Source organism: Accipiter gentilis, chromosome 23 (assembly GCF_929443795.1).
Source record: "Accipiter gentilis chromosome 23, bAccGen1.1, whole genome shotgun sequence".
Classification (NCBI taxonomy): Eukaryota; Metazoa; Chordata; class Aves; order Accipitriformes; family Accipitridae; genus Astur; species Astur gentilis.
The window spans coordinates 20,390,556-20,504,487 of record NC_064902.1 but is presented as its reverse complement, the minus strand read 5'-3'; the positions used below and the strand labels follow the sequence as shown (position 1 = coordinate 20,504,487).

At 40.5% G+C, this 113,932-nt stretch overlaps 2 protein-coding genes across 6 annotated transcripts; one reads left to right on the top strand and one right to left on the bottom strand.

Moving 5' to 3' along the window:
- Positions 1-8,915: 8,915 nt before the first annotated feature.
- Positions 8,916-34,306, bottom strand: GXYLT2 (glucoside xylosyltransferase 2). The gene is made up of 7 exons (XM_049827093.1): positions 34,017-34,306; positions 26,215-26,404; positions 25,877-26,008; positions 19,131-19,382; positions 17,983-18,106; positions 13,410-13,582; positions 8,916-12,664 (listed from the first exon to the last, which is right to left on the bottom strand). The coding sequence occupies exons 1-7, from the start codon at positions 34,232-34,234 to the stop codon at positions 12,482-12,484; spliced, it is 1,272 nt and encodes a 423-aa protein (XP_049683050.1). The 5' UTR covers positions 34,235-34,306; the 3' UTR covers positions 8,916-12,481.
- Positions 34,307-36,465: 2,159 nt separating this feature from the next.
- SHQ1 (SHQ1, H/ACA ribonucleoprotein assembly factor) lies at positions 36,466-97,528 on the top strand. 5 transcript variants are annotated; one of them, XM_049827091.1, is made up of 12 exons: positions 36,466-36,572; positions 42,406-42,588; positions 43,635-43,699; positions 44,579-44,701; positions 45,495-45,646; positions 47,244-47,356; positions 49,360-49,487; positions 60,032-60,186; positions 61,978-62,031; positions 64,656-64,779; positions 72,475-72,595; positions 96,401-97,528. In XM_049827091.1, exons 2-12 carry the CDS (start codon positions 42,446-42,448, stop codon positions 97,047-97,049), a joined length of 1,827 nt encoding a protein of 608 aa, XP_049683048.1. In that variant the 5' UTR covers positions 36,466-36,572; positions 42,406-42,445; the 3' UTR covers positions 97,050-97,528. The 5 variants fall into 5 exon arrangements, with proteins under 5 accessions (XP_049683048.1, XP_049683045.1, XP_049683049.1 ...); XM_049827088.1 differs by lacking the exon at positions 36,466-36,572 and adding an exon at positions 40,060-40,130; XM_049827092.1 differs by lacking the exons at positions 36,466-36,572; positions 96,401-97,528 and adding exons at positions 40,623-41,017; positions 83,005-83,277.
- The last annotated feature ends 16,404 nt before the right edge of the window (positions 97,529-113,932 follow it).

The window sequence follows — 113,932 nt, the reverse complement described above, 5'->3', positions numbered from 1 at the left end:
TGCTTTCTCTGACCCCTTGTGTTGATTTTATCATGCAGGAAATGATCCACAAGGTGTGCAAGTAATGGTCTCCGCTGGCAACCGTCATACAGAAACCCCAACCTTTATTTAAAAAATATATGGCTTATAAAATCAAGAACCTTTCAAGTCTTTGACTGTTGAAGGACTACATGATACTAACAGGGATATTTAAGGTTTCATATTTACAGATGCAACATACAAAATCCTTGTTTCATATGGTTGTGAAAACACTTGTTAAAATACGCAGACTTTACAAAGAAAGTTCTGGCTTCTTTGTGAAGGCTGTGGTCAGGCAGAGGGGAGCTAACAAATCTCCGCAAGCCTCTCTCCCTGTACCTGGTTAATAGGAGGAGGGAAAAGCAGCAGCATGGGTTAACAAACCAACCTTATGGGATAGACACTGTTGTTCAAGGCACCCAGCAGGGCCAAACGTGGATTTTAATGGTAGGAATCCTGCAACCCGCATGTGGGAGGAGGGGGCTGGGTCACCTCTCCAGCCTGAGAAGAGAGCTGAGCTGTGGTTGTGTCTGTAAGCATGAGGAACACAGAGCTGCTGCACTCCCAAGCCATGGCACGACAGGCAGCTTAGGAAAAGCATCTCTCTTACAAACTTAAAAAATAGTTCAGAGCAGGTATGGATACCTCAGATTTAGTATTTTGGGACTCTCGCTGACCAAGTATGAATAGCTGGAAGCTTTCTTAAGTGCAACTTTAAAGTACTACTACTTCTAAGAGTTTTACAAGGGAATTGTCTGGGGTTTGTGCCACGGATTGACTCTCAGCTTCTAAAAAGGAAAACAGCATTCCCCACTGGACATCAATTACATGAGAAATCTCAACAATACTTAGGACTTGGCACTTTTTTGCTTCTTGTATGTGTCTCTTGTGGTACACGTTTTCTTGCAGCCAGCCAGCATCATTGACTCTATTAACCAAACAAATGACCAGAGAGACAAAGAAGGTATGACTTGCCCAAACCTGTAGGAGAAAAAAAACCCAACCCAACCCAAACCCAGCAAACCCCAGTGCATGAGATAGCATTAAAACCATGCTTAATTTAGCTACTATTTTTCTTCTGACCACTTCACGCATCATGGAGACATGGACACTGTTAACAATTTTCATTATTGGACGTCTTGCCCTTGCAGCTCTGCTTCCATGACTCTCCCTGCCTCAAGCCCTCTGTAGCATGTGTACCTTTCTAGCATTAGACATCTCTATTAACTGAAACTATGTTAGTTTGCTTTTCTAATTAGACAATAACACACTCTCTACAGCATTAACAATATCCTCCCCCAAACCATCAGTGGGTACTCCACATGGTGAGCAAATGAAAAATCTCTTCAACACAGAGAGTCGTGTTGTGGAAAGAGTTGGCAGAGGACAAGGGGAAGGTTTCAAAGCGAGCAGTGGATACTGGGCTGAAAACAGAAGCACTCAGGCCTGTATGCAGATGCACCAACAATAGAAAAGGGCAATAGAGTTCAGATTGCAGGTTAGCCTACGTCCTTTTCCTCAAGGTCCACTTTATTATTTTAAAAGAGTTATCAAAGTCCAGTTAAAATAACAGAAATACTAGCTTACCTTTGCAACCTTCAGCAAAACAGGAGAGTGGAGACCAGAGCTTCTCTTAAATAGCTTCTATAAGCCAGCTGACCGCGTTTCACCCCAGATACCCCATTAGCTCACATCCCTGGCTCCACTTGCTCTTTGTAAAAATTCTCAGAGCTGATCACATGCTCTCAATTTTCAGCTCTTCCTGAGGAACTCCATTTCCCAGCATGATTGCTGTTAAAGAATCCCACCAGCCAAAACAAGAGAGGCATAAACATGCATATTACAGTCTAGTACAGTTACACAACCTACTTAAAAAAGCCTAGGAGAGCCAATTCAATCATCCTGAACAACATCCCTTTCCATTTACACCATTACATTATCACCAAAACAAACAAAATAAAGCCTGTAATTGTCAATTTGGAAAGTTGTGTTGCTAGCCTGGTCTTTAAAACAGAAAAAAACCCAAACCACTTGTTACCAAGATACCTAGAATTACTATTGAAAACTGGAACAACATTGCATTTCTTCACTAAAAAAGCAAGTTACAGAAAAAAAAGAAATACGCTTTTTCTAAATTCTTGTACTACATTCTGTATAGAAATATAAAACTAATTTAAGTTTGTAATAAAATAAAACCAGCTCAACTCTTTCAATAAATACTTTAAAGCCACTTCTTTGCTTTGTAGTGAGGTTTGACTCTAACGCTGCATGATGCGGTGGGTGTGCTTGCAGCCCTGTGACTTTCTGCACCTTTACTATTTGCAAGTTACACATTTCCTTGGCACTGCTCTATAACACAGACCCTGCTCTGAGGATGGGTAAAGCCACTGTGGGCCATCGCTCTCGGATCTTGTCTCTCAAAGAGAGATACAAGCTAATAGGACATTTCTATGGTGTTTACCTGATAGGGAAAAACGCCTCTGGTTTTGTTCCCATCCTTTTATTCCTTATTTTGGAAAAAAAGTGGACTTTTATTTTCTGAAGTGTAGCATTTATCACACATCTGTAGTATGTTAAATAACTTATCACTGTGGTACGTTGGGGAGGACACTGAAAGATCTTTATTTCATATTGTGGTAGAATCCACAAGAAGTGAACCAACTGTACGTTTACATTGACTTTTCATTGTTGAGCAGCCTTTCTAATTCTTTCCATTTGGTCAGACTAGATGGCAAATCTATTCTAAATATAAAAAATGACAGCATTTTAGAGTTTACCCAGGCATATGAGTGATGCATAAGAAACACTGCGCAACAGCATTAAGTCTGCCACTGAGCCAGTAACTCCTCTCAAGAAGCTTAATTGAATCATCGCCCTTCGTGGGCTCATGCCTGCTTAACAAAGCCAGAACTTCTGGGAGAGAGACAAAATGTTATGTGCTGGTTACATATATTTTTGCATTGAAAATGGTTTTAATTAAAATGACAAAACATAGACAATCATAAGAAAAAAAGACAATATGACTGTATGTTTTGAAGATAGTAGTAGACTGTGGAAAGCAACGCTTATGAGCTGGAAAAACTTGAATCTAATTCACAGAGAAGTTTCAGTTCTACAGTTCAGCATGGCTTCAAATGCTGCATGCACTGACACACCAGAAATTGTCTGATTTCTTCCTCTTTCTTGAAGTCCTCTTTTTGACACTGTTCATTGACAGAGAATGTGTACATAAATCTACCAGCCCAACTATAAAAACTCTGTTTGCACTGAAAAAGTATTTCAGAGAGAGAGGAACCTTTCATTTTTAAAAATGTCATTCCCCAACTTACAGAAAATAAATAATAAAGCCACATTCCCTATCTTTTCTCCTCCTGCCCTCCTACCACAGGAGGAGCAGTAAGAGAAAATGCTTTCCATTTTTCAGCCTCCTCTCTCTTCCTCCCCCTATTAGAGGAAAAAAAGACCAGTTTTGCAAATAATGTACTTTTCAAATAATGTACTACTTTTTGGTTTCTACAGGAAAGACATTCTAAATTGAATTAATTTGGGGGAGGGGGGGAAGACAAACATTGAACATCAAGAGGTCCTGGAAATTCAATGACAGATACGTAGATTTAATGAAAACACTGTTTTGTGGTTTTGTTTTGTTTTGTTTCAGGGAAAATGTTTAAAGGTACACAAATAATATCAACCTATTTCTAGAACCATATCCTCTGGAGCAGGAACAAAATAAACCCCACAATTATTTCTATGGAAATAAAGCAAAGAAAGTGCACAAATGACTTCTATATTTGTGTGGTAACAAATATTATTTCAAGTGCATTTTAGGATGAAGCTCTGCTTAGGGGAGGTTTGGTATTTTGAAACCCACATCCCCTCAACTAACTGAAAAATATTTCAATTCACAGCAAATCATCTTTTCTTTCTGTTTTCAAAGAAGAAACACTTACATATATTCCTAGAATACAAAAAAGCTTGTAGGAAGTTACATCACTGATGTGTTGTGTGATCTCAAGCAAATGAGGCAATCATATCTGCATTTCTTCATTAATGAAACAGAAATTATAATTACTCTTCTTTGTACTGTATTTGGCACACCTTGTAATAAAAACATACACAGAAAGTATGATTTCATTTTGTGTCAGTTCCCAATGCTGCTTGTAGAATATTTACGGAGAACCAACAATGAAAAAACATCACCTTGTTAGCAAAGGAGGTGTGGTGGTTTAAAATATTTAACTAAAGAATGATGAGAAATTGTTTTACAATCCAGATTTTGTTTTCCTTCTTGCACTAAGCTTACATAAAGCCTTGTTCAGATTTATGTTTTAGATTTCTTTCAAGCTTCTGCAAAACATATTTTTTGAGAGTTTTCAAAGAGATCAGGACCAGGTCCTGCCTACAATATGAGTCCAGTTCTGCCTGACGCCCTTGGACAAATCTGTTTTCCTACTTGGCCCTTACACTTGAGAAACTCAGATCAAGCACCAATTTGGTAAGGCTTAGGTTCATAGTCATCACTACTGAAGGGAGATACAGCAGTAGCTTCTAAGTTGCATAGCATAATTATGTCCTTTCACATTCGTGTCTTCCTGAAATACCAACAGAAATTAGAACAACCTAGAAACCAAGCGACAGCAATGTAATCATGTCACACTCGTTGCAGACAAAAACAACCAAAAAAGGCAGAAAATATATTGCTGATTCTGATGGATCTTTAAGAGATTAATGTACACTGTCCAAAAAGGGCATTCCTGCATTTCCTGTTCCTTCCTTCATGTTGATCCAGTTGAAAACTATTAGTTTTGTAAAGTTAGTTCTCAACAGCATCAGCGGCTCTCCAGGCACAGCGTGGCCAGGGCAGCTAACGCAAGGGAAAAAGCAGCAGCAGATGGGGAAAGCAGAGAAGGGAGGATACTCGTCTGGGCAGCAGTGGGGGCTCAGCTGGGCTCCTTTATCTCGTTGCCCTGAAAGGTCTTTAACTCCACAACAAACAACAAAACCTGATTCTGGAGGTTTAGGGCTGTAAGACTTTTGAAAGTTTCCACAGAATTACAGACTGTCCAACCCCTGGGCACAGATCAATAGGCACGATGCTGATTAAAATGATGGAGGGTGTAGGACCAGCAGGTACTTTTGCTTTCAGTAATGAAGCTTAGATTAGGTATCTAGAGATCCCTGACCTAACCTGACTTAAAGTAATTTCATTCATTGATGTGCAACAGCAATTTGGAAGGTGCTTCAACTCAGTTTGAACCAAAATTGATTAGTGTGCTTTGAAAGAAGCTGTAGCAATTCAACACAAGATCAAGCGAGTGAGATGCAGCAGAATGTGAATAGTGAGAACAGTAAGAAAACCAGAACAGTCCTATGTTTCAAGACGCACTTAAGTCTTCAGAAAATATAATATATTGATACACACTAAAGGATTTACAAAAGGCGGTTAGGGGTTTGTGTTTGGTTTGTTTTTTAATTTATAGCTGCAGAAATTCAAGTATGGTACGATAAAATGACGCAAAAAAAATTGTCTGAACCATTCAGAATGGAACAGTTTTTTGTTTTTTCTTTGAAGTACCTCATAGCCACTTGGAGACAAATGATGTCCCTCCTCTGAGAAAACGACTAAAAATCTTCAATAAGCTTTTAATAGGTGCGGAAGACTTGGGAGTATCAAAAGATCAGAATAGCTCAGATGTGGTGCCTTAAATCTAGAAAAGGCTGAAAACAGAAAAAAAGGTATCTGGGGGAGTTGTTTTTTATTTTGAAAAGAGTACTCACAGTGAGATTTAAAAAAAAAAAAAAAAAGGAACCATTAGATGTGATAAACATTCTAGGTTTTGCCTAGGTTAGCCACTAACCCCAACACTGACACACATCAAGCCCCTACATATTTTCTTTCATTAATCCGAGATCTCACGGCAAACCAGTGCCAGTGCAGTTTTCTTTCCAAGTCGCTTTCTCACACCTTCTTCCTGTATATCCCTAGGACAGAAACCTTCTTGTAGGCTGCTCTAGAAACTACAAGATGATTCAGATTAAAACCAGACTTGTTTTTTCACTTGGAGCCTCAGGTGTGAGGAAGGCAGTATTAAAAACAAGTTGCCCTTTAGAAGCACCGACCAGGAGATTTTTTTTAAAGGTGTGTACCACGAGAAGGCACCTGCTTTGCACAGTGCTAACCCCCACAGCAGGGAATTAACCTGTTCCAGAAGGATTTGGGAAAGATGTTTCTGTAACAACAGGTGAACTGATGCCACTCTTTTATTTAAAAAAGGGCCATGTCATTTCAGCATCATTATTTCAGTATGACCAAACGATTTTGGTTCTAAGACACTGTTACACATTTTTGGACTATACTGTAGTTTTCACAAAATAACATAAGCAATTATGGTACATTTATAGAAATGCAGAAGTCAAAACAAAATATTTTACCTCAAAAGAAAACATTAACAAAAGTGCTTTGTTAATCTTAAATGCTGATTCTCATCCTGGTGTTGTCTCAATTTCCATTTTCATTTCAAAGGAAGTGTTGACAGTTTGTTTTTTCTTCCAGTCCAGAATGAAAGCAAAATTTCCAAACATTGCGATTTCTTTTGAAGCATAAATAACAATTCTTTATCTCATGCCAACAATGGTTCTTTGGGAGGCTGTTGTCTGCACGGAGCCCAGTGTTGATATGTGCTTACCTCAAGAGCACGGTGAGGGAATGTTTCCAACCTCTGCAGGGGACAGCCCACGTATCTGTGCCATCCCAACTCCGGATGGGTACGCAGTGTCTATTTACTAGCATCACATTTGACTCTATCTGATGGAGAGGAGCAAAACATTCTCTGGAAGTTGGCTCCTTTATGGTTACAGGTACTTGATTCTTAGGAGAGGAATCTCTCTTAAAGCAGTGGGAAAGAAATTACTTGAAATTAAATGATGAACAGTTTGTGCTAAAGTTGATAAAGTGTCAACATTTATCCTAGTATTAAAGTCTCACATTTTTTTCACTTAGTTGTACTTTATTCCCAGCTCTAAATGCCACAGAACACACAGAAACGTTATCTCTACTAGGATCGTACTTGTGAGGACGCAGGTAAAATGATAGCTGAGCTCCATTTAGACTCAGTGCTCCACGATGTCTCTCAGAGTCCAAGCCATGGTTATCAATGTGCGTACAGCAGTGAGGGCAGGGGAGAAAGAGACTATTCCAGTGCCCAGGACCCTCAGCTGCAGGTAACCGAGCTCCAAGGCCTTGCTTCAGTGAACCGAGAGTTCATTTGTTCCAGATAAGAGAGCTGCAGCCGACGAGACTTGGACTGGTGTAATGAATCCAGCAGTAGGGCGACGGGGAGGTGGGAAATCACGGTTCAGGTCCCTTCCTCTGATGCACCAGTGACAGTAAAATGCCCATCCTGTTGGCTGTTGTGCCCGTGTTCCCTCTGCCTAGCCTGTACCTCGGAAAAACTGTGTCTTCTCCCCACAGCAACACTGACTGAAGCTGCGTTTGCTAGTGAAAAATCCTGAATCGGGACATCGCCAACCAGTTTGATTAGAGAGCGTGTAACCACAGACCACACAACTACACACCTCCCAGGCAAGAGATGAAGCAGCGCTGTAGAGAGTACTATTGTTTTACAGCTGGCCTTACCTTTTCTCGTGAATATCAATGGGAGTTTTATTCTTGACTTCAAAGAGAGTATGACTGAGCCCAAACATACCATACAGTTGAGCAAGTAAGAAAACAATTTCATCACCAGGTGGACAACTGGTTTGGCCAAACAGACAGCTCACAAACTTCTGTCACACAGAAACGCCGCAGCACAACCGAGGACTTTGTGGCAGTGACCATACAAGAGTGTCAAAAAAATAAAACTAGAAGAAGGGAACGGAAAGGATGCTAAAAGATCAAATCTGCTAAGGAGCAGAAGATATCAGAGAAACAGTAAAAACTAAAAGGGTAAAAACTTCAGTTTCCTTTGAAAGCAGGTTCTGATCTATGGTCACCATAAGACAACTGGAGTTGCAGCATGACACACGAGCACTCTGAGGAAAGTTAAACGCACGTATTTGTCTCTTTCAGTAACATATCCAATATAATATTCTCTCACTGTGGTAAAATTGTAAACAAGTAACATTTTTCTCTGCTCAATGCAGACATACCCTGTATACACGCACTATAACATCATTAATACTAAACTCCACCCCCACCAGACCCAGTACACACACACACAGAATCTTGTATTTAAAAGAAAACTACTAAAATACAGAGCTTGCTTAAAACTTCATTTATTTGTAATGTAAGCCAAAGGATCTTAACACAGAAATGCACTGCTAGGCCTCCTTGGGAGCTATAAACGAATTGGTGCACTTGTCAAAAATACACAAGCAATTAAATGATAGAGAGAAGGTACAGAATTCTTCACACGTACGCTCTTGTTGTGTACACACACACACACACACACACAGACACACAGACACAGACACACACACACACACACAGAGCAGTTTCCAGTTTCCACCTGTAAGCCAAATGATAGCGGAGCTATCTAAGCCCACTTTGTAATACGCAGGCAAATAGCCTAGAAAAAACTCTCACATTTATATAAATGATGCAACCAAATGCTTCCCACTCTGCCAGTTCTTTGTCGTACAATGCGCACTGGTAGCCTGACACTTTCTTAAATGGCTTTGGGTTAAAAGGAGGTGCTCAGCAGCTCTTAACATAAAGCCCCTATTTATCTACCTTCAGCAAGTTCAAGTATAACATAGCGAATTTAAAACCTGAATATTTGACACTGATACAGCAAGGACTTGGTTACATGCTTAACTTTATGCATTGCATATAAGCCTACCAACTACACAGGCAAAATTCAGAGTATCAAACATTTGCTGGCTTAGGGCTTATGTTCAAGTAACCTGGCCACAGTTCTCTGGGCTGTACTCTGCTGTTTCTTTCTCAGTGTGAAAGGTGATTCTTTTCCTTTGTTACCAATACATTCCATGTGCCGCAGTTTCTGTTCAGTTAAAGAAAACTATTTTCGTTTCCCCCCTATGTTATGATGCTGCTGCTCAAGGTGTTACATTAGCAAAGGTGTTTTGGTTACATTATACCATTGGAAATAACTAAAATACATGAGAGGAAGGGGAAATGAGGATATAAAGTCTATATAAGTATTTACACATCCCATTATTAAAATAAATGAAGGCTAATTAACAAGGAATTAGCCACAAGTATGAAATACGAAATTAATTAAAACTGGCTTCTAAATAAGATTAATATTAGAATCAACTACTGTTAAAACCAAAATACAACATGGTTTTAGAAGCTGTAATAAAACATAAATTAATAATTCTAACAACAACAACAAAAAAAATCAAAGTTACATAATTGTTTTAAAACACTTTGGAGAGCTCAAATTATAGCTTTTTCTTTTTTCTCCTCAGAAAAAGCACAGCAGGGAGGAACCTCCCCCATTCTTCCTGCAAGTTGATATTACATTAACAAAAGTCTTCATGTTAAAGCATATACTTCATATATTTTAATAGCTGCTGAGAACCTAACACAGTTCTCTCTAAACATAATATAGCACCTCCTGTAAACATAAAAAGCACTGTTTTATTCTCTGATCATTTTATATGCAATAATGCCTTTGTTTTGTAATGAATTCCATTCCTTCATTTTAATGTGCCCATAGTTGCAGGGTTCTGCTGAATCATAGCTTACACAATCACAGCCTCCTAAACTTCAGAGGCTTAGCACCAGAGTTGCAACTGTCTGGGCAACAAGACTTTTGCTCTGCAACTTTCTGTGGCTTGTAGAGACCATAGAAATGAGGAATTCAGAGTGCCCAACATGCGTCTCATCTAGCCTCATTTGACCTACAGCCAGCTTTACCCTGATGCTTGAAAATAAAGATCAAGAAGCAAGTCAATAGTTTTTAGAAGTTCTCAGCCATCGCTAGCCTAAAAGGATTACCTGTCATATGTTAGGCTTACATTATCTTTAACTTTTTAAAACAGGCTGTTGAATTTTCCTTTCATTGCCTTCTGGCTGTGAAGTCTTCAATGTTCATTTGGGTTACATTTTCAAACTTTTCTCTGTAGCTAGAAATGTACTGTTCTTTTTAAGTGACAACTAACAAAACTTCAGGTAAAAATAGAAAATACTAAGGCAAGTTGCAAGAGACAGTAATGTCTACAGTTAAGTCAAATCAATCAAAATTGATGCAGAGCTGCCTCTGTCCTTTGCACGTTGATTTACACTTACGTGGCAAAGGCTGCAAGATAACAGATCTGAGTCAGAAACACGCACAAGTTGTTGATTAGAATTTGCAGCACAGAGAGGCGCAAACAACAGACGTTTCTGTTTGTCATGCCCATGAGCACAGACCAGCAGCAAAACTGCTAGGACCAAGACCGTATGCTCCTTATTCCAAGCCTCTGTCTTAACACCTCCTCTACTCAGATGACTCCGTAGTGATGCTGTTTGCCATGTTGTGTCATTCGCCCAGCACACTTACGGATGTGTCACAGACATTTTCACACTCCAGCGTTTGGAAAAAGTTTGTCGGCACTTCATCCTGTGTACAGCCTGTTTATCTGGCAGCCTGAGATGCCAGCAAGGTCTGCATTTTCCCCTCCTCTCACGAGCTGCCCCATAAGGAGAAAGGAATGTGCAAGCTAAAAGAGCTTTCTCTTAGAGTCTTTCTTCTTGTGAAACTGTGCATCAGCCCTGACTGGATAGGGTAGAAACCCCCAAAATGGCAATTCTTCAGAAATCCTACTTTTTAACCTAGGAAACATATACTTGCCCTCATCCTCACAAACCAAATATTTATCTCTAATAAACGTCTGTTACATGTACCGCATATACAACCTCTATCAGTTTTCCTTTTGTTAGAGAAAAGCTTCAGGTCTCACCCTCCTCACCCCTCTCCTACTTTGCCTATTAGATATCAAAGGGAGTAGTTTCAAGTAATAGCTAATTTTTTTTTGCTGAACAGACTTGAAAAGTAAGATCATTTTCTCTGCTGTTTTCTTCAAGCACTCACCTACACACACCCCTCAGGGCTTACCTTAGAAAATGCCCTCTGGGAGTCTGCTCTTTTATCACTGCTCTTTAAGAGCGTCCTCACTTTCAGTTCCCCAGTGACTTGTCCCAAGCACCTTTCAGCTACTGCAAGTTTTAATAAGCTCTTGTCTGTGCATATCGTAAGATGATCATCATACTTTCGAAATCTAAACTAAATGAAGTCTTTTAAATAAACATCAAAGCCATCTTGTATCCTCTTTCACTTTGAGGCTATTCATTATGAACCTAGCATAAAACTCTCAACTTCCAGGAACGAAAGTGCCAGGCAGAAATATGTTTCTATGCCACAGGTTTCTGGCAAAGCAGAAAAGGGGAGTCAGAGGCAGCATTCGCAGTCTCTCAACGCAGGGATGAAAGAACAGTTGTCAGTGGCATACCATTGTTACTGTGCAGTAAATAGCAATGAAAGAGGATTAAAGAGGAAAACAGATCCAATAGTACCTGGTTTTGTACTCTTCACTCACAATATTCTTGGACTGTATCTAATGTAATTAGTATTACCAAGTTAGGGAATACATTCTTAAAACTGTAAGAGACTGGAGGGGAAGACCATGACTGTACTCCATGCAAGAAAGGATTCTCTTGCTGTTCTCCATTAGCTGTGCCGGTGCCACAGCTTCCCTTGCATCCCCCTCCTATTTCTTATACATGGTTTTCCTATTTATGCTGTCAGTATTTTCCTTCTAATTCCTTCATGAGAAGCCCTCACGAAACTACTGAAGAGCAAAAGGGAAAAATGACAATCACTAGACAGAAAGTGCTGTAAAATACAACGTAAATAGGCACTTCTATTTCCCTAATCTTTTTAAGTAAGAGAAATCTTAGGTCTTACGTCTTACATGTGAAGAATAGTAGGTAATATACCTTCAGACAGAAGTGCAATTTTAAGCAAATACTTTCCCTTTACTGTAGTAAATTTTACCTCATCATATCACAAGAGCGATCTTTTTCTGTAATTCAGCATTCCCATGACAGTCAAGAATATTTGCCCTATCATTTCAAGAATTATATTCCCTATGTTACATAGCTCTAACTGTAATTTCTTTATCAAGCCTAAGATCAGTACAAGCTTTTGCACAACTTCAAAAAAGTTACAGTGAATACAGCTGTACTTAAACAAATAACCAAACTAAACGCGTCAAATAAAAGTGAGAATCATCACCTCTCCCTACTGCAACCAAGAGTAAATGTAGGAAGAGAACAAAAAGCCTAAGAAAGGACTTCTAGGATTTCCTCTTTTTGTAATTTCAGGGGTTATTAGGAAATTGGATAAGGAAAATATTTTAGTTATGAGTTTCAATAAAGGAGTTCATACTCTTCATTTATATGCTTCATGAGAAGGTATGCAAGAATTAAAAACTCTGCATAAAAATATAGCTACATTTAGTATCTGTGGTTGGCTCCCAAGTAGACAATGACACGATTTTCATACACCTTCTTCATAGTTTTCTCAATTTGCTTCAAAAATACTTGTGGAATTCTCCCACATAAAGTGTGCACTGTATCCAGAAACTTAGACTGCAGAGGGTAGTACAAAGACTGGAAGAGATTGTCTTCAAATGGAAACTAAAGAAAAGAAAAAAAGAATTATTAGTTTTCACTGGTTACAAAATGGCATTGTAGAATTTTCTGCAAGATAAAACCTAATATAGGTAGGCAATGACTTGTCCCTCGCCTTCCCAGAGCACCATCAAAGCCTATCAACTTCCAACACTGGTCCGCTTGAGAGTGCTTGCTTTCAGAAAAGCTTGTCTGGGTATATTACCCGAAATAGCCAACTTCCCAGAAACTGTATTTTGAGAATCAGTGTTTAGAGGAGGTTTACTAACATAGGGATACTGTAACAAAACAGGTAATTTAGAGAGTGGAGTTGCACACATGCAACATTCAAAGTGGAAATATGGACCTGTGTCCATATGAAAGCTTCTGCCTTCCATGTGCCCAGAGGCTCTAAGTGCTCAGGGAGGACAGGCTTTCATTGGGTATTTATGGACCAGAGCTGCAGTACCAGCTGGAAGAACTCCATTCAGACACTTTTTTTCTACCTCCAGCATTACCGAAAAGCAATTTATCAGCTTTTTTGATTAGAAGTTCACTATAATATGAAGGAGGACCGTTTAAACCACCTCAAATACACGCATGCAGTAAAACAGGAGAGGCCAAGGCAACCTTGTTATTTTGTGTCTGATGGGTATACATAAGCACAACTATGCTCAGCCTGATCTGCTGGAAGAGCAATCTGACTGACCCGGTTAAAGCAGTAACCTACATTGAAATAAAAGGACTGCCTCTGTTGAGATAGAAGACTTACATCACGTATCACTTCATAGAGTGCCTTGAACGTAGGCTGTTTGTCGTCATGATAGACACCTCTATTTCCATGCAGAATAGAGACACCTTCTTCTTCTGCACCTTTGCAGTTGCTTCCATACATACAGTGATCAGGCCGGTAGTTCCACTGACATGGAAACACATAAAGACACTCTGCCAGTGTCAGTCAGGGGAGACAGAAGGAGAAAAAAAAAAAAGAAAAAAAAAAAAAAGAAAAAAAAGGAAAAAGACACATCAAACGAGTTACAACAAATTAAACCATGTTTCTATGAAAACACTGGGACTGATGATCAGAAAAATTTCAGTTACTTCCTTTGCAAATATCCCAAGCAGCAGCTAGACACAGACACTTCTTTCCTCAGAGAACAACTATACAAATCTCAGCACTGTTAGACCCAAACTAACAGAAAGAGAGGGCAACACAGAGACTGAGTGCAAACATAAACCAAGGAAGCATTTTACAAAGCTAGAAGTGACAGAATCAAACCTAGAGGGTATGCACCAGGTGGCACTATCCAGGGTCCTCTGCCCTGGTAAGAAGTTTCCAGAGTTACAGAAATGATTAGGAAAGCAGTGAGTGTTTGTCGTGGTTTAACCCCAGCCAGCAACTAAGCACCACACAGCCGCTCACTCACTGCCCCCCATCCAGTGGGATGGGGGAGGAAATCGGGGACAAAAAGGTAAAACTCATGGGTTGAGATAAGAACGGTTTAATAGAACAGAAAAGAAGAAACTAATAATGATAACGCTAATAAAATGAGAACAGCAATAATGAAAGGATTGGAATGTACAAATGATGCGCAGGGCAATTGCTCACCACCCACCGACCGACACCCAGCTAGTCCCTGAGCGGCGATTCCCTGCCCCCCCACTTCCCAGTTCCTAAACTAGATGGGACGTCCCATGGTATGGAATACCCCGTTGGCCAGTTTGGGTCAGGTGCCTTGGTTGTGTCCTGTGCCAACTTCTTGTGCCGTGGCTGGGCATGAGAAGCTGAAAAAAATCCTTGACTTGGTATAAACACTACTGAGCAACAACTGAAAACATCAGTGTTATCAACATTCTTCACATGCTGAACTCAAAACATAGCACTGTACCAGCTACTAGGAAGACAGTTAACTCTATCCCAGCTGAAACCAGGACAATGTTACACAAAATCCTGACTCCTTCTGGAGACAGAATGGGAAAGCTTGTGAAGTATATCCAATGTTTGCTGCTGAAGTTTTCACTGAGACCATGACAATTTGTTATACTGAGATACAGCAGAACGTAAGAGGTAGCGTATTTTACCCACAGTCCTTCTAATAGTTGTCATCCATTAATTTCACAGGTCTAGGTTATTTAAAGATAAGCCAAATTTCTCAAAAGGGCTTATAACCTCCTTTCTCCAACTGATTTTTCTCTTTTTTTTTTTGTCTTTCCAAACTTTCTCCATGCACCCACACTACTTGCAATATGCTTGTAACAAATCATGCCAGTCCCTGTGACCTTTTTGCTTCAGAAATGGAGTACAATGAATCATTGCATGATGCTGGCAGGTCACGTCAGAAGCACTGAAGACTGAATTCTTCACTTGGCCTTTCCTAGCTTCCCAGGAAGCCTGCAGCTGGTCCTGTGAGTTGTTTGAAGAAGTAGGAGAAAAAGTTCCTGAAACATTTCTTCCCTTAAGGCCTCTCTAGCAGGAGACTTCTCCAGAAAGGGTGGATTGTAAGTGCTTTCCATCCAGCCTGACCTATCACACATTCAGAATTGCTCCCCAGTGTTGCTGAAAGGGCAGGAAGAGCAGTAACGCCTGATCCAAACCCTGTTACAGTTAACAGGGATCCTTTCGGTAACCCTGAGCAGATGTTTGCAAGTACAGCTCATCAGCAGGTCACTATGGGGAGAGGATGTCATCAGGTGCTTGTTAGCTTTTGTACATGTCACTTGAGTATTCTTGATCTTCTCCTCACTGTGATGCTTTTGTGCGTTTTTTTGCTGTCACAGCTGGACTCAAACTCTAGCTGCTCTGCGAGCCTTCAGATCCATTAATCATCAGAACAGCCTTCGGAGATGGGAAAAAGGGTGCATCTCTTCAGGCCCCAGGTAACACAGTTCCGTGTATTTTTAAGCCAACACACTGCATCTATAAAAAGCCACCTGCAGCAGCCTCAACTGATTCCTTCCCAGGCCAGTCGCAACAATCCAGCAGTTTAAAACCTTGGGAAACTCTAGTTTTCCGTTTTAATTGTATCCAGTTCTTTTCTTTTCTTGTGCAGTATGATGTTACGTAATTCATAAAAAATTATTTACCAGTTACAAGGAAAAGATGAACTATGGTGCAGAAAAGAGTCTCAACATGTGGATTTGATAGAGAATACTCTCATCGCAAAATTAAAATATTTTTGCAATCTTTGTTTTCTGCCTCCATGCTTAAGTTAGCAGCTTGAGTTTGACTTCACAACTAACCTGGCTTCATCATCTTCTTCATCCAGTAGATCCTATTCCTGTAACATTAATTTCTTTTTGGAAATTAATTTATGATTTCATAATGAAGATTTCTTCCACTCTATTTGTTCCCTAGGATTGAGGATAATGCATGGTATACCAGGGACACTGATGTTTAACATCTGTCTGCAGTAAACAGATGTTAGCTTACTGCTTTGCTTTTGCTCTCTCCTTTTATTTGCCTGGATTTGGGTATATCCAATTACCTACCCTATGACTCCTCAGAGAAAAAGAAAAGGGAACAGAATAAATAAAGATAAATCCAAACTTATTCTGTTCTTAAGATCACTTGAGGGAATACAAGGTCACATAGGAAACAAGGAAAAACAAATACAAATGGATACTCAGCATCCATTCAGAAGCATGAAATAAGGTTCTTAGCTTCTTTGGGAAGCATGCGCTATGCTCCAATTTTGAAATCCTTGCATTTCTCAGATGTTACTGGCTTTGGAAGTGTCTGAAGTAATTTCTGTGTGATCAGTGCAAAATAATTACAAGGGGCTGAATTTTCAGAAACTGTCTCAGCACTTGTGGAAAAAGTCACACCCTTTTAAAACAAAGATGCCTCAACTTCCCAGTTCCTTGGAAATACACACTCATGAGAATACGACTCCAATTCAAGAGGAAACAAAAGACAAACCAAAAACATTACAAGTTGTTTATGGAGGCGTTGTGCAAGAGGGACAGGGAGGAATCAGGTATGACATTTTGATGGACTGACAAGTACATACATTATTGGTCACGCTGGTCCACACAGGTGGGTTATGCCATCTCTTCTCCGAGAACAAGGTTTTGAGAGACTTGAAGTCCTCCGTAGCTCTTCATAGTCCCAGAGCAAGCAGAATACAGAAGAGTAGAAAATGCACAAATCTAAGCAGCAGAATACAGATGACACCATCCTGGTGCCTGCTAAGGCTGGATCATTCAGCCAAGAGGCTGGAAGCAGCTTTCTCAAAAAGTAACTTTTAGTGAAAGAGTGAAAGTAGGGAAGCGTCATGGTTTAACCCCAGCCAGCAACTAAGCACCACGCAGCCGCTCACCCACTTCTCCCCACCCAGTGGGATGGGGGAGAGAATCGGAAGGAAAAAGGTAAAACTTGTGGGTTGAGATAAGAACAGTTTAATAGAACAGAAAGGAAGAAATTAATAATGATAGTAATAACAATAATAAAATGACAATACTAATAAAAGGATTGGAACATACAGAACAAGTGATGCACAATGCAATTGCCCAGTCAGCTCCCGAGCAGCTATCGCCCCCAGGCCAACTCTGCCCCCAGTTTATATACTGGGCATGATGTCACATGGTATGGAATGTTCCTTTGGCCAGTTTGGGTCAGCTGCCCTGGCTGTGTCCCCTCCCAACTTCTTGTGCCCCTCCAGCCTTCTTGCTGGCTGGGCATGAAAAGCTGAAAAATCCTTGACTTGGTATAAACACTACTTAGCAACAACTGAAAACATCCATGTGTTACCAACATTCTTCTCATACTGAAGCCAAAACATAACAGTGTACCAGCTACTAGAAGAAAATTAACTCTATGTCAGCCAAAACCAGGACAGGAGGACAACAGTTTTAGACAAGATATTCCAATGGCTGTGTCCATTTTTTGGTTTTTATTACTCATTTGCATAAGTATCAGAATTCAGCTGAATTTCAGAAAAACAGAGCACAGCTTTGGAGAAAGTTAGGCAAGTTCACATTCAGATAAACATCTGAAACAAAAACATTTTTTCAGCTAGGCCCTGGTCCATTTGACACTCTTAAGCACACATACAACTTGAACTTCATTCCTGCATTTGATCATTAATGTTATACTTCCTTATTTTATCAGAATCTCCAGAAAACAGATTTACATATTCAATGGAACCAAGTCCGAGCCCCACTACCTGCACCACTTTCAGAAGTATTTTCCTAGGTTGTAAATCCTAGGTGCACTTACACATTAACTTCATGCCAGAGTACATTATGCATAATTATAAATAACAAATAGAACTTTAAAAATTTTTTTTCAAGTTCAAGAAATCTTCTTAACACAGATAATCATGACTCCAAGAATCAATACTTACCTGGGTTAAAGTAAAAAATTATATTTAGTAAATCCTGGTCTCCCCATGTAATGTAATTTTTGTACTTTTGGTATAATGGATATAACATTTCCTCCCAAGTCAAACCACTTGGTATCATGCTGTTCTGCAGGGCAGAAAGACAGAAGCGATGGGTTAATACCATAAACAGTTATGTGATATATGACTCAGAGCATGGCACCCACATATTTGTAAGTCTGCTAAGCCATGTCAGTTACCTAGATGAAAAATGAAGAACTGCCAGGAAACGTTAGACCTGGATAGGGTTGGAACAGCAGAGCTGACTGTGCTCTTATTTATCTAAACAGGAAAGCAAGGTCTCCTGGGTCTAGCTCTGATGTCAGCTCCTGCTATTCACAATCTTCCTATTCTGAGCAACAGGAGGGAGAGAAAGTGGAAAAATGCAAAAATGCGGGGACAAGGTGAAAACTGAGGCATAAAAGAGAAGAAAACTGCAGACTAAAAATTATCTTCCCTTCTGTGGGAGCTAGGATATTAAGAGCAAGGCCTTTTTTTTTACTCAAGCTGTTCCTGTAACGATATAGGAAACCCCTGGCCTCCACTGAGAAACAAGACCACTCAGGGCAAATCAAGATTTTAAAAAGATTAGATAATACTTGCTCAACAAAACAAACAGACACAAGTCAGGTCTTTCACAAAAAAAGGGAGACGTCAGAAAAAATGTTCCCTTCTCATTTATATCAATTCACAGAATCACTTGATCTGCAGCAGGATACAAAATTTTATTTACAGCAGATGCAAAAAATTACCAATTTCTCTGGATATTTACATCAAGCTTCCCAATTTTAAAAATAATACAGTGACTGCTCTGAAGATCCTTGAGTTTATTTTTTCACGTACCCTTCAAGGGAAAAATGACATGTTGAAGAAGCCATTTTTACTACTGTTAACAGACTGCTTCATCTGCAAGTTCTCACTGCTCCAGCCTCTGGGGGAAGTTTCACTTGTTTTAATAATAATTTTCACTATAACTGCTATTAGTATCCAAAGATATATTCTATTTTTTTTATTCTTTATATTACAAACTTTATATAATTTTATATTAAGTTTTACAAGATGTGAAAAATACATAAATCATTTTTTTCTGCAACAGCTGTATTTCTTCTCACCTTGAACTGAGTGTTGCGTATCCGTGTTAAATTCATTAGCATCACTCCAGAATTGACTCCAGTTGTCCCATAATAAGGGTGACGCGCAAATCGACTATACCAGCCAATCTTTGGTATTTCGTGTTCTGGGGCCATAGCAGCTAGCTGTGTTGAGTTGAACTCTTTCAGAATGTGCCAGATGTCATCGATGGGCCTCAGGAAGAGAACATCAGTGTCCACATAAAGGAGGGAATCCACATCCTTTAAAATGACCTTTTAGGTTTGCATAGCGAGGAGAGGAAAATGAAAAAGAAACCAAAAAGACAACAAAAAGGAAGATTATTGGCAAAAGGTACTTTCATTTCAAACTGATAATTTGAAAGAGGTTATTGATTTATCAGCTAAATGTAATTACACACAGGAACAACAGTTATCAGGTTATTGGCTTGCTGGTTTTGTTGTTTGTTTGTTTGTTTTTAAACTGCACAGCAAAACAGGTACCAGACCACAGAAGTTGGATTCTAACCTTCATATGAAACAGTAATCTACTATGCTCTCAAAAAAAACCCTGGAAGGCGTATTTAGTATCAGTTCAAAAATAAATTGCAAAGAATATAGATTTACATAGCTTTGTTAGTTCTTTTAAAGATCTGCAAGTGGTATTGTTATACAAAAACCAATTAACCGTTTGTAGAAAACGTAATTATTGCACACTGCATAGCAAGGACTGTGAAAGGATTACTACTGAAAATTATATAAGTAACTTATGAATCTGCTGCTCTGTGTGTCTATGAAAGCTTTCACAATCAGTCACAAAAGCTAATTTGGATCCTGCTCCTGCAGTTGGATTGGCTAGCACATAGCTTGATGAAACATATAACTTACTCTGCAGACAGATGCCTTTCTAAGGACTGTTTTTCCTATTACAACCTTGTGCTCCCGGAAGACTTACAATCAGTATTAATATATACCAATGTTTCACATTAATTAAGAAAACCATATCAATCACAAAAATGTATATGCATCCTCCTGAAGAACAAAATTTGCTTGGTAAATAGAAATGTCATATTAAAACTTAACAGGTCAAATTCTGATATCTATTATCAGACTCTATATCAGGAATAACTACAGTAAAGTTAGTCAAGTCAGAAGGGTGTAAACTGTAAATTAGATCCAGGGCATTTAATATATTCTTGTTGACAATGTTCCCCCTTGTGGCTATCCAAATCCTTACACACTCATTCATTAATTTTAGCAGGGCAAATTATATAGTGTTTCAACAGTCCAAGAAAACTCCCTTGACATTTGCACCAGCTATTTGTAAGGTTGTTTGTTAGGTAATAAATATCATTAGCTAAAGCTGACCATCACTTCCAACTGCGTTTTTGTTGCTGCTCTTCATTATTTGCTAAAATTGTCCAAAAATTCCTGAAGGACTGAAACATTGGTCTCAGCCAAAAGCCCTTTTTCTCTCTCTCTTTCAAAAGCAAATCCAAAAGGTTATTGATTTTCACCATGTTGTGGAACAGAACAATCACTCTCTCACCCAATTGCAACGATACTAATGACAAAGTCTCCTATTTATGCAGGTAACTTAATAAATTCTACTAAAGAAATTGAATTTTACATAAATTGAGATGTATTGTGACTGAATATTACTTGTGAAAGACAGTGAACAACATTAAGATTTTGAACAAAGAGGGGGTGGAAATTACCTTTAAGCAAGCTCAACAGGCATCCACTAAGATGCCAAATCCCTGAGTACGGACTTAAATGAGATGTTTCACCTGACCGAACACTTGGGATTCAGACTGACACTTAGCCAAGTTTAACAAATCCCTGACCTGTATTTCTGACGTGGTAACTACATGTTCTTCCTACACAGAAGGACAAGCAAGAGAAGGAAAGTGTCTCTACATTTTAAACAAAAGTTACGCTTATAAGAAACTCCATGTAAACACGTCCAATGCAATCCAGATCACTCTGCTAGATGGAAGGTTATAACAATACACTGTTCTTCCACAAAAAACATAAAACAGCATGTGAAGGTATCAACAAATGAGTGACACAAATAGTTCAATAACACAGTAAGAGCTCAGAGGCAAATATTGGCAGATGTCAAGTATCCTGGAGTCCAATACTAAAAAACCCACAAACCACCAAGTAAAAGAAGACAGCTACTTTCAAAGTAAATCAATAGAAGACAGACAGTTGAAAAGAAGAAAGGGTTTTTCAGCTTAAGGACATCCTGGATATTGTATATTATTCTGTAGCACCTAGAAGCCCTAATTCCTAGGGACCTACTATATGAAGTCATATAAAATCAAAACATATTAAAAAAAAAAAAACCCTCACCTCAAAATTTAGTCTGAGACGGGAGATAACACATGAATACAAAGAGAGCAGAAGCTATTAGACTTTGCCTGAGGGATCTACAGCACACTATACCACGTAAGATTTTTTCTAAGGGTACCCTGGTAGAGAGACAAGTTAAGGCATTTTCCAGCAGAGGGTTACGGGGGAAGCTTAATGGGTGCATATAGACACTCCTCCCAAGCGTAAGTGACAGCCTGGGCACTGCTTCTTCCAGCAAAAACCTGTTCTTTCAGCAACTACAAACATACACATAAATTTAAGTCTGTGGAAGTCAATGGACTGTAATAATTTTCATATATATATATGTATATATATATATGGATTCAAGCAGGTATTTCAGTTCTTTGTGAAGTGGGTCCTACCAGCATTTGACCCCATGCTTTCTGCCTTTTATTCCCCCATTCAGGATTCACATGGTCTCCTTTTTGGTTTGTCAAAAGATTCTTCCCTCTCCTGTGTCCAAGGTGTTGCCCTGCAGTGACACCCAACAGGCTAAATGAAAAACTGTGCTACCTCCTTTAAGCCCTTCACACATTTCTCTTTCATGTATGAAGTGTTAAGACTTATTTAAAACCTACCCATGTCAGTTTGAATTGATCACATCCCCTTCTGGCTGTGCATTTAACTTTGCCTTGGGTAGGGGAATTCAATTTCAGAAATTGCGGCTGTAAGAGTTCCTTGCATAGCTCCCAGGATTTCAGTGGAGTTTCACTGGGGATAACTCTGGCATTTCCGAAGTCCCATAGCTTTCAGGTAGCTCTGTTCCCAAACTAAATAGAATTTTCAAAAAAATATTTTAGGCTTTACACAGCCCTTAAAAGGATATTTAGCTTTTACTTATTCAAAAGCATACAAGAGGAGATGATGTATTTTTGCCTGTGCTGATTTTCAACGTCAAAAGCAGTTGAGTACCACGAGGCAAGCCCACGGTACAAGAGACCTTGCTCCAGCTTGCTCTGCCTGAACCAGACGCTACACAGCTCGGGCTGGCAGCACACCGAGCCTGTCAGGAGGGCTACCAGAGGGACACGACTGCAGGCTAAAAATTACATGCATCTGACCTGGAGCATAAGCAACGCAAGACTGTGTCTGGTAGTCTGAGTTCATGCTTGCTAGCAGAAACCATGTAGATATACCTGACAGGCTGTGATTTTTGAAACGAATGGTCAGGAATATGGCTTGATTGTGCTTGTCTTCCTCCTTACTCTACAGGCACTTACAGCTTAAAAGAAGTGTGGGGGTTTTTTTTGGGGGGGGTTTTTTGCAGCTCTATAGAGTATTCTTAGTAAATCTGTCGGAAAGTTCTGCACAGAACTGGTTATATTTAGCCTGACACTTCACTTAAATACTCAATTATCTGTAATTTGATTTCACAACTTCTGTCTCCGTAGATTCTCCCTGTGTTAGCAAGGTTGGCAAGTAATAACACACTACTGTGTAAACACATATTGGTGTATTGTGAAGCTGTGTTACCTAATGGTTTGCAACAGCTAGCATGGCTGTTTATCAGAGCTTCATCCAAAATTAGGGACAAATCACAAATTTTGATGCTAATGTAGCAGTACCATGAAGTTGAGTTACTAAACTTAATTGTCCTGGCATCTATTCCCAGTGCTGTCACCAATCCGCTAGGTTGGATACTTCAGCGTACTCAAGAGGACAGCTATAATACAGGGATATTGCTAATCTACCTTAAAAGCTCTTAAGTAGATTAAACATTTTGAGAAGGGCTCTAAATGTTAGTTACTATTAGAACTAAAATCATCCAAAAAATCCCTTAAGCATTAGCTGATTGTTTTGGTAGCTCCAAAACAGCAATACAAAGACAGCTGCAAGCCAGCTCTGCGGCATGCAACATTCGTGAGACCAGAAGACAGTTTTTCACCTGGTGTCTTAACATCCGTGTCAGTATTACAAAACAGTTTCAAGTAATTGCCAAGAGCATTACCCTCATTGTTTATTCTTGAAGTTTCATTTTGTGCTCGTGTAAAGATCCACATCTTCCTTACTCCGTCTTTGCAAACCCCATTGATTGTTATATTGTAGTAGACTGCAGCAAGAGATCGAGACTTCTGAGATTACACGGAGGCTCAATCTACCCTCCCTGCCTATAAGTGGCAAACGTGATCAGATGTCACAGAAAGCCTCTACAAAATGCAGGATGTTGTATGATCTTCCTTAATGTTTTAGCAACCCAAGTAGATTCAACAAGTTGGGAATGCATCCGCTGACCTGTTACCCAGGACAAAACAGTTCATTACTACAAGCTGCAGGATCACATCCCTGAGCTCTAGTTTTATCAGTGAGTAAAACCATTGAAAGATTCTTAAGTGATTTTCCCTTAACACACTCCTCATACCCTCCTGTCTACTTTCACATGCCTGCTGGTGCTGCAGAAGAGAGATTTCTTTGGCAGGAGAGGCACTTGTGAATCAAAGACTCACATTCCACTCAGGCTTAGCATTATCAGGAGCAAGACAATTTGCACAACTGAAAGCTAAACAGCTGATAAACTCAACTACTGCTCTCCTGGGGTCCTCCCTAAATCCTGTCACATTTTATGCTGTTGCAGGGGAAAATGCTTAGTACAGGGAAGGATAAAAACAACAACAAAAAAGGATACTGATATCCTGCTGGTATTTATTTATAATAAAAGTCAAAATAGTTCTCTAAACAGTAACACTAGAAACCCTCCGCTCCTGCTGTGTGCAGACCGGATTTCTACAGCATTGCCTTGTTCAAATGGGATATCAGAACATGGTTATCAAGCACTGAAAAAAATAACGGTGGCTGAAATTACGCAGAAACAGCCCAAAGTTCTGTCAGCCTCCAAACTTGAGTGCCAAAGTCCAACTGGACACTCACCACCTCAGCTATTACTACAACTTGTTTTCTTTGCCACATCCACACCAACTTAGTGTCAGCTGCAACTACTCTTGGACAACCCCTCCTATTCAAAGCCATAAACCTCAGCCTGACCACACACAACATTTTGCAACTACCCCAAGAGAAACAAATATTTACAGTTCAAGCTGCCTCCTAGTTTTGCGAAGACAACATGAAACAGTTTAATATTCCTTACAAGAAATTACTGGAGAACTTAGGCAATATGTGAGTGACAAAACAGGAACCAAAAAAGCACTGCCCAGCCTAAAGCATGAATATGAAACACTTTTCTGTCATCAGAAGGGTGATGACAAATAAAAGTGAAACTGTTTCTGTGATGAGAGTCTACCAAAATGACAAAAAATACCACAGAAATAAGAACAGCGAATTGTGTTTACCCAGTGAAAACAACCCCATTGAGTACATCCTTACAAACAATGTGTATTGAAAAAGCTAATGCTTAGGGATTATTTTCCAGGTGATATAAATATTTACTCAGGGAAGAGAGTATCCCTGCTGAAGTTGGAGTTACTTTCAGCCCATCTGGCCTTTGTGCATTTGATAGTCTACCCCTAAATGGCAGATAAACAGAACTGCTGACAGCACATATTTTCTCACATATGTATTCACAGTGTACGTATCTGGACGTGCAGCTGTCTCCTGATTGTTTCCATCTGAGAAAGTAAAGATTTCTTTGTCCCCTCCAATTCTCTTAAGACAGCAATGAAGAAATCTGGATCATGCGAATAGCATGCCACTTTATTGGAGTCACCCCAATCAACAGCAAAGAACAACATATTTTTGATAGATGTTCTCAATTCCACAGAAATCGCTTTATGCAGAAGTTCTTTCAATTTCTGATATTTCTGCATGTGCAAAATCGTTATCAACACCTTCCTTCTCTCCAGCAACCTTAAAAATTTTCCAAGTTTATGACACAAAATATTATACAGTAAAGAACACAAATTTGCAGTGAACCTGAAGATCCCAGGATACACAGGGGTCTTGCATGAAATCTGACTTTGAGCACATTGGAATTATTACCTTAAGGGCAAATCTGACAGTCTTGGAAAAAGAAATAAAACTCAAGGAAAAGGGATTGCTGAAAGCATCAGTCTAAGGGCTAACATATGGAAAGGGAGATAGTGGGTAAAGAGGATATGATGACTGCACGCTGAAAAGAATGTTATTTATGGAAGGCATGCAGCATCTACCCTGAAAGCATCTGCCCTGAAAGAGCTCTCGCACTGAGTCTCAAGAGTCTGAGAGGCTAATGGAACTAGAGACAAATAAGAAACACACATCCTTTGTTAGCAGGAGAAAAAGCAAGGCTGAATTTCTGTTTTGTTTCTTTTTTTTTTTTTAAGTGGTTAAAGCACAAATTAAAGTATCTTTAAGCAGATGTTTCAGCCCGAAAATGGTTTTAACATTACACCAGCAAAGCTTCCTTTCTGTGGAATTAACCTTTTCCTAAAGCGACCTATTCAGAAATCCAGGTGCCTTACCGGAAGAAAAAGGCGCTGGGCAGCACATGGTTTGAATAACTTTTTCCATTCCTGAGCATTTCCTACTGAGAAGGTTATTGGGTAAATGTTGTATTCAAACTTCTTTGTGTATGAGGAGGGCCATTCCTTTAACTGAAAGACATCGGGGGATGAATTAGACACTACAGGTTATATAGCTTTTCTTTAAAAAAATATGCATGCATAAGGAATTTATAAACCACGTACAGTAAACAAAGTGCTTAGTTGCTACTTGTTGATCTCAATGTAATTTTTCTCATAGATTTGTGACTTAGTTAACTAACTCATGTACTTATTTACCAAATGACAAAGAAACTCACCTTCTTCTCAAATTCAGGCTTAAGGGAATCCTCAGCAAAAATGTGAAAACAGAGCCTCCTGTTGCTAAAGAGAACTGCTGATTTCAGCATGATTAGCGTCTCTTCCAGCCGGTCCCCACATGCCACAACTGCCAGATGCATGCATTGCAAAGATGAAGGCTCTTTTGAATGTTTCTGTTCTCCAGGCTTCCTGAAAATTCACAAATAGGGATATCAAAAATACTGAGGTAAACACAGAGAGAATCCCGCATTAACAAATATCAGGGTTTTTTTCTTCCTCTTCATTTTGTAAGGGATCGGGAGTTTTTTTGCCAATTAGATACCCACAAAACATGCAAGCGGCATGTCAATTTTTGTCAATGGTACAAATCAAGACTATTAAAACTACAACATAAAGAAATATGCTATTTTCAGAAATTTTCTGGTTATTCCTACATTTTTGGATTTGCATAAGTCACTGCACTATATACACAGATGAAACAAATTCAATAGCACCTCAAACCAGACAACAACTTGCTCTGTGCAAACGACAGCTTTTTTTCCCAGCTTAGAGGTTATGAAGCCAGAACGGACTTACTACTACCTAGCCAACTTTCTAACACAATGCCGATCACAGAACTACATCCAGTAACTTCATTACCAGGCCCATAATGGCTAGACTGGAAGAAGACATCCACTTCATCCATATGTAAATTATTCTAACAGTTAATTAATTTTGCTATTAAAAATGCATGCCTTAATCCTGGCCTGAAGGTACTGGCAGAGTTTCAAAGGACTGCTCTCCATTTCACCCGATGGAATCCCTGAGATTTTGCTAAAATAGAGATTTTTAAAAACAAACATATTCACATGTCCCAGATGAATCAGACTATATTCCACAAGCAGTCAAGGGCCAAACTATCCTTTTTCACTTAGCACCCATCTGTGTGGGCTTTAAATAAATTTCAGCTAGACTATAGGGGGAATCTGCATGTAAAAGGCACACTGAAGCTACTTGCTAGCCAGAAAAATCAGGGATCTTTTGGGGAGTTGAAGACATTTTGAAAATATGGCCTTTTGATTTTGTGTGTCCCGTCCCCCCATCAGTATGGAGGTAAACTCACATCCTCCAGGAATGCTTCTACCGTATTGTATTCACATTCCAACACGGATCGCATTTATACTCTCTTACATGGATGAATGGTGACAAAGCAACTAAATCACAAGCATCATAATCATTATAGGAGAGTTCAAAAGGCTAATCATAGATCACTACCAGTTCTTGACATATCACTGAACAGAGGGCATAAATCCCTGCCTCTTCTCAGCACACACATTACATACATACGATTAATCAGTAAAGTTAATACTAGAAACAAAAGTTCTAAATAAAGACAAAAATGACAGTTAATAAAGCTGTCGTTATCTTTTTCCAGACATCAAAATGCTGCTCTGTGTAACAGCAGCATTCTGTACCAGAGTAACCCACCTCGGTGTTAAGGAATACCAGCCAACGGTACTTCACCAACTATACAAAGCAACATGTTTCAATGAGGGTTTAAAGTCTTAGGCTTTAGTCTTAATTAAAACCCAATTTCATCAGTGTATAAATAATGGAATACCACATCTACATGAAGTGGTATTTACTTTCCAACCTATTAGTGTAAAAACCACTGAATTATTGAAGTGAATAATTAGCTGCTCACACAGATCCCCTTTTCCCCCCTTCTCCCTATCTGTTTAATGTTTCCTCTTAATTGAGTCTCTAAATCAAGCCATATGCAGGATGAGAACTGCTTTGATATAGCTTGTGGCAATGGAATTCACTGTGAGAGGGACTAAACTCTAAGCTTTTATTGCAACATTTCAAAACCCGACACCAAAGCACTAAGCTTTTCTTTGCGGATTTTAGCCACAGTGAACTCTCCATTATGCAGCTATTTTGTAGTGAAAAATCCAGTATATGTAGACAAGCGCTTCCAACAAACAGACTCAGCAGAAGCAACCCTCGATGAAAGCAGAATGCGCTGTAAGCCCATGGGAGCTACGGATGAACAAGAGACATCCTGCCTGCCAACACAGACACGCTCCCAGCCCCAGAAAGTGGAGGAGATGAGGAATTACGAGTCGCAAAGGTCTGGGCTGAAGGGGTTCAGGAGCCTGCAATGGCCTAAGTAGGAATAAAAATCCCTGAGAAAAGGACCATGAGGTAGTATCTGAACTACCCCAGTAGCAGTCCGGGACACTGAGTTAGTGTGGAAAAGCAGCAATGAGGTACAGAAGAATGTTGGGACACAATATTTTGCTTCTTATTTTGTAAGTACGTAAGGAAACCAAGAGGACTGTGAAAATAAAGGTGAGCTGGAAAGGGAGATAAAAGAGTGCCATAGCAGGATGCATTTTACAGCACTTTTAGCTCAGCCTTTACAGAATTACTATTATTATCCAGAAGTCTGAAAAGGGGCAGGTGTAAAGGCAAAGTCAAACTGCTGGGAAGGCAAGCGAGCAGATTACAGCACAGAACATCACAACTCCCCTTCCCTCCTCTGCTTCTACGTGCATGTACATACAGTGCAGGGAGGAACAGAAGGGACGGGGAGAAATAACATCTGGATGAAAGGATATTCCTTAAAGATCTGCAGGACACGGCCAATGTCTTCAAAACAAAACAGTTCCAGTTTGACCAACAGCATCTAGGATGCTTCTGCCTCACGCAGAATAAATCGCTATGCTGGCTTATCTGGATCCCCTCTCGAAGATAGGAGGGCCTCCACCATGTGTTGTCAAGAGAGAAACTGGAGTTCAGAACTCAGCTCATACCAGTGGAGAGCTACTTCTTTTCTACCAGGGATAGGTTGGGCTGGGCACTCGGAGCCTTCTCCTTCAAACAGACTTAGTGCTTAACAAAAGGCCACCCTTAAGCTGAGGTTTCATAAAAGGTATACACCGAATCCTGATTTGATACACTGTATCTCCTCTAATTGCAAATGTTTGTTTGTCTTGTAGTTACCAGTGGTTGACGCAAACATACTGAGAAGCTAAGAGTTTTCCAAAACACTACCTACTAGACAATACAACAAATGGAATAGATGAAAGATGCATACTTTAAGGATGGAGTACGTTAATACTGTGGTGAATTGTACAAAGGATAAAATTTGCTACATAGAATAAAAAACAGCTGGCGAGCAAGGAAGAATATACTGCTAGGTTATCAGCCTAAGACATTAATAGGCTTTTGACACAGAGAAGCCCTCAGGTAGTGGTTGAAGGGTAAGTGAGCTCTGGTTTTGGCTCTGTTTCAGTAAGTCAGCCCCTGCAAAGCTTTGGGCAAGTCATTAATTCTTTATGCTTTAGTTGTCCTACCTGTAAAATGGGAACAGCTGTTACAGTAGTAATAGTTACCTACCTCAAGAGACTTCCAAGCACATTAAAAAGCACATAGATCCACAGAGTACTACAATTATTATTATCAGCCAATTCTTCCTAACATTTATGCACATACTCATTCATTTATAGCCCAACTTACTGGTTATGGATATATGGAGTCTATAATTGGATTTTATGACCTAAATTAAATGTTTAAATGCATCTAAAACAATACAGTGACCTGGGCCCTAAAGTTTAATGTGTTTGACAAGAACAAATAATGAAATTATATACACAAGGTCTTTGTTGCCTTGATATCATTCTTCTAATTTCAGTACGTAAATGTAGCTTGTTGATATATTATAAATCTATCTTATATAACATGTCAAACTCTTTGCCCTGTTCCCTGTTTTACGCATCTGTTCAGAGAAAATTGCTTCCTGCTTTCCCTTACCTGCTGTTCTCCTACTATATTATTGTATGGCTTTAAAATTAAGCACTGTTGCCTAAAATTAAGCACTACAGAAAGCATCACAAAATACTTGCAGAATACATCCCTATGAAACAGCTGAAGACTGACTTGATAAGACACAGCATGACAAAATGTTTATAGCAAAGGCCTTTCAACAATACAGACCAACTTCTACCCAGTTGCCCAATGGTATTTTATTTACTGCATACATTTTTTTCTGACAGACACGGGTATTGACATAGCAGGAGAAGCCCAAGTGCTCAAGCACAACAGTGTACATTTCTAGGTCTTAAAGTTTAGATTACATGCAATTTTCTTATTAGTCACAGCCAAAGTGTCTCAAACATAATTAACCCCAAACCTGTCTAAATCAATCCAGATCCATTCAAAATAATGCATTCCCATCTCATTACAGAGCCTGCTAATCTATTCAAGCCTTCAAATTTATTCTTGAAAGATAATGCATGCAGATTCTTACAAAATGCAATGTAGTTGTTAGTTTTTTGAAACCTTCTTCATATTATGATCTCATTTACTTTTGCAGCATAAACAAGGTTAGATTTAGGCAATGCATCAACACTGGTGATTCACTAAATAGGCTCCTGTCCTGACAGTCAACACTGAGTCAATGTCCCAACAGTGGCTCCATTATATGAAACACATTCTCTCACACACTTTAAAATATAAACTAGAAAGGCTCTAAATGTTTTTTAAATAAAGTTTTCGCACTTTAATGCAGTTGCACAAAACTGACTGTAGCTGCTGACAATCAAAAAATTGTTGAAGATTCAACCTCCTTCTACCGCTCAGAGAGAGGGGAGAAATACACTCAAAACCAGAATGGATGTTTGTATCTTCTTTTATCAAGTAGGTTCTTTGTTAAGACAAGTATGAGGTATTTGGGCCTTCAGCATGTTGTTATAGACTATCAAACTCAAGCCAAACTTAAATGTGTATGCAGACAGGCTGCAAAGAAAGAAAAAAGTATCTTGACAGGTTGCCATATAAGAGATGTTTTGCTCTGGAAAAGTTACTTCCAGGGAACTAAATGTGCTGGCAAAGGTTCACCTGCCAAGACTTGCCACGCTGGTTTAGTAGAAAGTGTGGTCACATCTGCCCTTCAAATGTAAAACAACCCTTTTGCTTTTTGATACTTTGCACACATTGGTTTGGCACATACTTATAATTCTTCATATGAAAAAAATCTTACTGAAGGCATAGGACTTGCTACTTCCAAGAGGAAGGATCAGTAAAACCACCATCAAAAATCAGTTTTCAAAGCTAACTGGAAGCTTCAATGCAATGCTCATCGAGATTTGCCAAAATTAACTAATGACCCAAGCAGGACACAGGAACGTATTTAATAACATTTGCTAGGTACCAGCCAGCTAATGATATGCGACTAAGTTAAGCTTTTATCATGTATGCCTATTTAACATTAGAAGAAACCTGCACTTCTTAAAAACTACTGTCTTCTATTAGTAACATGTGAATACAGAACGCAGTATTACAAAATCCCAGTTAAAATACAATTCACCTTGCCTGCAACATGACTGATTCTTATAAAGCAAACGCACATCCTAGATAATGCCTTTTGATTATTTCTGAGGTCAACCCCAAACCTGCACCCTTCTGACAAAACTACATGGATCAACTTGGCAAAACTGAATTAAAACAACTTTTTACATCCACGTAGAGAAAACTTCACTAAGGTTATTTGAATCAATCATGGAGCCTACATATAAACACATACACCATGATCAGACCACAAGATCTTACACAGTCATAATCAGGCATCAGTTAAACCACATATGATCTCTCACATCAAATAAAAAAAAAATTTCTTCCTTTGCTCATAAGGAGTAACTAAAATAATAATCATTTATATTATAGAAATGAATAGGCAGTAACAACCCCAATTCAGCATGTTACAGTGGATGCACTTTACTGTAAGCACACGCATAAATGAGCAAAGCCTATTAAATTAATGGGAATACTCACTCCTGAAGTTACTAGTTAGTTAAATCATTGTCTGTTTCTTCCACTCCAAATTCAAGCCCCCTGGAAACAGCCTCACACTGCTTTCAGTGTGTCTTGGATCAGGCTTTTTAAGCCGAGCAGATCCCACCACCTGATGCCTTCACCACCCGAGCATGGATGTGATTCGTTTCGGAATGGCACCCATTGGCAGGTATTTCTGCCTCTCCAATAAGGCTGGCATCTCCTCAACTTGGACCATGTTATGTCACCACCCTTAACCCCCCCTCCCCAATTTTTTTTTTATGGATACCCTGACTAAAAATAATTTTTATTTTAGTAGTAACTAACACAATACAGAATCTTTCAGCAAGGTACAGAACTGGCCCCACAGAATTGTGCTTCTCAGTTATACAAACTCCTGCAGGTGCCAATGGTGCAGGACAATGTCCTGCCAGCAGATGGGGCAGGGCGGGCGGGGAGAAAACAACCAAACCCCACAAAAAAAAAATATTTTTTTTGAAGAAAAGGCATGGTTTAAATACAGCATGGTTTAAATACAGCACTCCTCTCTTTTTTCTTGTTGTGTTGCAGACCTTGTAAAAAGTAGTTGCAAAGTCAATAAATAATAGAAAAGTTAGATAATGTCAAGTTTTGGAACATGAAGATGCTCACTAAAAAGCTCATTGAAATGGAACAGTTGTTTATACTCTCTAGCAGTTTCATACTTCCTGGGCTCCTTCCTTCAGTGTTGTTCTTGATTTCCATGATAATCACAGAGATATGCCTTAAAGAAAAATGACTTCAGGAGGTACAGTTGCTAGTGGAAATAATCCTGCTTTAATACATGCATTTGAATTCTGCCCATGATCTATTCTCAGCCACAGTAAACATCTCTTGCATTCAGTAGGGTAACAATGCTTGTAAGAAACCAACTGCTTCAATAAGTTAAGGAATAAGAGCTCAAAAAACAGGAGTAGCCTTTCATTCAGAACATCCCTGTGAAATCACGAATCAAAGACACAAAGACATACCAAGTTAATTAGATATATGAGGTCACACTGACCATAATATAGTTGGAATGCAGAGGGAAAAACAGTCCTCCACCCAACAAAAGCATGCTGCCTGTATCTTTTTCTGAAGTAATTACAGTTTTTTAAAAAATACTCTGCCTGCAAGGTGCTGAAAGAGGGAACACTACACACCACGATTTCAACCTCCGTTCTTTAAAGTTCTGCTACATGGATTTACATATAAAAAGCATTCAAAACAAACAAACAAAAAGCTCAAGGGCTTAAAATCCACCGGTGCCTGCCTCGCAGTTTGGAGGTACCACGCAGAAACAGCCAGCCACCTTCCCTCTGCCCTGCAGCACTAATGGAAAAACTTCGCAGCAGCGCAGCTCCCGAGACTGACAGCAGCTCCTCACGGGCGCCAGCCAGCGAGTACCACATTCCCCACGTCAGCCTTCAAAACAAGGCCAAAACTCATGGAAAAGCAGCAATTTCGGAGGCCGCCCTCGCCCAGGCACGCAGAGGAGGGGCCGCCCCGCTCGGACCGCTGGCGGAGGTAAAAAGCTCCACGCGTTTTCGGGGCATCTCTGGCAACCACGCTCCGAGCGCAAACACGCGGGGAAAAGAAGTTCACGCTTCCCACGGCAGAGCGGTTTGCACAACGGTTTCTAATCACCGCCTGCTGGGCAGAGGCGAAGGGGGGGGGGGGGGGGGGGGAAAGATCTGGGCGAGGGGAAGCGCCCGAAGGACCGGGCGACAACGGGACACGGGCGAGCGGCCACCGCGGGGCGGGAGGGGCCCGGGCACGCGTGGGGCTGGGCGCGGGTGGGCTCCAGGGGGGGGCGGGCGGACCGGAGGGGCCCGGCAGGCTCCCCGCCGAGGAGAGGGCTGGGGGGGGTGGGGGGGGGCGGCCGTCCGGTCGGTCGGTCGGGTCACGCGTGGGCCGGGCGAGGTCCCAGCTCCCGCCTCCCGGCTCCGAAACGAGCCACCGTTACCTGGCGTTGGCGAATTTACCGCCGGCGGGGTTCCTCCTCGGGGGGCTCCGGCTGAGCCGCGGCTGCCGGCGGGCGAGCGGCGCGGCGGCCGGTCGGGCGGGCGGGGAGGGCGCGGGCGGCGGGCGCGGGGGGGCGGCGGCGCTGCCCGCCAGCAGATAGAGCAGCAGCAGGCTGCCGAGGCACAGCAGCGCTGCCGCTACCTTGCAGGAGAGCCGCATGGCCGGGGGGGGTGGGAAGAGGGGAAGGAGGTCAGGGCGCCGGGCACGCCGCCCGCCCGCCCCTCAGCCCGCCCGCCGCCGCCACCGACATCGCCCGGCGCGGGGACGTGGCCGCCGAGCCCCGGCCCGGCTCCCGGCAGCGGAGGCGGAGCGCGCCCTACCGTACTCTCTGGACTAGCCGCCCCGTCCCCTCGTCGGCCCCCGCAAGGGGCGGGAGGGGAGGGGATGGGTTGGGGGAAGACCCAAGGTTTGCAGCGGCCGGAGGGAACGCCGGAGCGGGCAGCGCGGTGGGGATGAAGGGGGGAGGGGGCACGGGTCTCTGCAGCGCTCGGCCCGTCTCCGCAAAACCTGCGGGAGAGGGGGGAACGGGACCGGAGAGGCTTTGTAAAGATCCTACTGTTTGACAACGCAGGCATCAAGTAGCGTCGCCTCGGCATGGGAAGAAAGGCCGGGCAAGGGCGCTGGGATCCCAGCTGCTGGCGGCTGCTGTTTACTCGAAGGTACCTTTGGTTCCCGCGCCCCCGCCAAAGAGAGCTCTGCTTGTGCGGGAAGAGCGTGAGTGGGAGGACAAGGTGAGCGAGGGAACGGGTCCCTGAAGCACGTTTCATCCGTCTGTGCCAATGGGGCGACTGGTGCCAAGCTTCCCTCCACCTTGCCGCCGCAGTTTATGGCCTACCTATGGGCTATTCTTGTCCCACCCGCTATGAAGGCAGGTCGTATCGCGATAAACTGCAATACTTGCAGGACGGTGAAGGAATATAAGCACTGACTTACTTTTGGGTGCCTTCGGATTTGTCCTTGTATGACTGATCCAAGTTACTTAGCCGGTCTTCTGTGCAACATCAGCAGAGATCGCAACACTGCGAATTACACAGAAATAAAATCCTACTTAGGTTCGTAACCTGATTTATCACCTTCGAATGTACAGTGTGACAGAAACACAAGTATTCGTGCTGCCCCACGGAGCTGGAGTAGAAGCTGCGCAAAGAATGGAGACGCCAACCTTGGCATGGGGAGAGCAGGGAAAGTGGAGCCTCACCCGTCCCTCGCGGTGGTAGTACTGGAAGTGAAACGGGCACCGCGCGGCTGGTTTTGGCTCTGGGGACCGCTGTGCAGTGCAGCGAGCACACGCTGCTGAACTACGCTGGAGAAGGGCTATGGGGCTGATGCCCAGCATAGCTCTCATCGTGTCCCTCACCTCTGCAGAGGTATTCTCTCCGCCAGGCTATCTGATCTGTTAGTTTTAAAATAAATGATCAGTGCTACAGCTGTCCTGCGAAGACCAGCACTGAAGTCACGGTGCTACCTGCGGGGAAACATTACACTTCAGACAGGTAACGACGCAGGCTGTGAGGACAACGGCTCTTCAACTTGCAGATCAGGACCTTGCCGAGGTAAGGGATCGGCATACTGTAAATGATGCATCTCGTGCAAAAGAGTGAACCTCCGGCTGCGCAGCCCTACTCTGTTAAGTCAGGCTTACTTTTAGGGTAAATCTTCCAAGAGTTGGTCCTTTGCTACTTAAATGGCATTCACCTGGCAGTGAAACTGTGCAGCCTGGCCATTTTGTACTGGTCTCACAACAAGCCTTCACTAATGGTATCCCAAAATGTACTTTACCTGTACCAATGCAAATGCTATGAACGATTACCGTCTCAGAATTTCATCCAACTCAGATTCTGAGCAGATGTAAAAATATGAACTACTTCATGCTAAGAGAAAATAGCAATACTAAATGAGAAACTACAGAAAAACCACGATGCGTAAACATACGCTCTTTTCTGAGAATATACGTACTACAATAAAACCCTACCAAACTTTATACTGAAGAAAAAAACGAGTACCAGTAGCAACGCCCTGAAATCCTCAGCCTGTACAAATGTGTCATTTTATGCTATCAATAAAATCTCTGTCACACATAGGAGATGTGTCAGCGATATCTGCATAAAAATACCAAGGTAAACATTATGAAATCTGAAAAACATCCTAAGGGATTTTTAGAGACTTTCCCCCTTGTTTCTGTGACATGCTGTAGTGTACCACCTACCTGCCTACTTGCACCATTTTCTTTCAAATTAAGTTGTGCAAATATCAACTCTTCCATGCCACCAGCGTGCATGCTCAAACAAAATCAGTTCCACTGCTGAACTGAAACGGAATTACATTGCACAGCTTCAAATCAGCGCTGCTGAATCCACTGCACTCTCTGAAGCGTTCAACTTTGGCGGCAAAGCAATGGACTGGCCACGATGCGCGGTCTTGATACATGACAGTGGCTACCGAGATGTTCAGTCAAACCGATGGCTTAGATCTAAAACAATAGTGAGAGCCAGCTGAGGTAAAACTTCACATATTTGATACTTGAACCAATTTATTAATACCAAGTGTGTTCAGCATATTTTGTATTGCAGACACAGTTTCATGGCATCGTCATACATATTAAAAGGCAAATCATTCAAAGGCCTGTACTATAATGTAATTTTTTTTATGTAGCTCTGTAAGGAACTAATTTAAAGCATAGTTATGTTTTGTGAAAATCTTAGAATTGAAGCCTTCTTAGTCAATTTTATCTTTTTGGATTACAATTTCTAAGGTTGTGTGAGAGGTGCTGTTTTCTGCAGCAGCCAAAGATTCAAGTGACTTAATGTGAGAGTAAATGACTGGGTTAGAAGAGCCAGGTTTCCAGAAACAGGGCTGTAACAGAAATACACCCTCTACAGACCAGGCATAGAAAGAAAATTATACCACATACTATCTAGTGAGTAATAAATTTCAAAAATTCACTGTCCTACAACCGAGCTAAAACTCCAGACTAGCAAAAAAAGGTGATTATATGCTACTTCTGGAGTGTAAGCTGAACAACTCCGAGGTCTCTTAATACACAAGGGACCACAGCAGATCTGTAGGAAGCTGTTTAAAAACCTGAAAGTTGCTTCAGCACAAAAACCCACATTTGCCACAAACGTGTGCCATACCTGATGTGCGTGCCTCTGCGCTACTCCATGGGCCACTGATCTAAGAACTCTCTTGCTTAGCTGTGGCAGGTCAGGCTCTCACAGAGGTTCATTGGGGCCTCTGGGTTACAGTTACTAATATTACAGTTTATGTCCTTCGGTCATTAAGAAGCTAAACTATAACTTGATCTCTCACATACAAACTTTACGTATACCTACGTCAAAGAAAGCCGGACGTCTCTCTAGCAGGTAACACCACAAAATGTGGTTTCTTGGTGTGGCCAAGAAACACATTACATATTTACATCCCTGACTGTTATGATTTTATAATTGTGAAGACTATTGCAAGTTTGATCCTGAATTCATAAAGACCACCACCCTGCCTCTAGAAAGCCATGCTGTTACCCTTATCTGAAAAAGCACAGAAGGTCTTTGTGATCCAGGATCCTTCCCTCTTCTGGAGAAATAAAATGAGAAGGAAGCTTCATGATCTTTGGATAATGGAAATGGCAAGAGGAAAGAGCAAAAATAAAGCTATGAAGATATCATGGTATTATGAACACAGTACTCCTGTAGGTGAAACTGTTCATGATTATAAACTCCTGGCAAATCAAATCTATGGGGAAAGGAAACTCAGATTAAAATGTGTCAGATTCGGAGGACTGCTTTGGCCCACTTAGACAAAAGAAGTCGAAGTATTTTGGTTTTCACCTCTGTGTTTCAAAGGGACAGAAAATTTTACTAATTACTTGCCCAAAACATTGTAGATAATGCATTTTTATTCTTCAGTGCTCCATTAAACATAGAGCAGCCAAATTCACTTCTTCATCAGAAACATGCACCAAAAGATGTAAAGTAGTCTTTCTACATTTCTAAATAAAACTTTTTCATTACAGTTCTAAAAAACTCGGTATGCTTTTTACAGGAGAAAGCAATACAAATTTCTTAGAGAGGCTCCTTCATACTTGGATGTAAAAGCAGAATGGCTGACGCACCAGTTTCTTCACTGAAATCAGCATATAAATATTTCTTTTACAAGGAAAGTATTACCAGACAAAAAAGGCTGGGAGTTCTTAAGACTCTAAAAAAAAATAATTCTGAGGCAGTCTTGGAAAAGTGTCACTTAGACAAGAATAAACTCTCTGATGAAACTTCTTCCTTATCTTTCACAGACTTGTCTTATGTAAATTTGAACTTATACAGAGAAGATGGTGCCTGCTGGTTCATAATTCCTGTCCAACATTCTTACTATAGATTACATTGGTAAGGTCCAAAAGTTAATTAGGGCAGAAGTTCTCTGGAAATGCATCAAAAATTTCCGAGGACTTGATCAAGGCCTTGGTCCAAGTCAAATCAGCATCTGAAATTAGATGTCATTAGCTTCTTAATATAAGAAGATGCATTTTATATGCCATGCATCTTCAAGTTCTGCATGTAAAACCTGGGACACAAGAAAGTTTAGGCCAAATATTAAAGCCATCCATCAATCTTAGATCAATGGGGAGAATGATCTATTTTGAAGCAAGTATTTATTTTTTGTGCAGTATTTAAACTGCCGGTTCAGTTCTGTACAAGAGTGAAGATGCTTTCTTATGAAGAGATGTCACATTCAATGGATTTCCAGCAGGAAAAATCAATCTTTATCAGCCTGGAAGATTGTGGTGTTTGTTTTTTTAAAAACTTCATTAGCAGAAGTTATGTAACTATGTTTTTTTCCCTCCAGGAAATGTTTGAATGCATTTCAGAGGGGGCAGGGAAAGGAAGAGAATCGGTAGCATTTAAAAATGTAGACAATTACCTGGAACCAGAATAGCTTTCCTGGTCTAATGACAGAAAAATCAGATTAACTGTACATTAGATGCTGTACTTAAAGATAAGTAAATTATGGCTTTTAAACCAACTTTTCTGCTTTTAGCAATTTTTTAAGCTTCTTGTTGCATTTTCTCCTTAATGCTGTATTTCTTTTGATTCATCAGGATCTGCCTCTTATCTACATTGTCAGTCTTGTTTGCATTTATCCACCGTCTTAGAAGAGACTTACGTAATTGGGAATTCCTATTCTGACAGCGCTCATGGGGTCACTCTTCGGTTTACTCTGTTTCTGCAGCCCTCCACTTCCATATATTTCAGTTCTTGAGATCATTTTATCCTTACCGCCCCAATTTAAATTACATTAGGTCCAAACCTTCTATTCCCGTTTATTCAGTTCTTAACTTCATTTTCTCCTCTCCAGAGCTACTTGTTCTCACCGTAGGCTTTACTTCTACACAGAAGCATTTCTTATACTCCAAGCTGCAAGACACAGGATCTACTTTCAGTGGCCTGTCACGTTTACGAAGCAGGGTCTGACCATGTCAGACGCCTACAGTTTTAGGTGTGGCTGCAGCTATCGCGGAGGAGGGAAGAGCTGGAGTTACACAGGCCATCTTCCCCCTGCAGCACCCCGTCCTCTGACTAGGTAGATCTATCCGGGCGACTGTAGCTGAGGGTTAGGATCTTATCAAATACCGCTCTCATCTCTTGAGATCGTCGGACTTCGCTTGAACCAGGACGTCAGGCCCACCAAATCACCACCTTTGTTAAAAAAATAAGGCCAGCGGGAGGGAAGGGTCCCCCTCACCGTCGGGGCCCGGCGCGCCCCGACCACCACCAGACCGTGCCGGGAACGTGAGGGAAGCCCAGACCCGAGAGGTGGCGGAGACTCCCTCTGCCCACCCCCCGGGCCGGGAAACCCCTCATTTGCCGGTACTACCCCCTCAGGTCTCCCCCCTTTTCTGTTCCCTTCCGAAGGCGGGCAGCGGCGAGCGGGGCTGACCCTGAGGGAGGCGGCGGAGGAGCCGCCGGTTCCCGCCCCGCAGGCGCTGCCTGCGCATGCGCGTCCGCCGCCTCAGCGCCACACACGCTACGCGCGGTGCAGGGCGGGCGAACGGGCCGGCGGCGCGGTGAGTGGCGGCAGGGGCTACGGCCTGAGGGGAGCGGAGGGGTGCGGAGCTTTCCCCGCTGGTGGACGCGTCCCCGGAGGGCTCTCTCCCCTCAGAAGAGGCCCCGGGGTTGGGGGGGGGGTGGTGGTGGTTCGCGGCCCTCGGCCGCGGTGCGGGTCTGCTGGTGGGAGCCCGGCTCGTCCCGTCCCTCACCGCCTGCCCCGCGGGGTTAGCAGCTTCTCCGCTTGTCCCGCGGTCGTCGGGGGTACGGCTGACGGGCCTCCTGCTTGTGGGGCTGGAAAGTCGGGTTTCGAGCCAGTTTAAGGAGCAGCGGAGGGAAATGATGGCTTACTGTGGTGACTTTGGGGGCAAGAAGAGCAAAACGTTTGTCTCTTTCGCGGGCAGCCCCTTGCTGCCACGGAAGCAGTCCTGCGAGCTGGTTTTATTTTTTTTTTCTCTAGTGCACAGCGGTCTTTTTTACAGAAAAGACTGGGAAGCGTAATTATTTTGGGATACCTGATTTTTAGTGCTGCTGGGGATTGAATATTGAGGTGTTGTGGGAGGGATATCAAGGGTTCCCAGGCTGTGAAATACCTGGGGTTTGTGTGGGAACCTCCACGTTAGTGTGTGGGGTCGTTAATTTGCGTCAGGGATGCCAAAAGTGCAGCAGCGCTGAGGAGCTCAGAGCGGGAACAGCTGGGCCTGGCTTTGGGGCTGCTGTTAAATGTTATAAACCTCACCTTTGGGAAGATAAAAATGTGGGCTGGGGTATCATCCTTGAAGGGTCTAAATAAGCTGGTGGATTTTTGTTCTCTTATCCCATGTCGTTAGACAGTGTGTGGTGTTTGAATAGATACGAAGAAAGTCCACAGAAACGTACATCAGTTTGCAGGTGTTCGTCAAGCCAGGTATTTCCTATCTAGTTACAACTCAATAAACACACGGCAGCTTCTCAGCCTGGGAAGGGTGAGAATGTTGCCCTGGAATCAAGTGATGTGGGGAGTTTCACTTCTTTAATACCTGTCAATTGAAGTAGATTACTCCTATGAATTACCTATATGAAAAAATGGGTCATCTGTTAATTCAGCCCTATTAATGATTAATGCTCCATGTTTGCTCACAAAGTTGTAAGAATGGGGATACGTTTAATAAAGTTAACTGTGGAAGTCAGTGAAAAGTAGGTCTTTCACAGGTAATAGTTCTGTTTTGCATTTCTTGGTAAAAATATTTTTGTCTTAAAAAGTTAATTTTGAAAAGCATGCGATGCTTTGTACAACTCCCCCCCTAGCCCAAAACTGGATTCTAAGTTAAGCCTGAGGAATTATCTTGCATTTAGAAGCTACTGAAGGGTCAGACAAGTTGTATATCGGGTGAATGGTACTATGTAAATTCTTTCTTCTCTTACTAAATATATACACATGCCCACGTACATACATACATGTGGTTCTGATGGACGTTCCTCTAAACTGTCCTTAAAAGCACTTGGTGAAGGAGATCCCAGGTATCCTCTAGGTAATTTAATTAACTTACAACTACTGTATTATTTATGGGGTTTTTTTGACTGAATCTTTGGAAGGAATGTGAGGTTTTTAGGATGCTTTTTCAAGATTTGTGAAAACCCTGCAAATGATCAAAATAGTAAGTATGTTCACATTGGACATCCTGAGTGTGTCAACTGCTCATGTTTAGACTGTTCAGACAGCTCATGTGTCATGAACCCACTGCAAAGGAGCATCTTTGACTTACTGTGCATTAAATTTGACGTGAAGAGCAGTATGCTTAGTGTGTATGCTCAGGTAATCTGTTTGGGTTGTATTGAATCTATTGCTTGTATTTTGGCTAATATGTGTATCAATTATAAAACACAGCTCTAATTTTTTGGAAGAATTACTGTTTTTCAATATTTTCTAATAGAGGTTTGTGATCGGTTCAACTAATGAACTGTAAAGATGTAACATCTGCTATGTGTGAAATTATAAACAAGTTATGAAAAGCTGCCAAGTTCTAGGACTGAATTTAGTGTGTTTTTTATGCAGAATATAATAGATGCTTCCCTGCGCTCCAAATGTTTGCATTCATTTACGTTCAATTGTTTCATTAAGGTGCAGAGAGGTAGTACCTTCAAATTCTTGATAACGCTTTTTTTTGTTTTGTTGTCATGAGTGTTTTCTTCTTGATCATGCGGAAGATAATTTTGTGAGAATCTGAAATGTTCTTGGAGAATTTTGAAGAGACACTGTTTGCGCTCATAAATTTGAAACTACAACAATCTTTTCTTGTTTTCCTGTTTTGATAGGGCCACAGAACCAGTGGTTGCTTTTCCTGCTGGATTCATCATGATAACTCCAGCTTTTGAACTGACCCAGGATCCAGATTTTCTTACAATAATAATCAAAGTACCTTATGCCAGAGCTTCAGAGTTTGACGTGTATTTTGAAGGGGAAGATTTTAAATTTTATGCTAAGCCATACTTTCTCAGGCAAGTAGTGGAAGGATTTAAAAAAATTTGAACTTTATAAAATAAGTAAAAGTCAGTAGAGAATGAACTTCATTTTGGTCCTTTCAGAACATTCCTCATCTGCAGCTTTTACACTGTCAACTGTAGACAGCCCATTTCATGCAAAGAGTTGTTTTTATGGATCTGGCCTCTTTGTTTCTAGGCATTAAATCACATTAAAGGGAGTTTAAAGAAATACTTTTCTAAATTTACTTTACAATAGATTTTTAATTGTAAAATGGCATGAAAATTCTCTGGATGTATGCAAGTTGTGTAGAATAAGTGTGTTTTTTCCCCGTTGAGAGCCAGCTACAGCATATTTGGTGAAGAATGGATTTTCATGCACTCGTAATAACATAGCGGGGGAAAAAGTCATGTGAGTGGATGCAGTAGGAAGTGAGGTTCCAGGCTGTATCTTTTCTCTAGGTAGCAAGTTCCCCACTACGCTATAGAAAAGGAACAAGAAGCAATCTCAGTATGTGTGTTAAGTGTAAGAGAACCTTTGCCATGTAAGAGCTGATGAGCTATTAATCTATCTCATTTTCTGCTTCTGGAATTATTGGACATGCTTCCCCCTATATACATTAGTAGACCACAAGGGATTTTAGCGGACTGGTAGAATGCAGTGACTTAGTTATTCCGAATAAGCAATACAAGAACTCTGGATAAGTTCTCATTTCCTGTCACTGTGGGTTAGCTTAAAGTTTTTAAATTGCAGCATTTTCCAGGTGTTGCACATAGAGCAAAGGGCGTCATCTCTGTGGTGGCTGTGACCTCATCCAAGCTGGGAAACCAGGAGTCACAAATTTTCTCAATCTCAGATGCTGATCTCTTGTGCCAATAGTTGGGGAAAAAGATTTTGAAGTACCTGGGGATTTAACTGCATGACTTCCATTACTGTCAAAAGGAGTCATGTAGTCAAGTCCTTTGTGCTGCTTTTGGAATGTGCCTTACATTTTTACAGGCTGAGATGTTAAGTTGCAGAATTAGTTAGGCATTCAATGAGGCATCTCACTTTTTGCCTGCAGATTGACACTTCCTGGAAGAATTGTAGAAGATGGCAGAGAAAAAGCATCTTATAATACAGACAAAGGTATTAGTTAATATTATTAGTATTAATGTACTGTTAAAAGTGCTACTAACTCTCTGATTATTTATCCTTTGCTCCACTGGAATTGCGTAGAACTTCAGTGAAGTATACAATACTGTGAATAAATGTAAAGTTTCTCTTGTGTTATGCAGTATTAAAAAAATCTTGCTCAGGATATATCTATCGTATGTACTTAGGCCATCCTTAAGCACAGAAGACATGTTCAAAACTGTTCTAATAATGAAAAAATTACGTACAAGTCCTCTTCAAGCCCTGTGGGGGCTAGACATGTTACTGTAGCAAGATCATTAGTCTAGTAAATCCGCAAAGAAGTCAGGTAGTGCTGAGTAGAAATGAGAATCCTGAGGCAGTCTCCTGGCTACATCTAAAGAGAGAAGACAGCCTTTCTCCACACTTTAAGGGGAAGATATTTCTGGAATAAAATATATACCTTCTGTAATTAATACATTCATTAAAAAAAACAGCAATAAAACCTATAATTTGCTGCTTGCAAAGCCTTTATTACGTGCTTGACTTAAGACAATAATCAGATTGCTGAATGTAGTTTCCTGTGATCTTCTGTTGGTTGCTTGACTGGTAGAAGGATTAAAAATAAAATAAAGCTTGTATTGTGTTGGTTTGTGTTTATACACTGTAAGTCAAGAGGCCACAACTGGTTAAATATCCTCTTTCATGCTTTATCATTAAAATCTTTGATTTTTGTGAAACTTGTGAAGTAAGGTTAAAAACATGTGCAGATTGATGCATAATGAAATGCTACCTGCATGTCCCAGTTTCTGTGAGCCTTTTTTGTTACAGGAAAAATGCACATTTTTGTTTGGATGTTTTAATGCATTAACTATATTCTGACTTTCCTTTAAGGAACTTTTACAATTTGGTTACCTAAGGAGATTCCTGGCCAATATTTTGAGGGACTGGACATGCTGACATCTCTCTTAGCACCAAAGAAATCAAGATCAGCAAAACCTTTAGTTGAAGAGATAGGTATGACAAAAATATCTTGCTTATCCTAGTGATACATGTACATAATGAAATAGTTATAGGTCTACATAGTGATATATGTAGAAAAATACAGTATTTCTATTATTGTCTAGTCTGAGGTACGAGAAGGGTGTGAATTCATCTGAAAGTACGGGTAAGTATAGAAATAAATGTGTTGTAGGTTATATACATATCATCTTTATAGGCTTAGTTATGTTTACATTTTTCCAAAATGTGCTTAACATATGCTAATCCTCTGCAGATCTTTGTACCCCTCTAGTGGCTGTATAATACACACACATTTGAGTCTTCTGCTTACTACAAGCTAGTACAGCTGGACTTTTAGCTCAGATGGTAGAAGCTAATTAAAACCACGGGTTCCAGTGGGTGACTTAACATCACTATTTAACAGACAAGAATGTTTGACTATCTGTGTTTAATTTTTTAATACCTTTCTTAAATTATTGATAACATCACTTTGCTCCTGTCAGGGTTTTCTTAGCATCAAATTCTGATCTTGTTGAAATCAGTGGAACAATAATTTCAGTCTTTGAGGGAGTATACTTAATAACTTTAGTGTTCCTGGTCTTTGTTTTTGAGAGTTGGAGAATTTGGAGCAGGACCTTTGGATTACTGATGTAAGCATCTGCCTGTATGGCCCAGTGTTGTATAAGTTTTCTTAAAAGATGTAGTAAAATGAGAAAGTGTTATTGTGTTAACAGTATTTGCCTCTCTATTAAATCATATATATTTTCTATGTAATAATTTTCTTTCTCTGACCATGCAATATATACAGCTGCCTCTGCTGAGTTGTCTGAGGAGGAGGAAGAAGAATTTGACTGGGAAATAGAGCAGACCCCTTACAAAGAAAGTGCAGAAGGCACTCTACCACTAGAGTACTGTTATGGATTTGGGAATTTGCGGTCAGGGGTGTTCCAGCGGCTGCAGGTAGGTGCATTTTTGTCTTTTCCTGTCATAAAAGTTCTGGGTAACTTTCTTGTTGGTGAGGCCTCCTGGCTCCTGCCGTAGTCAGGAGGGGATCATTTGGTAACTGTTCTCTATTATCCCATTCTGTGACTAAGAATATACTGCTTTTGCATGTAGTAGTACAGGCAAATCCTTGTTCCTGTAGAAGTGGGGGGTGGTCAAGACCGAGTTAATCGTTTTGCAGAGTCACCAGGCCAACCTGTTTCTGCAGTAGTTTCAGTGTTAGAGGAAAGGGCTGAATGGGGTCCTTGGCTTCTGGAAGTGGGCTGCTATTGCTAGTGTGTGAAGGCATGGAGAAAAAGGCCTGTATGAAGTAGGCCACATGCCAGCTCTAGCAAGCTGCAAACAGTCTACAGGCTGTTAAGTCTGCTGTTAATGCTTTTGCTTTATAGTTGGTGTTGTCTTCTGACTTCAAGCATATTTAACTTCAATGTACAGTATATTTCAGATGCCATGAATTTTATTTATTTTTAAATTAAAAAGAAATTAGTCAATTAAAATAAAGCTGGCTCATCTATAGGTCCTGTTATGGTTGTTAGGTTAAAATTTTTTTCATGGTGAAATTCATGGTAATTTTCTCTTTGTACTTTTTATTTTAGACTTGATTTTCTCACAAGACAATAACTTTTGCAGTGTGCACTCTTCAAGGTGTCTGCCCACCTGATGTTTGTGGGACTTGCTAGGATTATGCTGATGCACTGAAATTTGCTTTTGTGGATTAATTGGTAGGATAGGAGCTTTAAAATGCAGTTACTTTTGCTCTTGTGTGTTCAGCAGTTTCTTTAATTTATGAATAGATTGAATCTAATCCAGAACCTGTAGCATGCTATGTAGTACAATAATATTTGTAGTATACAGAGCTTTTATTAAAATAGTAGATGATAATTTTTTGTGGCGTTCTTACTCTAAGCAATTTAAGTTGTAGCTGTTTAAAGCAACTCAATTATATAACTCAACTCATTATTGCATGAACTGTGGTATTTTCAGGGTTTGGAGCAGAAGGACTGCTATTTATGGAGAAAGTATTTACATTCTGTTAGATTATATACACTAGTTTATTATCATGAAACTCGTGAAGAAGTACATTTCCCATCAGCATTAATGTACCACTACTTGATGCTTAAAAGGGCACTGCAATTGCCCATTAATTGATGTTGGGCAACATGGGGCATGGCCACTTCGGAGTGCGAGGGTAATCTCAAAAGTTGCAGGAACAGTATCTATGGGTTTTATCTTGTCCTTGTTGTGGTTGTGTGCTTTTGTTAAACGTTGCAAATTCTATCGTAATGCAAAATAACCTGCCTGCCTTATGATAAAACGGCCTGAATAGACTTCATAGTATCATGAATTCTAAGGAGCTTCAAGTAATTGAATTTCCTTGGAATTTTGATGTTGTATTTGCACAATAGAGCCTGAATTTGGAAGTTTGGAAAGGGAGGTTGAAGAGTAACTAGGGATTTCAGAGCAATGCTGATAAGCATCCTTCCTAAACTCTTACTAAATAAATCTTGCATATCATACCTGTGACTTGGTCATACAATTTTTGTTCCATTTGCAGGATGAACTCAGTGATGTTATTGACATTAAGGATCCAGACCAAACTCCTGTAGATGAACGTAGGAGGAAACGCCTGGCAGCTGAGGCTGCCAAGTTTGAGGCTGATCATTACCTGTGAGTATTGATTTACTTCACCTGGTCAAGTAAAACTACCTCAGTTGAACTATAGTCGCTTTTTCTTTTCTTAAATTACTGGGTTTGAGATTGCTTTTGGAAATAATAACTTTACTTTTTATTTGTCTGTTTCTTTGTCTCATTACAGCAGGCCTTAGATGGTATTCTTAAGTGTGACACTGACACAAGACCTTGCTTATCTGTTTTGGGGTTACTCTACTGTTTAATTACTGCTTAAGTCTGTGTTCAAGCAGGGGCTGCTGTGAACTGTTGCAGAACATTTCATGGTTCACCTTTTCAGCAGCTGAGTAGCCAGTCCCTGCCAGCAGTTTGGGTTGTGGGTGTTAGAACTTTGTTTTCCCCGTGTGAAACAAGGTGGGAAACTGAACCATCCTGGTCTATGAGGAGGTAAATTTGAGTTTTGAAGTTACGAAGATTTTGTCTAGTCCACTTAGTTTTTTGCCTTTGACACATGAAACCTTTTTTACAGCAGAATGTGGAAAAGTTCCAAACCAAGACTTTGTATTTCTTTGTGCTTCATCCTATGTAATGAAGGTGGAAATGATTCTTTGTGCCTTTCATGTTGGAGCATTTCAGGTCAAGTTAGGTTCAGAAACTTCCAGATAAGTAAATTAAGTTGAAGCCATGAGATCTATTGATACAGTGATTCCTGCAAGCTTGATTTGGTGGGAGAAGAGTGTAGTCCCCGCTAGGGCGAATTAGTACTTGCGGTGTATTTTGCTGGGGAGAGGTAGGCTTAACCCATTCTGAGTTGTTTCAGAAGGTATCTTTACAAACTTTGAATTTTTCCCGTCAGGTGTTTCAGAGGCAGCTGCATGTCTTTCCGTAGCACATAGAAAAGCTTTCTTGAAACATCACTTGGAAGTACATTTCACTAGAACTGAAGTAGTGCGTAGCCTGCAAAGTACAGTAATTGTAAGTTTCCATCTAAGACTCTGTGTTCCAGCCTGGTAGATGAGCTACAACCATTTAGTTTAATGGCTGTGTTTTGGATGCTTCAGAACAGATGATACCAACCTTTCTTCAACAAAAATTGTTTTTCTGCATACCCTGATGAGAAGGACAGCTCTGGGAGCAAACAGAAGTGTTCTGTTGCCTATGAGGAAAATGTACACTGGCTGATAGCTTTAAGTTACTTTATAAAGACACTGAAGGAAGGCATCAAAAAATCTATTGGTGTGAGAGCTTACATTCTGTGCACAGTAGACTGGACAGGTTTTGTATGATGATTAAGAAGGTATTAAGAAATTTCCTGCATTATTTTCAGTTCTCGGTATTTATACTATTGTTTGGCTTGAAGAAAAAGCTAAAATGGCAAGAGGAGGCTTAGAACTTGAATCCTTCAGTATAAATCCTCCCAGAATTACTATATTGAGATTTTTACCGTAGTGGCTTTGTGCTGAGATGGAGGTAATCTCTCTTCCAGAATTCATGTACAACTATTCTTTTTCTACCTTGCTACAGCATGTCTTTGTTTACCTAAAAGTCAGTCCCTAGCCCTACTTTATCTTTGCCCTTCAGCTGCATACCTTTCCTCTCCAAAGTATATGCAATTTTAAAGTGGGAGAGCTTCCCAGTAAAATCCCATTTGCTGCCAGTGACATTCTCCAAGAAGTCTTTTCTTTGGCATGTTTTCCTTTAGATGCATCCAGAAATTCCTTTGGATTCATCCAGGTTTGTTTACCTTCATGTCAAGCTGCAAGCTCATCAATTTCCAATGTTTCTGGGTGACTCAAGAAAGGTGGGGGTGGTAAGGAAGGGGTACTGTAACATAAGAGAATATTGTTTTGGCTTTTAATAATGATTACTTTCTGGTTTTCAGTCAAAGTACAGCTACTGGTCAGGTTTGTTGTATTTCTAAGGTATGGAAAATAGCCTGGAGCCAAGTCAGCTGTATTCTATGCATGCATTAAAATATACCCACATACACTATAAACTGAAATAAATAGCATATGACTCTCTGCTTTTGGGTTTTTTTCTAGAGCTGATCTTTTTGAAGATGAAGCTATTCAGCATGTCTTAAAGTACAAACCGTGGTGGGTTGATGCTCATAAAAAAATGATAGCCTTACAAGGAGAAAGTCATCGGGAACATGACACTCATACATTTGGTGAGAACATACATATATACACATACCTGTTGTTTGAATGATAATTGCTGTGATGCTATGTTATGTTCTAGCTTATTGTTCTTGAAGGAAGAAATATGGTTTTACCCTACAATTTTCAGTCTTAACTGTGCTTCTTAGAGGAGCAGTCTGTTACTTCTTCTGTCCTTGAAGAAATTTTTTTTTTTCTTCTGATGGACAGTTAAGTACTGAAATCTTTGAGACAGTTGTGTGTGGAGCACACATATTATAAAGTGGTCATTTCATCTTAAGCATTTACGTGTTATTTAGTGTAGTGCGTGATCTCTTTTTCGTCTGCATAACAAATTTTGGAGTTAACTGTTCATGAAGGCCATTTTAGAATTTCGGGTATCTATGAAGAAAAAGTTCCCTTTTAAGGGTATGCTGTAATCTTCCAAGATTTCAGAGGAGCTGCCAGTGTCAGAAAGTTATGGCATCTGAGATCAAATCAAAGCTATCCTTGTGTAGTGGTAGTAATAGCTAGAAAATGGGTCTTTTGTTGCTGGTCCTTATCTCCTCTGTTTTTCAGATTTTTCAAGTAAATGTACTCCCTTTCTTAGTTGTATTTTCAATGGAAAAATTACTCAAAACTGGGTTTTGTATCCACTTCCAAATAAGGTGCAGATAATTCACAGCAAGTTTTCCAAGAATCAACTGTGGAAGTTTGTACTAATATCAGCCCTTATCTCTGTTTGATGAACACGTCTTCTGTAGGATGTTTTATTTTATTTACACAGTATGACAGAAGTTCATGGCATTTATTACTCTACTGCTATTTTTATGGGTCTCAGAGACTTTTTTTCAAAGGAAAAATCTTTGTGTGCTTTTAGAAACTAAATGGAATGGTTTCCGGTTTAGTAGATGACCTTCTAGCAGTACTGTTAACAGATAACTGAGATTACCTTTCTGTACACAGTGATTGCAGAGAGCATTACAAGTTACTATTATGCATATTCTTTTATTGTCCTTTGTTCATTTCCTATGTAGTATGAAAATCCGATATTACTCCAGTAGATAATGATAATCCCTTCACCAGAGGTTCTTAACAAATATTAGTGCACTAATAATACCTGCACTTTCACATTTTCTGTGGGAGAACAATGGAATTTGGGTAAATGTTATGTATTTTATTGTGAATGTAATCTGATCTTCATTACTAGTCTCTTTTCAGCCTCTGAAGCCAGAAATTGTTAATTATATCCATCGTAAGCATTTGATTTAAAAAGCATTGGACAAAGGTACAAGAGGCTTGAAAATAGAATAATGAGGGGTTCTTTTGTTTGTTTTTATCCATTCACTCTGTAGTAAATGAAACACTGCTAATGTTTGCCTGTGTTAAGGAGTATAACAAAAATGAAGAGCTGCTGGATGGTTTTATTGATAATGTTTTTACTGCAAATTGAGATTCTGAAGAAAAACACATACGTATGCCGCTGCATTTTGGGGGCAACAACGAAAGCTCGAAAGCCTGGCAATCCTGCTAATGAAAGTTACACAGAAATTGGGACTGCATAAAGGATCATCTTTTCTCTAAACCATTTGTTATAACAGACATATATTAAATAAGGATGATAAAAAAAAAAATAGTCCAGCCTTCATATGGCTGAATGAAGAGCATGTGGTTTTGTGGATCTTGGGGAAATTTAAGTAACATAAGAGGCTATCTTGTGTTTGAGTTATGTTAATGACAACCACCCACCTTTTCCCTTAGCAAGACCTCAGTTTTGACGACATGGTTACAGCTGTTTGAATGGCAACAGTGGCTGGGGATGGCAAGTGGCTAATGTGGATCTGAAACCGTTGGAGGTTCCTAAACCTGAGTGAACTGTGGTGAAAGAAACCACCATGAGAGGGAGTACAGGTTCCACTTGAAGGTCTCTTATGAATGGAAATACAAAAGGGCCGAAGGTGGGTCCAGGCTGTTGGACCCAGAATCTGATTGTCAATAGGATGAGTTCCCTGTGGTTTTATATTGCTTTTATGCTTTATCCAATCAAAGGCATGGCCTGGCTAATCCGAGTTACAGATTCAGGAATTCTCACAAGCTGAATGCAATTTGACTGCATGTCTGCATTAATACGTATTCCAGCATGCATGCTTAGTGAAGTGGAAGTGACATAGAAAAGGCACATAAAAGAAACAAGGACTGTGCTAAGTGAAGGACCTTCTTTACTTGAGAAATCTTATGTTATTTCCACTAGAACTGGGGAGAAGTCTGGCTGCATTAAGCGAAGGTGTGCTATACAGCTAGAAGGATAAGGAGGCTGTCATTGGTATTAGGGTGTGCTTGTAGTGAGAAGGCTTTGAAGACTAGAGCTTAGCTACAAAAAAAGCCAAAGGGTACTCGAGCACAGAAGCTCTAGGGGCACGAACGTTATACGTACTGCAGTATGTTTCAGGGTGTTTTATGAAGTGATGTGTGGTGATTCTTTGAGCTTGTGTATGCATGTATCCCCCTGCAGGTAGGTGTGAGGTCAAACCTTTTTTATTATAAAAATCAGATACAAATGTCCCCTGTTTACTTCTGAACCTGTTTAAGGGGATAAAGGAGGAGGGATTGAAACCTTCGTGCAGTTTCTTTTTATTGCTTATGGAAAAGAGGCATAAAATGAAGAGTACACAGATTTCTTACTCTTCCTGAGTTCCAAATTCACGTCTTGTGTTAAGGAAAGCATCTACAATAAGGTGATTTCCATCATCTTCTATGATGAGGACTTGCAAGCATACAGCTTGTAAAAAGACTTCAAATATTGGGATGTTTAAAACGTGTACAACTCATGGTAGGTGTACTGCCATGGCCAGCTTGCAAAAATATTTGTCCTCTGTGAATGAAGGTTGTGTTCTTGATAAAATGTGCTGTCCAAAGCTGTTACACAAGAAGATGGAAACAGAGAGATATGATGGAAATCGTGTGCTGTCAGATGTGCAGCATGTCGTACTGGGGAAGTCACCCTCAAACATGAAATGGTGTATCTGTTTAGAGGGTTGTTTATTTAGGGTAAACTGACTGGCAAGACAGGAAGGTAGGAATGCTAATGTTAAAACTGATGGTGGATTACAGTACAGGCCACCACAATATTGGGGTACTGGCACTAGAATTTGACACCTGGTACCTTTAGAGTCCCTGTATTTTGTGCTCTGTTACTGCTGCCATTAGGACAGTTCCCGCCTACACACTGTCTGTGGAATCAGGAATGTCATTGGGAACTGACTCGTCAAGTTACTACATGGAAAAGCGAGTGTAGTGTGGGAAAGGGATATAAAAATTAACAGGTTTTTTAAAAGAGTATTTTCTTATTCAGAAACACTGAACCAAGAGAACTATATTTTTGTTTCTTCCTTTTGCTGATTTGTATTGATGTCCTTTTGGTTTTTATCTTCTTTGGTTTCTTGGAACCAAAAACTTGATTACTTTTGTCTTCATAATGTCTTCGGCTACAAAGAGTAATTAGAAATACAGATCACTGTTTTGGTTTTGGGGTTGTGGGGTTTGTTTTATTTTTTTGTATGGCATTACAATTAACTGAAGATTTTGTTTTGTTGATTACTGCTCTTACTTTCATCCCTGATTATTCTCTCTTTTGTTCTTACATCATCAGGGTTTTTTTTAATGTCTCATTACCAGATTTTTTTCTTTTTGGATCAGCTCTTCTCATTAGGATGCAAAGTCTTCAGCTCTCCTCTATCTTTACCTTGAATCTATTTTTATTTAACCTTTTTACTTTTCTTCCAGCTTGTGTGTATGGTGTGCGTGTTCTGTCTTTTTTCATTTCTTCTTTTATTGTCCTAAGTGTCTCTTTTTTCTTTGTCCTTTTTTACATTTTACTGTGTATTGTCTCTTCTTGCTCTTTGTGGGTTTTTTTGTTTGTTTATTTTCCCCCTAGGCTTGTTAGCCACCAGGCAGCTAAGATTACTGCCTTTGAAGTATGGCTGAGGAACCGGAAGATACACTAGAGAGCAGGTTTCACCATCATGTTTCTAGCAAAATACCATTTTTGGAGTGGACATTTTCTAAAGCTGAAGGCCCAGATTTTGTTCACACTTACAATGTCTAATGCAAGTCAAGTAGTACTCCATAAAGCCTAACTAATTGCACAGCCTTTCCCATGAGGGAATAAAACTTTTGGAAAGCTTGCTTTCTGCTGCTGCTGAAGTTTTCACTGGAGTCTTGCTTCTACAGATTCCAGATGAAAGGTTTTTTTGTATTTTCTAACAGTCACATTCAACTTAGTTAAAAGTTCATTTTTATTCTACTTTTGCACAACCATAAAAACTCCTTTTTAGGCAACACAATAATCTTCAAAGGCTCAGGCTGACATATGTATTTAATATAACATTTATATGCTCCAGGGATAATTTATTTTGTTTACGGTAACCTATCGTGCTTACCAGTGACCATTCTCTCTTTCTGATCTCTTTATAGAATGAAAAGCAGTTTCTTTTTAAAGATCCACCTTTCAGTAGGGGTCTGCTTAATTATATACCATTACTGGTAGATGCATAAGTTTAAGATTAGTTGCTTACTTTTCTTCTTTATCAGATTTCTGCAATTTTTCTGCCTACCTGCCTGCCTACTCAGTCTTCTGGGGCTTTGCAGCATGTGTACCTTCCTGGCACTCTTCTGCTGCAGAGCAAATATTTTTCACGTGAGGAAAAGTTGCTGTTTATTCATGCAAAATCCTTAACATATAAATGGTAGGTCTCTACTGTAAAGTATCTCAGATTTTAAAAGGCAAGAACAGTAAGACATGGAAGAAAGAATGATGTATGGTTTTGGTATGGTTTATAGGAACTGCAGATTTGTTAAAGAATAATGACAAAAACTAGTATAAAGGAAATCGTGATATCCAGGAAAGACTGTCCAAGTCCAATGACTTTATGGAGAATGTCTGGAGGAAGAAGGTCAGAGTGATATGGAGGAAATGTGCTGTAAATGTTGATTTGAGAATTAGAGAAGGGTGGAAGCTTGACATGGAAGAAAAGATATTTGTGAAGGAGCTAAAATTTGAGTGGAAGAATTGTAAAGAAAAGGGAGGGATGAACAAACCAGACTTGACTGATCATAGTTTAGAGTCGATATAGGTGTGCAGAGGAAGGCAGCTTTGTTTTTTTAGGACTTGTAGGTCACTGCCTGAAGAACTGAGGCTCGTCTGATCACAGTGTTCTTGACAGAGCTTTAGGGGGTCTCAAAGATGGCCACTTCCTCCAAGTTCTGCAGAAATGGACCCTGTACAGGGGAAAGAGTGCTTTTATTGACTTATCAGTGCCATCTTTTTAGATGTTGTAGAGTCCATACGGGAAAGAGATGTTATCAGCAAGTCAGCACTGTGGAAGTTTCAGTAACCTTTCATACCTTATCAGATAGCAACAACTTCAAGCACAAGAGACAAATCAATAGAAAATCAGCTTTATTAGTTCTATTATTTGTTTAAGTTTATAGTATTATTGCCAAGTATTTTTAAGGCAGTATCCAGCACTGGGGAGGTGCTGATTCTGAGCAAAGCCTTTGGGCATCTTTCTAGTCAGAGTAGTGCTACCTTTCCTCTTTTAATGTCTTAGGAAGAGCTTGAAAAGAAGAGACTTGTTTGCTACTGATTCAAATCAATAGCTAACTTTATTCTTGACTAATCTGCTCTCTGCTGAGTAATCTGCTCCTTTATCTGGTGTTGCTCATTCCTTAATTTTCAGGGATAGAGGTACACATTTAAAGACCCTAATATTGTAGCATAATATTTTAGTTACCATTAAAAAAAAGGGGGGCTGGGAGAATCAGTTCTGCTCGGTTATTTTCCTTCAAGATAGCTGTGGAATTCAAGACTTGGCTTGACAGAACCATAAGTCAAGGTTCTGCTTTCACCAGAAGCATAGACCAGCTGTATCAGAGGTATTTCCTGACCTATACTTTTCTGTAACTTTCTGAGTCTGACCACTGAGTCAGCTATCTGTCTAGATAGCACATTTTATCTAAGTACCTCTAACACATTTGGAACTGTGTCATAGTAGTCTTGAGATATAGATCTTACACTGGCTTGAGTTAAGTGGTGTGATTGGCAGTGCAAAATATCAGTAAGACCGTAACAAAACACCCTCTAAGCTGTCAGACCTCATCCTCCCCTTCAGAGATTAAACTGTACTTCATTGACAGTCAGGACTGAAGGACAATTTGAAACATGTTTATTTTAACATGAGGAATGGCTAGTTTAAAGGAGATGATTAAAAAGTAAGGGTAATCTCTGTGGTATCATCTAACAGAAACTTTGTCTTGATTCCTTTAGACGTGCATATATTAATACACACAGTTATACTGTGGCTAGAAGAAGTGTGATTTTGGCACTGACAAATGTACAAAACATTTTAAAATCAAACTTAAGGAGAACTTGCAAATTTAGCACTTGATAAGTAGCAGCAGATGCTGCTTTGCATTAGATTAATATTAATTGTTGTATACATTGTTAGATAAAACATTGGTAATGCAAGTGTACAGAAGTGTACAGGCTTAATACAGCAGAAAATATAATTACAATTTTACTTCTGTTTAATCTTATACTTTGTACTTGTATTTTTGATTTGGGAGAAAAAAGTAGGTGGTGGTTTTGATGTGTTAATAATGAGATTCAGGTCTGGATAATTTATTATTCAAAAACTTTAAGAAATTGAGAGATATTTATTTGTAAAATTGAAGTATTTTCTCCAGAGAGATAAATTTTATTTAGAACACCTGGCACTTTGCAGTGAGTTAATGAACATCTTGCTGCATTTACCTTTGGGAATTGTCTAGTCTATGTCTTGTTTGCTGTCGTCTAGTAGACTTGCAATTTCTGTGTTTATGGGCCAATTGTATATGTTATGATGCTTTAGAGAGTTTGCATTTTAGAGGAAGAAAACTTGATCTCGTATGTTCCATGAACTTCGCTAGGAGTTTCTTTGCTTTCTACTTGGAAGGGAAGTATGGTTCACATTTACGTATTCCTCTAGAATGTGGATTGTAGGGTATCTAACATACTTGTTAGTAAAACTTTAAGAAGTAATTTTTTTTTGTTCTCAGTCTTGGACTGTTTCTTATCTCTGATGATGAGAGGTTAATTTTGATCAGCTGTGAGACAAAAACAGACTTCAGGTTGTAGTTGCAGATTAAGAAGAGTGGATTCTTGGTAGTGGCTCCAATACTGAATATAATGAGTTTCTGAAGGGGAGCAGTTGCATTCCTGATATGTGTGCATCTTGACTGCTAACTGTAGCAAGCACATTGAGGTGGGCCTAGAAATATGAGAGTGCTGGCATAACTGTTTAACAGGTGTTTTCTCTGTGATTGATTCTTGTGTGCTCTGAAAGAATTATTTAGCTTCTTTGTAACAAATTTCTTTATTACTGTAGTAATGAGAAGTGATTTTAAGCTTTATGAATCTGATCTGCTGTAGTAGTCTTTGCTAACAGGCTTTTGGCTGTTTGCTTTTCACAATTTCTTTTCCATCTTTAGCTTCAGTTTCACCTCTGCTCTTTTGTGCTTCTGTTCAGGGTGAGAGTGCCACTTGCATATTATTTTATAATAAATTGTGTTGTACTCAGCGAGAGGGTTTTCTAGTGAAAGCTAGCTGAAATTGGAAATGCTTTTTTTTCTTCCCAGTTGGCCCTTCTTCTAACTGTAAACACCCTGTTGTGATACCTCATTAAACCCACCCTACTGTAGCAACTTCCAAAGTGGTTTTATGTTATGTTTTTCCGCAACTAATTTTTTTTCAAATATGCTACAACATTGCACATACGGTTTTATGGATAATTTTAATACAAGTGATAGAGGTGACTCACTGAAGAATCAATGCGATTTAAGAACTTATAAAGAAATTTGCTGATAGAATATAGATACATCATCTATATTTGTGATTTAAGGGGTAATACTGAACTGCATTGCATTACCAGAAAAACAGAGTTAGAACTGCCATAGTCTTTCTAAATTGTCACTTTTTACTAGATCATAGCAAGTGGAAGAGATTGGCTTTCTCAAGATGATATAAAAGCTGGAATTTCTTTTTGTGGGAGCTTGTAAATAAATGGAGACTGGCTTGACTCCAGAGGAATGTTTAGCTCATCAAGAAGTTTCCATAGGAATTTAAATCAAGTATTTCATGGTTATGAAGCTGATAGAAACATTTAAAAAGTTCATAAAGAAGAAACATTCAAAAATGTTTTTCCTAATTCGTAGTTTTATGTCTTGAGATGAGGTGTGTGCATATGTATGTGCCTTTGGCATCACAAATATTTGTTTCAAAACATGTCATAAAATTAGAAAGCTTGTAGAAGGCTCCTAGGATAAAGAAAACCACATGTCTTATAGGCTGATTGTATCCCTGAGAATGTGGATTGTGTAAAATGATGATGAGCAACGTTTGAGGAGAAACATCTATAAGCACACTTGCAATCATCATCCTTAGGATGGAGGAATGGGCAAGGCGTGTAAAAAGGAACTTGGTTTACTAGAAGTTGTAACCTTTTCTTTCTGTAACCTGTGCTGTAACACATACAACCCCCCACCCACACCATAACCCTGGGGATTTAGCTGCCTGTGGCCCAAGGGACCAGGGGTCTGTATTATGGGTTATGCCCAGCTGGATGACGTTGGCTCACGCTGCTGAGAAACAGCTGTGAGAAAGTCTGCAGAAAAATAATAAAATTACAGGTAGGATTGTTGAGACAGGATCATTAGTAGCTCAGGGATTCCAGAGGAAGATACCAACGTGGAAGATATAAAATCCTAAACTGGAAAAACAGGGAACCAAGCTGGGGCAGGAATTGTTGGGCTACCAGGTCAAGTTGTTAGTGCTGATGAAGATGGTGGCTCAGCAATATGCAAGGATCTGTCTCAGGGAGCCACAAAGGCTGCCCTCCCAGCTCTCTGCCTGTCTAGCAAGGACTTTTCAGGTGCTTTATCAGGAGCGATGAATATATTAATGCTTAGCCAGTATCACATCCTCGTCTTAAGTGTGTTAACCATTAATTGTTTTACATTTTTAAATTTCTACATCTTGCCTACAGCTTTGCTCTGCCCCCAGCTAACTATGCCAGAACATAGTGACTCAAAAAAGGGGTGGTAGAAGAATAATTGAACAGAAATTTCGATATTAATTGTAAGGTTTTGCTTTTGTCCCCCTCAAGAATAAATAATTAAAATTCAATGAGTTAAGGGGTGCATCATGTATCTACCCTTAGCACTTAAGGTTTATTTTGAAGGTGTAACAAGAGTGCTGCATTAGGCTTGTCCTCAGAGAAATCTCCTTCAACAATGAGTGGTATTTTAAACTCGGGCTGGTTCCAGTGTTATTGGTGCTTGAACAAATCATGGAGTGGGACTTCGTCAATGCAGCAAAGCATCAGCCGTCAAGCTAGTAACACATCTTTCTCTTGTCAAGTCACCTTGTGCCTGTAACTGTCTTCTGTGGTGTGACCAAAATATGCTCATTACATCTATCCTTTTTAGTAAATCAGAGCCTGTTGATATGGAATGCCTGCACTCCATGCAGCCTGGATGAAAATCTCTTAGCTCTGGCTTCTGGCTGTTTTAATGGTACTAAATGGCTTCTTGATTTACTTTGAGTTTGTACAGGGATGGCTTCTAGTCAGTTATCTACTTAATCTCTACTGTTATTCCAAGGCAATTCTGCCATCCTTTCTGAAGTGTTTTAAGTATTCTTCAGAAGGGTTACCATTCAATATTCAATCTTAGCTAGAGAAATACTTTGATCCATTGTCACAGCATGCCTGCTACGTTGTTGTTGCCATCTTCCTTATGCATCCCAAAGACAAAGTACTGGGTGAGAAGATTCTTTGGGTTGGCTCAGTATAGGCATTCTTAACTAATGAGGTACACTAAAGATAAGCAAAATATGATGGTCACTGATGGTGGACGCTGCAGCTCTTTGGAAGGAGATGCAGCTTTCATACCAACATTGGTGGGAATAGGATTTTGATCTTTCTTTGATCTTCCCCAGGCACTGGAAGGATGTTATCAGGCAGCATAAATGAAGCTCCTAAATCATGCCTAGGTCATGGCTTGAAATTGATGAGGCTTGGAAATGCAGAATTGCACCTTCTCCCCCCCCCCCATTTCTTTAGTTCTTACCCTTTTCTACAGTAAGAAAATACATGGGTTTGTTACCCTGTTTTCTTATTTTTATCCCATACAACGCGGACTTAAGAAACTTCAGTTTACTCAGATCCTGATTGTGCGCTTATCTCTCTAAGATACCCAGGCATCCACAGAAATCCTTGGCACTTTGAGAGGGGTTCAGAATTGCCAGTGTGTACGTGCACTACATTGCAGGGCTAGGACTTGACTTTGAAAGGAATATATCAGAGTTTAATAAAAGTTAAAAATGAAGGTAAGAATGATTTAGGCTTTTTCTTGAGTGATGAGTGACTTGTGATTAGTTATACACTTCTTTTTAAAGAGACTATTGAAGTAGTATTACCACCTATTAAAATGAATGTGCCAGCTTTAAATTCATAATCAATTATCCTTTTACTTTTTATAGTTGTCTTCTCTGAGGAAGAGAGAAAGCAGCTGAGAAAGTTCACAAATAAATCTTATCTTCTGGATAAAAGAAGCCGTCATCATGTGTATCTTGGTTTAATTGATATCCTTCTGGCATATTGCTATGAAATCTGTGTCAATGAAGGAGACAAGAATGTAAGTTAAAAAAATAAACCCCCAAAACTTTAGTATGTTTTAGGAACCTAGTGCTGAACCCTGTACTGTCATTTAGGAAACTTACCTTTTGAAGTGAACTTGCTTCCAAGCATTAAAAATATATAATTGAGTAAGGTAAAATGAAAGACTTCATATCTCTAGATTGAGCTGTTGGGATGGATGTGGGGATTAATATGATTTCTAAATACTTCTGTTCTTCTGGAGCAGCATTTTAGCTGTAGGAGAGCAGTCTTTTTCTGATTTGTTGTGCATCGTGATGTGTCTTGAATTGTGTAAATGCAGATTTCACAAAATAGTTGTTCTTTTATATTGATGGTTCTTCCTTCTGTTTTTTGGACAGTTCCATAATAGGTGTGTTTGTAATAACACCACTGCTGATTTGGTTTCTGAAAAAGCATGGGAAATCATTAAATATGTAGGACTGAAAATACGTGTTTAGTATTTTGTATAGGCTACCATTATATGCCTTTAACTAAACTGATTTTTTTTAAATTTTTTTTTGTGGGTTTGGTTTTTGGGTTTCTTTTTAAAGCTTATGCACTGAATATAGAAGGTGTTTCCTGAGGTATTCTGCAAACTAGAGTGAGGCATTTAAAATTTTTAAAATTGACACACATTTAAAAAAATCCTAATGTAGAGTTCTCTTTTTCTAGTATTCAAACACTGGAGGGAAGTAGGAAGGCATGTTTCCATTTTCAGGATTCTGGTGTTTGCCCATCTCTTACACAAGCAGCAGCCAGCTTTTTGTGTTCTGTATCCTAGGCTTTTTACAGGATATAAAGAATTGAGAAAATAGCATAAGTTTAGAATGGATTTCATGCTGTTCTGTGGATAGCTTGCCTTTTTGAAGTGGACTTGCTTCCCAGATACAACTTTCTGCCTAGCATCTCCTCTGCTGATACTAACCAATGAGATGTTTTCTCAGTACTTTTAATTGAAATATTTGAACATGTAATCAAAACTATTCTGTCTTAATCAGACTGAATTGCAGGGCATGGATTTTAGAATGGCAGGCAGAAATGTCCACACCTGCTTATTCAACAGAATAATCTGGGTTGGTTGTTGTATTGCATGTTAGTGTTGCATAAAATTGCAAACATGAGAGGAACACAATTGTACAATTCTTTATTGATCTTTGGAATAACTGTGTGGTATATGTGGAGAAAACACTGGGGTGTGGTTTTTTTTTTGTTTTGTTTTGTTTTTTAATAGGAAAACCAAGACATTCAGGCCACACAGATCTTTAATAGAGCCAGGATTATAGATCAAGGCTTCCTGGCTTTTTGCCCTCACCATCCCACTAGACCACATTACCACACAAATACTATGAATCTGTCACATTTTAAAAATCATGACATTTTACATGTACTGCTGGCTTTAGGACCCTGTCTAAAAGCCAAAACTCTTGAGCTGTTTTCACAGAACAAGGCATTTTAGCTTGAGTTTTGTTGATTCACATTTCTGTTGCTTGGTGAAAAGGGACAGAATTCCACCAAAATACCATTTTTCTGTGATTGCTGTTGTATTTTAAAGGCTTTGTGCGTGAGCTAGATATTCCCAATACAGAAACCAATTCAGTTATTTAACATCTGCATTGCAATATAATTTTTAACGCTGTCCTGTGGCCATTTCAATGCCCATAATATAATTACTGCTTCATATTCACAAAGGTTCTTAAATTGCTGCCAGAATGTTATCTTAAATAGTTTGCCAGCAGTCTTGAATGTTGAATTAGATAATACTTCTTTTACGGTCTCCTCTTAAAATCAGGTTGAATCGTCTTGGAACATCAGGAAATTGAGTGCAACATTGTGCTGGCTGGAGGTAAGTTAAAAACTTAAGTTTTGCATTATGTGTTTGCTTTATTATTTGTTTTTGGTGTTGGATGTTGCTTTTGTGGAAAGCTTACTCTTGCAGTATTAAAGATGAATTAAAGTGTATGTTGTCTTTTTAAGAAATGTTACGAAAAATTGATTGTGTCTTCTGGGCTCCTGGCTACTAGTAACCTCCAGAGGCTGGAGTATGACCTCTTGTCTGTCTGGGTGCTGGGCCGCCTTCTGGCCCATTCTGGAAAAGCTAAGCAAGCATAGGCACTGTGAAAAAGCTGCTCGTCTACATGCTGTCTGTAGCTCCTGGGCTTGATTCACAAGTCCTGACCTTTATTTAGGAAGTAACTGTAATTATTCCTCGCATATGTCCACAGTATGCGTGTGGAACTCCATGCTTAGGGCAAGAAAACATAGCCTTCCAGCTCCTTGATCAGAAGTTATAGATATCTTCCTGTTTTAACTGGCTAACACAAGTTAAAATAGAAAGGGCATAAAAAGCAGGGAATGTAATTTCTTGTGTCTGTCCTTTAAGCCCTACCTCAGATATATGCTTTAATAACTTTTGAATATGGCAGGCCTTAGTAAAGCAGCTTATTGTTCACTTCTGGGGGTTTTGACTGCTGAGCCTTTCTTCAGCCTTCCTAGTTCATCACTCTGCACTTCTAGCTTGCTCTTTTTCTTGGCTGCAAATCAGGTGGCTTCTGGCTTCTCCCCCATTCTGCTGTGTGGCTTCAGAGTACATCGGAGAGTGGAACTGGGAAGCCCAGAAGTAAATGCAAACCCAATGATAGGAAAAGCTCTTAGAATTCAATCAAAAGATGGTGGTTTGGGATTTTTTTTCCACCTATCATGGAGAAGCTGAATTCCACATTCTTGTAGCAAAAAGAGCTCAGTTCTATAGTTGTCGAACTGTTGTCTCATTAAGGCTTTAATGATTATGTGATCTTTCAGACATGCGCTGAATAGTTTTGTTTTGGGTTTCTTGCAGAGTTAGTTAGTGGACATATGTGGCTTTACCTGTCCCTTCTTTTCAGTGTCATTGCCACATCCCTGTTTGTTTAGTTGCTGCTAGCCCTTTGAAACCAACATAGACTACAGGAAACAAACCGAATTCTATTCTCTGCACTTTCAGATTGTTTACTGAAGGCATGCAAGCCTGTGTAATTAAGTTGTTACGGAGCTGGAAGTGGAAGGAAGGGACTTTAACTGGCTTGTAATCCATAATTTCTTATGATGGCAGCCAGCTAGAAAGAACTGTCCCGTCCTCATTCCTGAAATTACTGAGCCAAGTCTCAGTTTGCAGGATCAAAAATGAAATTTGACAGGATTCTGAGGTTCAGTCCTTCAAACGTTTCCAGTAGTGGCAAATGTTATATACAAACCTGTTCAGTGACAACTGTTTTTCTAGATCTGTTATTTTTAATTTGTTTCCAATTGAATGTTCTGCAGTAGCAAGTCACAAAGGAGTGCAGTTAAAATGCAGTGACTGCCTTAACTCTCCAATTTTTTTCAGATCCATATCCTAACATAGGGAAGGGGTTTTCTGCATGTGCTTATCCTATAATATAGCAGTTCTTGGCGCAGCCTGTGCCAACAGTATATTTCACACCCAGAAAATTCAGTCTCCTGGCACCAAGCTGTTAATAACTATATCTGTTATACAAACCATGTAGAGGCGGGTGTTTTCATCAATCTGTAAACAAAATTGCCTCAGCTATGGTTTGTTTGAACTGACTGCCATTTTGCTGTGCATGACATGTGCACACCTTAGACTCTAAATATTAAATAACAAAACATAAATGATTTAAATGCTTACCAGCGATCCATTAAAATGAAAAATGAGTTGAGGTAGTCATATAATGCAAAAAAGTGCTGGCTGTCAGCAAAGCATTTTTATTAATTTTAATAAATTGAGAGTTCAAGATGAAATAGGTATTTTTATTTGAATTCATAAATGGAATATTTTGTCTTTAAAAGTGAAAGCTGGAAAGGAAATCACTGTCTTAGGAAAGTCTTTAATAACTCATTAATGCCTCTGGCCTGAGTAAATTAGAGGTCTTCCTCACTCGTAAAGGAGGACAATGAACTGCCTTCCCTAGGCAGATATATTTATCCCTCTCTTGAATATCTATAATTTTCATGAAAGGCAGAGTCATGTATCATTTTTAAAGATCTTACATGTACACATGTATTTTGTTAATATCATGTGGTTTTAATTTTTCTTTATTCTTAAAAGGCTTTTTATAGCTTCCCCTTAATAGATATAATAATGTGGGACAGATGTAATTTATTGCTTTAATCTAAAGAAGGAAAAGTCTTGAGTTAGATGTTTTATTCTAATGTTCTCTACATACTTTTTTTTTTTAAATTCAAAACCACCAAAAGGTGTAGGACTTCTGTTATCCTGCCATGCAAACTAATTGTGCAGCGCCTTGTTTCTATTTAATGTCTTGATTTCCACGTCTATTAAAATACAGATTTTTAGATACGTGATATATAAAAGTGTGCTTTTTTTCTATTCTGCTGTGACTTTTTTCCTTAAAGAAAAACAAATGAAAACCTAATTCTTTGTATTGAAAAGCACACAGACTAATTCAGATTTTTCACCGATATACACAGAGTTTTGCTAGCATGCATGATGTCCTGGTATCTTTTGGAAGAAGAGTGCTATGCTATCCCTTACACAGACATTTTGGATTAGTGACACGTGCATTCAATGATACAGTCATGATACTGCAACTAGGTAAGTTTTTCAGGGGTTGGCAAGTGATGCTGATATAGCCACGTTGTTTGTATGTCTGGTTATTTTAATAACTTTTGAATCCTTTGGCCAGTTTTACCCAAACTTGATAGATATCGACATTTCTGGACACCTTGCAGCTTTGTGAAAATGGGGCTGGGGAGAGAAGAGAACAAAATTAGTGTCCTTACCAGGAAAAAGCCCCTGAAGCAGCTCATTTATTAGCCAGTGGGTAATACATGTAGTTGTGGTGTAAATTCAGCTGTGTTTTTCATGCCAGAAGATCTGCACAGAAGAAATGTTATGAATGTCTCATCCTTAGAAAAATCTTTGATCCAGTCCTGTATCTTGGTAAATCAGGATAGTCCAACCGTGATTCGCAAAGCTTTAGGGAAAAGGTCTTGAAAGTATTTTTCTTTATACTGTATTTGTCTGTAAAGAGATTTTTTTCTGTTGGAAAAGGACATTTTAATGAATATTTTGTTTCAGTAGGGTAGATATTGTAATTTTTTTAGACCCTATCCTAAAGGTGTCTAAGTTTTTATTTCAAAGCAGGGTCACTTAATTGTTATAAGTATAGCAGCAGTCTTGTTGTTCTTTGTGTTTTTTAATTACCTGACTGAAGCCCTGTTAAAAAAGATTGGAAGGATTTCTGGTAACTTCCATGATTTGTCTCTGTCTAAAGGAAGTTGTTAAAGCAGCATCATCTTCAGTTGTTCCAGCTGTTCTGTTTGATTAAGTTCTGTTCATCATGGTTTTGCAGTTGCAAATCTGGGCAGCTTCCCTGTGTGATTTACTGTTTGGAAGAACTGTTGTTTTAATTAACCCTTGTCAGTGATGTTAGGATTTTGACAGAAAGGAAGCTTACCCTAATGTTGAATTCCTGCTTTCCTTGCCAGTTTGTTTTTCTAGAATTAGATATTCTGGGGTTTTGTTTTGTTTGTTTGTTAAACTGAGCCAGTCCATTAACTATTTTCTTTTTTTCCTGTTCAAAATAACTATAGTTGACATCTAGCTATCTTAATTCCTAAGCTGTTCCATTGTGTGTGCCGGTTTAGTATTGTCATTCAGAATCACGTATTTGAGGGCAAGGGGTAGTTCCGTGGTTCATATTCAGTGTTACAGTTCTTTGTGGGATTGAGGCAAAATGGTTGAGATGACTCTGTGCTAAGTTCAGTGGTAGTCTGGGAAGAACAGAAATCCTGAATTTGTATCAGCATCAAAACTTGTTTTGAATCATTGTTAATTCAGTACGTCCTGTGTAACTTTTCCCTCTTAAGAGGCAAAAATCTCTGACTTGCGTATGTTATCTTAGTTCTCTGCTTGTTATTAGGAAAATAAGACAGTTCTAAATAACAGCCAAGTAGAGCTGTTCATAAAAAACAAGCAGTGAATACCATGAAAGCTATTCTGTTGAAAAAAAAATAATAAAATTTTTAAAAACCCCAACATTTAAAACTGAAGAATAAAAAACTGACTACACATCTGTAGCTTTGTTTTGTTTCACATTCAGGAGTGGAGCTGTCATCATCTTAATGACTGCAAATTATTCTTTCAGCAGCAACATTCTTTTTATATATTCCTCTTTATCCCAGACAGCTTTCATGTAATAGTACAAACTTTCAAACCTATGGTTGTTCCGGCTTCAGTTGTGCAGTTATACACAACCATGTTTGTATCTTGGGTTGTTAAAGTTACTTGCAACTTTTCTGTTTATTGTGAGTTACTATTTTCAAAAAAGGCATTCGGTGTTAGATGATTTATTTTTTTTTTTTTTTTCCTGGACAGGAGAATTGCTGAGAAACAGCACTTTGGTGGTTTATTTTCAGTGCTTGTGAGTTGTAGGATTAAAAAAAAAAACAACAAACCACAAATGGCAATATTAATCTCTGTTACTGCCAAAAAGTATTGATGATTCAAAATACCATTTACATTATAACAGTTGGGTAGTGAAGTTTTAGGGGGAAGATACACGCTGTCCCTCTTTACTTATCTCCACTGGCTTATGCTCCTGTTCGTAAGTGTGAAAATAAAATTCCATGAACAAAACTGAAATCATACAGCGCTGCCAGCCTTTTAGACTTTTTTCTTAAGAGGATACGTGAGAGGTAAGCTATTTCCTTTTATCTTGATGTTGTGATGGAAAATGGTATGGGAGTGAGCATTTGATGATCCAACGAAGCATTTTCAGTAGTTTGGTAAGAGAGGTGGCATCTACAATAACTGTGTGTCAGGTTTCCTACTCCATCCTCCTATGTTGGACATGCAGCTGCTGTTGCCTCCTTACCCTCTGCTTTTAAATCCCAGTGGCCCCAGTAGTGCTCATTGTCATTGTCTCCTTGTGTCGCCCGTGATGGTCTTGCTCCAACAGCCAAGCCCCTGTCTTCTCTGGGGGAGTATGCGAACTCATTCTCTACTGGGGCAAGAGATAGGCTAGCCTTGCTTTTTCTGACCTCAGTGATTTGCATAAAAATTACTGCCATAAGCTTTAAAAGAATTTCAGCTTTCTTTAGTTGATGGTTAGAATGGTTTAGAAGCAGCAGCAGAAGTTAAGAAAGGCAGCAGGTCTGGCTTCGTTCTGTGTGTGTCTGTGCTGTGCTGGTTGCCTGGGAAACGGTGCAGGATGGTCCGACGGGCTGCCTCCGCAGAGCTGGCCGTGGATCTTCGAGATGCTGAAAAGGCACGTGCAAGCCTCAAGAAAGAAGAATCTGTGTCCACTTCAACTGGAGTTGTTAATAGCGGAGAAGAGGACACTACCTTGAGTGTGAGCCGTGATAATCTCCAGGGGCTGCCTGGGAAGCAGACACAAATACCTTACTTCCTTCATGTGGGCATAAATCTGTTGGGAGGGGCGTTAGCAAGTTAGCAGTGTAATGATGAAGGTAATGGTAATTAATGTTAACTTCTGAAAGTTCTGGGGTTTGTGCATCAAATTAGTACTTACTATTACAGTGTGTGTATAGTGTGAAAAGCGCTAAGTTTTTTTTAAGTAGCCAACTACCAAAGAATTGGGGAAGATACAAAATGGATGTATTACCTGTCTATAATCACAAGTTGGGAGGGGTGAAGTGTGTCTATGTATTCTTAAAAGAAATAGATTTGTAGATAATGCTTGTACTGTCAAGGCACATTTGTTCAGTCAAAATGTTTCTTTCTTCAAACTTCAGTGGAAGTTGAGTCATGCTTTTGAGGAATTTCTGTTTTTACAAAATACTTAGCAAACTATGCAATGTGCAGAGCATAGTAATTACAGCATTAAATACTCTGTTACCCTCATTGTTGACTGGAAATGATGCCTCACCAGTTTGGCACTGTATTGCAATACATGGGTGATGAAGACAGGTAAAAATGACTGTCAATTAACAGATAATGAATGCAGTTAAGTAGTACCACAAAACTGTTCCTTTTCATGTAGATGCAAGAGGACTGGTGTTTAACTTAAGAATCGGTTTGAGTTGGCCTCATCCTGACTTGGGGTTTCTTTCAGGATGCTGGTAACAGAAACTGGGACATAGTATAATACAATGTTTCGATAATAGTAATAATAAGCACAGTAAACTAATTTATTTAAAAATAGTTAAGAATTCTGATGGGACTGAACTCTTACGCCTAAAGTTATGTAACTTGACTCTAAAAATATTAGTGCTATGATGGTGGATCACTTCCGAGGTACAGGATACTGCATTTTTAAGCTATTAAGGATCCTTGCGTGTGGTTGAAACACTTCTTATTTTGAATTAAGACTTCCTCACAAAGTGTTAATTGTAAGGCAAATGCATTAAGCTGATTAATGTTGAGGTCCTCAGCAGATTTTTTCATATGCTGTTTTAGTGATCTATAATACTTAAAATACCTCAGCAAAACTGTTCAAAATTCAGCATACTTATCTAGGGTATCTACTGTATTTATCTGTTCTTTGGATAGGATTAAAAAAGTGTATGAAATGCAGTGGTACATCCAGCTACAGTGCTATGTCCAACAAAATGTATATACTGCATTTGACAGTTGACTAACAAAAGTTTATCAGGTGTGGGTTTTATGTAAATATATGGAGCCCTTTTTCTTTTCAGTAGATTTATAATAAGTGGTGTGGGCTGGTTCTCTCAGTATTTACTGACACTGTGTTACCATTGCGTAGTACTGATTTGGAAGTTACCATCTATGAGCTAATAGTGAAGAGGAAAGTCATTTGTGCTCTTTTCTGCAACATAAAATATGCTTTGCTTCTTTCCATACGGAAGTTAACACTAATAGATTAAGGATTATATAATACCCATTAAAAAGAGATAGTACTGTTGCCTAGCTGGGTAAGTTATTACCAGGACATTTTCATTTAAAAGGCCATAAGAGTTCTTTTCTTGTTTTTAAGAGTGCTGTTCTTCACTCTTTTTAATGAGACAGCAAAGTTCAGTTTATCTTTAGGTAAATGCTCCTCCTTCTTGAAAATGTGGAAAAAACATTGCAGGAAAAATGACTTAATGTAAAATAGAATGATGGGACTATTAATTTCCTTTGCTTCCAAATACTCAGTATGAAAGCTGGTAGAATTTCCTGATGCTGTGAAATCAGTAGGTTATTGTATTAAATGGCAGATATAGAACTAGGGTCAAATTGTATTCTTTTTTGAACTAATCTGTGGAAGGAGAACTGGATTTCTGAAACTGTAGAATTCGAGTTGTGGGCTGTCATCTGCCAGCTGTCATAGCAATGAACTCCAGAAGAATCCAGTGATCTGCAGACATATGCTCTGACTTCCATGATTTTTGCCTTGTCTGCTCAGCCTCTTTGCTGCTTTTTCTCTGAAGTTAAAGCTCATCCTCTCCCCAACAGCAGTGTAATGATTTCTAATGGCAGGAAAAGAAAACCACCTTTGTCTCAGAAAAACAATGGGTTAATACTTAGATTTGGTATCCCATCTTGCAATATATCCCAATTTCAAGTTGGTTGTTGTCCTCCTTTAACACAGCTCTTCACATCAAAAAATAGAGGGTAGTAGAGTCTGTCTTAAGTCACACACTTTTAAGTTCTACATTTTAAATTTTAATAGTTAGAAGATCAAATATATGTTTTATTCTGTTACATAAGTTGGAATATTTTTATTTGTACTTTTAAATGTAATGGGTTTTGGTTTTGAATAATCAGGAAATAGTATCTGTACACAAAAAGCAGCGTGTTTATTGATCAGTATAATGCAGAGCTCTAACTTTACACAGAAGATATGCGAAAACTGACTTAAAAATAAACCATGCATATTTTCCTGAGATGATTATCAAAGTTTCTTGTGCCTGCCCTTAAACATTTATTGCTGTTTTTCTAAATAGACAATTTTTCTTCATCACCCTTGAACTTAAATGTGCTTGCCTCTTTAAGCTATGTGAAGAAAATGAAACCGGTTATCATTGGCATGTCTTCATCTTCTATTCCATGGTTTTCTTAACTCCAGTATACAGTGAATTTAAAAAAATGACAATCCTAGGGCTATAAAAGAAGTAAGACCTTTAAAACTAGCACATTTTAGGTTTGCTTTGGCAGACAACCTTTCAGTGAGTTGGACCAACATAGCTGCCAAAAAAGCCCCTAGCCTGTTCATCTTTTTGCTTTATCAGTTCTCTGATCCAGTTCACGGTATGGTTTCACAAATACTTGCACTGGCACATCACAAAGAGCTGTGGAAAAGGAGGTGGCAAAGGAGTGCAACAAAGAGTAGTTAAGTAAGTAGTGTAAGTAGTAATACTACTGAATACATAACCACAGCCTGAAAGTTAAGACCAGATGTCTACTGAAGACTGAAGCAGCTATCCAAAGGCAGAACCTACTGTATGGAATTTCACAGAAATAAGCCAAGAATCATCTGTGTGTTACGGAATATCCTACATTAAGACTTAAATAGTGTTTGCTCTTCAGCTCTTATTTTTTTATTGGTGTGGTAAGGAGTTAAATGCAGTTTTGTGTAAGGACTTCTTGTATATAGGGTGCATGTATAAGATACATATTCTGAAAGCAGAAGTTTGGTAGTTTGCTGTGCTCCATGTGTTTGCTTGTATGTAGGGTTCCCTATTTTATTAAGTCTGACTAGATTTTCGACCCCTCTGATTAGAGGACCATTAAGCCACTATAATCTTTAATTTATGAAGAAAGATTACTTTTTATTGAGAATTAGTATTATAGTCACTAATTTACATTGTTACTTGGCAGATGAGTAACAGTAGTGGATATTGTAAATGGTGTGGGTTGGCAGCTTGACAGCTAGAACCTTAAAAATTAGCAAAATTTTAATTCCACATATTTCTTTTTAAAAGAGCACACTTCTTTTCAGTTAAAATAGTTAAGTTTGACAAGCTTGGCTTAATAAGCATTGACGGTGATACAATCTAACAGTTCATCTTTGTGTTTTTATATTTTCTTTCCTGACTTTTCTTCAGCTTGTCTCTTCCAAACCAGTGGGGTTTTTCAGTTCTGTTTGCCATGGCTTTTTACCTTCCACATTCTTTCTCCTTATTGCCATCTTCCACACCCTTTAGCTTTCATTCTGTCTATATTTTTTCAGCATGGAATTACTTAAAAACAAACAAATAAATTTTGTGCTTGAACAGCAGGGGGAGTTCTGATCCGTTTTTTTTTGTTTTTTTTTATTTTTTTTTTTTTAAATCTGTAAAATGTAATTTCATCCATGTTCAGGTTTCATAGCCTAGGAGGAGCCAGCCTCTTGGGAGAGGGTTATTAGATTCCATTTGCAGTAGTGGCTGTTTTCATTTGAATGGTTTTTTTTTCCCCCCCATTAAACAGTGAAAATAATTATTTTTATTTTTTTAGTGCTCCAGCACTTAACCCTTTAGCAACTTTCACCAGAAAACCAAGGGAGGACATTCCAGCTAATTGGAGGTTACATTAATCAGTTCTTTTCTTCATAAACAGTGGTTGCGTATGAAGAAAATTAAACCAACTACAAAAAGATTTCTGGTTGTAGAATGAGAAAACATTCAAGTTTTTAATCTCTACCTGCATTTATCAACTGTATGTCAAATGGCACCTTCTTGAGCCTGAAGTGAGGTTTTCTTTCTGGGGGTCTCAATTTGTCAAATTATTCTGTAACTAGCAGAAGTAGGAAAATTTCTGCTTAATTTAAGGCAATGGTTAGATGTTAGGTAATGGCATCACTTACACTGGCTTACACGATTGCTGTGGTTCCTGCGTGCTTAATCCTGTTGTGGGCTGTGTGTTCCCAACCTTACTATTTTCCAACACAGGTATTTGTGGAGGTACATGGGAAGATAGGTTTTCCCTTTCTTCAGATAAATGATGGGGCATAACTTTTTGTTATTTGCGAGTTACTTTTCAGCTTGCACCTTTTTTCTTTTTTTTTTTTTTTCATTATGGTGCACTGTCTGACTGTGCTAAAGTCTGGGCCGGCACAGCTCAGACAAGTGGAAAACCTGGGGGAGGGGGCTTCTTCAGCTGTAGAGAATTACACGCATGACTATGCCTTGAGGCTTCAGTCTTGCAGAGATTCCTACTGAATTCAGAGGATCCACATAGATGTGGATACTAAAGGTCATAGTCATGTTACTGCTGTTCTGAGACTGTGAATCGACTTCACGTTACAAGATAGCTGTATATTAAAGCCTCAAAGGTGAGGAGATGGTGAAGATTATCTATTATGATTTCTAGTGAATTACAAAAATAAAAATCTGTTTCCAGGAAAAGCTGCAGTTTTGAAGTGTCTGCTGGACATTCACAAGATTTTTATGGAGAGTGACCCTGCCTACATCCTTAATGATCTCTTCATTACAGACTATTGCATCTGGATTCAAAAAATCAAGTAAGTTCTTTAGTTATTGATGTGGAAAATGTTTTTAGCATACTTCATCTATGAACAAGTGTCAGTAAAATCAAAAGAAACGTTATCTCTTATAAACGGAAATATGATTAGTCTTTTTCACTAGTAACCTTGGCTATTCAGCTATTCTTACTACATAAGCAAAGACATGCAGTGCATTTTTTTATGTAGTGACATCATTGGAGAAGGGACAGAGGAATTGCATTTTAAATAAAAATGTGAATTTTCATTCATATATTAATGGTTTTGGAGGAAAAAACAGCTTCTGGGGAATTTTCATTCTATAGCACTTACGTAACATCAGGAAAAAGGTTGGAAACAACTCCTAGTTCAGAACTGAATTTATAACTTCCAGTAGTATTGACAATTTCCAATTCTGGTCAGATGCGTGTGCTATTTACATCTGTATGAAACAGATGACTTATGGACTGTAGCAGTAGTACCAATTGATTATTAACACCAGAATAAGTGTCACAAATCTCTGTGGGCTGTGTACTCTTGCCCCTGAAGTCGCTTGCCAGCACTCTACCTGACAATATGCTTTGGCTTCCACTTCACTTGAGAGGAAACAGTGACTCTGCCATTTCCAGACAAAGTTCCTACGCTTCAGCACTTCCGTGTCTCACCTGTGTTCTTTCAATGGAGTTAGTGTGGCTTTACTGATTTCCAGAGCCTTGGGAACTTTGTAACCAGACTGGTTAGAAGTATTAGCATGCTTTAATGGTTTGAAAACAAAAGTATTGGTGGGGGAAACAGTGAGAAATGGATTAAATGAACAAAGCAAGCTGCATGTTCTAATCTTACTGAGCTTTATATTGTTGTTGTCAAGTTTATTCTATTTTTCATGCAGCTTTTTTTTTTCTCCCTCCCTTTTTATGTCTTCACAGCCTTCTTTGAAGGCCTACAAAAGTACATGTATGAGTTGCAAGTTGTATTTCTCTGAAAAGGAAGGTATTACTAATATAAACACAAAAATTGCCATTGTCATATTTTTTAATATAGCAATGTATAGACTCATAAAACAGTGAAACTCATACAAAGTCTTTGCATTCCAGTTTACAATTTAACGAGAGACTGTGGGAGGAAAAAAAAAACTTCTTAAGTGCACAAGACACAAGAAGCAGTGAGGGGATATAGAGGGAACCTGGTAATAATCGTGCTCAGGAGGGGGAATATGAAAGAGAATTGAGCCAGCTTGCATAGGCTGTATATTTAGGTGCGACCTTACCAGTACTACTTAGATACTTCTTAGAGAATTAAAGGCTTTCAGTTTATAGCTGCTTATTACATGTTGTAGATATTGTTGAACCTTATTCTTTGTATGCTTTCAGTGACTATGTTCCTATAGGTACAACGCACAAAATATTCTAAAACAACTACAGGTGTTTCCGAATTTGATTCATCAACCCTGATTAGTTACAGGAACAGCCAGTTCATTTTACATTGTCATTTTTGAGGAGGCCTGTTTGAGCCACACCTTAAATACAAGTATGGGGAAATTCATGTTCAGGTTCAAGTTGAGTTGAAAAAGTGCAGTAAATGAAGGAGGGAAAAGTTATTTCATGCATCTTTCACGAAGAAATGAGTCATAAGACAGTAATACCACTGCTGCCCATATCAATGAATATAATGTCTAGCAAGTCAGTCATAAAACCCAGGGCCTTCTTTAAATACAGCGGCGAAAAATGTATGGTACATATAAGTGACTGATATATTAACACATTTACTCCCAGACGCATACATTATGTACCAGTTAAGCAGAACTGACAGCTTCTGGAAAGAGGGCAATTAAGCTATCTTATTGTCATAATGACATGGCACAATAGTTGTCTGTCATTAGGAGAACAGGAGAAAGAGGAACTACAGAAACTGTTCCTATTTTTAGAGTCTGAATCAGGAAAGCATTTAAGCATATGCTTAAGTCATTCCTGTTCAGTTTAGCAGCGAAGCATGTGCTTGAAGTTAAGCATGTGGGAGGTGAACAGGAACACTTTGTTTTTTCCCTTCTGTTGAAGGGAACAACAAAGTTCACTTGTCATTCAGAAAATACATTAACAGGTATAGAAATGGGTGGTGACTCGTCTGTTAGGGACAAGGATTCCCAGGTCCCCAAGGTAAGGCATCTGGAGAGGAGGGTGGTACGTCTTCCATTCCAGAGGAGAAAGGTTAAAATGTCCCTCTGGTAATTGCCTTTGTGGTGAAAGAGTTTTGGGAGGGGAAGGTATTTATAGGTATTTTTGTGGTGGTCTTTCAGTGAAGTTATTTGCATGTCTGATCAGTCTGGATATTTTCTCTGTTTTGTTTCTTAGCTATTTGCTCCATGCAAGTTCATTAACTTTCTTTGTCTCCATTTTCTCTTGTCTTTTCATAGCTGTCATCCCAGGGTGTGCTCAAAATCTGTGGAGGGTTATTCTTTTCTTCCCCTCTTTCCCTGGTGTGTAACCAGGTCCTAGTGAAGGCTGAGGCCTCTTTGTTTAAACAGTTAAAACAGACTGTAGGTTCTTTTTAGTGAAGGATCTGGGCACTTTAAAAACAGCTGGAAGCAAGTCTTTTAGCTCACCTGTACTGGCAGAGAAAAGTCTGGGAGCTGTAGGTTTAGAAAAAAAAGTTTGGCATAGGCAAAAATGTAATGGATGTATCAAGTGGTAGTAAGCATACAGCCCCATTCCAGATTAAGCCTCCAGGAGAGGAACGCCATTGGTAGGTACTAGCTTTTAAATATTCAATGTGGAAACAAAAACCTTATGGCCAACAGTGTGTCAATAGATGATTACAGATTTGTTTTGAGATCATAGTTTGGCTGCGGCTAAATTAGATGAATAAGTGAATGTGCCACTGGGCTGGCAAAACATGATTTATTTTAAGCACAATGTATCTGGAATTGGAAATGATTAAGCTCCTGAATAAAACACGTGCAGGTGGCTAATAGTCAACTGGGTATGGTGAGTACAAGCTAGTTCTTTAATTCTAATGATTTTTATTTTTTTCCCCAGTAGATTCCTAGAAGTCTCAGACAATGCAAGATACTAGCAAGTGTAGCTAAAATTTCATCTTCCTGTTTGCAACTTATAGCTAGTTTTACCTGCTTTCTATGTTCTAGTATTTCTCTTCGAGCTGCTTGTGAAGTTATTATTAATAATTTAATCTATTGTATAAAGTGGCATGTAAAATCCTTTTAAGTGTTCATTAGGTTTTGAAGAAGGGGAGCGTGTTGCTCAGCAAAACATAGCAGAAAAGAGGGAAAAGTAAATGTTAACCTGGGTAACAAAAGCTAGGAAAAGACCTATGGAAGCAGCTTGTAGTAAATCTCAGCAGGTGGTGTCAACATTTATGTTGAAAAGCCAGATGCAGCCAGATGGAAAATTGCATCTTTAACCCCTGAGGTCATAATGACATGTCATCACTTCATTTGATCCCCCTGCTAAGTGAGCTTATCATCCACCCTGCTGTCACTTCTGTTATTACTTTCATTTCCATAATAAAATTAAATTTAATTTGTCTGGTTTGCATGCTTTTTTGTCTTTAGGTCAGAGTTTTTACAAACCACTACGATACATATGGCAGCCTCTCCAAGGTGAAGTTATAACTGAATTTGTATTATAAGTATGAGCTTTTCTCCATCTTTCATGCCTTACTTTGAGCAGAAGGAGATGAGGGAGGGGAGAAGGAGCTTCGGGAAAACCACTGGTTGTCTGATAGCTGCAATATGGGCTGCCATGACCAGGGGAATCTAGAGGTGAGTTTCTTGCAGGAGAGCTTTTTCCCTTCTGCCAGAGGGGAATTAAGTATCTGTTAGAAGTCAGACTAGTTTACCCACTGACTCTTGCTGTGCTGAGGTTCCTTCATGTAGCCTGATGTCTTTCTCTAGAGTTTTGTAGTCCCCTTTGTGCCAGTCTGTATTCACATCACTTTTTGTTGTCCACTGTTGCACATATGTGCCTTCTGGTGGCATGATGCCTGCTGGCCGTAACATGGGTGGCTAGGTGGAGGGCTGAACAACTTCCTATGAGTCCTTGTCCAGGCAAGCAGTTAAGTGCATACTGTTCTGCATCCCTGCATGAGAGAACGATGTCTACCTAACATTTAAATACATGTTTAGTTTTAAACATGTACCACTTCAGTATCAGTAAATGTATATTTTCTGTGTTCCTGAGTTGGAGGTGAAGGTGTTAGTGTTCGTGGCAGTTTTCCACGGGTTAGTATACTCTACTTACGCACAGTTGTATAGTTGTATACTTCTCAGAGTTTTATGGCTGTGAGGAATGCAGGAGAATAAGGCATTTGATCCCATGTAATTTGTATTATATTTTTCATTATCGCTATTTTTCTACTTTTTACCCTACCATCTCACCTTTCATTCATGATCTGTTCTATTGCAAAAAATTATAAAATCATTATTTTTATTGTGTATTATAGTAACTTCAACTCTCGCAGTAAAGGACATCTGTATGTTAAGAGAGATGAGCTGTTAAATTGCCTCAGTGTGTCCTGTGGAACTGTATATGCAACTTGATTTGTTATACCGGTATATAGGCCACTTTAATGTATGCATGCTCTGTAGTCGCACTTTTGTGTATATGTGCTCTGCAACCCAAGACAAATGTGATCTTGCTAATTTTGGTGACTGTAGGTGTAACATGCCAGTTCAAGCATGGGCTATTTGCCTTAAAGTAAAAAACAGGATTCCTGGTGGCATTTATACAGTCACTGTAGAAGCTGCTATCTTCATTGCAGCTAACTAAATTAAAGCTAAGTCAGATATTCCTAAGCATGTTACATTTGCTTCTCCTGATTTGCAGGTGAGACATACCCTGAAAGATAGGCTAGCTTCATAGGTCTGTTCTCCTTTTCATCTCTTTGTTATAATCGAAACCTAGTCCTTGTTACAACATAATTACCTAGTCTGAAGCCAGCAGGGAGCTGCTGCTTTATGTGGAGGGTGTGAAGTTCTCTAAATAAATGTAGGATTAATTACATTCACAGCATGTCATTGAGGTGATGAGATTGACTGTGATTGTTCAGCCCCCCTTTACTTTTCTCTAGGTTTTCTGAATTACTGTTTTAATCAATATAGTGTGATGTGGGCCTGAAGTGTTAAGGCCTGATGTTGCAAAGGTATTAAGGAGCCCAGGTCTTCTAGAAAAAAAATAAGACCTGTGAGACTTAGGCTTTTTACTGCCTGTGTCACATTGGATTGTAGAGTACACAAGGGAGTAAGAAACTCAACCTTCAGCATCATAGTTTCAGTCCGTTGCATTGGTTAAAGTTTGGTAGAGGGAAGATTTCTTTATGTTTTTTCTGACCTTTTTCATGGCTTTAACTGACTTTAAAAATTTATTTTACAAGTTATCATCTCTATATTTGCAAAACAGACCAGGTTTGAATGTGTAAGACTGCTTTTCAAAGCATAGATTTGATAATCAGGGTAGTGCTGATAGTTTGATTCCTGTTGTGCCCATTTGAACACACTGTACTACACTGAATCTTCGAAAGCTTCTCTTTGGTTCATATGAGTATTTGCGTAGCTGTATAGATCTGTTATTCATTTACGTGAAGTTCTCTCCTCTATAGAGCATCTTATTTATGTTCCTTGTATCTTGTTACACATACCAGCTCACCCATATGCCTATGCTGTGCTTGCGTGTAGGGCAAAAAGCATTTGAGAACAGGTCATGTATTACAGCATTCGTGAAAGAATTACCTTAAGTTTTTGCTAGATTTGGGAAAATGTTTTGTAACATATAACATCTTTAAGCTTCTGTAGTCAAATATTGTCATCTTTAGATGACTGTAAATAGAATTTTAACATTTATTCCAATTGTATGTTAAAATCTTTTGTGAAACTGGTCATCTATCTGCAAACTTAGGAAATTTGACCCAGTTATTACTTGTTAAGATCTGGAAAGCTTTGAAAAGTGTTTTGAAGTATGTAGAAACTATTTTGATTGTGCCATTTTTGCAGCTGTTTCTTCTTGGCATTTTTGTTTTCTTTAGTGGTTTAGGGTTTTGTAAAGCTCAAAATACTTGAATAGAGGAAAAACAGGCTTTTAAAAATCTTTTGGTGTTTGCTTTTTTGCTGCTTGTAGGGTTGATATTCATGAAGTCCTATTCACTCTTAATGGCATTGCCATGTTCCTAGGAATGACTCAACTATAACTCTGGAACTTAGGACTGTACTGCTAAATGAGGGGTGAATAGAATAACTCTTGTTGACTGTGCACCTCTAGTATGAAAATATAAAGTTCAGACAGGAGGATTCAGGAACAAAACTATCCTAAAAGGTTTTCAAATGACGTACTACTAACATGTTAGTTTATTCAATTTGCAATCTGTAATAAGGGGAGGAGGGAATGTGTTAACAGATAAGAAAAATTAATCAGTGCTTTAAAGCATTCTCAAATGTTAGAGGAATATGCTAATTTTCAGCTGTTAACCTCTTGGATTCAGCAGCCATGATTCAGAAGAACAAAGGCATAAGCAGTGATATGTTCTGGATGAAAATCCTGCTTCTTGGCTCTGTGGGATTAAACTGATTCATACAGCGTGTTTAAAGCTCTTCAAACAGTTAAAAACTTAGGAAGAATACACCTCATAGTATTGTATTTTAGGTGCATTGCAGTTTCATGGTCAACTGTACTCTGCTTTGGCTGTACTTTAGGTTTTACTTTACCTTCATTGCTGCCCATGTTAACCTTAGCTTACTGAAGGCTGCGGTAATTTCAGGTTTGATAAAAACTCCAGTATTCAAAGTAGGTGGTGCAGAGAAAAGCCAAATTGCTTTCACGTTGCTTGCTGCTTTGAAAGCAGCCTTGCCATTAGCATATGCTTTTAGCGTATGTTCTGATGTAGCCAGTTATGTTATTTATCAGATAGTGTAACAACAACCCCATTGCCCCCGTTGCAAAATCCCTTATTTTGATCTATTTTGTAGTTAGAGGATTATGTTTTTCACTGTACTTCTTTAATAGTATTGTCATTTTGGATACACTGAAGCCATTTAATTCCTTGCCCTCCGCCCCCTGCAAAACAAAACAGCTTGTTGGATTTTGGAGTTTGAAGGCTATTCTTTCCTTTGCTATTTCAGCTTAATAAGAGCTGTACAGGTACAAGGGATAAACCAAAAAATCTTGGTGCCGCTTGTGATCACACCTTTTCCATGAACACAGTAATAAAGCTGTGTTTTATCTGGTCACACACGCTTTACCCTTATTGTCCTGTGATGATTTGCTATAGCAGTAGCTCATGACTACAATCCCCAATTATTGTAATTCCTTCTTAGGAGGCTTTACAAGCTGGCATTACCACTGCTGGCAGCTAGTTCAGCATGCAGCACTGCATTTGCTTACTGCTTTGAGTAATCATGCTGCATTAGGTTTGCTTTTCATTTACTTCTTTGGTGGCCTGTAGTGGTGTGTTAACTTTCAGATGTCCCAGCTGGTTTTTGAGCTTTTACCAATAATGGGAGCAGCCACTTCCAATGGTCTCTTTGCAGGCTCTTTGAGGTTCATTTTATGCATATTCCAGTTTACATACCACCAACAGTAGGTGTTACTAATGTGCCAGTGTTCTAGGAAATACTGGAAAATGGGGGGAAAAAAACCCAAAACAACTGGGAAAACACAGGTAGGTTTTTGTTGCATTATAAAGTTAAGACCATCCATCGTTTTCAGAGTTTTTGTCCGAGTACTGTCCAGTATCTTTAAAAAATCTGTAAGAAAATACAGTATATGTCTTTTTAGATAAAAATTTTTGGTGACATTAAATGTTATTTATTTAAAGGTAGAAAATGAATTGCACACACCGACCCTGACTGGCAGTATGTGCTTATTTGAACAACGTACATTTTAATACCATCAAGTATAAGATGGCACATTCACAATAAAAGATAGTAGATTGTAGTTATGGATTGGAGAATATAAGCCATTTGAGGGTAGCAGCTCCAGAAAAATAGGTTGGGTTGTGCTTGAGAACAGTTTAAACCTGAGCACCTATTTATCTCTGAGGAGGTAAGAGCGTGAGTACAATCTTCAGCAGTAGAGTAGTATCATTTAGGAGAAGGAAGTGGCATGACCTTAGAATGAATGCATCATTTGTGAGACTCTGCTAAAACACAGACTAATTCTAGTGTCTATTCAAAAAGATGCTGAAAAATGGAGAGAATTAGGGGAAGAAAGATTCCATGAATGTACATGTCTGAACGACATATGTTATGGCAGGAGACTGAATAAACTCAGTAGTTTGTTGGTAACAAAGCTAAAGGTTGATTTGGACTTTTCTGCAAGTGTGATGGGACAGAGATTTCAGTTTTTAGCCATTGTGTAGTACAACAAAAAAGGATTAAAAATAAAATCCATCTAGTGGAACAAGGAACAAGAAAAATTCAGACAGCAGTAAGTTTTCACATTTTTCTAGTGAAGAGTAATTATGAGTTGGCTCATTCTCCCTAGGTTGTTGGGTAATTCTGCAGTGTCTTGTTTCCATCAAGATAGCATAACTCAAAAAAATACCTTGTGGTTCAAGCATTAGCTATGGGTCCAAGTGCAGAAAGTATTTGAGATTCTGTGCAATTTATTATGCTACTAAAACAGCCTTTTCTAGTCTTACAAGAGGAAAGGCTGCTATTTTCCTTAAAACTTGGATAAGGGTTTACCAGTTTATCAAAGAGTACATTGACTGTTGGTGCCTGAATTTGGTAGAGAACCCAGATTTATTTATTTTCATCCCAAGTAATCTGCTTTTAATCCTTAGATCACAGTTCTTTGATTTAAAAATAGTAACTAATAATTTGCAAGCACATTATAATATGTCTCCTCTTTCACTGTTTTGATGCATGTTTTTAATACGGTTTCTTTTTTGTTTACTGTCATCTTGAGCTGCCATGCCTCTCGTTAAATGTTGCATCTTATTTAAGGCCTGAGCTGTCACTTCAAGTGTCTGTAAAGCAGTAGGTGCACCTAGAGCACTTTGTAAATAACAATACCCGAGTAATGTAATATACTGACTTATGAGGCTTAAAGCAAAACACTGTTTGCCCTGAAGGCTGAAAAAGGTGATAGACAGGTGGATGTAATAGCAGAAATTCCCCTTTATATATGTTTTAGCAAGCCCTGTAAAACATGGATTTTTAAACAAGGGATTTAATGTCTCCTCCCAGCTGCTCGCTGCAGTTTCCTTTGATGTTTTTCCTCTCCTTTCCTCTGTTGTTTTTTTCTATTTATTCCATCACTTTTCTATAGCTCATATTCCTTCAGGCTGCGTCTGAATGCACCTTGCTGTGGGTAGAGGAGGCAAAGAAGAAAGCCATTTTTTTTTCTCCCTCAGGCTACTGCTTTGATTTTCCAAAGTTGTTGGGAGGCAGTTCCTATCTGCCTACAGAAGGGTCAGGGATCTGTGTCATGTCTTTTCACTCAGCACATCTCAGGCTGACTCTTCTTCTGTTTTGACTAGGGGAAGGACGAGCTTGTGTAGTTGTTGCCTTTCTAAGCCGGCGGAGTGTGCAGCTGTGATCAAAGTGGGAAGCCGATCTGCAGGCTGATAATGTCTTCCAGTTTTGTTTCCAACCTCATCAGTAACTAGCTTGGTCTCTTCCACCTACCCGTGCCCCTTGCAGTGATTGCACCATAAATCTCAAGACAGAACAGGGGTAGAATGAGAAAGGAAAAAATGTTGAACGAGATGATAATTTAGTCTGTGGCCTAATGCCCACTCCCCACTATTCCCTGGGGATTCCTTCTTGCAAGAACTGGGCAGTGTGGGCCAGCTATGTGATGCTGCGTGCATGGCCTGCAAGTTTCCCTGTCGCGGTCACGAAGCCAGATCTGCAGCCAGTTCAGTGGGGTGTGCTGGTATTATTATTAATTATTATTTTTCATAAGAGGCATGATCACACTCTAGAGCATCTGATACAAAGTGCCTTGCGAACACAACAGGGTGTGGGAGGGAGAGGATGGGAGCAGGCTATTCGGTTTAGGCCCTTGCAGAAATCTGCTCTCCTGATAGGAATTTGCAAGATGCTCAGATTTGGTGTCTTTTTATGTATAGATTGTGTGAGTTGAAAATGGACTGTGAGTGGGTAGGCTACAGGTGGTGTTTTCCTTTCACATGTTAAGGGTGTCAGTTGGTAGCAATGGAGCAGTGTCAAAGTTAAAACTCCGCTTGAGCTAATTAGGACTTCTGTTGTTTGATGGATAAATTCCATTGTAAAGCGCTAGGATCATGTTGAAGTCATGTACTTGTAATTGTGCCTTTAAGCCTGTCCATTGTCATTGTTATTGTTTTTGTAATACATAACTTTAGTAGCATTATCCTGACACTAAAATTCACATATTCTGCACTGTTTTGTGTGAGTACCTTTCATTCCCATATTGTAATACAAATTGCATAATTTACAGTGTAGGAGTGCTATCTCCTAGATCACCAGCGGTGATGGTGAACACCAAGTTCCAGGTAATGGCAGTTAAATTTGAGGGAGACGGGGCTAATGTAGAACAATTGTCAGCGTTCCGTTTCTCTAATACAGCCAATACTTACTATCACATTATAAAATCTGTTCCTTTCTCTGCATCTGTTTTGTGGTGAGTTATCTGTTCATCTTTTCATTATTTGTATTTATCATACATAGCTTTGGAAGCTGTGCCATTGTTAGATGTTTGGACTGGCTGCAACTTACTGAAGCTCTTTTGGCAATGCTCAGCTGCTTCTAAGCTCAGTTAAAGTATTATTAAAACATATAAATACTATTTAATTTTTTTTTATAGTCCAGTATTAATTCTAAGTCTGTTCTCTCTTATGAATATTTTCATAGTATCATCTACATAAGTAGGCTGTACTTGATTTCTTTTATAATCCATGAAATGTTTGTTTTCAACTTACCAAAAAGACCAAGTAGTGAAAGTAAGATGTTATATTGGAAAGCTTCATCTATTTAAAATATTTATAAATGTGAAGTTCAGCTCGTGCAGTATTTAGGTTCATTATGAAGGAAGCACTATGGAATTTCAGAATAAATATGGAGGGAAAGTCACTTGAAATATTCAGACTTATAAAAGAAGTCACTTAAATTGAAATGATGGTGCTATGTTTTATATTTGATTTATAGTTAACAAACTGTAATACTTTAAGCTATGTAGATGGCAGTTCATGTTTACAAGACTGCAAGCTGGATTGCAGTGTAAGTATATCACTCTTGTGGTTTCAGAATTCATGTAATGCCCTTTGAAAGCCAGAATTTAAAGATGAAACCATTTTATGTTCCCCTTAAACTCACCGGATTCTTCCACAGCAGCCATTGTTTACGGTGCAGCACTGCTTTCTGTCACCTGAAGATAAGTGGTGGGTTTCTCTTGTCAAAAGTAGTCTCTTTATGCTGGATTTCTGCTCTTCTAATCCTGTCAATTTAAAGTGGTGGCATCTTGCTTACAGAGAGATGCATTTTCCAGATCCCTTTTTTATAGCGTGGTTTTCCTATATTTAAGATAAAGATTTGGTGTGTAGTGAATGCTTTTCCAGTCTTCAATTTGTCTGATGTCTACAAGGGAGGGAGGAAAAAAAAAATGCTATAAACTTCCTACAAACCCAAACCTTGTGCCCTAATCTCTTTGCCACACCCTTTGACACCTCCACCAGGCAAGAGGCAGCATACGCAGTAGCTGGTCTTGGCACCGATCAGCTGGTTGGTATGTGCATGCCATGGCCTCCTACCAAACCAGTACTCCGTGGCTGTGTTCTGCCAGCCTTTTCTCATGAGGGTCATTATTTATACCTCTGCTTATTTTCATGAAATAAGTAGGAATTTAAAGATCTTCTTTAAACTCTAGTTGCTCTTAAATTTGATTGAAGTTGCCTGCTGTTTCCAAGAGTTGTTAGAAAGGAAATAATTAACAAATAAGTATAGACGTGGACAGTATAACTGTGTAAACCTATGTTATTTAGGCTAAAAATCAGAATCCATCCTCTTGAGAAATGGAAAGAAGGAGTTCTTTTCTGCAATTGCATAAAATATCTTGAATAGACTGAGCACATTTTATTTTAGCAGCTGCCTTTTCATAAGGAAGAGTAGAAATTAAGCACTCTTTAGTGCTGTGTTGTGGAGATGGTTTGGTTTTTTCCTATGAAGACAGTGGTTAATCTAGTACTAAATCATGTGAAGAATGTTGTGTTGTTTCTGTTGTGTTTACACTCATCTGTCTTTCTTTTGCTGCAGATAATATAGAAGATTAGTTAAAGTTTAGGTCAATTTTTACCCGAGTCCTGTAGAGAATGGTCCTGTTCCTCCTTCACTAACACGCTAAATTCAGCTTTGTTTTTATATTATCTTCTGTACTCATTGATCAGAGCTAATGAGATTTTAATGGAATTATTTGTTGGCTCTGCCTCTTACTATAAAAATGTATAATAAACTAAGGATGTGAAACTGTTGAATGGTGCTGTTTGTGTTTATCTTGCTGACTTTTAATTGTACTACCTATTCTGTGGTTCTTCCAGATATCGTAAGCCAGGAAGGGTTATGATGAGCTAACCAGCTAATAAATGCTGGAAAGTTATTTAGTAAATGTTGAATATTCCTCTTTCTGCTTAACTGATACAATAAGGAATTTTGTGGATAGAGGTGCCATTTTTGAAAAGAGATGTAAAATAGGTTTTAGACTTTTCTGTTCATTAGGAACCTGTGGTATTTTCTGTGTGTGGTGCAAGTATAAAATAATATTATCTGTGTTCTCTGAATGGGCGCCTTTTGTTTCCATTAAAGGGTTGCCCTGTGGTTCAGGTGCTGTGTGTATTTTCTTTCCCACTTCATGCCTTAAACTTCATGGCAGTATTGTTATGCTTTGTAAGTTTTAGCCATGTTTCACTGTAGAGCATAGTTATGTTCCCAGAGCTGGATGAAATAAAATCTGTGCATAGTTTCCCCAAGCTTGTGGGGAATTGGGGTAAAAGCGTGTATAAGGTACTTTGCCATAAAAACAGTGTAGTTAGGTTCGTTGTCACTGTTTGTAATACAACAGCGTGTACAGATAGGCAAAGTGGTTGTCACTGTGTGTTAACATTTACCAAGACTATGGGCTTTCTGCTGTGAATTTCTTTTAGAACTTTGTTCACTGATTCTGAGCTTGCTTTTTAAAAGTATTTCACTATGGTTGAAGGGCATTGACTAGTGTATAACTTGAAGCACTCGTTAGGAATAACCTTGAAAGTGAAATAAAAAAAGGTGAAATACGACATCTCGTATAAAATGCATGCTATTTAACAAACACATAAAAGTATATGTGTTTCTTTTCCGAGTTAAGTAAAGGTGGCCCGTCCACCTGTGTCCAGTCCAGTAAGTAGTCCAAATTGGTAAAATTTGTCAATTCCAATTCATATTTTGTCTTTAAAATTTGGCTTGATGTGACACGTCATGAATACGAGTTCCAGCTTACTCTCCCAACCTTTCCAGGGCCAGGGTAACAGAGCAGGAGTACCAGGGGTAGTTTTATTGAAGAATCAATAGTCAAACAGCAAGGCAACAAATGACAATAAAGCAAGAACAATAGGAGACAGAGCAATAGATACAATAAGAACAACCAACAGTAATACAGCAAAAAACAATACAACCAGAACAGTAACAATAATTACGTCCTTACAAGAGATCTCGAATGACTCACAAATATATGTACGATATCGACAGAAGTAAATAAAGCTTTCCTTGACATACATCGCGCAATTCTTTCTTGTCGGGAGGATGAGATTCCTAATGCTTTCAACACCTCGTAATTGCCAGAATACCATTTACCTCGTGCGCCCACAGGGAATCCCTTAAATTTGATATTTTTAGCATTCGTCAATTCTTGAATTTGACTTTTAAGATGGCAATATTTCTTTACTTTTTCTGCCGCCGCGTCCGCCAGTGATGACGGTTTACTCTCATATCGAATTGTTACATCAACCACCATTGCCTGGTCCCCTTTTACGAATACAAGATCAGGCTTGTAGATCTCATTTTGTTCATCTTTTAGTATGGGCTCTTGGAATACCATCCAATCCTTCTTTTTTACTTCAGCTATCAATAAATCGCACAATTGGTTGTGTCTTTTAATTCTGGCGTCTTGCACCGCGGGGCAGTACCCAATGATATGAGCACTCGATTCATTTTCCGCTTGACAGTGTCGACAAGATTTTATATGCGACTCCTGTCTCCCCCTTGCCAGGAATTCCCTAGTGGGGTACACGTTAGCTCTCAACTGTAGTGCCGTGAGGAGTTTTCGGTGAGGAATGCCTCTATAGCGTTCAAGCCAATTATTACTGATTTTATCCTTCTCAAAGTTGGCAATACCACGGCCCTGGGACTGTAACTTGGTCCAATTAATAAATTCCTGTTTACGCCAGTCACAAGGTTTAGGAAAGATGGTTTTGGGAGTTGGTAGTTCCCATTCTGAAGCCAGTTCATCCTCGCCCGGGTCCTCAGATGTTACCCTAATCGCACTCGGGTCCCAAATAGATGGTATTTTATTTCTATCACCCCCAGCTGTTAACCACAATTTTTCAAAGTCTTTTTCGATCCCCTCTCGTTTCACTATTGATCTTACCACATCGTCCGAAGACTGCGCAATTCTGTGCAGTCTTCGAGCTTGTATACTGGGGATCAAGCCCGAGAGTCTGGTGATGCCTAGTCCTCCATCACGTGTACTGGAATACAGGATGGCATCGCAGGTACTAGGAGGTAGATGTAGCCACTCCTTGACCGTAGTTCGAATCGTCAGGTCAAGTTCTTCTAGGGACGTTGCTTTTACCTCAGCTTGGTCTGCTAAGTAGATCAGTCGCGGGATAGTATAGCCCTTCAAGATGTCAACTTTCTGAAACGGTTTCAGTGGTGCTTCTCCAATCCGTTGTAGCCAATCTCTTATTTTCATGAGGAGTTCGGGTTTCGATATTCCAGTCCATGGGTCTATTCTCAGTCCCAAGTACTTCTCCGAACTGCCAGGTTCAATCATAGTTAATGGGGTGCCGTTAATTTGCCATGGGGGACAATCATTGATCGTATACGAGTCCTTGGTGGGTTGTATGTAAAAGCCATGGCATTTCTCCCCCTGTGTCCTGAGGCCAGTCAGTTCACAAAAGGCCTCCAGGATTTTAATATTGCTTTGCATTCCTTCCCACGACCCACTTAACAACACCAAATCGTCTGCAAAAGCCATGGATGTTACACCCTTAGAGTCATGCTGGTATCCACTCCCTTCTTCCTCTAACTTACACAATAGGGGGTCCACAGATAAGTTAAACAATAAAGGTGACATTGGATCGCCCTGTTTAACACCAATTTGAATCCCAATGGGATCCGACTGCTCATTCTTCATGGTGATGCGAGTTCTAGTGTTTTGATACATGTTCGTAATCAGGGTGATAATGTGATGGTCCACACCCTTTTGTTTCAGCACTGCAATCAGATGGTGGTGACTCACTGTGTCGAAAGCTTTAGCCAGGTCAATGAAGACAACGCCCAAGGGTCGATGTTCCTTCTTTGCATTCTTAATTAATAGTTGTAACAGTTTCAAGTTCTCTGCGCATCCTGCTGATCTAATAAAGCCCTTTTGTCGTGGGTTAATAGGGCATGCCTTTGCCAGTCTCGCCGTCAGGATCCTTGAGAACAGCCTCAAGATAATCGATCCGATGGTAATCGGTCGCCAGTTATTGATGTCCATTTGGCGCTCCGGCAGAGATGATTTTGATATTATCACAGTCCGACATTCTTTCACCACGTCCGGTACGCTGCCAGTCACCAGCCATAGGTTGAATACTTCCATTAGCTGGACAAAATGAGGGTCTATCTTAATGATATCCCGCAGACTTAGTCTGTCTGGTCCTGGTGCGCTGTTCTTATTCATCTCTTGGATGTTTTTAGAGATTTCTTTTGCCGTGATCATGGCTTCGAATGCCGAGTTGTCCGCCAGGCCCTTAGATCTGAACGCCCCCAGGCCCTTGAATGTTCCCGGTGACTCCCACCTCGACTTGAACACGTCGTGTATCTCGTCTTGTGGGATACCACACTTCAGGGATTCCGCGTTGTCCAGAATAATACCGGCCAGCTTCCCCCTATCCAGGTAGAAATGCATGCTAAAAAATGTAATTGAGTCTTAGTCTCTTATCTCAAGGCTGATTCTGAGGCTTATGTTCTTTTGTAACCCATGACTTCTAAAAAGAGTAGTATCAGCAAATGGATGGTGTTTAGTGTGATGAGTTTCTTATTATTGCAGCTAAATGTCCATTTGTAAGGATCCTTTTCCTAAACTGGAGGATTTTTTTGTTACCTAATCTCATTGTTTGACGATTTATGCTTTTTTTGTCCATATTGACTTTAGATGTTTCTACATTAATGAAGTCTGCTTTTGCATTCAGCACCATCATCGTTGTCACTTCTGTGTTTTACCAGTCAGGGTTGATCAAACCTGACTCTTTCATGTCTTGAATATTTTATTAAAATCAAATTGTCTTTCAGTTCTGTATCATAAGAATTAAATCTTTTTTTTTTTTCTTTCTAGCTGTTTGAAATTAAGTGTAGAGCGATGTTCGACTTTTGTTAGTTGCCTTTCTGAGGGAGGCATGCTACTGTTGGCTTAAAGCCCTGAAATTTAAGTTATGTTATAGCAATTCAAGAGTATGTGTCTCTCCCCGACTTTAACCTCCACCCCTGGGTCTCAGTGACTTACAGTGTTGCCTAGCAGGGTGAGCTCAATTATCAGCTTCAAGAGACTTTCCCCGAAGATCAGCAGTTTGGTTGCTCAAGCTGCTGTGCAGGACTAGCTGCCATCTGAATTTTAAATTGAAGAACAATTTACTTTCTTCTTGAGTATATGTGAGAATAGTTGGATGCTTTGTCAGCTGTGTCATTCATGTACAAGCTTACTTTCTTACCTTTTGATATCATGTTTGGCTGTAACTTGTTGAGCCTTCTGCTTCAAGAGAGCTTAAGCAGTACACTTACTGCCATAGGGATATTAATTTTCATCAAGATCATGACGGAGTTTCTGTGGGAAGTTAATGTTCACATTATCAAGGGATAGAACATTGAACAGTGTCTTTTCATACCCCTTGTGTCTGGACAGATAAGGCTTGGGCTGGAAGACAGTGATGGATGGAATCCAGCAAGAACCGTTCTGGGCAGGGGAAAAATATGATGATCTGAAGGGTCTGGAGAGTCTAGCCCTTTTGCAGGTGCCCTTTTGTTCACCAGTGACAGTCCATGCAGAAACATCAGTTACATCCTATTGAGCCTGTCCTCAACCAGTCTTGTTGGGAAGGCAGAAAATTTCATTATCCCTTATAGTTTAACTGACATTTCAAAGTCTTGAAGATACTAAATTCACACATCCTCTGCATCTGAACTGCTGAGGCTCTACTTTCAATAATATCTGGTGATGTCTGAGTTAATATTAACTCTAGAATTGTCTTAATACTTACGATGCCTGTGGCTAAAAGCATAATTGTGGGAAATTGTAAGCAATGCTGCCAGGTATGTAATTTGGAACACATTTAAAGTTGCTCATGGCTGGTTGTATTGCTTGTTATCTTATCTGTTTTATCTAAGAAAGAGGGTGTCTATGAAACTTTCTCTCCTAAGTCTGAGTTTTGCCAGGCCTTGTTGAGAAACGTAGTTTAAATATAGACTGACACTTTCTCCTTAAACTTGGTAGCTTCTCATACAGTAAATGTATAAAATTAAGGCAGTTGGGAATACCTTGTGATCCAGCAGACAGAAAGCCTTTTGCTTGATGCAACAGCTTTACTATTGGATGCTATGTGTTCTGACCTCCTGCTGAGTGGTGGTAAGTTAAATAACTGCCCTTTTTATATTTGTCAGCCCTGCTGACTGGAACAGCATGCTGCTAGTTTGTATTTGAATGCATCTCAAGGAATTGTAGGCCTACCAGGGGATGGCTGCTTGGCAATGAGATAGGCCTGGTTTTGTATTTGGTGGAACCTACAACACTGCAAAGGCACGTCTGCACTTGAAATATCTACTGTTTCTTTGAGACTTGTTTATCTTGCCTGTAAGGCTTAAAGATAATTAATGTAAAGTGGTTTATGTTTAAAACAGGGCTTGTCAGCCCTGTAGAGCCAAGTTAGAGCACTGCTAGCATGGAGGACCAATTCCCATTGTAGCACAGTGAATAGGCCCTAACCACACCTGAACAACGTAATGTAATGAGATTTTAGTTGGTTCCAAGATTAGTTAGGTTCCAGCTTGGTTCCAAGACCAGTTAGGTCACATTCAAATACTAGGCTGCTAACCAAAGCTGTTGTCAATGTTTTTGATACACAGGTTCCCATGCTTTATTGCTATTGTCTTCTGCTTGGGCACGAATAGCTCAATCTGTCATGACAGCACTTGTGCACTGTACGGTGACTTGATTGTGATTGAGCCAGGGTAGATAATAAGAAAGTTCTGTTGTGTTTTGCCATGTCTTACACCTAGTTTACACTGTGTACTTCAGAAAAGTGGATGTTTGTGAAATGCAAAGCCAAACTTATGAGGCAGTAGAAACAATCCTTCTATTGTTTACAAAAACAAAAGCAAGCTAGAGCTTGTGCCTGTGTAAGAAAAGTCACTTTTCATTCCATAGTGAAATGTTACTGAGTCCTGCTTTGAAAGGCTGTGCTGCCAGTTTGACTATTTACTCCCATGTTTGCAAATACTCTGTACAGTGTTTTAGATATGTAACTCCCATGCCATGTTCGAGTATCAGTGCCACCCGCCATACAGAACGAGGAGCAGAATGCTGATTTTCATATTTTTAAGTAATCTTTGAGTTGTTTGGCGTTTTTTTTTAACATAACTAAACTGCTAAAGCAAGAGGATTGGATGTAAGGCAAGTACCAGGCAGATGGAAAGGCCTGGCCCATTAACACTTTTTTCTTTAAACCTTTTCCTTTTGTTAGTGCTATTTGAGTGATGGACATTTTATACAGAAGCATAGTAGAGGATTTTGTGGCTGGATGTATCCCACAAGTCCTGCATTTATTTTTTACTTTCTGTGGCTAGGTTGAATTTTGTCTTTCCTTCCAGTTTACATTAAATCTTCCTTGGAAACAATCAAATCCCTAATGTATGTCTTCTTTGAGACATTTTTCTCATAGCTCTGTGTTCTGGAGATAACAGCTGTCTTGATTCATCAGATCCTAGTGCCCTCTTTACTCCTTGGAACAGAAGGTAGAACCAGAGCTCATAGGAGCTTTTAGTCTTTAACTGGAGAAATTGTGTCCTGTTTCTCTCCCACCCCGGCTGCTGCTTGTGTCTCAGCGCTGCAGTCGGTCCCCATCACCATCACTTCTCTTCATGCTGCCACAGGTGGGCTTTGCAGTAAACCTGTAATGATTTCCCTTTCCTGTTGCCATAATCCTCTTTTTTTTCTCCCCCCCCCCCCCCCCCCCCCCCGCCTTGTTTTACCCATCTCCCTTTATTTGCTAAATCTCCTTTGATTCTTTGTTCTTTTCACCCCAGTTTTACTCTTTTATAATTTGAGATCCGTTGAACAAGATTTTTTTCTTCTAGCACATGGAGAAATTCTCCTGCTGCCTAGACAAGGATTACAGTAGTTCTGTCTTGAAATTTTAATTCCGGACTACATGGACAAGACCTGAGATGCCTCTGTTGTTATCTGTTCCTCAAAGCTATACATTAAACAAAACATGCATCTGATCAATTTAACCTGTAATTAAACATTTTCCTTAAGCAACTGACATCTTGATAACTAATAATTATCATGTGTAGCACCTTTAAAGCCTATTATGCATGTTTATGTAAGAATGTTATTACCATAATAATAAGATATCATTACCGCAAATGTGCATACTGAATGAGCATGTCGTAAAGTAATCATGCGATTCCATTAATCATACTTGAAAAATTAAAGTATTTGCTGTCTAATCTCTAAAACACTACTCAAAAGATTTTGGAAACAGCAGGACCTGTTTACTGCAAGTCTCTAATATGTGATATCTCATTTCTGGTGTCTCATTTTTGTTTCCTGAATTGTTGCTTATCTTTCAGCTAGGGAAATCATTAACTCAGACACCCACAGTCTCCCACTGAAAGCATTTCCATGCTCTGATTTTTATGCTGTTTGCCTTATTTTTTGGTCCAAGCAGTGCTGCCACCTTTTCTTAAGGCTGATGTGAAATGCACTCCTGAAACTTAGTTCTCCTTGAAATTAGATAATTGCCTTAAACAAGATGGACTGATACTGTTAGTCCCTTGCAAAGGGGAAGGGGGAAAAGCTATTCTTCAAGTGCTGGGTTTTGGGGTTTTTTTTCCTTTAATGGAAGTTTGGAAGGTTGGGAGAGTGGAGTTTTCTGCTTTTATGTATAAATTTGTCAAGAGCGTGACAGTTTTGAGTTTGTTTCTTATATTGAAATGTCGAGCTCTGTAGGCTATCCATTTTTATTTTTTTTCTGGACGAGACTTGATGACCAGAGTGAAAGTTGGGGAGAAACATTTAGCCTACTAAGAAATCTGAGTAACTGAAAAGAGACCTTTTTGCATGCTGTTTATATCAAATATCTGATGTGGCTAAGAACTTAAAAAAAATAGTAAAATAGTCTTCTAGGGTTTTTAATGATTTATTAGAAGATTCCCATTGTGGTTGGCCTAACATGATCTTCGGGGCATAGATGGCGCAGAGAGAAAGAAGGTTGTGCCGGTCTGTATGGAGTCTGCACTCCTTCCCCTTTCCTGAAACGTGCTGGTTGGGAGTTCATGGGTTGTGTCCTTGTGTGTGGTGTTGGCAATTGCACTGCTCCGTGGGACCACTGTGTGAGAGCTGAAGTAGGGCAGCTGAAGAGGTGAAGAGGATAGATGGAATTGCTGGCCTTCTGTAGGCATTTACTCATCCAAGCAGAGTATCCAATTGTGCTGTTATTGTTAGAAGGGAAGAGCGAGCTGTTTAATCAATGACTTTTTTTCTTGTAATTCTTTGTAAAGATAAAAAGCATGTCCTCTCTCAGTAGTTCTATCAAAACTTTTGGGGAAAAAGGACTAAACGTGAAACTTGAAGCCACAGTTTTATGAAATCGGTTATTGTCATTATTTTGTAGTGTATTTTGATCACGCAGAAGGAATTAACCCAAGGTTTTCAGACTAAGAATGCCTTTTGCAGTTTTACAGTTGTCCAGTAGGATGGATGTTTGTAGCTGTCTGGCACTGGCTTTTTCATTCATTCTCTTGGAACTCATTGATAAAAATGCATTTGTGTATAGAGTGACCAAACACTTGCTGCTTTAAAGAGGCCATTTTTTATCTGTCAGTAGTCTATATCTAATTTAGTAACACAATGCATGTTGAGTCAAATGAGTGTACCACTGTGTATTTTCTTCCTTAACACTTGGCATTAAGTAATCTGGAGCACAGTGATGTATTTATTAATGCCAAAACGTACATGATACCATACGTCTCCTTAATACTCGATTCAGTTATGCGACATGGTTCTGTATCTAATGTGTTAACTGCAGTATAAGAGAATAGTGAAAGAAGAGGAGAGGATTTTAAGGGAGTGATTTCGAGGACTGAGAGTATCCAGCAGGAAAAATATGCATGAAAAATTGCAACAGCGGAAATAAGGAAAAGCCAAAAAATACATATAGGATTAGGAAACAAAGTGGCAGATGTGATAGAAGAGATGTGAGGACAAAGAGGACTTTCAAAATTGATTTTCTATCTATAAAGGCAGTAGTAAAACAGGTAGGTGAGACTAAGGTAGCTGGAGCTGAAGATGTATCACCAGAGGAAATTGTTGTGCCTACAGTTAGTTGCTTGTGGCTGTCAATGAAATTGAAAGGAACTACATATAAAATGGGTACAAGACAGTGTTCTCTGTCAGAAGGCACATTGAGCTTTTGGAGCTCGTTGTATTCTTGCGGACAGTAGGCAGTAGGACAGGAAAAAGGATTGTACCTTCATATTATTAACGACTCTCACAGGGGATGGGGGCACGTGCACACACATACATATGTATAGTTAGAAGGAAGGAAAGAGGCTGTTTCAAAAGCAAAGCAGAATGCTTTCTGAAAGGGATATAAACTCTTGTGACTCGGGATATAAACCAGCTTCTCACCAGTGGGTTCAGGAAGCAGATTTCCCTGCAAGCCAGTTATTCTGTTGCCACCTACCTGCAAGGCTTCATGAACCTTTCTATGTATCACTTGGCTTCTTTTTCTTTCTTTTTACCTATGAAGCAGGGAGAATGCTTTCTTTGTTCCCAGTTAGGTTGGCAATTTCTCAAATCTTCCATAACTTTTCAAGAAAAATTCAAGTTCTTGACAAAAATAAAATGGACATATATCTCCAAAAAAGAAAAAAATTAGAATAGTGTTAAGTAAGCAGCTTTTTAAAATTTGGTGCCCGTTTTTATAGTGGAGGCTGCTAGGATTATGTGATTTAATTCTTAGCTTTAGATTTAAAAATCGTAGGAATATAAATTGTTCTTTATTGCTTCAGTTACTTCTGGAAAATGCTTATTTCTTAGTTTTCTAGTCTATGGGTTGAACTAAGGATGTTTAGTATGTTTTATTCCAAGTTCAGCTTTTAAATGGTGCGCCGTCTCTGTGTAAAACATGTAAGAAGCTACATTGAATTTCCCTTCCCCCACTTTTAAATACAATTCCTTTAGGAGAAAAAAAACCTGGAAGCATCTATGTTATACTGAGTAATTATGCCCCCGGGGAAATAGAATGTAAAGATCTTTAAAATCATTCAACTGAGAGAACAAGCACTTTAACTTTTGCCTCGCAGGAGTCATGTATTACATTATCAGCTACTTGCTCCAGTGTCAGTGTGTCATGCCTTGCAGGTTAGCAGGTTTGGCAGAGGAAATGAAACCCAGTCAGTTACTGCAGGATTTATAGTAGACCTGCTGTTGCAGGAAGTGGTGAAAAGTTGATTGATAGTCTGAGGCAAAACTCTACAACAAGAAACAGGATGTATGTTTGTTATTTTATACCCGTTTTCCCCTCTGCCACCCTCCTCCCCTCCCCCCCCCCCCCCCATTTCAAGGCGCACTCTTATTTTTTGGTCTCTATTTATAAATAAATCCATGATGCAGTTTTCTGGTAGAGCATGTGCTGACTTCAAAACACTTGAGGAAATGAATATGGCTGTACCAAAGATTTGAAGCTGACGTAGCATGCCTGCTTTATTAGAGGTGTTTATCTAAATGGTCCTGATACTTCTGTTGAATTACATTTCAGCTGAGTTACAAGTGAAAGGTAAAGCACATCTACAGACAGAGTATTGAACATCTCCTGCTATCATGGTGCACCAAGCTAGCTGTGAAAGGAGGAGAATATATCACTGAGATGGACCTGATCAGCTGTGTTCTATCGGTTCATCTGCATTTAACAGGCATATCTGGAAGGGTGGTAAAACAGAATGATTTTGCTGCACATAAACTTAATCCAGCAAGCCACATACTGCAGAGTTCACTGCTAAAGACAGCAATCCTGAAAAGGTTTGTTCTGAAATCTGTTTTCCCTTACTGTGCACTGCTGAAACATCAAAGAAGCAGTATCTTTTCTGAAAGTGTCACCGAAGACTTTCAGTAGGATATTTTCTAGCCTTGTGGGAAAAGTTACCCAAAACAATAGTAATTATGAATACTTTTGAATTTTTTTCCCCATAGCATCTACTTTTACACTTATAATTGAAGAAGAAAGTTGTTTGCAAACCAAATGAATAGTAGAAATGTTTAAGGTTTGTGTTCTCATTATCAAATGGGAGTTCTGTTTGTAAAGTTAAATAATATATCTTGTTCTTTGTTATAGGTCAAAAAAGTTGGCTGCACTCTCTGAATCCTTGCAGAAAACCACGCTAGCTAAGTCCCACATAGGATTTGAACTAGAAGAGCTGGAAGCAGCAGCAGTGCTGGTACAAGAGGAAGAGAGCATGTTAAAAGCTGCTGGCACAGTTTCCAAGCAACAGCTGCCTTCCTCTGAGTCGGAGACAAGTGACTCTGAAGAATCAAGCGGTACTTCATCATCTGAGACAGAAGGCTCTGATTCAGATGAGCGAGAGTCCTCAACCAGTGAAGATGGGAAAATAAATTCTTTACAAGGCATGCTTCAAGAGGAGAGGACAGCTCCACTTATTGACTGTAATGGATTAAGGCATGGCACAAACACTTCGACGTTTGAGGTTAGTGATGAAAAATCAAAGGTTTCTTCGCAATCTCCGACTCTTCCTGGAAAATTGGTAGAAGAATTAGAAAAGCAAATGCACGCTGCAATTAGACTTTCAGAACAGCCTGAAGGATTGGCTACTGCAAGCTGCATTTTACAGGAACAAGAAGAAAACTGTGTATCTGAGCCTGACAGATTTTCAAAAGATACTACTGGGAAGGGAAATTTCTTGGAGGTGTCTTCAGAGACAAACCCATTGCTTTTTCTTCGCAGCATAAATGAAGATGAAGACTAAAGAACCATGTTAGAACGTGGTGTGACCCACTAGCAACACAGCTCATTGCTATAATGAGGTGTTCCCAAGGCTATCCTGAGCTGCAGAAAGAAGTTGATATTTTTATTCTTTGTTGTGTTGACAGTTTGGAGGACAAGACTGCTTTGAAAAGAATTGATAAGACTGTATGATAGATACCCTTATAGTTAGATTTTTATTTTTTTCTCTGATTCAACAGAGTCTCAGATTCAATCTCTGCATGTGTGAATGTGTAATGTCAGTAAACTTCTAGAAACAGTTTTCATTAAGCTTATTCGGTAGTAGAATGATGTCCTAATCAAATACAACTGAAATGAGCTGTAGTATCATTTTAGTTATCTTTAGCTGTTGGGATTTACTTGAAAAATATCCTCCGTATGTTTATATAAACTTGTTTATGACGTTTTGCTGCATTTTTTTAAAGTTTTAAAATGCTTTATAGCTAACCACTTCAAAAATAAAGGTTGCAACTTTAAAAGTCTAAGTAGTGCTGACAAATTATTTTAAAATATATAAATATTTTCTATTTTTTGTACAAAATAAAAGCCATTTGCTTTGTCATCAGTACAGGATAGAAGGGTTATAGCTTGTATTTCTGCAGTTCTTACGTAAGTTATTTCAGCAGTTTTGTCACATTTATTCTTTTGTGCTGTTTTTGAAATGTTTCCACATGTGGAGACTACTGTTGCTCTTTAAAGAACAGAAATCCTAATTATTTCTTACTTTTTTCCGCATATGCTCTTAATATCGCCGCAATAATGTTAACCAAAATGAAGAAACAACGTGGTACAGCGATCTTAAGTATACGACTGAAAGCAAACCTGTGCTGTCTAGACCTGGCTTTGTCTGTCACATAGCTTTGGCCAACTCATTTGCTCCTTTTTGTCGTTATAACTTTAAAATAACACAATCGGTCAATATATTTTGTGCTAATTTCTGTTAACTGCAGATAGGTTCTTGAAATCAGGTGGCTACTGCAAATTATATGCTGCTATTCAATCTCTACAAAGGGGTTTGGGAGGGAGGCGGGATGGGACATGGACCACCAGGTTTGGTTCAGCAGTCTGACAAAACCTCACTCATGCCTCTGGAGGAGCAAGCCATGATTATTTTTTAACCTTTTTACTATTAAAAAGTCTATAAAAATACTAAGCTTAAAGACTTACTCTTCACCAATGCTACACCCTGCTGGAAATCAGCAGGCTAGCTCTGTTCATGTGCTGACTCCTGTTCAGTAAGAAGTGCAACACTGATCTGCCAATATTTCTTATGTTCTTAAATACCTAGTGGTTGCTTAATCAGTCTTTGTGTTCTGTTCCCCAGGGGAGGAACCTTTCCCATCTTGCATGTCAGTGAGTACTTACTCTTCTAAATGCTAGCAATAAAATCTACACTGTAGCTGCAATTATGCAGCATATGTCTGAGAGAGAAGAAATACGCTTAAGAAAAAAAAAAAGTAACCCTACTCCCTCTCTCCCCAAATTACAGGTATGAACTCTGAAACTTCTTTCAACTAAACATGGGCTGGAGAAGGCTGAATTAGGAAATACGCACTGTGAAAATTGATAGGTATTTGTAGTACCCCATGTCTTCAGCTCTTCCCCACCCCACTTTTTTTCTTCTGCATTCTCCCATTTTGTGGCAGAGGAGAATGTTTCTCCTTTTCCAACAGACCTGCTTACTTACTTGCAGGGCCTTGCTGCCTCTTCTGGAGTGAGGACCTCTTTAGTTAATCTTTTTGTTTTTTCCTCTGAGTGCCTAAAAGCATGGTTTCTTAAAGCTATTTGTGAGCCTTTTCCATCTGTCTGCGTGAATCCAGTGTGGGTGTAAATATCTGCAGTGTCTATACAGTGTGATGCCACAATAAATGCCAGATGAGAACACGGCACGTACACAGATGTTAACTCCCAGATAACTTTGATGTCACTGATGTCCTCACCTTTGAGACCCTGCGTGGTTCAGCTCTGTTTCTGCCTCTGAAAACATACTGGTGCCTGCTCACTTCCTGCAGGTCTGTGATGTGCTGTCGTTCCTTCTGCTTCTGTCCTGCTATTCCTCCGCACGTCTGCACGTGGGGAAATGTGCTGTGGTGTGCTGTACCCTCAGGCCCGGTCCCACGTTTCTTCCCCTTTTTGTCCAGTGTTGATGTTCATCATTGCCTTTTTGCGAAACTCTTATATTTACTGGTTGTGGAGCTGATAACAAATTGTGACTGTTATATATTGATTGATAGCAAATTTATGTGACCTTTGTAGTGGTGGGGTGAGAAGTTTTTTCCACATTGGGAGATCAAATTTCACGTGTGGCTGCATTATCCAGCACACCCAGAGTGCTCAGGATGAGCAATGTCTGTATGAAAGAGAAGCCTTGCTTCTCCAAAAAGAACTCAGAGATGCTTCTTTTCTAAAAGTGGAGCTCTGTAACGTTGTTTAGCCAAAAATGAGGATTGCCGAATCCATGAACCACAAACACTTGGGAAAAACAAAAAAACCCTAAACCCCACCACCACACTGACCCCTCAATCCTATAAACTGCTGTGGGTTCTGAAAGAAGTGAGTGAACTCCGACAAGGAGTCAGATTTATCTAGAGGAGCTATTTGGATGAATCCATAGGAATTGTTCTTATGCAGGTTTTCCAGGCTGGAAATTGGTTGATATACGAGGAACTCAATACATTTGTAGTCCATTTTGTTGGTTTTAAAATTCTCCTTGTTTCTAGTGCCCTCCCCTCCCATCTACACAAGCTTATTTGTAGCACAGCCAATACTTTGTTTTAAGGCATTTGTTGCTCATCATCGTAATCAGTCAGAAGAGAAAAGAACTGCAGTGTCTGGACAAAATCCCTACTGAAAATAAGTTTGAATATGAGCTAAGCCTGGAAGAGCTGTGGCATTTTGTTGGAGGAGGGGAAAGCGGTTGTCTGAGGTGTGCAGAGCGTTCTGGGGGAGAGATTAAATGGAGTTAGAAATAGAATTTGTTCAATGTCTTGCTATTAATCGGTTAACTTAGCCTAAATCTCTGATACTAAATAGAGCATTTTGTCTTGACCTCATTTTGTGGGAGTGGTGCAGAGCTCCCCTGAAGTCGACTAAGGTGGCCGTGGAAAATGGCTCCGGTTAACGCCCTGCCACTTCGCTGCCGAAGTAGACTCTTGTTGGGACAGCGCCGACCTCCGTTCTTACCCAGACCCAAGCGAAGGTAAGGTCTCATTCCCAGCCCCATATCTTTGCAGAGATGTTTGTGAGCTGTCCTTGCAGAAAGCTGATCTTCCCGAGGAAGAGAATTGACAGCAGCCTGGATTCTTGCCTAGGGCCCCGGGAGAGTCTGTTCTCCATCCTGGCTGCTGCCTGGAGTGCTGCTCTTGCCAGGGATAGCAGGAGAGGGATCTGCAGGCCCTCGTGTGTATGTGCTAGCCCTGCTGTCTTGAGCTGCCTGAGTGTAACAGAGCCTTGGTAAATGAGAACAAAGGCAAATCTGGTGCGCTCAAGCCTTGGCTCTGCTGCTTGGCAGGACTACGGGGGCAACACGGCGTGTGTGTGTGGAGGGGGGGGGAGTCCTTTGCATTCAGGATTTGGCTCTGAAAGGAGATGCAGTCACGTTGGACAGGGAGACACATGTTCACGTAGTGCTTTAAGAATAAGGTGTTAAAAGCAACAGGTGAAATACTGGAAACAATCAGTAGAGAAACAAAACTTTTTTTTTTGTCCTTGTCCATGGGGACAGTGTCACTCACAGGACATTGTCACCTTTTCATTTCTTTCCCTAAAGAAAAAATCAGTGCTGAATTGATTAAATAATTGATTTCTCTCCCCACCCCCATCTTTTTTTAATTCCAGCCAGCTTTCTGAAAAGTTTTGTAAAGGCCTTGCTCTATATCAAAAGAAGAAAGCATCGATTAGACTTGATTTACTACAGTAAATGACAAACATGGCAAAGAAATTGATTCATAGCACTGGAGTGAAGGGGCCAGGCAACCCGTTGCCGTTGACACAGCTGAATATTGTCAAAGCCTAAGCTGACTGTCTCAAGGCTGGAGAAAACAAACAGGGAAACACATGTCAAACAGATAAATAGCTCTGCTGTTTAGAGCTCTCCATGGAGGCCATTTGTCTCCAAGATAGGGAAGAATGCACTCCAGAGCTGTGAGAAGATAAGCTGGGAGAACAAAATGAATATGGAATTGCTATAGTCATACTTGAGCGTTTACACGCAGAGCAAATACAGTACCCCCACCCCGGGGGTCTCTGCGGTGAGCAGGGTGCAGCACCCAGGGGAAATGTCTGAAGTGAACTTGCAGACTTCTCTTAAATGTTTCAGCAGTGGATGATATTTACACCTTTATAGCATACAAACAAATGGTATTGGTGTCAGTTGTCTTCGCAAGTCACTAATTTTAAAGTCATTTTTGAGCCTGTCGTGGATCTGTTTCTCTCCTTTTTAGTGGTAAGTGGGCTGCAGCCTGTGGTTATGTGGGCATGTGTGAGGCATGATTTTACATTGACACAATAAATTTGGGTATGTAGTATTGTGGTACCCATAAATCATACTGGTTTTGGAGAAGAAACAGTACCGTTTTCACAAGTACTGCATTGGGAGACCTGACTTACATTGTATCTGAAATGCATTTGGTAATGCCGGTTTGCATTTCGTTAAACCTTTTCTCATACTCAGAAGCCACAATGCAATTGAGCGCAGTTGGCGGCGTTTTGGAGGATGCTTGAGGACAAGAACTAAAGCTGTGTCCCTTAGGTGAGGACTAAGACTTTGGCAGAGCTCCACAAAGGACAGCTTCCTTTAGTAGGGTAGTGCTGGTTAGTGATTAGCATGGAAAAGAACAGAAAGTTTCAGGTTTATAAACTAGCAAGGTCAGCCAGGTGGTACCCTCACTAACCAGTAACGCCAGGAGCTCAGTGGCCAGTCCCTCTCTGCGCTGTTGAAGTCCTGAGTGACTTTGCAAATCATTTTCCCCGGTTTCACAGAGGTACTGGGCCTGACTCGGGAAGATCCAGACTTTGGAAAAGGAATGCAGAAATATAGTAAAAAGGAATAAAGCTCAAATCTGTTAATGGAGACTTCTTTCTCTGCTACTGACTTGGGCTGAGCAAGGCCAAGAGGCTAAAATCTACAATTTCTGATGTATTCTTAAATATCTTTCTGTGTATCAGTATCCGAGTGTCTGACTCAAGGCTGTCGGTGCTGTGGGAGCTGTGGTTCTCACCCATACCAGGTGGAATCACTGCTCCTCTAAATCCCTGAAAACTAGGCAAACCTGGCCAAAATTAGATGCCAGAAACCTCACAAATTAAAAAAAACAAAACAAAAGGTTGTGTCTGAAGGCTGGGGTCTCTGTTCCACTGTGTATCTATACCTCTGTAAAACAGACCTCTTAGCCCTCTGCTCAGGGGGATTTCTGAGGTCTCATCACCACTTGAACAATACTTTGGTGGTTGTCTTCTGGAGAAGTCCTGTTCTCAGGCGATCCCTGAGCATAGCCTTGCTTCGAGTCAGTAAACCAGGATAAAACCCACCGTGCGTGTACGAGACTGTTTCTAGCACTGGAAACAGATCCCTGGTGGTTCCTCTTGGCAGGCAGATCATCCTTGAAGAGCCCAGAAATGTAATAGCCTCTCTCGCTCTCATCAGTGATTTGGCTTGCACCATTCTTCTCCGTGCACGACCCCGCTTCCAGCGCAGAACCCCCTTCTCGTCTGCTAAGTTGCTCTTGGAGGTCCCATCTCCATTACATCCCTCCCCTCATCGCCTCGCCTGTTCGCAGGGCACTTGCCGGCAGCACGCCCGCTCTTTAGGTCGATATATTTTATTTCCCATGCCTCTGTTCTGCCACTCGGATATGGGGAGACCGCACCGTCTCCTGCCTTTCGCAGGGTGGGAGCTGCGGGGGCTGAAGAAGAAAAGGAGAGAAGCTGCTGGGCAGGGAGGACGGAGCCAGCGTTGACCTTAAACAAAACCATGTCTGGGGAGCGACGGGAGGAGAAAGTTCAGCAGCCGGTTTTGTCAGGAGACAGCAGCTGTGTGTGCTTGGCCTCTGCCATGCAAGCTTTGGCTTTCCATGAAGGGCAGGGAGGGCTGCTGCTGGCAACAAGGATTTTGCAACCTTCAGTTGTGCTTTTCTGTCTGGAGTCAGTGGGAGGGTGAACGGCAGTAAGCGTCGTTCTCCGATTATGGATGTGTGAGAGATTTGGGAGTATAACTCATAAATGGTAATGAGATGTTTAAGGCATAAATCAACTGCATATCAAGATGAGAACAAACTCCCCTCAGCTGTACTCCAAACAGTCCAGGTAGTGACCTGATTGCAGCACCCTACTTGCCAGGGCTGTAATTACTTTTCGCCTCGTGTCCGCAATTTTTGGCAATTACGCAGAAATATCCCATTTCCTGCGGTAAATAAATTGGGATTCATGTTTTGCCTTGATGTAACTCCTCCTTCTCTAATATGCTGCATTGTCCATTGATTTGCCTAATTATGTGTATTACAACTGCATAAGGCGCTGGGTAGCAGCAGGGGTCCGTTCTGTGGAGAGGAGGAGGGTGATTGCTCCATCTGTTCCTCCGAGCTGCCGGGAGAAGCATCGGGGAGTGAAGTGGGAAATGGAGGGAAGGAATTACCATTTAGTGCAGGTGCCTCTGGAAGGGGAATCCCACTGCCAGGTGCTGGCAGGCAGCTCTCCCGAGCTCCTTGCGCGCTTAATTACCCTATAGCGAGACTTCCCATCTCAAATTAGAGCAGGCAATTGCAACTGAAGTCTTGAAACAAAATGGGGAGTGTAGCAGTGCTTAATCTATTTCACTATAGGGACCTGTGTTTCTCATTCAGCAAGATTCATGCCCCATTCGGCCAAATTTAAAAGCAGTTATCTGGAATTAGATGATTAATTTTAAAATCTGAATGTACAAGTGTAAAAGCAGACAAGGTCAAAGCATCTGCGCCTGCAAATCCGGGTGTCAGTGATGATATTCTAAAAAGCAAGTGCAATACTTTGTACTGTGGATTTAGGAAGAAGTTGCTCAGGACTATCAGAGCTGGAGCGGGGAGTGCCAGGCAGAGCACTGGGATGAGCTGTCATTGCTTTTCAGTGTTTGCTGTCCTGGACAAGTAGCTTAATGCCTCCACAGCTGCTTCTCCCTTTCACGCTTTCAGCATCACTGGTGGATCAATAGCAGCAATAGATGTAACGTGTTGCTCGCTCTCCTGCTGATTTCTGCTAGGCTGCTAACCACTAGAAGCGGGTAACTCATCAGATCAGTTTGTCTGGTCGTCCGACTGGGAAATACCTGAGGAATTAAAAATAGGCAGAATGTGTTGCGTGCCATCGTAATGAGTGATGCGCAGGGACCGTAATGTCCTGGGAATAATGCACTTGGAAGGGGGAAGACTATCAAAGTCGCGGTGTGTATCCTTTTGTGTTTTAAATTGCCTTAGCGCTTTTTTGTGCGCCTTTGCGCTTTGGAACAGTGCTGCGAGGAGTTACGCACAGCGTGCATCTGTGCAGGTTTGGTTGCGTCCATGTGATATATCCTAACTTTGCTGTACCTGGCAGATTACTCGGGAGTTGCTAGTCCTGTCGTTAATTTAGGAATTAAATTGTCTGAAACGATCCCATAACCAAGAGTGCAATAGAAAGTTGAGATTTTTGGTCCATCCTTCCAATCACCTTCCCTCGTCCTGCTTGACCGGTCTGTTTGTGCCTGGTCCCTATAGCTGGGGTAAAGGAATGAGCTGAAACTGCCTCTCCCTGAGACCTGGTGTAAGTTATAACACTTAATGTGCTTTTCTTCCAGACTCTGCGGTACCTGTGCCCTGCCCAGGCCTGCAAAGCAAACGCCGTGCCTGCTGCTTTGGGAAACGGCAGAGGCCAAGGGGCAGGAGCAGAAACGTTGGAGTGCCTGGGAGCTCGCGGTGGGAAGGATCACGGCTTCATCCGCGGTGACGCAGCAGGCTGTACCAAAGTCAGAGTTGTGAGGATCATCTACGAGAGCTGTGAAACTAAACCGAGGTGCCTGGCCGCGCTCCAGTCATTCCTCTGTGGTCCGAAGTATTAGGCAAGGATTTAGTGTGGGGCGCCGGCGGAAAGTTCCCTTTTGTCTTCAGATAGCCGACAGCAGACTTCATCGGTCACGGTGGTGGAGGATATGTAGGGTCTCTGAGAGTAAGTGGAATAGTACTGTGTAAAAATTGGGAAAAAAATCTTTATTCCAAGAAGATACTGATGTTAACGTGATTATGCTCTCAAATCCTTAAGGATTTGAGTTATGAATAATTACAGTGATGTGCCTTTCCTGAACCTATTCTATATTGCTGAAACAATAAGCTTGTGGAACCTTAATACCACGCTCTTAATGACCCTAATGAAAAGCCTGAAATCACACTTTTCTTACTAACTGCAAAGCTGATTGGGTTTCAATGAATGTCTAGCACAGGCAGCAAAGGAAGCGTATGTGTGCACACGCACAAGTGTGTGTGTGTTAATTTGCTTTTCCAAGTGGCTAAAACCAAAAGTCTAAGGAGTTCCCCCTGCGAGGTGATTTCCCTGGGTGCTGCACGGTTCGCAGCCTCAGTGCTAACTGCTCCTTGCACTAATGGTATCCTCTCACTAGAGAAAACATCATACTTCAGATCTGAAGTGGCTGGCAGAAGCTGTAATTGAGGTGTGAAGTGACTTTCCACACAAGAATCTGCCTTCCAGTGTTGGGCTCCTTGCTTGTTTTGCCGCAGAACGCTGTTAAGGGAGACTCTTTGGCAATTAGCCGTTTATAAATGGGCTTGGAAACCTATTTCTGTTCCTGCTATTCTGTTTGGATTGCTAATCCTCCAATTTGCACCTTAAATCCCTTAAAATAAAACAAATCTGGAAATGTTATTGCATTAATTGCAGTAATAAATGTAAGAGAACAAAATATCTATAATGTAAATAAATATTTTTGGCCCAAACTTTATCAAAACCAAACTGCAATTATTTTTTTTTTTTTATTCTCATAGTTACTAGAACAGGAATTCTGAGGCTTAGAAATATTGTTTAAGGTCATTCTTGTTTACAAATGGTCAGCTTTATAAATTTCGTATAGATTTATATGGGGAAAAGACAAAGTAAATAATGTATTAGGTTGGTAGGAGGTATGATTCAAATGAATCCAAGGAAGCGGGTAAAGTCCCAGACCAGTCTTTTAAAAGAATTTCTTGGATTTTTGGCAAGTCATGGGAAAATATTTTCCTTGATAATGTGATACAGACCCTGACGCACGTGTTCGCGCACATGGGAACGCAGGAGGCGTTGCTCTGGGAGCACCAAGCCGCGAGCGTGTTGTCTCGGTTCGGGGATCGACGTCTGCCTTCCCCGGGGGCCTCTGACCTAACCAGAACCTGCAAAAAGGTCTAGAGTTGCAGTATCAGGTTTTCCTGGCTGCTAGCGTTATTTTAATACAGCCCTGAGTTCCCTGAAATTGGCCAGATATTTCCACTGGATCCAACCCCAGGCACAAAAGAAGAAAAAAAAGGGGTTGAGGAGGAGGATGCGGGATGAGGGACAGGTAATTTTGGCTCGTTTTCTTGAGTAACCACGGGCACCTCCCCTATGCTCCTGGCACCCCGCTTCCCTTAAAATGGGAATAGTAACACATCCCTGCCACGCAGTGGTGCTCCCCAGTTAAAAGCATGAAAGAGGTGAAATCTGTGTTCATAATCTATTTTTGTCTTAAACTTACATTTTACTTACAAATGACTTAAATTACAGGTTAATCGATGCTATGGAGCGACTGGATGATCTAGTGTAACTGGGCCTGAACGTTGGAGAACAGTGACAGCTACAAGCTGTAGCTGTCAAAGCCCCGCTGTGATATAAATATGAGATGGATGTTTTATAGATTAGGGAAAATGGGCTGGATGACTGACAGCGATGGGGAAAACGTTAAGTACCTGTAGACATTCAACGCTGGAAATGTGGTTTGAGCGCTAAACTGACCATCGCATTACACGAGCAATTACAAGCTGCGGGGTAAGCAGATGTGAGCGCCGGGGAGATTTCGAGCTGGTGTAACGCACGCCAGCAGAAGAAGATGGACAAAACTCCCCTGGAGAGCACAAGCTGCGTGCGCTGGAGTCCTGGCTGGATTTGGTCCGTGAGCGTGATGATGGTGTAACCCTACTCTGGTGAGCTGGATGCTGCCCAGCTGCCTGCCTGTTGCCTGCACCCAAATCTGCTGCCAGCCCGGACTGAGGGTCTGGAGACGTTGCTAAAGATGCAGCAAAAAGGTGTCGAAGCAAAGTGTCTGCGGAGGCTGGCTGTACGTTCAAGCCGCAGGAGATGCTGCGGTCCCGCGGGCTTTGCTGGTGTTGACGGCAGCATGCCCTGAGCTCCAGGTCTTCCAGGCTTTGAGGAGACTTTCTGCTGAGTTCTGGAGGAGAGGCACCGGCGAGGACAAGGGCATCGAGCCCAGGTGAGGGACAGGAGGGTCCTTTGCTTTTCAAACTCGGTTGTGGCTGCTGATGTTTTGTCCCCCGAGCTTGTCCTGTGTCCTTAGAGCAGCCTGGCACGGCAGATTCAGTAGAGGCTGGGAGCTCTGCCAGAGGTGAGACCACGGCTTTCCTGGCCTCCTCCCTCACCGTTAAGTTTTGCATCTTGCTTTGGGGAACGTAGGAAAAAATGGACGCGTTTGGCTTAAACTTAAAAACAAGCTGCTGAACTGCAAATTTCCCTCGGCTCCAAGAGATGCCCAGGTGCCCAGCAGTGGCCTCTGCCCGCTGCAGCTGGGGTGGGAAATCGAATCCCGGAGACTTCACAGGCACCAAAACCTTGAGGCCTGAAGAGCTATGCAAAACAAACCGAAGAACTTGACAAAAAACTTTTCCAAGTAGCCAGCCTATATTTTCACTCCACCCTAGTCCAAAAGCAGCCCCTGGCAGTTATTTGCTGGCTGAGATTAGTATGTGGGCGTCTTTAATCTCAAATGCTAAATCGGAAAAGCAGTTTCAGTTTGTGCAAACCCGCCCGTGTTCGCTGCGAGTTCTTATTCTCTTCTTCCGTTACTTTTTCCCTGTTGCTACAACAATTAATTAAGAATGGTTCTGCTGAACCCTGTTGATTCATTTGGCACTTGGAAGCTTAATGAGGTGTAAACCTGCAGACTGTGGCAACGGTATAGCTGACATGGTAATTTATATCAATTGGCGTGATTAGTCCAGGTCCTCAATCACCGCATTGTTTCTCCCTGCAATCTGTCATAGCCCTAACAGGGGGACCTTAATGCTGGATTTCTGTTCCATTGGCAGGAATGTTCTCAAGGTGCTGCTAACAAGGAAAGTACAACTCATGTGATGCTTTGAGAATAGCAACATACAAATTGCTTTTGTAATAACATGTACTTTTTCACTCCAGAGATGACTGAGATCCAGACTTCAGAACTGCCTGCTGTCTAATTCGCGTTACAGCAGCTGCAGGTCTGGTGTGCAGATACCTGCTGGAGGTATAACTGCCCGCTTCGGCATTTTGGGAGGGTTTTCTTTCGAGACATAGAAAACACCTGGCCAAAGGTCCTCGTTGCTTCAGACTGTTAGGGGCCTGCTGGGACAGGGCTGTGAAAATCACTTTGTGGGTTGCCGTGTGCACTCTGCCTTGACGCTATTATTCATCGGTAACTATTAGTTCTGCAAATTCAGTGCAGGGACGTTGGAACCACCCTAGATTTCCTCTCCCTTGTATCACCCATAGTAGAGGGGTCGAACAGAGCAGAGCAAGGGTTGCGTGACCTCTGCGCAACCACACGCACCTCAGTTACATCATTAGTGATCCTATTAATCCTATTAACTGCATCCTATTAACTTCCATATTCCAACAAAAATGCAACTATTCAGAGTTTGGGAAACAACTCTGCTGGTGAGGTATGACGAGAAAGAGAAGGAAATGCTCCCTTTTGGCAGCCCGGCCTCAGCAGAGCCAACAACAATGAAAACATAAATCAACAGCCACATCTCTGCTGTTTAAAAATAGCTGGTTTATGGGTTAAGCAGTCAGGTAGGCGGTGCAGTTACGCAGGCTCTGGTTTGAAAGTACCTCGCCTGTCGCTGTTACCGTCTCCAGGTATCCCCGTACGCGTGTGCCTCCTTCGTCGCGCAAGGAGGGCAACTTGGCGGGCCACCAGCGAGCCCATCGCCGCGTCCCGGCTCGGGGCAAGGGCTGGCACGAGCAGCAGGACCGTGAGGGAAAGCCGCCGATGGAGATGGAAAGCCGCCGATGGAGACGGAGGAACGTCAGGGCACAGCGGGACGTGCGAGGAGTTCCTCTGCGGCAGCGGCACAGCGGCTTAGCAGAGGGCAGTAAATCAGTCCTGGGTGATGGGGAGTGGTTTAAATCAGCTTAATTGAGTCTGTGCAGCTTGTATGGAGATGGGGCTACTTTTGTTTCTTTTTTTTTTTTTTTTTTTTTGGCGTGAGCAATGGAAAAACAAACCAACCAGCCTTCCCCCCCCCCCCCCCCCAAACTGAAACCAGAAACGTGAGAAATTGAGCTACATCAAAATAAATCCACCTTAAAGTATTCCCTTAAAATGGGTCTCAGGTTAAATGGATACATGAATAAATCTAAAAAGCAGTACAGTTAAGGTAAAGATCTTTTTAATGTTCGCAGAACCAGCAGGAAACTTCAAAGTTGGCTCTTACGGAAAAGAAAATCTGTCATAAATTCTGCATATTCAACATTAATGCTTTTAAACTGAGTAATGAGGCATGGGCAGATCCATTTCTGTACCAGGACTCTTCTGTACTGCTGCAGTTGTGTAAACTAATTTTAACACCCTTTCTATTTTCAGCGCAAAGAGTCCTTAGAGTAAATGAATGTTTGACCTGTAACCACTGAGAGTAGTATTCACTTTGAGGCCTATGTGTAGAGAAATATAATTTATTTTAATGATATTTAAACTAATGAGCTTGGCTAATAGATATTTTTGAAGCCCTTTATAGGGGTTCAGTCATGGGATAACATGCCACTGGGCACAAACGCTCATTTACCCTGCGAAATGTCAGAGAACGGCCCATCTATTAGTAAAGTGCATTTTGTTTGATTTTTAAGAATATATTTCCATAAATTACCAGACCGAGAAAGAAAATAAATCAGCCGGCTATTCAGTGAAACCTTAAATGTTAATTGAGAGTCATGGGAGTGACTCAAGCCAAAGGAGAGAAGGGCATGGGGGGGACACGAGCTGTCGGGACGGCTCCGCTGGGTGTTTGCTCAGAGCCTGCGTCACCCGACGGGTCTCCTACGAATACGTTCGCCCCAGGTCTGCGTTAACTTCTGCCGATGGGGACCCTGGCAAGAAACCTCCCCGTGGCTGGGCAAATGTCCTGTCTCGCTGGTCGCCGGGGGTTAAGCTGGCTGGAGCTCGGACAGCCTGGAGGTGAAAAGTGAGCCCGGGAGAGGAGGAGGATTGAGAAACTGTCTCAGGACCAGAAAGATGATGGTCAAAAGAGTCGCCTCGGCTCCACCTGGCGCATCTTGGTGCAGGCACTTGAACTATGTCGGGTGGAGGCTGGTATCTATAAGCTCAGCTGTCTTCCCTACAGACCTGGTCAAATTTTGTGTCTCGTGATTGTCCTTGTGTGTTCCTTTCTACGTATTTATTTTGCTCAGTGTCAGCTAACCAAGGTTGCTCTTTGAGGAAGATGGTTTCTACCACTGGCGCATCAGTGCCAGAGCTGGTCACGCTTTCATCATACCCAGAACTTTCCAGGACTTTCCATAAAGTCATTGCACCAGGGAACAGGGGAAGGGAACAGAGCTTGCGAGGTCCATTTTCCTGTCCTCAGGCAGGTAGATCTGTGTCAAAATCATTCCCAGCAGCTGTTTATTTAACCCAACACTGGAGATCCCACAGTGTCTCGCTGCTGCTGCCGTTACAGTTTTGGCTACTGCCCACGGTACGGATATATTGCTGTACAAGCGTTTCATAATAAGGACGGCAGGTTTCTCTTCCTCATTATTAGCAGTAGTGACGTGAAGTTCCTTTATGCCACAGGACAGCAGCGAGAGGGGGCAAGGGCAGCAATTAAATCGGTGCGAGTCCCGTCTGTGGGCAAGCCCTGAGGCTGCTCAGCACCGGAGCGGGACCTTGGATCCGACCCCCCCCCCCCCCCCCATCTCCTTTCCTTTTCCTTCCGTCACGTGAAACGGTTTGGGTTTGTGCCGTCCATCCTCCTCCCGCGCCTCGGTCTGGGGAAGCAGCGCCGGCACCGGCAGGCACCGCGCAGCCGGACGGGCCGCTCCGCGAGTAGAGCTGTGGCACCTCCGAATGCCGGCAGCCCGGGTCTGCGCTGAGCAGATGAAAGATTATAGTGATCAATTCGGTGAGAAGGGAGATTTTTCTCCATCTGTCTGCCCTCAAGGCTCTATTTCCTCATAAACCATTCCCCGAGACATCAAGAAAATTGAAGCTGTTCAGAAATGGAAAAGATAGTTAGCCCAAAATGAATGAATATCCGATACACTGGCTGGCTCTCCTGAAACAGAAGGGAAGCAGCCAGCTGAACCCATGGCTTTTCTGCAGCATGCTGATTTTTTAAAATAGGAAAGCACCTTTGTAGCTTGTTGTTTCCACCCAGCATCGCTCATCTCCGAGCCGCGCCGCTCGGTGAAGCGCATTGCAAGCTCTCCTCCCCCACTGCTCAAAGATACCTCTTCCCCAAACCGTGCAAGATGGGGTCTGAGATCCACCCCCCCAAAACTCAGCTGCTGTTGTATACCCTGGCAGTGTTGTTAGCGCTCGTTAGGAAAGCCTGGGGCTAACAGACTGGTCCTGGCCGGCCTTGGCAGCTGCGATTTCCTCATTTGGAATATGGGCTCTCAGGCCCTGAGGCTTTCTGTTCGTTTAGTAATCTAACGCGTAATGTATTTTGATTTTTTTTTTTTTTTTTTTTTAAGGGAATAGCAAAAGATGAAGAAGAGAAAGCATTTTAAAGGGTAGGTGTTTGTGAAGCTTTCATAACCCGTGCTTCAAATCCCCTCGGCTTCATTAACGCTCGGCGCGAATTGCTTGAAGCAGGAAGGTCACCTCTGGAGGACTAGTGCAGGTTTCCAGGTGGGAGCTCGGGATGCACCGGGGGCACCTGCCTCTGATTCCCTCTTGGAGCTGGATGAAAAGGTGGGATGTAATCCTGTGTCCTTATCCAAGTGTGCCCCCCTCCCCACCCTGGTTCTTGCAAGGAATTTAACTGTTTCTTCCTCCTCTATCACTTTTCAGGTTTGTTTTTTTTCTTACTGCTAGGATGGAGAACATTTCTTACAACCCCATGCAGGCTTCTTGCCAGCCGAATACACACCTCTAATATGCTCATGCATTTGCAGACTTTTCTTAGTGCGTGTTCTCTCAAACAGTTTTCAAGCCACCTGCCAGGTTTGGTTTTTTTTCTTTTCCATCACATTTTTTAACTACTAAAGACCACTGAGTGCGCATCTAACGAGCTGCAATTAGGACAGGGGAGGTCCTGATGCAGAGGTGCGATTGCCAGTCTGTGGGACTATGCAGAGTGGCTTCTCTGCACCTGCAAAGACCTCCAGAAGCTGTAGTTTCTTCTGCTGCTCTGAGCAGGAGATGCCCAGCCAGCTCGTGTTTGTCATCGCTCCTCCTTGCTTGCTGATGGCTTCTGTAATGCACAAAATCTCAGAGTTAATATGGCAAAATTGCACATCCTTAATTGCTGCTTCGTTGCCTTTTGGGGAGAGCGGAGGGCAGGCAGTTCGTCTTCTGTAAGGTGCCGTGTGTGACTTGCTTTAGCAGTTTTTAATTCTGTGCTGCTTATTGTTGTTCTTTCATGGGGAAATTGATGGGTTGGAATATATCTATCACTTCATGTCTGATGAACGCGCCCGATATTTGCAGGGGCAGTGGGGTGGGGATCCTAAGGAGGGTTAAATGGGAAAACCGAGCCTGGGGAGGAATGTTTGTACTGGGCACTGCAGGAGAAAGGGGCCATTCCCCAGACAGGCCAGAAGAAAGGGGTGAGATGCTGGGTTTGGAAACCAGGGAGAATGCTATGGATGGATTTGTGGGTGAGCCTGCTGAAGGAAAAGTCTGAGGGTTTTCTGTAGGTGCGTGGGGGTGGCTTTCCTGAGGGCCGGGCACAGCCAGGGAGCAGGAGCTGGAAGATGCTGTCGCTCCTTGGAGAAGTTGGGAGCTGCAGAGCAGACCTCAGCCTCCCTCTTAGCCCTGTTCAGCCTATGGATGCTCCGAAGCCCTGAGGAAACGAGGGCATTACATGACTTTATTTTTGCCCAAAACCATATTTTTGTCGGGAAAACCCCCAGGTGTCCTGATCTGAGTCTGCGTGGGCAGCCCCCAGCAGCTGGTGCTGTCTCCCACCAAAGTCCGGTGGCAGCAACTGTGGCGGGGGGGGGGGGGGGGGGGGGGGGCAGAGCTGCATCCCAAAATAGTTGGGGTCCTCACGAGATGGTGACCTCAGTCTGAGGAAATGAAACCCACTTGTCCTACAAAAATCCCCCAGGCGTGAGCCATAGGATTACGGTGCAAGGGAGAACCTTGTGGGAGCATCTTGCTGTCACCCCTGTCAGCCCGTTGATGCTGCAGGTCAGGGCTCAGCTCTTCCCACAGGTACCGTCCCCTTGCTGTCCCCGTCCCCTTGCTGTCCCCGTCCCCCTGCCAACCCTGACCCGTGGCTCCCTCTGGGCTTTCGGATGCTTCTACAATGCAAGTAAGGGTATGGAGCAGCATGCTATTGTAAGCATGAATGCAGGACCCGGCCTTTTCCTACCAGCTATCAAAAAGTATTATTTAATCTCAAATAGCTCTCAGTAGCTTTTTTTTTTTTTTTTTTTTTTTTGCTGTTGTTTCCTCTAGTT

Coding starts and splice junctions, on each gene's coding strand:
- SHQ1 (XM_049827088.1), top strand. CDS start 40,060: ATGCGCGTCCGCCGCCTCAGCGCCACACACGCTACGCGCGGTGCAGGG. Junction 40,131..42,405: donor GCGAACGGGCCGGCGGCGCG/GTGAGTGGCGGC, acceptor CTGTTTTGATAG/GGCCACAGAACCAGTGGTTG. Junction 43,700..44,578: donor ATCTTATAATACAGACAAAG/GTATTAGTTAAT, acceptor CTTTCCTTTAAG/GAACTTTTACAATTTGGTTA.
- GXYLT2 (XM_049827093.1), bottom strand. CDS start 34,234: ATGCGGCTCTCCTGCAAGGTAGCGGCAGCGCTGCTGTGCCTCGGCAGC. Junction 26,405..34,016: donor GGTAAATTCGCCAACGCCAG/GTAACGGTGGCT, acceptor GTGAATTTTCAG/GAAGCCTGGAGAACAGAAAC. Junction 12,665..13,409: donor TCTATGAAGTGATACGTGAT/GTAAGTCTTCTA, acceptor TCTTTTCTTTAG/TTTCCATTTGAAGACAATCT.